At 38.1% G+C, this 128,525-nt stretch overlaps 7 protein-coding genes across 8 annotated transcripts; 3 read left to right on the top strand and 4 right to left on the bottom strand.

Annotated features, from left to right (window-relative positions):
• Positions 1–13,756: 13,756 nt before the first annotated feature.
• Positions 13,757–15,385, top strand: LOC140947376 (uncharacterized). Its single transcript, XM_073396454.1, has one exon. The coding sequence runs from the start codon at positions 13,764–13,766 to the stop codon at positions 15,270–15,272; it is 1,509 nt and encodes a 502-aa protein (XP_073252555.1). The 5' UTR covers positions 13,757–13,763; the 3' UTR covers positions 15,273–15,385.
• Positions 15,386–15,389: 4 nt separating this feature from the next.
• LOC140947378 (protein-serine O-palmitoleoyltransferase porcupine-like) lies at positions 15,390–29,435 on the bottom strand. 2 transcript variants are annotated; one of them, XM_073396455.1, is made up of 11 exons: positions 28,934–29,435; positions 27,859–27,902; positions 27,480–27,658; positions 26,922–27,028; positions 25,028–25,162; positions 22,703–22,803; positions 20,960–21,036; positions 20,421–20,484; positions 19,124–19,209; positions 18,340–18,447; positions 15,390–16,591 (listed from the first exon to the last, which is right to left on the bottom strand). In XM_073396455.1, exons 1-11 carry the CDS (start codon positions 29,341–29,343, stop codon positions 16,493–16,495), a joined length of 1,410 nt encoding a protein of 469 aa, XP_073252556.1. In that variant the 5' UTR covers positions 29,344–29,435; the 3' UTR covers positions 15,390–16,492. The 2 variants fall into 2 exon arrangements, with proteins under 2 accessions (XP_073252556.1, XP_073252557.1); XM_073396456.1 differs by lacking the exon at positions 15,390–16,591 and having other exon boundaries at positions 18,338–18,447; positions 19,124–19,195.
• A 92-nt stretch (positions 29,436–29,527) lies between these two features.
• On the top strand, positions 29,528–36,043 carry LOC140947368 (uncharacterized). Its single transcript, XM_073396445.1, has 7 exons — positions 29,528–29,866; positions 30,438–30,683; positions 31,135–32,309; positions 32,469–32,593; positions 33,606–33,777; positions 34,331–34,425; positions 35,289–36,043. The coding sequence occupies exons 1-7, from the start codon at positions 29,701–29,703 to the stop codon at positions 35,425–35,427; spliced, it is 2,118 nt and encodes a 705-aa protein (XP_073252546.1). The 5' UTR covers positions 29,528–29,700; the 3' UTR covers positions 35,428–36,043.
• A 2,584-nt stretch (positions 36,044–38,627) lies between these two features.
• On the bottom strand, positions 38,628–72,451 carry LOC140947364 (voltage-dependent calcium channel subunit alpha-2/delta-2-like). Its single transcript, XM_073396441.1, has 39 exons — positions 71,945–72,451; positions 71,757–71,838; positions 71,542–71,652; positions 66,474–66,533; positions 65,388–65,535; positions 63,657–63,788; positions 62,908–63,119; positions 61,707–61,784; positions 61,228–61,317; positions 59,775–59,876; positions 58,750–58,828; positions 58,486–58,535; positions 58,048–58,143; positions 57,246–57,314; positions 56,043–56,150; positions 55,132–55,206; positions 54,703–54,780; positions 53,537–53,638; positions 53,111–53,172; positions 52,656–52,726; positions 51,888–51,939; positions 51,680–51,765; positions 51,100–51,184; positions 47,949–48,008; positions 47,233–47,342; positions 46,841–46,912; positions 46,195–46,256; positions 45,463–45,519; positions 44,827–44,892; positions 43,857–43,948; positions 43,009–43,087; positions 42,849–42,901; positions 42,567–42,593; positions 41,849–41,880; positions 41,663–41,749; positions 41,377–41,404; positions 41,173–41,294; positions 40,101–40,180; positions 38,628–39,715 (listed from the first exon to the last, which is right to left on the bottom strand). The coding sequence occupies exons 1-39, from the start codon at positions 72,037–72,039 to the stop codon at positions 39,605–39,607; spliced, it is 3,261 nt and encodes a 1,086-aa protein (XP_073252542.1). The 5' UTR covers positions 72,040–72,451; the 3' UTR covers positions 38,628–39,604.
• Positions 72,452–79,829: 7,378 nt separating this feature from the next.
• LOC140947387 (ER membrane protein complex subunit 3-like) lies at positions 79,830–92,929 on the bottom strand. Its single transcript, XM_073396469.1, has 8 exons — positions 92,746–92,929; positions 88,996–89,053; positions 87,451–87,544; positions 85,921–86,025; positions 84,281–84,362; positions 83,440–83,519; positions 82,178–82,257; positions 79,830–80,522 (listed from the first exon to the last, which is right to left on the bottom strand). Exons 1-8 carry the CDS (start codon positions 92,892–92,894, stop codon positions 80,400–80,402), a joined length of 771 nt encoding a protein of 256 aa, XP_073252570.1. The 5' UTR covers positions 92,895–92,929; the 3' UTR covers positions 79,830–80,399.
• Positions 92,930–93,155: 226 nt separating this feature from the next.
• On the top strand, positions 93,156–120,526 carry LOC140947389 (uncharacterized). The gene is made up of 14 exons (XM_073396472.1): positions 93,156–93,219; positions 100,713–100,976; positions 105,050–105,205; positions 105,561–105,710; positions 106,247–106,417; positions 106,528–106,586; positions 108,126–108,297; positions 110,171–110,290; positions 111,081–111,190; positions 111,310–111,401; positions 112,710–113,116; positions 113,960–114,952; positions 115,972–116,811; positions 118,931–120,526. Exons 1-14 carry the CDS (start codon positions 93,196–93,198, stop codon positions 119,240–119,242), a joined length of 3,870 nt encoding a protein of 1,289 aa, XP_073252573.1. The 5' UTR covers positions 93,156–93,195; the 3' UTR covers positions 119,243–120,526.
• Positions 120,527–123,618: 3,092 nt separating this feature from the next.
• Positions 123,619–127,774, bottom strand: LOC140947384 (uncharacterized). Its single transcript, XM_073396467.1, has 3 exons — positions 127,639–127,774; positions 125,058–125,298; positions 123,619–124,577 (listed from the first exon to the last, which is right to left on the bottom strand). Exons 2-3 carry the CDS (start codon positions 125,296–125,298, stop codon positions 123,886–123,888), a joined length of 933 nt encoding a protein of 310 aa, XP_073252568.1. The 5' UTR covers positions 127,639–127,774; the 3' UTR covers positions 123,619–123,885.
• Between the last annotated feature and the right edge of the window lie 751 nt (positions 127,775–128,525).

Raw genomic sequence — 128,525 nt, forward strand, 5'->3', positions numbered from 1 at the left:
TTTCGTATCGTATGAAGAATTATGAAAATCTCAGAGGGTGTTATCCGTCGAGGCCGTGACACCTGCCTAGATCTCCATAATTCTAATACTCAGCCTCATTCATTAATTATTGTTAATCATTAACAATTAATTTTTCTCATTTTCAAGCCAAAATCATTGTTGTGAACTAAATTATTCTGCTAAATAGGAAAGTTGCTAAAGCAACCTAGTGACTAGCAAAGTCTAAGTGCGACCATTTACTGAGAGTATATGCTTCATGCCATAACACTAAAACGTAAAAGTAAAGAAAAATAATAAGTACGAATTAGTAGATAAGATCAGGACAATGTATATTGTTTCCTTGTTTCTAGATTATTTTGTTGATTCTAATCTAAGTCCATATAACTTCAATTGTTGCCATCTTTATGGTGTCAAATTGTGACATCAGTTTGGTCACAAGGTTAGAAGAAAAATAATGACAAACAATAATCACTCCAGTTTGCCACAAATAATTATAATAATTTGCAAAAACTATTTTGCCTTGTACATATACTTATTGGTGTCTCAATACACCAAAAGCTAGCTAGAGGGGTTTAAAAAGCTCAACTGTACGTTATGAGTAGATGATTAAATCTACATATTTTTACTGTATAATGTTTTGGGAGCCAGGTGGAATTTAGTGATGTCACAAGATGTGAGGTCAGAAGCCCCTTCAAAGCAAAAATGCAAGTTTTGCAAGTTTTTTGGGATAAAAACATGTAAACACTACCAAAAGAAGCAAAATGTTAAATTAGAACAAATTTTAGACCTCACACAAGAAAAATGATAATTATTTTGAGGACTATTGAATATAAAATCTGGAAATATTTTCAGTCAACTCCAAAATGATGGCCATTTGAATGACATCAGAGGTCCCCAGCAGTATCATATCCCATAATACTAATATCACCTTGTAGGGCTCATCACAGGCTTTCTTTTAAGGTTCTCGGTTTTGCCAAAAAAAAAGCAACAGTTACTGCCCCCCCCTCCCTCCCTCCCTCCCTCTCTCCTTCTCTGCAGTTTGGATAATTTTGCTTGTATGTAAATTTTAATGTAAAGACACCATTTTAACATACAAAATGCACCATCCGTAAGAACACTGGTAATTTTAAAGAAGTCTTTTGTCAGTTTCATCTGTGAATCTCTCATTAATGTGATTGTGATCAGTAAACTTCATACTGTTGGTACCAGGAAATACTTATTACTAAGGCTTGAATTTGTTGTTCTACTCATGTCAACTAGACTTGCATGAGTACCCCTCTCACCCCTCAAACACCGTATTTCCCTGGGTTTCCAACATTAACCCTTTATTTAAGCTAACGTTACCCACAATAAAACTTTCAAACACCCCAGATTCAACGTCATATTAAGAAACTGAAAAACAAATACACTTGCATTTGAAAATACAAACATGTACTACAAGAGGTTTCAATTAAAATAAATGGATATGCCATAGGGCCTCTTTTACGCAAAAAAAAAAATTCAGAATAGGCCATCTCCAAGTTCCAAAAACTCTCACTTTCAAAACGAGGCTAAGTGCAAAAATAAGTTTGATTTGCATGAGAATAACAAGTAGTTTTCATGTCAATGCTTCACACTTAGCCTCGCTTTGAAACAGAGGCTTGGGGCAACTCGGAAATGGCTTACTAATAAATTTCATGACTCCACACAAACTAGCTTTCTGGAACAAAAGGGCTAGTAGGGGCTCATCTTTTGGATGTTGGGTAAAAAAGTTAGCATTAGTACAGATGAATTTGCATTATTAGCAGCCACCTTCGGAGTACAAGTGCCTGCAAGTGGCCGCTTAGTGGAGATAGGCCGTTCAATAGAGGTTTGTCATTAATTAGAATAATCTTTAGCAAGAACATCACTTTATTTTAAAACAAGTACACAATGGGAGAAGCATTACTGGTCCACAATCCATTGTCAACTTTTATCTTGGACTGTATTATTTTTCCTTCATCGTATTCTTGAAATGAAGCCAAACCAAGTGGATATTAGTGTATCAAGTGCTTGGTGGCCCCTTAATTGATAGAGGTGACAACAATGGGAGGTATAATTTCCCATTCTTTTCTACAACATTATTTCATCAGGACTTTGATTACTGGCCACTTAATAGAGGCCGTAGCTGGTTAATGGCGGTTCAACTGCATTTGAATATCATGATCAGACCAAAGCCCATGCAGTGATACATTGTATCAACTGTGTTGATTAGATTGGCCACTGTAGAGACGGGTGATAGAGAAGATGACATTTCAACTGCTAGTCTTTTGTTAGGCCGGAGAGTGAATCCATGCAGTGATCGATGACTTGTTACTTCTTCATTAAAAATACTATATATACATCCTTCTACCCTGAGTGAGTTGAACAAGATGGGTTGCCCTAGGTTTGTGTTCAACCAGACTTGCTGAGCTGGCAGAGGTGGGCAGTTCAGGCCATCTAAGATGATGTTCCACAAGATAAGACAAAAAGTTACCTTCTCCTGAACTTCTGTATCCCAAATATGCCAAGTGAAACATTGAGAGAAAGCTAAAGCCAAGATTTGTAGCCGTTACCCAAAAATTGCCCTGAAAGAAATGTACCGAATTAGTATTTGTCAGTGCAGTAGCACAAAATATCTACACGTATAAATTTAAGTCTGTCTCAAGCCACACCCTCTAACCCCTCACTGCTTTTCTTGTAGCAGTTAGCAAGAAGTACAAGCTAAGAGCATATATTTCCCTTTTAATCTTTTCATAGAACTAACACTTATGTAACTTATATACACACTTTTAAAAGTTAATATTCCATTATTATCTTTAATATTGCAAACCAGTTCTTCATTATTTGTTTTCTAGAATTAAACAAACTCAATCAAGATAACTTGTGTTTAAATACATGTAATATCTACTGCTTGTCCCCTGATGAGGAACTATCACACTGCTGTTATATCATCAGTCCTTATGCACATGCAAAGTTGAAGGGTATTGTGAATAACGGTAATGTAATGTGGTGTTGCAATAATAAAAATGTAATGTAATGCAACGTTTTTGGTCTATAACATATGCATTGTAACGTCATTGAAATAAAAAAATTAAGGAAATTTGATTTCTTGAGCAATTAATTGTTTAGTTGTTTGTAAGCCTCCTTAGAGACCATGGCCAACTGCATGTGACATTGTTTTTGAAAAAAATAGTTGGCATACATTAATTGTTTTGTTACTCACCTCTTTGTACAAGTTTCCACATTCAGGCCTGCATGTTCGTGCCAGTATACAGGCACTGAAAATTTTCCCAACCTTTAAACGAAACACTTAAAACAAGGTTAACCAGTAATTTCTAGTTAATAGTGATGAAACACAGTGACAATTTGACAAAGAAGAACAGATGGACAAGCCAGTTACATGTAATTCATAGTGGAGCTCCAAGTGCGGCGTGAGGTGCCGTGTGTGGGCGGAGCCCCATAGCTAAGGAGATGTGGTAATTATCTACCCATCCGAGAAAATTTGGTGATCACATGACCATACACCGAGCGAGCGACAGTCCATCCGCACCACGGCATACCAATGTAAAATAACTAAATCAACAGGTATGGCAACCCAAATGCAACTCAAGGTTTTATTTGAAAGAAAATCACATGCCCGCCCGGACTTTTAGAAAGAAAAAACAACAACAATATTATTAAAGTCATGTCTTTTTCGGCATTATTTTTTATGTTTACACTAATGTGGATAACAGAAAAAGAGCTAGAGCGAGTTAATGAAAACAATTAAAGGAGACGAATTTCGTAGGGAGAAAAACATGGACATTCAAAGCGGCCAGGGGCGGATCTAGGGGGAGGGTGCAGGGGGTGCGCACCCCCCCCCCCCGAGATGACCTGCGGTTTTATAGTACAAGTGGTATCCTGCCAAAAAAAAAAAAATATGTGGTTTATTAGTGTTGAAGTAGAGCAAGAGACGAGTGCACCCCCTCCTAAAAAAAATCCTGGATCCGCCCCTGCGGCAGTGACAAAATGAGAAATGCTATCGGCCAGCAAGGTGAAAATGAGCGGCGGTGAAAAATAAAAGCTAACATGAACACAGGAAACAAAAATATTGGGTAAACACATGCACATACCACAATTCCTCCATAAAAATAATGTGTAACTAGGAAGTTTGATGTTTTATATACTAGTCGTGCAAAACAACGGCAAGGGAAAGACAAAAAAGCGTGCTGCACATGCAAATTTGCTTTTTGTTAATCAGAAGAAAAAGTGTGCAGCACGTACAATTTGTTTTTTGCTAATTAGATCTATAAGTCTTGAAGCTATTTTCATTGTGGTCTCCGTTTAGCATTACACGATTTTTTTGTTTTGTTTATAAGTATTATTAACCAGCTGAGCTTCTCTTTTAGCCCTGGCTAAATCTATATATTATTTTTTCCTGCCATTTCAGGTCTCTCCTAGCCTGTCCCAGGCATTCAGATGGTGGGGACAGGGCAAAGAGAAGAGAGCAGGAAAAACTCCTCCTTATTTTTTCCCACCTTCTGACTTTGCCCTGCACTCCACTGTAATCTGATGCCTTGGAACAAGCTAGGTCTTTCCAGTCATACAAATTACCCAGTGCATGATTTTAGGTAAATTTGCGCTCACACCAAATAAAGCAACAAAACATCAAATTTGATGATATTTAATTAAGAGCATATAAATCAACCAAAAGAAATGAGAAAAAGGACATCAATAAAAATTATCATGAATATTGAAATTTAAAAAGGTCCATGAAACTATATAGATGTAAACATAATTTTAACAATTACAGCAAATTATGTTACAGGTCAAAATAAATCATACCCAGGTTAAAATGTTTTAACCTACAATGTAGGTTGATTCTCAATTTCCTGTTTCTCTCCTAGCCCAGTAATCATTCATGAATTAAGGCTAGAAGACAAAGGAAATTGAGAATCAGTCAAGATAAAAAAATTTCAACCTGAATTTGATTTTGACCTGTAGTACATGATATTATGTCACTATGATAATAACTAAATACCTCGTCAGTTTCAAAAACAAAAACAAATATCATTCATCCTTTTTTCACAATGGTCTCTAAGGAGGAAGTATCAGATATTGAGCCCTAAAAAAATATTCTATCTATTCCTAATGCGTATTTCACTGCATTTTGGGTTGCTAAATCTAGGGAAGACATTGTGTATCAAAGTGAGGAAAAAATTGGCTGACTCACCATGTGCAATATAGGCATATGTTCCTACTGTAATTAAAACTGCAGCAAATTGAAAATTAATACCCTAAAAGACAAAAAGGACAGTCATGAGAGCTTTTACTTTGGGTTATCTACTGGTTTACTTATATAATAATTTTGTAATTTATAACATATTTATTTGTAATTTGTAATTATATGACGAAAGCAAAAACATGTCAACAGCAATTATTCTATTTTTATTATAAATAAGGTCTCACTGACAGGCGTAGGTAAAAAAAGAGTAAGAGTTGTTTAACCCTGGCAGACAGAGATCAAAATAATTATTTAATAATTATATAACAACCTATAAGACCTAGAGGTACTTTTGTGTCTCAATTTTAGTTAATGATAAAAGTAAAAGTAGAAATCACAGAGATTTTTGGGGTCTTCCTTTGAAAAGTACTTAAATTATGTTCATATTATAACAAGAATTGTGAATTAAATAATTACTTCGGTGGAGCGCGAAGTAAAGGATTCGCAACGCTCAGGAATGTATCAAAGTTGCCATTTTTTGACAAGATTGGGCAAGAAAGTCTGTAGGTTTTCGGTTCTATTCGGGTATTTGACGAAGTGAAAGCCGAATTAGTTCGCGAGATATCTCGAGATCACTTCGATTTCTTTGATTTATTCTTTAACTTTTTCGAGGAAAGAAGAATTATTAGGGACCTTTAGCATCACGTTTTTCATGGGAAACTGCAAACCGCAAACCGCAAAATGTCACGTGACCACGGCCTTGCGGTCACGTTTGCAGTTTGCAGTTCACGTTTGAACCGCAGGAAGGGCTTCCAGCGCTAAGTGATTTACGGCAAGGTTTTTTGCCACCAAAAATTGTACAGCCTCGCGTTTAAAGGTATGAACTAGCTTTTTATATCCGTTTACGCTGTGTTTGTTGAATTTTTAATTTCGAATCAATGAATTATTGCTGAGTTTTGGGCGATTAAAGTGATGCACTTCGACTTGATGAAAACAACATGGCGGCCCTAAACAATGAACGCGTACTTTATATTCCTTTCTGCCGTACTAACAAAGGAAAGTATTCTGTTCCAATCCAGAGTTAATTTTTTTTTCTATCTTGTTACTGAAATCATAACCTAACTCAGTCTCTGTTTAGTTCCTATTTTTAACGTATCACTCCGCGAATTTCATTTTATTTTGCTTATTTCTTTGAGACTGGGGAGCCCAGGCTTCATAAAGCCTTCTGGTTTCTTCTGGGCTCCCTTGCAACATTACAGTTCCTATGTGTATTCTTGTATTGTATTATATTTTGGCTAAATAAAAATGAACTGAACTGAACTGAACTGAACGCCTTGCTAAAGTTTGAAATCTTGGCAACGCGAAACTGCAAACGCGTAACTGCGGTTTGTGGTTTGCGGTTTGCGGTTTACCTGATGCTAAAGGTCTCTATTATTTTGGCTTTCCCGGGGTTTGAACCGACTCACCTGTGTGACCCGTCAGATCAAAGGAGACTCTACGTTGAGGGATTAGCCGATTGCGCTACTGCGACCCAAGGTAGTTTGGGATATGAAAAAAAGTTATTAAATGATGCACTAGTTTCCGGACAAGATTGGGCGTGCAAGTTCGTGACTTTTCGGCTTGTTTCAACTATTTCACGAAATAAGACCGGACTACCTCATGATATCTTGAGATCACTTCGAGTTTAGTCTTTAATTACTCGAGGAATAAATAGAGGATATTTCGTGGCCGCGTAGAGACACGAAATTTCTCTTCGAGTGTTGAAAAAGATTTCACGAGTGAGTCCTCCTTTCGAACTGTTTTATGATGAATTTAAAGTTACAAAATGCTGCCCAAAGACATTTTGTCTTTGTTGAGAGTTACGTAGTAAAATTGCTTTCATGCGTAGCGTGACTTTCTCGAACGTTCTCTACGTTTTTGGATTATTCATGAATAATTAATTAGGGCATGTTTACATTTCAGCATGAGTCAGCAGATTTGCATCAGTTACTGAAATCATAAAATATGTCGAAAAGCTACTACTATTCGCCTGTTTGGTATTTTCTAGAACCTTATGTCAAACGGTATACAAGTTCCAAGCGAGTTCTTTTGACTAACTAAGTTTTTCCCCACGAGCTGCACTGCTATGTTTAGCTTGAAGTGTGACGAAGGTCGATTTTCAGGTTCTGTGTTTACAAGTTCGCGGAAGCCGTAAGATATCTGAAGTTCAAGTGAGAGTTTGTTATTATTGGTAGAGGCTATTTAGTTTTACTCAAAGTTCAAGTCAAGTTTGTTTTGGCGGATGCTGTGTTTTAAAGCTATGAAAAGGCTTTGTTCATTTGTTGTTAAACTTCCTTGTGTTAATCCGACATCCCTGCGTGCTGATAGTCAGTGAATAATTATCCTCAAAACATTCGAACTCGTGACTTTGAGTTTTAGCCAATTCCATGCTCAACGTAATTGACTCCTTACCCATGCCTTACATATCTTTAATCAGTACATGGGACTGCTATGCTGTTTTTGAAGCCTGACGTGACTAAGAAAAATAGAGAATTGTTTTTTAGAAGGATTTGTATGGAGTCATCAGAGCATAACTGGGCTAATATCTCGGAGACAATTTGTCCCGAAATGCTAGTTTTTGGCAAGTAGGCCTCTTGGATGTTGCTTTTTTCAGAATATCCTGACAAATCCCATAATTTCACAAATTAACACCTTACTCTTACCATATTTGATTTCTTACTATTCGTCCGCATTTACAATTAATATTGCGTACTAAAACAAAGTTAAATGATAATGATAGTTTAATAATAACTTTGTTTTAGTACGCAATATATTGACAACGCAATGTAACGAACTTTGTAAGATCGCGCGCGCTTTAAATTCAACGGCGATTTCAAAATATGTAACACTGAAGATGACGGATGTACCGTCGAAACATGTCTGGAAAATTAAAGAAAGTTGTTATGTTTATACGACTATCTATATTGTTGCTGCTATCTAGACCTTTTGAATTAATTAGTTCCACAACCACGACGCCGAAGTGTACGCTCCGTAGCGTCTTGTTAGCTCTGGAAAGGTACACAAAGAACCATTACTATTATTATTGTATTATTAGAGGGTGTCTGTGATAGTTGATACCCACACAGGTACATGCAAATGTATAATACTCTTCTTTTACTTACATGAAGCAAAGAGCTTAATGCAAAGGTCAAAAAGACGGCTGTAAATCTTCCAAGGGGCTGAGCTTTTTTGAACACATCTAAAAACAAAAAATAATGAAGACTCATTTACTTAAAAGAGATGTGATGGTGAATTTTGAGCCTGGTGAATACATCAGAAAAATGATTTCTCAATCATTGATGCAGGCAGCTAGCCTGAATTTCATCCGATTACTTCGAGTCGTTATTACTTCCTCAGTAACGTCTGAATCGACCGGCCGTTAATGCCGTCCAGTTGTTGAGAGGAGAAAACGACTCGAAGCAATCGGATGAATTTCAGACTAGGGGGAGAGCTAAACAGTCTTAAAATCGCCTGTCGACAAATGTTGACTTCCCACAGAGACAACCTAAGAGTTGAAGTTCTATTTCTATTTTAAATGTTAAGTATCATTTACCAGAGAAAGGTTTACCCGTCAAGTGGCGGGATATTAAAAAGAAATTCATAGTAGAAATTCCTGTAAATATTTTCCGATTATATTTTGCACTTTAGTACTTTATACATAGTTTTGTTATCGAAAATGTGTTTAATAATTACATAACTAGGAAATTTGCATAGTATTGCATTGTCGCCTGATCAGAACTCCTTTTGGCTTTTTTCAACATGAGGTTTGTGTAGTCGCTTGTCATTAATTAAACTCAAATTGTGTACCAGACCTCGCTTTGATTTTAAGAGGCTTGAACATCAGAAGGACAATCTTTATAAAGCGGTATCAGGGTCAAAATTCAGTTCCGAATAGGAACAAGCACAGCGAAAGGCCAGCTCAATGTATTTACGACAGGCACAGCGTATCGAGAAGCGGCACAGCGTATTAAGGACAGGCACAGCGAAAGGACAGCTCAACGTATTTAGGACAGGCACAGCGTATCGCGGACAGGCACAGTGTATCGAGGACAGGTACGGTGTATTTAGGACAGGCACAGCGTATCGAGGACAGGCACAGCGTATTTAGGACAGGCACAGCGTATCGAGGACAGGTACGGCGTATCGAGGACAACCACATCGTATTGAGGAAAAGCACAGCGTATCGAGGACAGGCCTAGCGTATCTAGGACAGGCACAACGTATCGATGACAGGTACAGCGTATCGAGGACAACCACATCGTATTGAGGAAACGCACAGCGTATCCGGGACCGGTGAGGGGGACTGAAAACCAAGAACCCCATATCCCTTCCCAGCGGGACAAAACATGGCGGCCCTACAGGTGAGTTTAATCGAAATGTTTTGTTCAAAGGGAAGATATTTGTTTATACACATTCTGACAGTTACTTAAATTTAAAACAAAGAAAGTTTTAATTTGTTTTGACAGCCGATGTTTCTCTTGTTGGCACATTATGTCAGGTTTCCTGGTAGTTTCGATACTAAGCCGTTTCGGTACAAATTGAAGTCGATTCGATATGACATCCCAAGGGCTTCAACCAAAACCATAAAAAATCCCTGGACCAAAATTTAACCTCCAAAACATCCCGGGGGGGGGGGGGCACTCAAGGGAAGTTTAGGTAGGGGTGTGCCGCCGAGGCCTTCAAACCCCGACCCTGTTTAAGACAAAAATTGCTCATTTCGCTACCCTGTTTAAGACAGGAAACACTACTTTCTGACCCTGATTTGTTTGTTTTGCATACAGAATTAAGTAGTTTTTCACACTAAAATCGTGGAAATAGATATTGAGGAAAAAATTATTGGTACTGCAAATGTAGACCGCTCATCACAAGTCTTCACACTCTTTGAAAGGCTTTCAGTCCAAAAAGACACCCAGTTCAAGACGCTCAATAGTGAAATTGTATACCGTTTAAGACTCAAAACCAGATCAAAACCTTGAAAACCGTACCCTGTTCAGCGGCCCATACCCGTATAGGTCAAATAAGGGAGTGCCTCCCCCGGGAAAAAATCCCATGCCGAATTTCCGAGCTATAAAAATTTCCAGAATTCATTCAATGATATAACACGAAAAAAAGAAACATTAGAAATGGAATGTTTGTGTTTGTTTATTCATCCGCACACCATCTGGAGTAAGAACCTTTTTCGCATCTGGTGGTCATTGTATTAATGTAATAAAGACACTCGAGACACCCAAGAACATAAAGGCAAAAGGGAGTTCAAGTGACTATATTAAAAGCCGGGTGATAAACGGAGATAACAAAAAAAGGAATTGAAGCGTTTGTTTACACCCCGGGACACTTTGCAGACTATTGACATGATTGGTTGTATAGTAACCGGTTTTATGAAAAAGATGCAATATAATACGTTAAATATTAAATCAGTCGCAAAACAAGTTTGGTTTTACTTTCTTCGCGGAACTACGCGGCCGGGATGCGCGGGAACTATCACGAACCTTCAGATTGTTCCCTACTTAAATTAAGCTACCCAAAAAAATACTTGCCAAAAAAAATCTCGAAATCAATATTAAAATTTCAAACCCCAAAAAATCCTTCGATCAACCATGTCAATTGAAATCCAGAGTACCCCCGCTGGGTAGGACATAATGTGCCAACAAGAGAAATATCAGCTGTCGAAACAAGTCCTTCTTTTGTTTTTAATTTAAATAACGGTCAGAATGTGTAAAAACAAATATCTTCCCTTTTTACAAAACATTTTGAATGAACTCACCTGTCGGGCCGCCATGTTTTGTCCCGCTGGCAAGGGATTATGGGGTTCTTGGTTCTCAGTCCTCCGCGATATGCTGTGCCTGTCCTCGATACGCTGTGCTTGTCCTCAGTACGATGTGCTTGTCCTCGATACGCTGTACCTGTCCTCGATACGCTGTGCCTGTCCGCGATACGCTGTGCCTTTCCTAAATACGCCGTGCCTGTCCTAAATACGCTGTGCCTGTCCTAAATACGTTGAGCTGGCCTTTCGCTGTGCCTGTCCCTATTAGGAACTGAATTTTGACCCTGATACCGCTTCCAAGGAGGGGGGGGGGGGGGGGGATCACCAGTCGGCGATACAGAGGCCGATTAGTATAGAGCTGGGGATTGTTTGACGTTTGGTATCTTGTGGACCGAGGGAACTTTCCGTTATAGCATGTAAGAGTTTTCCGTACGTGGAGGTTAGACTCAGTGTACTAGGTTGTTAATTGACATGCGTCCTTTGTACTGGCTGGGGGTCAAAAGCATACCTTATTGTGTTTGAGATAGAAAGATGGCAAATTTCAAGATCGGTAACAGACGTAACGAATGAAACAGATCTAATACAGTATTCGTCACACCTTGAGACTGTTTAGGGCAATTGGATAGCGTCGAAAAGACGTAGTGCAACGCGAGTTAAATGCAGACTGCAGACTTATAGATTGGTGGGTAAACTGGGTAGGAAAAATGTCGGGAAATGTTTTCAAAACTTTCCCAAGACTTAAACAAGGCTTCAAAGTCTAGCTATAGTTTTGAGAGGATTTCACAACATTGCTTGCAAACCTCGTTCATTTTCCTCCTAGTGTACGGTCGGGGATCGTTTACGGTACTGTGTTTCAGTCTATTTTGTCCAAGATTGTAGCTTTCCACGCAGACGTACTTAGGGCCTGTTTACAAGGAGAGAGGGTTTTCCTTGTGCTAGGGTTACGGGTGGGTAGAAAACAAAGACCTAAGACCGAAAAACGAAGAACCCCCCCCGGCCCCCCCCCCCCCCCCCCCCTCAAAACTAGTAACGGGTATCTCGACCAAAGATGTGTAAGAGACAACAATATCTTCAATTGTACAAAATTTCCACCAGGGTCTTCGTTTTCTACACAATCCTCCGGGTGTGTAGAAAACGAAGACCCCCCTTAAAATCACTTGGAAACGGCTGAAAACTGCTTTTAACGACTTCTAGGCACTAAAGGAGTCTAAGAAACAACACGATTTTCAGTTATACAACATTTTGACCAGCAAAGGATGATTCCGCAGAAAACTCAGACGAAGACCCTGGTCAATATTTTGTATCATTAAAAATCGTCAGGAGCCGTGTTAAGTGTTCGTGTTGTTTCTTACACTCCTTTAGTGTCTAGAAGTGGTTAAAAGGAGTTTCCAGCCGTTTCCAAGTGATTTTGAGGGGGGTCTTCGTTTTCTACACACCGGGGGGATTGTGTTGAAAACGAAGACCCTGGTCGAAATTTTGTATAATTGAAGATATTGTTGTTTCTTACACATCTATGGTCGAGATACCCGTTTCTAGATTTTGAGGGGGCTCTTCGTTTTTGGGTCTTAGGTCTTGGGTCTTCGTTTTCTACCCACCCCTTGGGTTACCCTAGCAAGTGGGTTAGAGATAGCAAAGGTTACCCTCGATTACCCTATCACCCGGGTAAACTTAACCAGCTTTCCTGACGTGTTTCGTCATGTGTGACATTCTTTGTAATGTCCAAGATTTGAAATACAACTTGAAGTTCTCAATGGAAAACACGTTAAATCCACGAAAAAAGGGAAAATATTATCATCGTATACAGAAAATACCGTATATTGCTCAGATGTTTACAATTTAGCTCAGAAATTGGATAATTCCGTTCAAATTGTCAGGATTACTGGTCACGCATGACGGAGGAAAGTTGTCCCGGGTAGGCGAGTTATCCCTAGCAAAGAGTTTACAAAGCAGGCGGGGTAACCCTCTTACCCTAGCTCTAGGGTAACCCTACCTGCCTCGTAAACACGTCGTGTAAAAAAACAAAAAATGTGCGAGTGCTAGGGTAACCCTAGCACTAGGGTTATCCTTCTTCCTTGTAAACAGGGCCTTAGAGCTTCCTCACGCGAATTAATCTCTCAGGAAGCAGACACCGTTTTGGTAACTTAGTTCCGAGAGACATAAATATATTACTATCTTGAAGAAGTGTTTTGGAAGCTGCTGTAAGAAGCTGTCTTATTTTCTCAAAAAAATATTTTGCCTTGTCATTTATTATCCTACAGGAAATGTTCTTTGTGTGATTCGAGCCTTATAGTGTAGTTGACAGGTTACAAGTCGCTTAAATCTTTCCATTACAACATGATTTCTGCTGTTTTTGTTTATTTAATAAATAATATTAGCGCGATGGGCAACCTTTGCAAAGTATAAATACAGAAATGGAACCATACAGAGAACTTGTATTCATGCCCTCTTAAATACATTCTTTCGCAGCATTTATTCATATGGTATATTTTTTATGACCAAATCAAAGCGAAAAGGGAAAGTGCATTATCCCCGCATAACAATTAGAGACGTGTTTCTGCATGTTTCTTGATGTCCCCAACAAAAACGTATCAAATCAATTCCCTTGTGCCACTAAAATAAAAAACTTTCAGTTTCGATTGAAGTGGTTGGGGAATCCCCGCGCCTCGTCAAACAAAGCCACCCTTTTTCCTTGATTGTTCTTTAACCCTCGCTGTAGCATTCTTCTGTTGTTGTCTGTATTAACAGCTGGTCTTAACCATGTCTGAGGACCAGAAGCCAATTTATACGGATAATAGCCGTGAAGACTTCGATGTGGACTTCAGCGGAAGTGGAGGCAGCATAAACAGTACACAGCGGGACTACGGGAGAGAGCGCGCAAGAGAGAGCAACGAAAGCGTTGCTGATGACAACTCAGAAACAGAAGAGGATGAAATCATACATTTAAGTTTGGATAAAGAAGAGAGGGCTGAGATGTTAACTAGGCTGAAAGCTTATATCAGGAGCACATTTCAGTGGTTTCCAGACACCGCTTCCGCCACAGAAAAGGCGATTTGCACCACAATGCAGGTTCTAATCGAGGGTATCCTCGTATGTTGCTACGGCTTCGACATGGGTGCCTTTAACAACAGATCCCTGGTTAAAGAGGAAATGAATGAAACTGTCACTGCGGCCAGAAATACCATCTGGTCTCTGAGGTTTCTGGAACTGAACGTCCTTGGGGTGCTTTACTTTCGGAAACGTCACCTTGAAAGAATGCTATCAAAAGTGATTTTGACAAGGCGATATTGGAAGAAAACCCAAAAAACCATCAGTAAAGCAATCCTTGCTGTAATTTGCTGCGTGATCTTCTTCCCGCTCTTACTGAAAGCTGTCCAAATGAATTTGTCGACTCAAAAAGTGGCGTCTTTTAGCATGGAGGAAATCAGTTTGGCGATTTCTCTGTCACTTATCGCTCGCCTTGTAGCGCTGCCGATGTTTGTTGGCTTCATTTACGAAGTCTACATCATCTTCAGTCACATTCGCTTTTTCAAAGAGCAGATCCAAAAGTGGCCCGAGGATAAATTCGAAGAAGCGAGGAATCGGTTCATAGATATCAAAAAAATGATTCGGGATGCAGAAAGGTATTTTCAACCTTTCCTCATTGCACACCTACTCCTGCTGTTGATACTACTCATTCCGTCAATATTTTCTTGTGCTGAACGCTTCCAAACTGAGATCTACTACCGGCAGAAATACAGCGACCCCATGATGTTAACTCCAGCAGCACAGATCCCATCAAACACGGGCTTCACTGTTACTAATGTCAGTAGTTTTTATAACAACAATGAAATGGGATTGTTTTTAAAGATTACAGGTCCGAACAACACTCGTCACCAAGTCAAGACATACAAGCTACCATTTGAGTACACTGATAAGCTTACAGACGTAAAAGAAGTGATAAGGATTGGTTGTAGTGCTTTAGGTGATTTCCTGGAAATGCTGGTGTTATACACCCTGCCATTAATTTTCCTGGCTAAGTTGCACAAGATCATGACAAGGTTACCAGAAGTTGTTGGAGATCTGAAATTTTCAGAACAGAGGGAGGCAGGATACCTGTTCCAGAACGAGGAAATATTAGATAAGATGGTGGCAAAGCTGTCAACAGGCAGGGGTATTCAGATAATGGGAATGAATTTGACAGGTGTCAAGACTGCTTTGGTGACCCTGCTGCTGCCATTTCTAACGACCGCAATTCACCTGTTACTCTTGCATGTCGATCTTAACTAAAATTAAATGCATGAAAGGTCAATATAGTTACATGCGAGTAAATAGCAGCAGGGAGCTGCATGTGCTCTTTTTACAGAACAAAATTGCCACTTCTGCCTACCCCCCTCCACCCCACCCCCCCCCCCCCCTCTTCAACCAGAAAATAGGCAAAATCACGTGAATAGTAAACACAAACCTGTATATTCCAGTATAAAGTGTAAATAATTTGTACAAGATAACCTTGTGACATTTCTTTAAACTTACTATTTGTTGTTTATTTTATGTGAGTAAAGCCTGGGGAGATAATTTGCATGCTATTTTCAGTTATGTAGTTTACCTGCCAATAGAGCAAAATGTCTACCAGGAAACCACATATTTTACAAAACTTGCAACATATATTAGGGTGATTAACCTCAGTTTGGTCAATGTAAAGCACTCATTTGGTATTTTTGAATCATGTTATAGTTATGTAAGAAATTTTCAGGAGTTTGATAATATACATTGCAGCTAGAAAACTGAAGACTGTTTCATTTCACAATTAAATATTTTGATTTCCCAATATTATCAAATCCTTTTTAAGAAATCATTTAAGATATCAGAAAAAACAACTCTGAGAGTTGTTTTATTGTACATTTTTTTAAGGAAAATTACGACTAAAAGGTTGTGGAACACAGTTCATTGTTTGTCCAAAAAAGAATAAAAATGCTATTGGAAATCCTTCATTGTGCATGCAATCTACATCAGACCTTCATGTACCTGTTAGCTTATAAGTGAATACTCTGTTGGATACCTGATTTCTAGAATTAACTCAGTAGGCTCTTTATGAAAACTAATAATGAGTACAATGTAATATAGATCAAAATTATTGGAACTTACTGTTCCAATTTCATTTTATTATTTTGTTTTATTCAAAACGAATGCATTATTACAGTATGTAGCTTTAGTCATGTTAGTAAGGAACAATTGGGTTCTAATGTACACCATATTTTGTAATTTCAGTTACATTTTTCTATGAAAATAAAATTTTAAAAACATGAATAAATACATCAATACAACCATGTTTAGAACGAATGGCACAGGTTTCTTTTCAAATCACCTCTGAGATGAGAGCTTACTTACAAGGTATCAACATATTTTAAATTTCATGTCATGGTGATGTACAAAGGCTAAGTTGATGAATGTTTAAATTCATTATTAACAGTTAATTTTTCTCATCTTCAAGCCCAAATCATTATTCTGATCTAAATTATTCTGCTAAATAGGAAAGTTACTAAGGCCACCCAGTGACTAGCAAAGTCCAAGTGCGACCATTTACTGAGAGTATGCTTCATTCCATAACCCTAAACCATGAAAGTAAATGGAAAAAAAATGAGAATTAGTAGATAAGATCAGGGCCGAGTTGTTCAAAGCTGGGTTAAGATAACCCAGGGTTAGTGGGAGATTTAGATTGAGATTTTCCCCAGCAGTATCATATCCCATAATACTAATATCACCTTGTAGGGCTCATCACAGGCTTTCTTTTAAGGGTCTCGTTTTTGCAAAAAAAGCAACAGTTACTGCCTCTCCCTCCCTCCCCCTCTCCTTCTCTGCAGTATGGATAATTTTGCTTGTATGTAAATTTTGATGTGAAGGCATGCACCATTTTAACATGCAAAATGCACCAACCGCAAGTACATTGGTAATTTTAAAGAAGTCTTTTGTCAGTTTCATCTGTGAATCTCTCATCCATGTGATTGTGATCGGTAAACTTCTTACTGTTGGTACCAGAAAATACTTATTACTTAAGGCTTGAATTTGTTGTTCTACTCATGTATTAAAACTAGACTTGAGTTCCCCTCTCACTCCTCAAACACAATACTTCCCTGGGTTTCCAACAATAACCCTTTATTTAAGCTAATGTTACCCACAATAAAACTTTCAAACACCCCAGATTCAACATCATATTAAGAAACTGAAAAACAAATACACTAATGCATTTGAAAATACAAACATGTACTACAAGAGGGGTTTCAGTTAAAATTAATGGATATGCCATAGGGTCTCTTTTATGTAAAAAAAAAATTCAGAATAGGCCACTCCTGAGTTCCAAAAACTCTCACTTTCAAAACGAGGCTAAGTGCAAAACCTTTGCTGTAAAAATGAGTTTTATTTGAATGAGAATAACAGTAGTTTTTATGTCAATGGCTTCACACTTAGCCTCGCTTTGAAACAGAGGCTTGGGGCAACTCAGAAATGGCTTACTAAATTTCATGCCTCCACATAAACTGGCTTTCTGGAACAAAAGGGCTAGTAGGGGCTCATCTTTTGGATGTGGGGTAAAAAAGTTAGCATTAGTACAGTTGAATTTGCATTAAGCAGCCACCTTCGGAGTACAAGTGCCTGCAAGTGGCCGCTCAGTGGAGATAGGCCGTTCAGTAGAGGTTTGTCATTAATTAGAATAATCTTTAGCAAGAACATCACTTTATTTTGAAACAAGCACACAATGGGAGAAGCATTACTGGTCCACAATCCATTGTCAACTTCTATCACGGACTGTATTATTTTTCCTTCATCGTATTCTTGAAATGAAGCCAAACCAATGCAAGTGGATATCAGTGTATCAAGTGCTTGGTGGCCGCTTAATTGATAGAGTTGACGACAAGGGGAGGTATAATTTCCCATTCTTTTCTACAATATTATTTCATCAGGACTTTGATCACTGGCCACTTAATAGAGGCTGTAGTTGTTTAATGGAAGTTTAACTGCATTTGAATATCATGATCAGACCAAAGTCCATGCAGTGATACATTGTATCAACTGTGTTTCAAGATTAGATTGGCCACTGTAGGGACGGGTGATAGAGAAGATGACATTTCAAGTGCTAGTCTTTTGTCAGGCCAGAGAGTGAATCCATGCAGTGATCAATGACTTGTTACTTACTGTAAGTTGTAACTTCATTAAAAATAATTAATATACATCCTTTTACCCTGAGTGAGCTGAACAAGATGGGTTGCCCTGGGTTTGTGTTCAACCAGACTTGCTGAGCTGGCAGAGGTGGGTAGTTAAGGCCATCTAAGATGATGTTCCACAAGATAAGACAAAAAGTTACCTTCTCCTGAACTTCTGTATCCCCTCCAAACATGATACCCAAATATGCCAAGTGAAACATTGAGAGAAAGCTAAAGCCAAGATTTGCAGCCGTTACCCAAAAGTTGCCCTGAAAGAAACGTACCAAATCAGTATTTTGTCAGTGCAGTAGCACAAAATATCTACATGTATAGATTTAAGTGTCTCAAGCCACACCCTCTAACCCCTCACTGCTTTTCTTGTAGCAGTTAGCAAGAAGTACAAGCTTAGAGCATATATTTCCCTTTAAAATATTTTAATAGAACTAACACTTATGTAACTATACACACTTTTTAATGTTAATATTCCACTATTTTCTTTAACATTGCAAACCAGTTCTTCAGTTTTGTTTTCTAGAATTAACAAACTCAATCAAGATAACGTGTTTAAATACAAGTAACATCTACTGCTTGTCCCCTGATGAGGAACTATCACATTGCTGTTATATCATCAGTCCTTATGCACATGCAAAGTTGAAAGGTATTGTGAATTTATAAGTACGGTGATGTAATGTAATGCAGCATTTTGGGTCTTTAACATATGCATTGTAAGGTCATTGAAAGAAAAAAATTAAGGAAATTTGATGTCTTAAGCGATTACTTGTTTAGCTGTTTGTTAGCCTGTGTTGCAGCTGGCCTACGCATCGTCCAGAGTGTCTGCGACGCAGGTTAGCTGTTTGTAACCCTCCATAGAGACCATGGGCAATTGTATGTGACATTGTTTAAAAAAAAAAATAGTTGGCATGCATTAATTATTTTGTTACTCACCTCTTTGTACACATGTCCACATTCAGGCCTGCATTTTCGTGCCAGTATACAGGCACTGAAAATTTTCCCAACCTTTAAACGAAACACTTAAAAAAAAATTAACCAGTGATTTCTAGTTAGTGATTAAAAACAGTGACAATTTGACAAAGAAGAACAGATGGACAAGCCGTTACATGTAATTATATTTTTCCTGCCATTTCCAGCGGTTTGAATAAGCACCCACAACCGACAAAATGTGTCGGTTATTTTGCTCCGAGACGTCGGTTACTTTTCTCCCCGAAAGAAGAAGTAACTAGAGTGCTTATGATGTCTTAAACAAATAACATATCATAAAATCTGACTGAAAATGTAAAGGCCCACTGGTTTTTAGTTATGCTTTAGTTATGTAAACGCTGTATTTCAGTCAATTCTTCACATGGGTCTTTGGAGGTTTACACATAATTTGTTCTCATTCAAATGTACATTTGCTCATTGCTTGTAATAAGTTGTGTGGCTGATAATAGGAACCTGAACGAAGGCTACCTTTTCTTGAATGAAAAACACACTCGATGGTAGGGACAGGGCAAGGAGAAATGAGCAGGAAAAACTCCTCCTTATTTTTTTCCCACCTTCTGACTTCGCCCCTCACTTGATCCACTATAATCTGAACCCCTGGAACAAGCTAGGTCTTTCCAGTCATACAAATCACCCAGTGCATGATTCTACATAAATTTGCGCTCACACCAAATAAAGCAACAAGACATCAAATTTGATGATATTCAATTATGAGCATATAAATCAACCAAAAGAAATGAGAAAAGGACATCAATAAAAACTATCATGATTTAAATTTAAGAAGGTCCTTGTGAACTTATTATGTGTACATGTAAACGTAATTTTAATATTATTATAGCATATGTTACAGGTCAAATTTATACTCAAGTTAAAATTTTTTAACCTACAATGTAAGTTGATTCTCAATTTCTTGCTTGTCTCCTAGCCCTGGTGATTATACATGAATTAGGGTTAAGGGACAAAGGAAATTGAGAATCAACCTAGATAAAAAAATTTCAACCTGAATTTAATTTTGACCTGTAGTACATAATATTATGTCACTATGACCATAACTAAATACCTCTTCAGTTTCAAAAACAAAAAAAATTGTTCATCCTTTTTTCACAATGGAGGAAACATTAGATATCGAGCCCTAAAAAATATTCTATCTATTCCTAAATTATATGTATTTCAATGCATTTTGGACTGTTAAATCTAGTGAAGACATTGTGTATCAAAGTGAGGAAAGATTTGGCTGACTCACCATGTTCAATATAGGCATATGTTCCTATTGAAATTAAAACTGCAGCAAGTTGAAAATTAATACCCTAAAAGACAAAAAAGGACAGTCATGAGAGCTTTTACTTTGGGTTATCTACTGGTTTACATAATAATTTTGTAATTTGTAATTATAAGATGAAAGCAAAAACATGTCAACAGCAATTATTCTATTTTTATTAATAATAAGGTCTCACTGACAGGCATAGGTAAAAAAAGAGTAAGAGTTGTTTAACCCTTCCTGGCAGGCAGAGATCAAAATAATTATTTAATAATTATAAAACATCCCATAAGGCCTGGAGGTACTTTTGTCATTAAGTTCGATAAAAGTAAAAGTGGAATCACAGAGATTGCTGGGATTTTCCTTTGAAAAGTACTTCAATTTATGTTAACATTATAACAAGAATTATTGTGAATTAAATAATTAGCTCTGGAAAGGTACACAAAGAACCATTTACTATTTGAGAGGTTGTTTTTTATAGTTGATACCCACACAGGTACATGTATAATTCTTCTTTTACTTACATGAAGCAAAGAGCTTAATGCAAAGGTCAAAAAGACAGCTGTAAATCTTCCAAGGGGTTGAGCTTTCTTGAACACATCTAAACAATAATTAAGGTAGACTCATTTACTTAAAAGAGATGTGACGATGGTGAATTTTGAGCCTGATGAATACAAGAGAAAGATGATTTTTTAAACCATTGACGCAGGCAGCTGGGTAGAAAAAATCCCAGTACTCCAAATAGGAATCGAACCTATGCACATGTACCACCTTGACTGGTTACCTATTAAGTCCAGATGCCCTACCACTAAGCTAAAGAAGACTCATGGGAGACTTGTGGGAACATGAAAGGCCACTAACCTAAGTTCATGTGACAAACAATATCCTGCATTATGGTTCTTATAATCTCAAAATGGTCCAGTAACATCATCTTGCAATGCATTTAGTGCTTAGCTAACAATTACATGCTGACTGGATTAGACTGGAGACCACTTGAACAGTAATGTGTACATGTAAATATCAGAATGACCACATTGGGCAATATTATTATTAAAACCATGTGTGGACTTATCTCTGGGGACGTGAAAAGAACTCTTGCCACCTGTTCAGTGGATAATGAGAAACACCCACTTTAAAAGTTTCATCTTTTTATAATCTTATATGGGTTCTGAGTGGCTATCCTTTTAAACAAGTAAAACAATAATAAGCAGCAGCTAGGACACATTAATGCACAGAGATAGCAATTCACTTCATTAGTAATTTCAATATATATATATATATATATTTAGTATATACACACTCAGTGATCTTGGTAATTCAAGCAATCTGATTGGTTAGCTATCTCGGACTATGACGTTATATTCACCGCGCTAGGCGGTGAATATAAAGCCGAGCAAAATCGCTGTCGTGAACTGGGTGTTTTGCCAAAGTTTCAAAGTAAAACCTGTTTGAAAATACACGAATATCCAAGTGCTGATGACTTTGAAGGCAAGAAAAGACTTCATGGTGTTTAAACAGCGTGATTTATTGTGAAGTGGTTTACTTTAGCTGACTTTTTGTACGCTCGAAGCTATGTTTACCACTACAGAGGAAAACGAGGTCGCTTTGTCACTGTTTTGTGATTTCGGGATTTTCTCGCAAGACCAATTTTGCCTATAAATAGAGGTTAATTTATGGAGAAGAGAGGAAGGCAAATATTTTCGAAAATTGTACGTGCCAGCAAGTTAACAAGGCAAAGAACTTTGGAGATAAACAACGCTTACCTTGATCGCAGCCGCTGTTGACAGCATTTGCAAGAAGCGACGAAGAAAACTTTCTCATTCACGGTGAGTTGACAGAAACAAATAAAGCTCTAGATACTTTTCTTCTCAGAATTGGGTAGTAATTTAAATTTTCGGCGTTTTCTTTTAAACCGTTGATGCTAAAGCTTACAAAACTCGATACAAAAGGATTAAAACTATCATTTGCCATGTTTGAAGATACTGTAAAGATCTAACTTTTGCGCATCCACTGTTTACGGCTTCGTGTTCACGCATGAATTTTCACCCGTCAATCAAACTAATGGTTTTTTAATGGTTTCCTTTCTGATTCTGTTGAGATCACTTCGTGTGAATATACTAAAACAATTATTCACCTCAGGCTCAGTTAATATTGTTGAATAATCCCCTCGACTTCGTCTCGGGGATTATTCAACAATATTAACTTCGCCTTTGGCGAATAATTGTTAAATATATATATATATATAAACAGTTAGAACATAAACTTACAATTTTTTAGAAATACATGCATTGGAATATTCCAGTGCACAACAACCTCGACCAAGGAGCGGGGAAGCTCAATGTGCTGTGGCCTTGCAACATCTGACCTCCTAACAGTTAGTACAAACAGTTAGTAAAGGTTATTAATCACTGTTTGACAGATGATTAGGAAAGAGGTAGATAGCTGCTTGACAACTAATAACAATAATAATTATTATTATTTAATATCCTTTGTTTACTATAAAACAAATAACTAATCTTAAAAAATTAAATTTTGAGATGACAATATGACTTTATAGTAGTGTGCAAATATTAAGTAGTGCTCTGTAGCCTGGGGCTAATGGATTTTGCTATCATGCTAGTGAATTCTGTTCTTTACATTTTGAAATCACTGGTGATCCCTGCAATCTGATTGGCTCTCAGCAGTTAGCCTTCAAAGCAGGCATATATTGCAGTGCGATCCATGATTTTTTTTTTCGGGAATAATGTTATCCAGCCATCTTGGACATTAATACTACTTTGTTGGGATGAGTCCAAAACTTATTTTAAGGAAGAGGTTGATAGGTTTAAAATAAAGGAGGGGGTAGCCTGCGTAGCAAGTTTTTCCAATCGCGTTATGGTACGAAAGTTAGAGTGGGAGCAAAAAAAAGGGGGGGGGGGAAGGGAGAAGAGGAAATGCTTGCCCGCAAACCCCACGATTCTGGAAAACGCCCCTTGATATTTTATGGTTCGGTTCATTTGTAAATTGACAGCTCGTCAAAATAGAAGTATAACAAACAGATTCCTACCCTGGATTACCAGATTTGCAAAATTACTTTGTTTTCTAATAGAACACATTCCAGGCGATTGCAAAAACTGTAATAAAAAAGGTTTATGATAAAAGAAGGTTAAAACTGCGGAATTTCTTGTTTTTTATTGTGTGGCTTTATCTAGTCTGAAACCTTGTTGAAACATCAAAAATGATTTGTCCGGAACAATTCACTCCGCCGGCTAAGTTTTGCAGAGCGGCTGCTCTTCAGCCCGTGTCTAAATGTTCTCTACAATACATGCCGCTAAATTTCCAATAAACAAAAAGAGTCTTTTCATTTCAAAAAGCTGACATATCGCTTGACATAATAGCTAGTGTCAAGTACCGATGTTCTGATTTACGTTGATGTTGTCTCCAACAAACAATCCATTTTTTCCTGTCAGATCTGCACACTGTCATTCCCAGTAAATTGGCCTTCCCTAGTCTCCACAGCTCGATCTCCCATTATACTTTAAAGACTCTGATCTCATAAACCTTTGCAAAAACACAATTCAAATCAGTCCAAAGCAATTGTAATCTGCAACCACAAATCAGATAAGACCAGATCTGTGACGCACGTAAACAAAGCATACCTGGTTTGATTGATGTTTCGAGTGCTAAGTAATCAACACTACTAGCACTGCACCAATCAGAAACTGTGTTCGTGGGCAAACGCAGTTTTTCAAAATCCTGGGGTTTGCGGGCAAGCGTTTCCTCCTTTCCCCTCCCCCGTCATTTCTTTTTTTTTTGCTCTCGTCCCAACTTTCCTTGACAAACTCGCGTGGAAACACTTGCTATGCAGGCTAAGGAGAGGGGGGGAGGGGACCGCCTCTCCCCCCTTTCTTGCCCCTCCTCCCTTACTCTTTCCCTTTGCTTTTAAAGATGGCGGCTGCAATCAATGTAAGTCTGAGTTTCTGCTAAACAACGCCTGCTCTGCAGGTTACTCAGCTGTGTGATTTATTCACGAATCACGATTTTTTTTGCTCTAAATCACATCTGTTTTAAATCGCGTCATTCGTGCTCTAAATTGCGTCATTTCTGTTTTAAATCTCACCATTTTCACTCTTTTTTGCACCATTTCTGTTTCGGGTACGAAACAAGATGTAAAAGCCTTTTTGTCTCCGCTTTTTAACAAACTAGCTACTAGATCAAATAAATATTGGTACTGACTGAATTCTGTGATTTCAAAATGGCTGTAATAAAGTGGTGATTAAACTTCGTGTCATGCAATTTTGGTCTGAAATCATACTTGTGCTTTAAATTGAACTTGTGCTGTGCCCTTGTTTGATTTTAAAATCATGCATATGATTTCAGACCAATTAATTGCACTCCACTCAGTTCAATTACCATAATTACCATTATTAACTTGCTGGATGGATAAGTGAAGTTTTTTTTAGGGAATTCAAATAATATATTAATATAGAATCACTGTAATCAATCCTGCTCGTCAAGACTGCTAACAATGACATGTGATGACATGAAAAATCAAAAGACAAGTGTTATGGACTTTTCAGAGTTTGTAAAACAAGCGGAATAACCATTATTACCAGATAGTTAGTTGCTTTCCTTCTTGATTAACCTCAGTTCCAATGCCACTTAATAAACTGGTACATTCAGACAGGAAACTCACAAAGTAATGGCTGAACCTGAAGGACATGGCAGACTGGTATGCCACAAACCATCTGAGAAGAGATATAAACAATAAAAAAGACTTGAAATAATGATTGTCAATTGAAATAATATGAAATGAATCATATTTTGAAGTAATATATCAAGCACGAGATGCTGTTTTTCATCACCAGATGAAACACCAAGAAGAGAGTTGAAAATACAACACGCAGCGGAGTATTTTTGACAAACTTCAAGGTGTTTCATCTGGTGATGAAACACTGTGTCAAATGCTTGATATTGCTTCTCAAACAAAATGATTTCAGAAGGAGAAATTAAGGACACAAAACTGAGCAGTTTTTCATCTGATTTCCAAACACTCATTGAACATTAATTTCCTTTAGTATTTTCTTTATGAATTATTAATTAGTTTAAGAACTGCCGATAAAGACATGAAAGTGAACATGATCTTCGCAGTGAAGATTTTCAGATTCTTTTTCAACCGCACAGATTGTTTTCATTCAACTACGAGGATCATCATTTCACTTTCACCTCTTTACCCACAGTTCAAAATATGATTTATTTCATATATTTCAATTCCCGTCATTTCCACCATGGGGTATTATACGAACTCACAATGGCCTGCTCTCCAGTTGGCTTGATTCAGCACAATATATAGATACATATAGAGCGTTGCGTCTGGTCATTGCAAAGGTCAGGGTTCGTTTCCTGGTCAAGCCTGAATTTTTCCGGTTGTTATTCAATCACTTAGCCTGTTCCAAGCGTTCAGATAGTGGAGAGCGGTGCGAAGTAAAGAAAGCGATAAAAAGTAGAGGGGGACTGGGGAGAGAGGTGAGGGAACTCCCTCTCTCTTCCCTCTCTCACCTCTCCCCCACCCTCGCTTTTATTTTTTTCGCGCTCCTTTTCACTTCGCACCGCTCCCCACTATCTGAACGCCTGGAAAAGGCTATCAATCACTTAGATTATTGATTCTAATGTGAAGATGATGTTCACCTTCATAGCAATTGTTATCTTGGCTGAAAAAGGCAACCTTTATTCTAAAAACAATGGGATAGCAAAGTCAAGATTGCAGAAAAAGGATGAGTGAGGATTCAAATGCTGCAATCACAAACAAACAAGGAATTACGTATATTCCTTCAAATTAAGCCAGGTGACACCATTTCCTGTTTCAAGAAGACCAGCAGTAAGAGGTCAAACCAGGGGAATTATTGAAACAGTGAGACCAAACAAACAATAAACAGTCTGACTTAGTTCGACTTTCTTGAACTATTCCTAGACTTTAGACACTAAAAACTAGTCCTAGGTTTTGTTCTTTATGCTAAATAGTAGCTGTGACAAGGTTTTTTGACTCAAAAAAGGTGATCCACTTTAACGCTTGGCGAAAACAAAGATGATTAAGGCCCCATTTAAATGGAGAAAAGTTGTCATGAGAAAGAGGGTCACCCTTCCATCCAAGTCAACATAATAAGTGTTTATATGGGAAGAAAGTTTCATCCTCTTTGTCTGAACCAACAGCGCTCACGCGTGCATGGTCTGATTGTCTAAAACAGAGCTTACGCATCCTCTAATTGTCTCGCCTTGACCAAGTTGACCTGGCCGGGTGAGCCAAAGTGTTGGCCCCCAAAAAAGGTTGACCGGGTCTAACCAAGCCAACTTTTTGTTTCTCCTGTAAACAGTTTGCCAAATTTCAAAAGGAGATGAAAGGAAAGTTGGCTGGCCAAGGGAAGCTCTGGTAGGCTAGTACCGGTAAACCTTCTTTCTGGGAAAAGTTTTCACCATATACCTGATTTTAATAATGATTGAGGAACTCACTTGAATGCATCCTCTTCAAAAATCCAAGGAGAAATGCAAGCTGATATAATCAGGCAACAATAGGAGATAACACAGCTTCTAATTACTCCAACCAACCATGAAAAACTCTGAAATGCAAGAAAGGAGACAATCTAATGGGCATGCCAGGAGACTGCATCATTAAGAACTGTTTAATGTCACTATGAGCTTTCTAAAAACCTCATGAAAAGTCACACAACTAAATAAGACAGGCAGTTAAACAAACAAAAGGATGGCATACTGTAATAAGGGGGACACAGCCCTGTGGCAGGTAATTAGCGACTTCAGGTTAAGCAAACAAATAACACAAGCCTCAATTATCGCCCCACTACTCTGGGGTAGGACAAGAAGTATTGGCAGAGCCTTTCTTTTCTCCTCAACACCACACCGGCTAGATCAGACAAGACGAAGGCTTTATGAAAGAGAGGAGGTTTATCAAACCTGTGACGTTGACAAAACCTTCATTGGATTAACCACTGTATAAGCACTATAAATTTATTCACCTAAGTTCACAAGTCTAATTTCAACTCATTTCCTTACCAATGGTTTTCCAACAAGGATTTGGCAGTAATCTGTGTATGTCATGAAAGGTCCAAACACAACTGAACTAACTGAAAGAGTGTAGCCAAAATACTCCAGAATATTTGGTCGTGTTATCACCCCTTTATCCACATCAAATGCCAAAGAAATTAGCTTCATTACCAGTACCATCTGTGAACCTAAAAACATCATTTAAAATAATACAAGGTAAGTTATTTGTGTAGCAAAATATGTTATAGTGGTGACAAGGAAGAGAAATTATTAACGGCCACCTAAGCGTGAGCCCCTGGGATACCAAACATCAACCTCCCAAAATAGTGATTGAAAACAACCTCCACTGCCCATTATTAGGGAAAATGTAGCCATGAAGAAAACATACCTCGAACCTGGTGCCAGTTTTCAGCTGTAACAATGAAAAGTTCACTGTAGAAAAGTCAACATAAAAGTTAATCTTAATTTTAAATGACACAGCCCATAATCCTCATGCTAGGAAATTGCCAAGAAAACTATCTACCAGAAACATCTTCTAGTAATTGGGAGCATTTAGGCTTAGTGTTTCAACTTGAAGCACTTACAGACAACATGTGTTTGCTATTTCCATTTTTTATCCCAGATACCTCTTCATTGTATGTGTGTGCATGTTTGGACATTCACTCGTACTTGCTTGTGAAACAAATTCAGCAGATTTACATGTATTTGACATTCAACACCTCAAGAATCACTAAAGGCTTGTTCAATGCACCTGTTCAATTCCTAGTCCTGCCCCGGTTGTTCCAAAGTTGGATAGTGCTATCCACTGGTAAATCGCTATCCAATGGATACATATCACAAAAACTAATTGCGCTATCCACTGGATGGTGATTTATCTAGTGGATTGGGCTATCTACCTTTTGAACAACTGGGGCCTGATCAACCATCAACATGGATAATCAATATTCTCGAATGACCATAAGTGGAATGATGTAAATTTGTATCAATTACTGCTGCAAATACTTGGTCCCTTGGAAACATACACAAGCATGAGGGATCACAGATTGTAGATCCATCAATAATAATTATTGTTTGACACAAACATGACCTCTTCATCTTGTTTTACATAGATGTTGTTATTGTAATGTGTATAGTCTGAAATGTCAGTCATCCGTCCCTCCAGCCCAACAAATCCACAAGGTGTGGATAAATAATATTATTATATGTACATGTAGCTTGAGTACCAATGGTGTCTACAATTCAGACTGTTTATGCACTGTTGTGGGTGAAAACTGTACAATGTCTGGTCCAACTGTGCCAAAGGTAAGGTCTGTGAGGTAAGCAAGGAGGCCATGCACCGGCAGAATCCACAATGTCTACTACTGTAGACATTGAGGTGATTTTCTAGGGAGGAGGGGTGGGGGTGTAAGGAGGACTGGAGTCATGCCATCACTGTGTGTAAAACAATCGCATGCAAACCATACCATGTAATTAAAAAGGCCACCGACGTACACGCCATGACAATTCCACGCTTTCCATTTCTCACAAAAAGGACTGGGTAACTCAGACAGCACAAAGTCAAAGGATAAAGGGCGTTCTTCTTAACGAATAGAAAGAGCGCTGCAATCCCACAGACAAATGAAACAAAGTGCACGATAAGCCTTGGCAGTTTTAGGAGTGATACAATTCGCAGGATAACACACATAGCAATAAGCGGTCCCACAAGCTCGACAGTTTGAAATGTTGTTGGCCCAGCACAAGACTTGAACAAGTAGAAAAAGCGGCCATATTTTTCCATCTCCTGGTACTCTTGGTACAAAGCCAGTTCATCAGGATCATCATAATACTCAACTAAGTGTTCATTGACTAAATCTTGGACCTGAAGTTCCTCCATGTCTGCTGTAGATTGAAATTTCCCGATCTTCTTGCTCTCTCCTCGCTACTTTTGTCGGCTTTCTCTCATCTTTCACGCGAAAAATTCCAAAGTTTCCGCCACAAATTGTTTTTGAGCCCACGTCATTTGCGTACAGCAGTAATAGCAGTGGCGATTGTGCGCAGCTTGGGGTTACTTCTCAATGAAATAACTGAGCTAAATGGCTATGTTATGGACTTTGTTGCATTTTGAACGATTTTTCGCTTAGAAATTGCCATTTATTTGCCACACCTCGCGTACATGCTCCACCTACGTGTTTTAAGTTGCAAGAAATACAAGTGAAAACTAGGAAGACCAGTAGTTCTTGCGTTTTTCACCATGTGTGACGGTTTCAATCATGGCGCCCTTCAAATCGCCGTAGCGCAAATCTGCCAATCAATGGGATGGGACGCTCTACAAAAGTCAACACACGACTTACTAACCGACGTGTTGCAAAAATATCTAGAAGAAATAGCAAAGTCAGCACATGGATATTGTCAGCTGTGTAAGGTTTAGTTGTAAATTGATGGCATGATTATTGATGAGAAGTACAAAGGGTAGTCGAGGTTCTTACACTCAAACAAATTCTTTTACTTTCTTTGCAAAGGAAGAAAACATAAAAGAAAACAACATGTATTTGCTGTACTATGTATTCACCTTATCACTTTGACCAGGGACAGCATTGTTTTTTTTAATTCAGTGAAAACAGAAAAAAAAATTATTCGCTAGTAAAACAAAGTGACGCAAAAAATAAGAATGTTTAGAATTGCACACACATAGGTGGCACCAGATAAGAAACTCCAACAACCTAAAAACTTTGCCATGATAAGTTTTGTCCGGCATTGTAGTGGTGCAGACATTAAAAATTATGATTGAGTTGTTTTTGTAGTTTTCAATAACATGAATATTTTGAATGCTTGGTCCCTGCAAAGTTTTCCTGAAAACTGCATGTGACAGAAGAAGAAACTGGTCCCAGGGGAAAAAAAAGGAAATTTGTCATCAGTTTTCTATACAAATAAGTTTTTTTTTTGTAAAATAACAGCACATAGACTTTTTTTTCATCCAATTCCTGATAGATTCCAGAACCGAACCTAACCTAGATGATCTGAACCAAGCCTTCCAGGACATTGGTGTGTGCCTGCGTGAGTTGGAAGACTTTGTGAGCCAGGTAGACCAAGTTCCATTTATTCACCAGTTGCCACGGTTCCCCAAGCCTAAACCTTGTGCCCTTCATCATCCACGTAATGGAGAGATTGAAGAGAGACTGGAGCAGTACTTTGACTACTTGCCTCCTTTGGTCTCTAAGCTTCTTCAAAGTGAAGGTACACCTGCCAACTTTTTGTGAAGCCAATGCCAGAAAGTTTGTCTGAATTGTACTGTTAAGCTTCATTAATTTTCATTGTTAAGTCCCAGTAACTTCACTGTCTTTTGTAGAGGCAGTTTTGTTTGTTTTTTTTTCCAATTTTGAAATTCTCTTAAGTGGCTGAAAACAATGCATAGTGAGCGAGAGTTGGCAGGTTGCTGCTATTTTTAGCATTTTTTTTGTTGTTCTGGTCATTTCTGATTATGGCAAAACCTGCATTATGCTGAGCTCATCCCAAATGAATACCCCATATTGAGTGGATAACAACATCAGTTTCTCATCTTTCCTAAATAAAACAAACCTCTATTTAGCTGAAATCTTCAAGCAGTCTCAAGCACAAGTCCTGTGTTTCCCTGTATTTGTGCCTTGATGATGTCATTTTATGAATGTTTCTTTTACCTTTTCCACAGATGAAGAAAAAGCAGCAACAGAAGATACAGACACAACTGATGCTGGAAAAGAAGGAGAGGCTCCAGGGGGATTTGTGAGGAATGAAATAAAGACAGTTGTGGAGGAAACTTCTAATGTTCCTGTGGCTGTAAAAAGACCCCTTGATAATCCCCCAGGCTTAGAGAATGAAGCAAAGAAACGAAGACTTGATCTGCCTTTTATGCAAAAAGGAAATAGAGGAAATGAAATGGATATTCTGGAGGCATTACAAGGCAATTTATCGTCACCATCACCCACCCCTTCACCTGACGTTTGGAGCACAGCTAAAACATTTGACATCCCCTCAACCTCTGGTTCATCTCACATTAAAGCTGCCCATACTACTGAAAAACCAGGGCCTTCAAACTTAACAACAGATAAGCCAAAGGTGGAAAAGAAAAAAGCTGTCCAGGACAAGAAACCACCAGGAAAACCAGCAGAAGCTAAACCTAAGTCAAGTCCAAAAAAGAAAGTTAAGGTTCCTAAAAATGCAACGAGCTCTGTTAAAAAGTCTGCATCACCTACGGTGCCTACACCCAGGCAACCACAAAAGGAAAAATCCCCATCCCTTGTTAAGTCACCTTTATCAGGTAAAAAGCCATCTACTCCAGAGACAAAGGCAAAAGCAAAAACTAAACCAGTAAAAGAGAATAAAGACAAAAAACCATCTGTTAAAGCAAAGAAGCCTACCCTTAAATCTCCTCCTTTAAACACTGAGCCTGTATCGTCTAAAGAAAATATTCAAAACAAGGAAAGCATGCCGAAGTTAATCATTAAACCCTTGAAACAGGAAGTCAATAAAGAACCACAGTTTACTGTTTCAGAATTCCTACCTACAGATAACATAAGCCAACAAGAAAAACCTAAACAGAAGAAACCCAAAAATAATAACAGTGCCTCCAAAAAGCAAAAACCTAAAGCAGATAAGAAAGGAACAATTCCGTCAATCAAAGTGGAAGCTAAAGAATTAAGTATTCCTTCTACCAGTGAAGAAGTTAAATTTTCTACTGGAGAATTTGCAGTTATGCCTGCCCCTGTGGAAAGCAATTTGTCAGGTGAACTTCCAATGGATATGGCAGTAGAACACAAGAAGAAAAAGAAAAAGCGAAAAGAAAAGGACAAAGATAAGGAAAAGAAAAAAGATAAAAGCAAAAAGGTAAAGTGTAGAATGACAAAAAAAAGCAATAGTCTCTGGTTGAAAAAAATATGTGGAGAAACTTGTCAAAATTTGGTCCCAATCAGAGAATGACTTGTGATTTTAATGCAGTGAAAGTACATTGTATTTATCACTCAATATTACTCTTGACCATTTCAGTTGAAGACAGACCATGGAGATCTATCCCAGGCTCCTCTTGTACCTCGTATCACAGTTAAATTAGAGCCTCCATCCCACTCAGCCTCATCCACCGTAACAAGCAAATTAGAACCAGCTGCACCCGTGTAAGTACTTACATGTACACATGTTAAAGGTTAGGACACACCAGGCAACATGTGGCCACAACATGTCTTCTTTTGTTCAGGGAGGGCAACAACTTGTGCCACCCATTGCAGTGACAAATCACTTTGTGAGCACTGGAGAATTTTTTTGAAAATCTTTGTCAGCATGATAGAATCTTGTCATTGCAACAAGTCCCACAAATTCATTCTGATTTGATGTTGCAACGAAATTCCCCCAAAAAATTCTCTAACCCACACAAAGTGATTTGTCACTTTTTAAAAACTTTAAATAACTTTAAAGGTGAATAATAATATATATAATATATTTTAAATCATCAGAGCCCGATAAAAGTTTAAATTTAAATCATCAGAGTTGCCTGATGATTGCTTCGAAAGAAACATGAAACTCGGAGTAGCAAATAAAATGACTCAGTCTACTGCTATAAACATGTTTACAGCTCTGGTTTTTCCATTGAGCACTTTTATAGTTGATAAAGCCTACATCCTTACCACTGGTAGTTATAATATATTCAATATATTATTTTAGAAATATTTCAGAGCTCTGTTTTAACAGCAAATGGTCTCTTGTGACTTTTGCCTTTGGGCTACAAGGAAATCTCTAGTTTCTGTACAATATTCAAGTGCAGTTGGGTTTATGTCTACTGTAGGTCAGTGTTTCTTAATAGTAATAGGTTTGAGGGGAGTCCTATTCACTCTGTAATCATACACGTGATTAACAAAGTCAGTGGTTATCTTACTTGTTTAATCACAAGTATAATGATAAATCAAAGACCGAATTGGACTACATGAAGGTCTGTTACTTTTATTTATCTCAACAGCTTACTATAACAAAATTTGTGACAATTTAACCTTTTTTCAAATTCAAACATGAGATCTTCCAAGAGGTTTTTGCCAGTCCAGTAAAATTAGCAATAACCACCTTTCACGCCACCAGTGTCTGTACTTGAAATTTCCTTATTGGACTTGAGACATTGGTATTGTGTACTTTTTACAGGTCACTTGGAACAGCAAGTAGTCAAGTGACGGGCAATGTAGGTCCAGTGTCTCCAAAGGTGTCAGTGAAACAAGAATCTAGTGTCAGTTCTGCTATACCCAAACTGACAATAAAAAGTGATCCACTGGAAAGAACAGTTGTGTCTCAGACTGTATCAACAACTGTTGTACATGTATGTGAATTCTTTGCTTTTAGATGCTAGTCCTACAACTTATTGCACCCAATGGGGAGCAGTAATTACTGTTCCCCTGCAGAGAGAAATGTCCTGAAAAAAACCCACATGGTCAGCTTTAGTGCCATAACAAGTTCAGTGACAGAGAATTACACATTCTTCCCTCAAGCGCAATTATTACTATGTTTGACTGGTACCCAAAAAACTCAATAAAAAAAACATTACTGTAATTACGCTTTGAACTAGCATTAAGCTACCATCAGCAATTTGTGCTACATTGTCACTGTGGCCAAAAATTTATGTATAGTCTAGTTCCTATGTTTGTTGGGTTTGGAAGCCTACCTCCCATTTGTTCATGAAGTATCCCTAACAGTTCCATAATAAAATTGCAGAAAGGCAATAGGCATGCAAGCTACCTACACATATTCTGAATCTATCATGCCATTCCAACAACGGAGACTGTGAAGAGGTCTGGCATTGCTTAGGCTGCACAGTATTAAACATAGTTTCTATTTTGCATTGACACAGTCTTTTTGTATTATGTTTGATTTAGGGGTATGGAAGGGAGTACTATTGTCCTGTGTGTAGTGATCCTGATGATGGCAGTTTTATGATTGGCTGTGATGGCTGTGATGAATGGTTTCATGGGTGAGTGTGAAGAATTTAAAATAGCCTGAAACATCAGGGTTGTCATTAAGGGTCAGGGACCTGGGATTTCCTCTGGCTACCATGAATGTGCCCTCTGGCTACTTCTACAGGACAAAGAGAAGTAAAATAGAACCAAAATAAATTCCTAACTGATTGATTCCTGCCTACTTGTTGCATTTACCCAGCAACTTGAAATCTTAGTGACAGGCTCCCTAAACATTTTAAGGTTGCCCTTGAGATCTGAACCCCAATATGAGCAGGAAGTACTACTTAACAACATTATCAGATTCAATTTAGGGACTGCATGTGTCAACATAAAATTAAGAAAATGAGGCCTATTTGTTCTTCATAAAATATTATTAAATAATGTTCATCATTTTCACTGTCTAGTTGTTAGTTGATTGCAATTTATGTAATTTTTATAATCTCAAAAATTACTTTACTCACCTGAATACCCTATCTGTAATGCATGGAGTTCCTGACCCAGTGTCACCAGTAACTCAAATCTTAACATATGAACTTTGGTTGTTCACAAGCACAAGTCAGATCATCTTTAAATAAGTCTTTATATCAGAATGTATTCTGCAGAGGCTGGTTGCTTCCAAAAAAGTTAGTTTCACCTTGGTATGGCTAAAATTCAAGTTGAGCTGGTGACCTGTTTAGATAAAAAAAAAGGCTGTAATTTTTTTTCAATGTTTTATTGTTGTCGAGTAGTCTTTTTCAAAGGGCTGCTACTTTTGAGGGTTAATAGAAACAAAGGTAAATATTTTAATATTTATTATTTTAACATTAAAATTTTACAGTTACTTTGGGAATTCTACCTTATATTGACCATATATTATTGTTGTGGTGTTTTCTTACAGGAGATGCGTTGGGATAGAGGAGGATCCTGAACCGGGAACTGATTGGTTCTGTTCTTCTTGCCTTGATAGAAAAGGCAAGGATAGTAAAGACAAACAAAAGAAAAAGAAAAAGAAGAAGAACAAGGAGAAAGAAAAATAACTTGGAAAAATGAGTAGAGGAAAATCGAAATTTTGTGTACAGATGCCTTGTTAGAAGAATATGAGCGGAACTCCTTTGATGCTATTGCACTTCTGTGATCTCTGAAAGTAACACTGCATCTTGTAAATTATAGCCCTTATGTGTGTTTGACACAGCAGAATAGATCATTTCACCCCAAGCCTTGCTTTCGAATGTTCGATTTGTAAAAGCTGTGACAGTCTCAGAACCTATCTGTAAAGAATTCTCGTGTTTACTATGAATTTCTCTTTCATGACCCTTGAAGGTGAATTTTGAAATTGATGCAACACATATGAGGCCTTGTTTATTTTTTGCTTATAGTAAACCAGACAACTTAGCACAAATATTTTGTTTGATAATTGAAGTGACATGTCTTTTAAAAAACCTCCGTGGTCTAAAAACAGACAAGTTCTCCCATGCTAGGTTTTTTAATCATTAGAAGGTAGGTCATTTTATCGAAAAATCGTCCATCAAGGAAAGAAGGTAGTGATAGTTTGAACTATTGGGTATTTTGTTTTATTTTAATAATTTTTTAAGGATGGGGACAATCTCTGTATGATATATCAACTTTTTCAATAAAATATTTGTTTGACTAAAATATCAATTTAATTTATTCCATTGTCATGTTTGAACGTTAAACACTGCCAAGGGTAAATTATAACGGCATTATGATGATATTATTATTATTATTATTACTATTATTATTATTATTATTATTATTATTATTATTATTATTATTATTCCATGAGAACAAGAAAAAGCGTCTCTACTCAGAGAGAGTCCTGGACATCGGGCATGGAACATTTACACCTTTGGTCTTCACCACAACTGGCGGAATGGGAAAGGAGTGCTTGAAGTATCATAGCCGTTTAGCACAGCTGATTGCCATCAAAAAAGGGGAGCAGTATGCCAAAACCATCTCATGGATCCGAACCAGAACCTCATTCGCACTCTTGAGATCTGCGTTGGTTTGTCTTCGAGGCTCTAGGACAAGAAGAGTGCCATGTGACATTAAGAATGTTGATATCGACATCGAAGTTGCTGAAGGAGCCATTAAATCGGACTATTGATGTGTTTCCTTACTTCATATATATCTTTTTATTTCATTATTATTATTACTATTTTTTTTTGGTTTTTAGCAGTTGAAAGAAACTTTTGAATTTTAGAGGTTGACAGTTTTTTTAATTTTTTTTTAATTGAAATGAAATGTTTTTAATTCGAAAAAATTTTTCTTTGTTAAATTAACTTTTTTTAAGCTAAATTAAGTGCTTTTTAAATCGACAGGAATTGTAAATAGTGTTTTTGAATGAATAGTTTTTTCTTTTTTTTTAACCCATTCGCTCCTAGAGATTTTGCCGAAAAACGCGTTTTGAAGCTAGTCGAGTGGTTTTCTGGTCACTGTCGTGCTATAAAGAGCTAAAACTTACCACAAACTGGTTTACAGGTCGAACACTTCGCGGTCTTCCGATCCAGATGCAAAATATCAGCTTGCGAAGTTCGGGCATGCGCAGAAAGCAAAATTTCGAGATAGTTTTTGGGTTTAAAAGTGACACAGCAGTCTTGACTTTTACTTTTCGCTTTCTCTCCTCCCTTCTTTTTTTGCTTTTCTTGCCTCATTTTTTTTTTCTCTTGCTGGGCATTTAGTAGGCTTGATTTTGGTGGGAAGAGTGTTTAGGAAAGCTTTTAGGATCTTAGGACTAGGCGAAAGGAAAGGTAGGTGGGTAATGGGACAAGATTTTCATGGAGATTTTCAGGTCAATGTCACGTGGTTTTTTGCTTGTTTCTCCGGTGTCCTTGACTGAATTGTGCTCATTCTGGTATGGTTTGAAAGATCTCTTCACTCTGCACAAGTTAGTGAAGAAAGTTGTCCTTGACCGTTAAAACTGATGACGTCACAATGGGTAGAAAGGACCTGGATCCGCACGGGCGGTTACGGGCGGTTCAGGGGCGAATGGGTTAAGCGAATTAATTGTAAATAGGATTTTAATAGTTAGTATTGTTGTCAATAAAATTTTTCCATTATTAAATTATTATTATTATTATTATTATTATTATTATTATTATTATTATTATTATATAAGATATACTAGTGTAATTGTGATTGATTTTCTCTCTCAACATCTGAATCCAAACCATGGACTTTGGGAGGCAAAGAGGTTTTCGACCCACCTGAGAAGGTAGGCTGTAGAAAGGAGAGTTATTTTCTGGAGTTCTTTTCAGGGATTTTGTTGGTGTAGTTTTCCATGTCCTTCTTGATGATGCCAAGGGCTCCCATAACCACCGGGACTGTTGTTGTTTTGAGCCCCCACATTCACTCAACCTTGATTTCCAAGTCTACGTATTTGTTAAGCTTTTCAGTGATTTTGACTGAGGTGTTGGTGTTGAAGGGTACAGTCTTGTCAATGAGAAGGCAGGTTTTATCCTTCTTGTTCTTTAGCACAATGTCTGGCCTATTAGCCGCTATAGTCCTATTATTATTATTATTATTATTATTATTATTATTATTATTATTATTATTATTATTATTATTATTATTATTATTATTATTATTATTATTTATCTCTTCTTTCACAGTCTTTGCTGGTGTTCTTTTTGTGCATCAGCCGTGCACAAACCATGCACCTGGAGCATCAGTCAGTGACTCAAGTCGATCATTCTGTCCATACACTAAGCACCTTCCTGAGGATTCGGGTAGATCCCAGCATGCAGATCTTTTGGGTCCTTGTCACAGTAGCTCCATAGAAGCGTTGGATGACTCGAATTACCACAATTTCTTCCCCCAGTTAGACCTTTTTGGGTTTTATGTTTTGTTTTCTCATTATGGGTAGCTTGTAATATTACTTGAGACAAAATTTGTCTCGTTCTCTTTATAAGCCCCTTTGGATGTAAGCCCGTCCGTTTATAAGGCCTCGTAAAAACCCCTTACGAAGATGTATAAACCCAGGAGTCATAAGCAGAAGTTTTGGTATAACATTACAAGTGATTTGTGCGTAAGGCGCCACTTGTTGCGATGTGCACCCGGTAGCTGTAAGATTTTACCAGCAATAAAACATTCAGCTAGGACATTAGATGACTACACTCTTAGAAGAGGATCTGACTAGTCATTTGACTAAGGGCATTTACCTTTAAAGAGTGGAGGTCAGGTAGCCGCTTACCAGGTACAAAATAAAACAATAATATAATTGAGACTTGACAATTTTTTATTTGCTTGTTTTTCTGATTGCTTTTTTGTAATCATAAAAAGTGTAAACAAATGCATCAATCAACTAAAGAAAATTTCAAGATCACGTCAATAATTCATTAAGGCATTACATCTGTCGAAACATGGCGGAATTTTAGCTAAAGTTACGTTGACAAAAACTTACGAATTATGGTAAGAATAAATAAATATTTTGTTCATTATTTGAAGTCTTCAATAAAGTCGAGTTTTTTTGTTGAACAAAGAATACATCCAGTCGATTGCGTCCCGATTTCTTAACTATATAATGCAAGTTTCTTCTTGTTTAAATAAACTTAACTTAAATCTAATAAAGAAACAACCACTGGCTTTTCCAAATTTTGAACTTTACCATAGTGTAAAATATATACTTTTGTTTATATTTAACTTGAAAGATTTATTTTAACACTAAAATGAATGAAATAATCTTCACTTAAAGGCTTATTTAAAATATCTCCGTGGTAACTCAAGAAACGACGATAAAATACCTAAAATGTACAACAGTGGAAACAATTCCATTTTCTTTAAAACATTTACAACAAAAATAAAAATAGATCACAAATAAATTAAACAATTTTCAGTCGAATTCAACATTTCGTAGAATAAAAATCACAGTAAAATGGCGATTGACAATTATCTCAAATGCCCCGCATTTACCTGGGCAAATATTAATAAATTACATCTCGTGAAATACCACAATATTCAATAAAGGAAGTCTATGTACACATCGTAAAACAAGCATGGAAAGTTCAGAAACATCAGATTGTTGTTTGTCAGCCATGATGTCCCTGGCAACACTTGCACTGCGGTGCTTGCTTGCACTCATCGTAATCATCAAATCCAAGCAGAAAACTGCAGTATTTTCGCCTTTAACTGTCCTGGAAATTATGGATTAACGGAGAACCTCCTGGGTTCGTTAACGTGTCTTGAAAGGCTGCATTATCAGAATAAGCCAATCATTTGCCACAATGTAAAAATAAATAAGAAATGGACTGACATAACTTGAAGAGACGGCCTTGTTAATGAACTATCACCACACATATAGCCTGTTTCCTGTAAAAAAAGTAGAAAACAAATAAAAGGTGAAAACTGAAATAATTGCTACGTTTCGTGTACACGAGGAATTTGTAGATGTCATTGTTAATGGTTTGATCCCAGTACTGCCATATCAGCAGTTTGAAGATGAGTACAGTTCTGAATGAGACTGTTGTTGACAGTGACTGACTTGGAAGTGACACGTCATCAGTAAGCAATTTCTTTGCTTATTCCTCAGACGACATTTCGCGGGGAAGCCGCTAGTGGCGACGTGAAATATTGGCTATTTTCTCAGGGGCTACGGCAACCGATACGGGAGTCAGCACCAAAGTCAAAGTGAATTGGGCGGTATCGCAAGTTGATAGTATTGAAATTCAGTTATTAACCTGATTCGTTAACTTACAGAGTTAGTTGATACAAAGCATCTCTTGGGTCGCCTGCGGTATTCAGGTTCCTTGCATACAGGTTCTGGCTCAGAGGAAAGTAAGGTTGTCAAGGAAAATCAAACAATGATATGGCGTCCATCAAAAGCGGCCTGCAGCCAGCATAGCTGCTGCTTAGCAGAATCGAATGACAACAACTAAACATCCACTAACACAGAGAAGTAGATTCAACAATTACGAGAAAGTTTCAGGTTATTTTGCTTCTACTGTCAAAATCATTTGAGTCTGCAATTCGTTCACACAATGCATATGTTAAAGTCTATGGAAATCAAAGTTATAAAAGCATAGTATTCCTTCTTAAAATTTGATGCAAAACATGAGTGAAGAACTACTGAGCACGATTCGATAATAAGCATTTACAGATGAGTATCTGAGTGACTCTGTAGCACTATTATAAATGAACGATTAAAAAAAAAAGTACCGTAAAATTCCGAAAACAATCCCTTCCACGTATAAGCCCCTCCAAAACTAAGCCAATCAAAGCGGTAACGCAAAAAAACCTTTTTTAAATCGCCCCTCAAAATATAAGCCCCCCCGGAGTAAAACAAAGCAAAAACGGTAAATTTACTTCCAACAGTACGGCTAGCCCAATCGATTTTGAAACGCAAATTTCCCTCCGTAGATAAGCCCCTCCGAATATAAGCCCCTCCAAAATACAAGCCTATCAAAAAGGGCCTTTGAAAAATATAAGCCCCGGGGCTTATTTTCGGAATTTTACGGTATATTAAACGAGGACACACATAGGGAGCTCCGTAGTGACGGTCTGCTTGATACATGGGCACTTTACTGATGCTTCTATCCAATTAATACAGGTCTGACTTTATTTAAACTGCAACTTGAATAAAACGTACACTGTAACCACCCCATACATGACATTAACCATTTAGCAGTTTCTGGACAATCATTTGAGGAGTGTCTCAATGATAAGATGTAAATAACGAAAAATTAAAATGATGATGAATTTGATTGAGTATCTTGATTACGACAGCTAGTATTATTTGTTGTTGGGGGTGGCCAAGTGTGAAAGGATATTTTCCGTTGGTTCACCTGGAATTGCCATACCCAGGACAGACTGAGAGCACGGTCCACATTCAGTACCCTCAATCACCACCAGCAACAGATTAGTGTTTGGAACACTTGATAGTGCATGCCGCCTGATAAACAAAACAGGGAAGAAAAATCATCATAAGAGTACACATCATAAAGCTTGTCCTTTTTGCTATTTCAAAACCTTACCTTACGCAATCATTGCAAGTAGTTGTTCCTGTTAAAAGAAAGAAAGAAAACTGTAAGTCAGCTACTTTGAACAACCATTTGAAGAGTTTAATAATTCAGTATCAGTAGAAAAATTGTGCTAATTTTCTGGTTTTCCCTTCTTTCTAGCCTGCGAATACAGAGGTCTCTCCTTTCTCCTGAAACACCCTTAGCGGCGAGGAGCGAGGACAGACGGATGTATTCCCGGGGTACCTTCTGAATAAAGTAAGTCATGGGTACATCTATATGTATGCTTTATCACGCTTACCCTCCTCCGAAATATTCTCCTTCGTAGAATAATATGTAGTCAATCTTTTCACACAGCTTATATTCTTTGGAATATCGTCTGTAGCCTCTGCAAATGATAAAACAAGACTGCTTAGTAATGCTTCGTAGGGATTTGCCTGTTTGGTACAGGACAGTATCGTAACAATTACGAAAATAATATCAATACCTGTAACTGCCTCGTTCTCAGAGAAAATCCAGCTGCGAAAAAATAATCAAAACTAATTTACTGCATGTTTACTTCTACTGTGCGAGTTTAAAGACCAGAAAATAATGACATTGTCATCTTGAACCTGAATTTAAACGTACACTCACTGATCCCCAAACTGGGTCCGAAAAACAAAAGAAGTACATCAGTTCAGTCTCCAAATAGGAATCACCCCTCCAAAACAACAATAACAACAACAAACAAAAAAACTACAACCAAACAACACTATACAAAGAGAACGTCGCCTCTTTTTTTTTTTTTTCAATGAAACACTCTGCTTGCTTCCTACCTGTCGTTCGTTTATGTGTTAGAATGGCAAGATTTAGCGACAGTGGATTTCCATTGACGCGGTCACTTACAATGGATTTTCAGTTATATCGCACTCGGCGTGACAAACAAATCATGACACTACTCCTTTGCGGCCCAAGTCCATCCACAGTGCACTGCGCACTGTGCTGTAGTTTGCGCAGACTAAAAACCTGCAAAGCCCGCGTGAGTGTCACAGAAGTATTTCCATTGTTTTTCGACGATTACTTGTGTCTAGAGGATCTTTAGGATTTTTGCCCGCTTTAAAGCTGACGAACCATTTTAAAACAAGAAGAGAAGCACGTAAATACTTTAGGTGAACAAGGAGGTTAAATTCCTTACGGCCGCTACAACAACAATATATCCCACTTACCTATACAAGTTGAAATAGAGCAAAGACCTAAAAAGGAATTAAAGACGGAAATAACAGTTGTTAAAATCAAGCAACAAAAAAACAGAAGACAGCACTTGTTACTTGTCAAACTAACAAGAGGTTATTCACTCTGACGAAGAACTAGCGTTTTCCTGCGGTGACAAATAAAGCTTGACCAGGATAAAGATTAAAAAAGAGAGGCTCTTACTCCATAATGTAAATTTTAACTAAATTCGTAAGGTTTTACGTGCAAAAGGGTAATACAGCACTTGAAGAACACACCATACAGCTTTGGTCGTCCACCATTCAGTGTATGCTGAAAGTGATAACAAAGGCTGAAAAAGAAAATGGGAGCATTATATCCTTGATTAAATGAGGCAAATGTGACAGCTATACGTGTATCTTGCAAATGAATCCACCCTATGATTTAATAGATTCTAACCTTAAGTAAAAATGAGGTCCCTCTGCTATTAACACCACTTTTCTCTTCACACAGTGCTTGATAATCTGTTAACACCACTCTGAGGGATTTTAAAAAAAGACAATCAACACTTCGATTTTTTGAAAAATTCTTGTCCCGAACTTAGATACAGTGCTTCACGATTCAACTCCAGAAAAAATTCAACAACAATTGACAAAGTGAACGACATGGAATAACAACGATGAAGTTGTCCACTCTCTTCAGCCCCAGCATAAATTCCAAACTTTTAAAAGATCGAACTGGAATTATCATGAAATAGTTTGAAAGGACGCTAAGTAAGTTTTTTTCAGTGACTTTTTCACTGGCGTCGCCGTTGCGTCGTGAGATGGTAAGGTCCCAGTTTTTGTAGCTGACGGGAGTCCCCGTGCGAGTGCTGTTATTAGTGAGTTTACGCAACAGGACGGCAGGGGCAAAACGCTTGTGTGTGACAAACGTTGGTCTATTACTTGCGTGGTATGTCGTGATCCTCACTCAACATTAATGTTTTCTGTCTTTTCTGGTCTTTGCAAACACATCTGTTTAAAGGAAAGTGAAGTTTGGCGTAAAATCATTTCAAACAAAATTGCAGTGACGCTTGGTCACACAAGGTTTGCCGTCTTCTTTCCTCTCCCGTTCTGTTGCGTAAGTTCACTATTCTTTTGGCAGCGGAGCTGCGAGAAGATTGGGAGCAAGTCAAATGCTCCGCCGCCGAGAAAGTACACCGCGCGGACTCGCGCGGACCCGCGCGATACCCCGCACATCACAATTCCGCCAGCAACGCAGAAAACTATCAAAAAGGTCCCTATTATTCACGTTTGACGTCAACTTACTTGTTGTACACTCCACTGGTACTGTTTTCGTCCTGACGAATCAAAGTCTGCATAACAGGCGCATCTACTCGACCAAAAAACTTACCGGCAGACTGAAAGTCAAAGCAGACAAACAGACTGTTTAAAATCTGATCAATCTCCTGAACTATTTTCTTACACACAAAAAAGGGAAGCTTAGACCTTCATGCCAGAGGTTTCTTTCTTACATAAATGTATATAAAAAAAATAAAATAAGTATGCGAAATCAAATTGTGACCCTTTTTTGTTAGAATTCTAATTACGAGTATTTTGACAAAACGCAAGTGAAATTATTTCCTATTAAAGAATAATATACTATCTGATTAACTATTAATATCACAGGTGACAAATTAAGCTCACAATCATGAGTTTTGACTTGTTCATTGAATCAGGAACTCCACGCACTAAAAAGTGTAACGTATTAACATTTAAAGTTCACTGTTTTCTGAACTTTTTGTCAAAATACGCGTAAGAATAGTTGAAAAATTGAAAAGACTAGAAAATAAAGAAAACTTGCGCTCGTTCGTGTGTTTATTTTTTTTTTTTCTACAGCATCTTTTATGCCCTGTCAACCAATATTAAACCTAGACGCCATCTTGCTACTGAGATACACATAACGTTACAATGACAATTTTGTTATTTTACATTTGAAATTAAAATTAACGCTGAAATTTCGCGCCAAAATTTAGGAGCAATTTGCCACCCACGATATTATTGGTAAAATCTTTCTGTTAATCAGAGGGAATTTAAAGAGAAGAATCTGCTAAGTAACAAGGAATTCTCTTGTGACGTTTTCTTTTCCTTTCATTTTCTTTCTTTTGCTAAGGTGGTTCTTGAAATGCACTAACTATAAAAGTTAGGTCCAGACCCTAATCCTGGACAGATGTTAATCATATGTTTTAATCTTTACAGTAAAGTGAACTAAAAACTTCTGGTATAAGAAGACACTTACACTTCCATCATTGCCAGCCACAACAAAGCCGTTTTCATCAAGAAGATAACAGAACAAACCCTCAAACTATTTAAAAAAAGATATGCACAAAACTGTTACATTATATAATGTGTGAAGAAATATTTACCTTATTTATGCTGATAGTTTACGACAATTTCAGGGCACAAACATTTATGTATAAAACCATAAAATATCTTTTTAGAGGTTAAGCCCTCTAAAATCACAAAATCCAAATTTTACTGTCTAAATTTGCTGCATACTGTACTGTTTGTCAAAACCTGTTGACTCATAACCCGGAAATAGTAGAGTAACGCAGTAAAGAAAACTGTTTCTTTTTGCGAAGACCAAATTGTAGAATTAATAGATCACGTACGCAGACCTGTGCAGGACCGCGAATGATTCCCGACCGCAAATGATCCCCAGACCGCGAATGATCCAGCTCGACCGCAATGATCTCCACTGTTTGCCGTAGGGATCATTTGCGGTACTGTACATACACTTTGCCGGACTGCTGTGGGCTGACTGCAGCCCCACATCAAACTCTAAAGGGGGTCGAAGGCGGGGGCCAGGCAGCTTTGATCACTTTGTTTCAACTTTGTTGTATTTTTAACTACATCGTGTCAAGCTGATACTTACGTCGTTCTTGCCAGTTCTGTCACAATCCGGCACATTCTCGCAATCTCCACCTGTGCACTAATCCAAAAGAAAACATATTTTGTTTGGACATGTAAAGTCGTTGAGATGCATGGACCAACTACCACGCGTTTACTGGTGCACAAGGCGACAGCGGCATTTTGTTCTCAGCAAGCATGGAAGCCTACAGTCTGACAGGGTTTATTTTGAATCTAAAGCAACATATTACATCTTTGATTTGATCCATAGACGTTTTTTGATGTCTGAACACAAAAAATGAATTGCGCACACACTGTCATTGTAAACATTCTGAGTGTAACAGTCTTCTCTTTTACGGTCCACCAACATCCTGGGTCATTTTAATCTATATCGACACTAACTTAATAGTCTAATTACAGGGCAACAAACCGAAGCAACAAACGCAATCGTATGAAGTTCTCCGTTTTGCTCAATAGCTGACCCATCAAGAAAGCTTAAAAAGAATCCACCAACCTTGTCAAGAGTAAGCAAATAAATAAACATTAATTACAACCCAGTATACGTCGCTGCTCTGCACGAGTCTCTCCGTAGCTCTGTGGACAGAGCGCTTGCCCGATGAATGGGAGACCATAGGTTCGAATCCTGTCAGAGGACTTAAGTCTTTTAGTTGTCACACGCTCGAGACTTATTATCACATCTTTCAGAACACAGGAAATGTTGCGATACTAGCTGTCTCAACGAAAATCACTACTTTACCTTGGTATTTTCCACGAAGATATCCCTGGTGAATTTATCCATATCCATTTCATATCCTAGCACTGAAAAATACCCAGCACTTCAGTGAAGCATCAACTGCGCAATATACTTAAGAGTGGGTAAAAACCCAATGTAATAATCTCAAAGGCAGATAGAAAGAGTGGAATAATAAAATTACTTTATTCGGCATGCAACAAGTAGCTTATGCACCATGGTACCTAAGCCAATCAAAAATCTGGAATGAACGAGCCAGTTTTTGAAATAAATACACAATCGACGTCCAACTAAGGGCTAAAGGTCTAAAATGCACCGTTTTAGCAAAACGTTCCTCCTTAAACGTCATGCTTTTTGCTATCTGTTCAAATAGCTAACACTTTTTTCGCATCCATTGAATTCCAGAAATAATGGTTCAGTTTGGTTATTTGAGACTATAATTAGACATTGAAAGTATTTCCTGTCCACTGTTGCAACAAATGGCAAGGATGGACATGGCTGATTAGAACTTGAAAGAGTTGAGCCAATCTTTTCAAGATTTAGTGCTATGCCAGCAAAAAATCACCGTAGTTAGATATATTGTATTTTTATTTGGGTCACAATGACATTTACTGACTTTACCGCACCCTCCCCAGTCTACATTGCTTCTTACCTGCTGCCGGTCTATGGTTTTTATATATTCTCTTATAAGCAAACACAGATGTAGTGTTTTTCTCTGACTTTGCTGAAACGTAAAATGAGAACAAAGCGATTTTGGACAAGAAACAAGGCAAAAGCAACACAGAGAGAAATAAGTTGGCATAAGCAGAGCTCGAAAAAGTACCGTTTAGTCATCAAGCACACTTTCTTGCTCGGCAATGAACGTTTTTTTTAAAGCTGACTCACTTGTCCAATGAGCAAGGGTCTAGGTCAGTTGTCTTGTAACTTAAGACACGCAAGCAATGGCTGCTAGCAAGCTTAATGTGAGGGAGAAGCTTGAATTAAAGTTCATTTCGATCATTGATAATTGTTTAGGACTTTGCGAATTATAAAATGTTTCCAAACCTGCAAGATATGGCGATGAAAATACAACTGAAGTATTAGGAATCTGTGATGCAAACACGCTTCCCAAGAAGTCGCCTCGTGAAGAGTAACCAAGCTTATCCTGCTGAAGACTTAGCGTGAAAATAAAATAAATAAACAACAGGCAATAAACAATAAGCTTACCCCTTTTATAGAGGATGAAATTCCTTATATGGCAAAGTAAGTACTCAACTAGATATAGCTATTTCCTCGGTCCTTTTTTACCTTAACTTTTGGGTCTGACTGTGTCCTGCTTTACTGAGTCGTGAGTATTAACCTAAGAAAACAGCCGACATTCCCGACGCCGCCACTTTTTTCCCCGCGAAATGAAGTCTGCGGGTCGACTGCAGAAATTCCATACCGATGAAGTGTCACTACTTAAACCTGGGTAGTGCTTCAGTTTCTGATTGGTTGAAGCAAATTTCAAATAATCAGAAGAAGCAGAAGCACTATCCAGATGTGGGTAGTAAAGCGTCATCAGTATGAAATTTCTGCGCCCGTTCCTCAGAGTCATTTCGCGGGCAAAGAAGTGGTGACGTCCCAAAATGTCGGCGGTTTCCTCAGGCTAAGGTAGTATTTGCTGCGGTGTAGTTACATTATAATCTTTTGAAAAAAAGATAAATTTTCTATGAAAAAAAAAGCATTTACGTCTGTGGCTGGAGATATACATTCTACATATAAAATGTTTTTATACTCACCTGAGGTACCGAGTTAAACCCCAGAATGTCCGCACAAACACCTCCTTAACACCTGGGGAACTGAAAGAAAAGGGTTTATCAACGAATGCGTACCATTTTTCCACGAACAGATTGAAAATACCGGCGAAAATAAAGATGACGCAATTTTCTACGGCTATGACCGTAGCTCGACTCCTAGGGATATCTAAATACCAACAACGTAAGAAATCAACAAACATGCAAATCACAAAACAAACTTCACGGTTTATTCTAGGATATGTCCAATATGGACCACATAAGAAGAAGGAAATGAATCATTGTTGAGCATGCGCTGCATGTTCCTAGGATACATTTTCGAATCCAGGCCTAATAGCTGTTCGCTTAGTACAGCGGGCTCAGTTAAGACCATCGGTTTATCAATAAATTGGTGCGCTCAGGGTTGGTTCTCTTTTAAGGTGACTCGACCCAGTTTTTTTGGGGGGGTACCATCCTACTTTGAAGCTCTCTGGTATCCCCACCTTTACTTTTATCGTAAGTCTAACACATAGAATGGATAACATATAGATCAATCTACAATATAACATAAAATTTTTGGCGATCGGAGTAAATGTCACGTGGTTATAATGCCACGCCCCTTTGAGGTGAGTCGAAAATCGGCTGTTGCCGGCATTTTTTTGTGAAAATCTCTCGGCTACACGTAGTGCGCATTAGTGCCTTGCGCTGAACAGAGTTTCACCAAAATCGCAAAGACCCAATTCGAGAAATTCAGTGGTTTCCAAATTTAGGTCATAATTTATGCGAAAATGATAAGCAAACTTTACACGGATTATATATAATAAACTATGAGATTCATCTCTTTATTTTGGGCATCGTTATAACAGATGGGTCCTTGCAAGTCAGCAAAACGCTTTAGGGCCTTGTAAATGCGCGCGATTTCCAGCAAAGCAAACATATAGAAATTATAGTTTTCGCTATTTGTTGACGTTTGTCAGCGTTTAAGAGTCCTTCTCACGAAAAAAGCATTTTCTTAAAAATTCGTAGTTTTTTTTCCTTCAAATTTTTTCAGGGCTACAATTGATTAACTGACTACCCGGACTCTGAATTTCATGGTCATTGAAAAACTGTGACATTATCTTCTATAAGCCCAAAATTGAGTAAACATTGACGATTTTTAGCGTTTTGGCTGAGTTTGTGCTTTGGGAGTTGTCTATTGTTTCTAGTCTGTCATGATACAGCATTCTTGTTCAGCACGCGTGCAATGACCGCGCTTGGCTGACTTCCGAATGCTCACCGAGATATTATAATTTTGGTACAGTGAGACAGGCCATCGCGTGATACATAGAGGTTTAACTAACAATTTTTAATCAATTCTCGTGCTTCTTGTGTCTTTGCAAAAAAATCAAGAAGTGCTACACACTAAGTCTACTTACTGTTACAAAAATATCATTTTTTCATAAGTTTAATGCAAGCCAATAATTAAACCAACTCGTGACGGGAATATCTCGGTGAGCATTCGGAGGTCAGCCAAGCGTGGTCATTGCACGCGTGCTGAACAAGAATGCTGTATAATGACAGACTAGAAACAATAGACAACTCCCAAAGCACAAACTCAGCCAAAACGCTAAAAATCTTCAATGTTTACTCAAGTTTGAGCTTATAGAAGATAATGTCACAGTTTTTCAATGACCATGAAATTCAGAGTCCGGGTAGTCAGTTAATCAATTGTAGCCCTGAAAAAATTTGAAGGAAAAAAACTACGAATTTTTAAGAAAATGCTTTTTTCGTGAGAAGGACTCTCAAACGCTGACAAACGTCAACAAATAGCGAAAACTATAATTTCTATATGTTTGCTTTGCTGGAAATCGCGCGCATTTACAAGGCCCTAAAGCGTTTTGCTGACTTGCAAGGACCCATCTGTTATAACGATGCCCAAAATAAAGAGATGAATCTCATAGTTTATTATATATAATCCGTGTAAAGTTTGCTTATCATTTTCGCATAAATTATGACCTAAATTTGGAAACCACTGAATTTCTCGAATTGGGTCTTTGCGATTTTGGTGAAACTCTGTTCAGCGCAAGGCACTAATGCGCACTACGTGTAGCCGAGAGATTTTCACAAAAAAATGCCGGCAACAGCCGATTTTCGACTCAGACCTCAAAGGGGCGTGGCATTATAACCACGTGACATTTACTCCGATCGCCAAAAATTTTATGTTATATTGTAGATTGATCTATATGTTATCCATTCTATGTGTTAGACTTACGATAAAAGTAAAGGTGGGGATACCAGAGAGCTTCAAAGTAGGATGGTACCCCCCCAAAAAAACTGGGTCGAGTCACCTTAAGCTCTTCAAATTCCAGGACTTTCGATGACTTTTTCCATCACCTTCGGTTTAGCTTCACTTCTACAAAGTTTTAAAGCATTTGTGTTTTAGGGTATTTTGACCTTCAACAGTTCAACAGAAACCAACTTTGGTTTCCAGTTAAATGTGTGCCGTTCGCGCTGTTCAATCACTCCTCTGTGTCTCACATTGTCCTTGCTTTGTCATCTGCAGTAACTAATCTAACATACAAAACTTATATTTTCCATGACTCTCCAAGCCTGGAAAAAGAATTTCTTAAATTTCATGACTTTCCAGGTTTTCCATGACCGGTACGAACCCTGTGCGCGGACTCGAAAAACTAGTTTAATGAGAAAAGACAAGATTGACTAGTTCGGAAGTTTAAACTGCGACGACTTCAAAGGCTTGACGCGATTTAGTCAGAATCTCCTTTTCTCCTCCTCGATCAAGAAGAAGAAGGCAAACGAGGTTCTGTTTGCAAGGTGGCTGTTAGTGCTGATATATAAGCCCGTGCCAAAGAAGACGACGTGACGCAAAATTTCAAGTCCAATAGCTCTACAGAAACTAAGCAATAACAGGGTCGAGGCTAGTCAAACCCAGCTCATCAGATCTGTAGCTCAACGCGTCAAATACCAGACCATCACGCCTTAGGCCCCAGTTCAGCGTTCAAAAGGTGGATAACGCCATCTACTGTACCCAGTGGAAAACGCAAATGGTTTCCGTAACACTTGACCACTGGATACCGATTTATCCTGTGGATAGCGCTTTCCAACATATGAACAACCGGTGCCTGCTAAGTAAACCATTACTAATCAGTCTTAAACTTACACTGACTTCCGTTTCCAAACTGCTGGCATGTTAGATGTAGCGTTGACATCAACCAGCAGACCACTGAGTAATTCCCTGTTGTTACCTTGTATAACCGATCACACATCTTATTAGCAAATGAAAGATACGACGTTCAGCCGTTATCAACGTTGTAAAAACTATCAATAAACGTTTCATAACTAGCGCGTGATTTTGTCAGTGATTAACGAAGTTAAGATGCATTTTTGCCACGGCAGATGAGTAAAGGCAGAGATACGAAATACTGACTCCTTTGATCATTTCCCATAATCGAGTTTATATCAGTCTCCACTGCCTCGCATGTGAACAAGGGAACGATGAAACTATACTAAAGAATTTATTTACTAGATCTACTCATAAAATGAACAGTTTTATTCAAAAGAGCTGATCATAACTGCTAGGGGCATTGCAAAAAGGGTTAAGGGATTACCAATTAAGGTCAACAAGCTGGAAAGCATGGCATGCTCATCATAAGATAGAAATAGGTTTCGGGTTTACAATCTCCATAGGTTGTTAAACCACTTATTTTATTTAACACAATATTTTAAATTAAGTTTCTTACAAAGTGTTGCATCTCCAGATTGCGTAGAACGGATCAGTGCCTCTAAAGGACTTTTTTGGTCAGTCATTACAGTTTTGCAGTATGGCCTGTGACAAAGACAAGCAAGCACATGTACACCAGTCAGTCTGAATAAGCACCCAAAAAAAAAACATGTGATTCACTTACTTGAAGTTCACATTGCATACACAGTCACCAGTGACGTACTTACCATCTCTCGACATCGATCTCATTTTCTTTAGACAATAAGTCATGTAGGTCAGCTGAAAGAAACAATCATTGCAAATGAGAAGGCGAGATTTACACTCACAGAAAACACAATTATGGCTGAGTACAAATCAAGTAAATAGACGTAATTCAGTGACAGTTAAATGGTTTGGGTAATCTGTCCTTTGTATTTTGCATTAATGCTAAACTATGGATTTGTGTGTGATACTGTGAGATTGTTTAATAATGAATTGAAAATGCAGAGTATAACCAAACAACAGAAGTGAAATGACAAGAACCCTAAAGAGAAAATTGCCAAAAAAATAACCTTGTTACAGTCTCTTTTTTACTTTTCGCGTGGTCAGTTAATAATATTGACTAAAAGAGACCATTTAAATGAAAGGACCTGAAAGGAACCATGACGTTATTTTTTGGCCATGATGTGTGTCAGTTTTTATAAAATAACTAAGATAGTACGCGCGTTCTGATTGGTTAAAAACCTATGGTTTATTTTGCCGCTAAACTCATAGTTTACTTAAAGTTTTTTTATAAACGCAATAGACCACACTTTCTATAGGTTTACAGGCGTGATAACCCACTTGGGATGTTGGGAGAACACGAGAAAAGCTTGTAAATCACGAGCCGAAGCTTAAATAACTCGCACCGGATTAGGCGTTCCCTCTTTGGGGGAGCGGAAGAGTTGGTGCAGGGGTAAAGAAAAGCGAAAAAGGACACAAGATCAAAGGTTAGTCAATTTACAACCTCAACTTACTAATCACATCATGATCTGTGTAGGCTGTCAGATTATACTTGTATCCCAGCTGAGGAGTTGCCACAACAAGACTTTATAGGAGCAACAGAAAAAAAAACATAATTTTAGACTAGTAATTTTGGACTTTCTTTGGCTGAAAAATAACTTATTGACCAATTGATTTATAACGTTTTGGCATTTACAGGTTTTTTTTATCCAATTTTCCTGCAGTGTCTTCCTACATCACTCAAACAAAAGAAAGCAGATATCTTGTGTTTCATCTACAAAGCTGTTACTTAATGTTTTGCATGTTCAGTCTTCACCCCCCCCCCCCCCCCCTTCCCCAAATAAACATGGAAGATTCCCTATGGTTCCTTCTTATACTTACTAACAAGATGTTATGAAACAAGTGGATGAGGTAAGAAAAGCACACTGTATTTTTAAGAAAGTACCAATGATTTAAATAATTGTGTTACCTAAATGATGTTCCTTTCAACCCATCAAAGTAGTAATTCAGGGTATGTTTCATAACTCGCACCTGTAATGATATTATTGGTGAGTAACATACTTTAACTTAAAAACGTTTTTCCTATTTGGTCAGCAATGGATAAAACATCAACAATGAGGTTGCAGTACCAAAACAAAGCACCTAAACAGTGACTGCACTTTAATATAGTAACAAGTGTGTCTGATTGTAGTAGTGTATTACACCTAGTAATGACATATATACATTCCACACTATATTCCTTTGGCTCAACAGAATATTAAACATCAATGCATTTTATCTCTGACGATCATCTGTTTGGAATTGTCACTAACTTTGATGGGCGGTGCTATGAAAAAGAAGAACCGGACGCTTTTATCACTCTTTATATGGGTTAAAGATTTAAAAACTATCACACCTGATCCACTGACAGATGATAGCCTTCAAATGACTGGCTCTTAATGCCACTTCCATGAGGTGAATCGCTAACAGGAACTGTGTCAATAATAGCTTTTCTGAGCTGTGCAGAGAACAACAAATGAATTTCAAGAATGTGCTTTCACCACTTAGCTGACGTTCTTACTCGAGTGCGGCAAAAGAAACTTCATCTACAAACTATGCAGGGTAGGGTAACACTTAGTAGTATTGCCGGGTAGTATTGCCCGGATGCCTTGAGAATAGGACAGAGTATGATTTTTTGTAACAACACAGTGATTTAAGGCGGAAAAGGATGTGTAACTTGAAATTAAAAAACTCTGAACTGATTTAGGAAGAGTTGAACAATCTGACTAAGGGACTTCAAACGAAATTTAAGGTTTACAAAATTGTTATTTGCCTCTCGTTTACACCTACAATCCTCGCCAAAAATCCTTAAAATACCCATGCAATTTGCTTTCCCTCTACAATGTTGAAATGTGATTGTAAAATTATTATGCTGCTCCAAAATTCTGCAAAAAGGAGGGGGAATTGAGAGGGAGCGAAATTTCTAAAAGTGCTTGAAGTCTTTGAAGGTTTTTGTTTGTAATTGTAGTATACACCCGGGGGTGTACTCTCTTGGTACGTGCCGCCAGATAGGGTTTATGGTTTTTGAGGGTCGACCCTTAAGTAGGGTATCATTTTTGCTCTTGTTGGCATTGTGTTCCCGGCGTGATCCTTAGATAAGGTACCGAAATTGTATCACCAAAAATTCTAGTGCGTAAATGTCCAACTACACGAGCAACCCATCATCTGTTAAAACTGAACCGCCCGTTAAAGTATCAGAAAAGCGATTTAACAAGCGTTTGTTTGTCGCCATTAAATTCTTCGTGTTTGCTTTTCCCTTGAACAGGATGTCACTTTCCGGGTTTGGGCCTATATTAGGGTATAAATTTTCGTTTCTCTCATCCTTAAAAAGGGTCAGGGTTTAGGACCTTGGGCGGCACCCACCAAACCGCAATTCATGGAAATAGCTGCCCCCCTCAAACCCGGAGTATACTTTCTCCTTATTTATTTTGCCCTGCATAATGTAACTATTAAGAGAATGGATTTTTGATTTGATTTGATTTTGATTTTTCCGTCCATTCTAAGATATTTTGAACACAGTACCTCAAGAACGTTACTGTTATTTTTTGCTGACTCCACATAAGTAAGTTCGACACCGAGGGGATCCTGTAAGTACCCATGCTAGAAAAAAACATTGAAATATAAAGAAATCAATCTCGGGATGCGTCCTCTGGGAAAAAAATGAGAAATTGAAGAAAAGGTATCATTCAATGAAAAAGTGACATTTTTTAGGCTATTTCTTGTTTGGGTTTTGTAAGTATATAATAACGGAAATATAGGAATAATTTCACCAGCACCAGAGCAAACTGCCTAAAACAACAACTGATATTTGCAGGACTCTAATGTTTTCTTCAATAAACATAACTGTTAGCAGTCACTTGAATAGCGTCGAAATAGTGTAAGTAACTGTAGGGCTGTAAAAAAAAAACAAAACAAAATAAAACAAAATTGTGTTATTTAGTAAATTCCTACCACCATTTCTAATCGTGGGTGAAATATTATCATTCCATTGTTATCAACTGCAAATATATATCCACTGGGTCCAACCTAAAGGAAATCAAAATAATCATATCCAATTTCCAGTGAATATAATACATACAGTGGAACACTCATCTAACGTATAATAATAAGGCTAGAAAATCATAGCAACTTGGGCAATGCCAGAATAAATTTTGTGCACCACATAGTCTCCACTGTAGTAACTATAACTCTTAGGGCTTTGTCGCACATAGTTGGGAGGAGAAATAGCACGATAAGCCAAATACTTTGAAGCCGTTCAACGAAAGAAGCAAGAAAATGAAATGTTACAGCTAGGAGACATTTTTTACTGCTTAAATTATCTCAAAAATCATAAGGAGAGAGCTTTTCTTCAACCACACATCTCTGCCGAGGCTACCACCCTAGTGTCATACACTGCGAAAATTCAGAAATTCAAGTTGGTGTATTTTCAAAATGAAAGACGTTATGGGGCTAGAAACTTCTACAAAGATTTATTTCTCGGTCATCTTCAGCCTGGTGTAGACAAAAATTCTGAAGGCCTCGCTATTTTGATTTTAGAATTTGAAGACGTCATGGTGAAAACAATCCGTAGGAGGCTATTTAACCAAGAAGTTCGTCATAATATCATATTATAGATGTGAGATGTGAGTGTACTTATAGCCTGTGCCAAAGTAGGGATGCTGCGCAAATAAAACAAGTCAACCCAGCATCTGGGGAAGGGGTTGGTGTCTCTCCCCTGCCCACCGGTGTTTTTCACATCGCTTTTTACTGAACGACAATACTACTATCTTGAAGACTGGAACAGGCTTGGCGTGTACAAGGGTGTACAATTAGATTAAAGGAGACTGGTGAACTTAACTAGTAGTTGTAGCTATTGAACTAACCAGAGGTCGTAACAAGAAGCCTTGAAGGTAACCTAGTGGAACATCTGTGGCCATGACTCCTAAGAAGTGATCTTTTGTCCTCTCTTCCTGCTCCATTCCATCTTTTGCCTGCTGATGAATGCACGAAAACAATTACAGTCAAAAGCGATTAAGCATTTCCGTCATTAATAGACTAATGAATTCGTTAATGGGAAATTGATTTCCATTCATTGATTAAATAATCCATTGGTGAAATGAATTATAATCCAATACATTCAAACTGAGCCTTGATTCAATAATCTAATGTTGCTTTGACAGTGCTCTACTAATTGTGCCTAAACAAGCCAACTGGAAGGTGGTCATTTAGTTCAGTTGGTTCATTATAAACCTGTGAATACAATTACATTCAATTATTGTTCGTCCTGTACTTATAATACACAGTAGAACCCCGTTAACTCGAACAAAGTCCCATTTCCCTTGGATTTCACCCCACTTTTCAGTCATTTTTTTTAATTTCCTTTCTCTTGATCAAAAGTTCACTGAACATTACCCTAATAACTCGGAGTCCAATTGAATGTCATTCCATCAGCTCATCTTGTTGTATAATCGGTATTCAGTCGATCCCGATTACTCAAACCCCGCAAACTCGACAAATTTTTCTTTTCCTTCAGAGTTTGAGTTATCGAGGTTCTACTTCATGATTTTCACATCATTATTTTCTCTTCATCCTAGCATCTTTTCATGATGTTATGTGATCATGTATTAAGTCTGGTCAATTAAATTATCATCAAAGGATACAGACACTGGTTGCCTGGATAGGAATTATTGTCACCCTAAGGGTGGAGTCGTCAGAAAGTGAAGCTTTCCAAAAAAGGCACAAGTGGCTGAGCAAACCAAGATACTGAGAAGAGCACAAAAGGAAACAAAGGGCGCCAGCATCACAAGTGACAGAGAATTTTTTTGGTACAGCAATCTCAAGATTGCATTTAAAAAGGAGTTATTGCATCACAAGATGTAACAACTGAATAGCCTGAAATTAATGTCAGACATAACTGCTCTACCGCCTGTGAAAATAGTTGCTTGCTTGAGGAGACTTAACAGTTTCTACTACTCATTTAGTCTCAAAACTGTCAACCGATTGTGATGTTAACTACAGACGCTTACATTAATACCAACCTGCTACACTTACTGTTAGTGTACAAGACGTACTTTCAGTGTACTTACAGCACAATTAGATGAGTCCTTAATTCGGTGAAAGACTGGTAGTGTACCAGTTACCATCAAACCAAGTCCCTGTTGAAAAAATAACAACCAAAAAATACATTGGTGTTAACATCATGCATACATATTTGCTTGAAAAAATATCACAAATCATTTTTTTAAACCAAAGAGACCAAAGCTAACAAATGTTGCCTTTAAATAAATTGAAATTTGATGTGATGGGTCTCTTTCAATTATATCAAGTTAACTTACTAGTGAGGCTAAGAGGACACAGCAAAGAGATCATCTAAAAGTGTTTATTCATTTCTTTGTTTGCATCTTTTAAGCCTCACTGTAAAGTTGCATTTTACTTAATTGAAAAAAAGCCTATTCAACCCCTGTATAAGCATGGTCTTAGCATGGTCTGCCCTTATGTTTGGGGAAGAAGGTTGCAAAAGGCCAGGCCTGACAAAAAGGGGAATCACCCTTTGCAGTCAGTCATTCATGCTGGTCAGAGCAAGAGAGTATTAGCACTGGTACAAGACAAACAAAGGAAATTCCCATTTTAAAGTTAATGATCTAAGCCATTCGTTTGTCAACCTTGCATTGGCCTTGCAGTAGAGTATCAAGAATGATTGTAAAGAGCCTATTAAGCTTAGTCTAGAATAATGTAAATGTATCCTGTTGTGATTGTTTTGGTGCACTGCCGGCAGTTTAATCTAGTCCTCTCTCCATGCAGACTCTTCAGGTTTAATTATGCACACAAAGATTATGAAAAGCTTGGGCAAATAACAAGTACCAGTTTCTTGCAATTCTTATTACTTACCAAAGCATCTGCATAAACACTTGTCCACACTGTATGGCCAGTTATATTTTCTTTAGGAGCCATAGCCATAGGACGGGTCAAAGCACGGATATAATTCTACACAAAGATTTATTACATTAACTTGAATCTCTTAAGAGTTACAAATTAACGTTAACTAACCAGAATCCTTGGTATAGTCACTTTAACAGCAATGCTATTGGTAGCATGCTGTTCCCCCCCATTGAAGGACAAGGGGTGCTTTTCTTTGACTGACCTTGCCCCGCCCCTCTTTGGATTCTCAATGAATGATTTAACAATGGTCAGATATGTTTGCTCGTAACTGTTGCAAGATACTGGATTTACTATGGAGCAGTTTTTAGAACACTATTAGCTGCTGTTTAGATTCAAAGCATGAACTGGATAAGCATATGATTACACAAAGATCTGAATGCAACATACCTCACTCACTTCACGAACAGCTCCAACGCTTTGAATACGAGTAAAGTACCCTTAAAAACAGGAATGGATATAAGGTAAGGACTTGTTACCTACACTGGAATTCACTTTTTTGCAGAAATTGTGCTTTGCTCAAATTTTTGACATTCTGAGCTTCAGGTTGTTGCAGCTCAACTTGTCACATCACCATAATCCTGGTGAGAGTTGTAACATCCAAGGAAGTATATTTAAAAGAATGACACACTATTTTAACAAAGTAATGCCCACCTTTGTTATTACAAGCCATTTTCCGCAATGCTTCAGTACTTTCAGCAGGGGGACCCACGGCAAAAGTAAAAATGCGAACCTTAACAAGAACAGAGTTATTAACACCTTCGTTTTCTTAAATTATCTGATATGGCAGTATTTATACCCGAATGTTAGGGTATTACAGTATTACACTCCACATTTGCATAAATTAAAAACAATTGGTATCTTTGAAAATTTCATCATTAACCGAACGTTATGACATTTGTGTGCCAAATCTTGGCAAGGAGAATCCTACCCAACTGCAAGTTAACTTCACACTAAACCATATCTGTAAAAGTTAACACTGTGCCTGTGGCCGCAATCTCGACCCCAGAGCTCTTCTGCGCATGACGGCCAGGGAGGGAAGCTAGCTCCTTACGTGCAGAGTCAGAAGCATATCCTCTGGGGTCGAGAATGCTGTGGCCACTGAGCCAGTGTTTGCAAAATATCATGGGAAAAGGTTTGGAAGTCTTCAGAAAATCATCAGAACATCTTCGGGCATTTTCGGCAACATTTGGAAGTATTCGGAAAACCGTTGGGTATATTCGGAAATTCCAATCACGACAAGATAACTCCGAAATAGTTGGCAGGTATAAATTCTGTTCTTAACTTGCCCAGAATTCAAATTACAGAAGAACTGTTATCAATCCTCCGTGTCAAAATATTTTTTCTCGGACTTTAAAATAACTCTTGGGCTAGAACATGCTAAATAAAGCTTGGCCAAATGGCAAATAAGCTGCGAAACTGACTTTCTTTGCACCCTGGAAGATAGAGAGGCGAGGGAAATTATTAGGATTTGGACAAAACACAAGTGAAATTACTCCCTAAATATCACAAATCACATATCAGCATGTTTGATTACATATACACAATGTACATATTAGTATAATGTGACTTTTTTGTATCAAATAACCATAACTTTATAATTATTTCACAAGGAGCTGAGGTACAGTGCTTAAGCTTAATGTACTAACATACCATATAAAAGTTTTGTCAGGATATACCTTTTTGTCTGGATTTTGTTCTTCAAAAAGATCTGATAAACTTGACGTTGTCCCATCACTAAGAACCATGATGGCTTGCTGGCAAGAGGCACCCTTATTGGCCTGAAATTTTACCCAGAGTGAGACATTGAAGTGATGCCATAATAATTTAAGTATACTTTCGTTTTTTGTTTTGGTTTGTACACATGCAGTTATGAATGACGGTGTAGTCATACACTTGAATCGATCGCATTTAACCACAGACCACAACGAGTTTGGCAACAAAGAGTTAATTGTCACGCAATCAAAGAGGCCAAAACTACATTGACAATAAAACTCCAACGCCGTAGGCCAGGAGGGTATTAGGGTAAACGAGAGCTGTAGACCTCGAGCTTAGAGCGAATGACTGACTTGTCATGACAAACCGAGCGCTAAATCAAAGATAGTTATCACGCATCAATTATCCATCATCACCCGTGTAATGATGTAACCCATGATACTTCCATTATTATATTACTTATTTTTCTAATCTGATCAAAGAGCTACCCAATCAAAGAGCAGACCCAAATTTAGGCATTTTGTAATTTGGTATATGCACCAACATACGTACAGCTTGGTGTCATCAACTGCACTACAGTCAGCTTGCATTGTAAGGCAATCTAGGTACTCGTTAAGATCTAAATATGTCAGTGTACATAACTCATGTCACCAGGTACAAAGTACCATCCTACACTTGGCAATCATGCCTTCCAGTCAGCTTTGAATTCACCTTACGTCTATGGAATGCACTACTAGCTGCTATTCATATAAGAAACTTGACACTTTTAAAACTGCTGTTAAAACTCACTTTTTAAATCAGCTTTTATCAGATAATTATGTTATTTACTTTAAGTCTTAGCATAAATTTTAACTCTTGAATTGGTCCTTTATTAAGCCTTAAATGCTATATATCCTGATGTAAATAGTTTTCTTAGTTTTAATATTTTTTCAATATTTCAGATTTTAAATTCCCTTTAGAAATACTGTAAAGCGCAACTGAAAATTCATCTTAAAGTTTGCACTATATAAACGTATACTTATTATCATTATTATATGTCTCAAAAAATTGAATCAGTTAATTTTGATATGTTTGAGTTTCTTTGGCCAGGTTGTTATATTTCATCCCAGATTGGTCTGACTTGGAGAGAACTTGTTTATAGTCACGTTGGCCTTAGAATTCTTCTTGTAATCATAAATGATAAGTCAGTCGGAGACCTTGTGTGAATTAATTTAGAACAACTTTTTCATTTCAGGGGCCTAAATATGGCTGTGAATCAACCGATGAACTGATCACCCAAATTGAATTCACTTTAGCTGTTAACAAATTATCGTAACTGAATTATATTAATCCTAATGAAAATGATGATGGTTGTAGAACGAAATTAAGACTGCTATATAAGGGGGGAAAAGCTATGACATGCTTCAACTGTTTTACCTCTCGTAAAAGTTCAAAGGCTTTGCTCATGCCAAGTTTCCACATAGCAACTTCACGATCAACTATCTCCTGTAACTTATTCTTGACGTACTAAAAAATATAAAGTTTTATGATGCAAAGGTCAAATAATAAATCACAGTTAGACCACTTAGCTCTTCACTGTTTGTGTTTATATTCGTAGAGAGTTCAAGGAACCATAAAATTTGAATAAGGACTTGAATAATTCCAACTTACAGATATAACCAGCTGGAGGTTAAAGAACAAAGACAGATAAATGGATTTTCCTTGATTTGCATGCATGAGCCAACAAGATAAAAGAAACTTCAAGTGTTCAGTAGTTTATTTAAAAAATGTGATTTCCAAAACAGCTGATGTTAGCTATAAGTGCAAAGATATAATATTCAGAGTGGATTTTGAGTTTGCCTGAAAAACACCAAAAAATAACACTTGTAATGCGGGCTAATCTCTTGAAGACTTACCATTTTATTTTTCCTGGTAGCTTGTAATAATGTAGGACCAGATTCAGAGCAGCATAGCACATAAGCAGCCTTATTAAACTAACAGCAACAAAAGAAAATATCTCAACAAAATTTAATATCCCTAGCGAAACAGGCCAGATTGCACATGAATTTTGGTATGGATGCGGGATCCCTAATCATGTTCTGATCTTAGTTTTGCTCTAATATATATTGATTATATTGGGTTGGTTATAGCAGTTGCCTAGAAATGAAACCGGAACCAAACAAAACAGTGAAAAACTCTTTTGGTTAGTTTAATAAATTGTTTTTTGGGTTGCTTGGGCAATAAAGAAATGTTTTTGGCAATGAATTTTGATGACAGAAGTCTTTCACAGAGAAAATGGAGCTGACTTAGACCATAAGCTTCAGTTAACCCATTTGCCCCTGAACCGAAATTAAACACCCATGCACAAAGTCCACATCTCTTCTACTGCTTGTGAAATCATCAGTTTTAACGGTCAAGGACAATTCAACTTTGAGCATGATTCCATAAAGGAGGCTTGACAAAAAGGCAAAAAACCATGGAAACTAATTGACATGAAAATTACCATGAAAAATAATATTGTTCACTCCCCTCCTACCTTTCCTTTCATTTAATCCTAACATGATCCTTAACGCTTTCCCAAAAACATCCCACCCAAATAAACCTGCCCAGCAAAAGAAAAAACTGAGCCAAGAACAGCGAAAAGAAAAAAGTTAAGACTACGATGTCACTTTTAAACCCAAAAGCTATCTCAAAATTTTCTTTTATTTGCAATAATTGCCTGAACTTCAGATGCTAATATTTTGCATCTGGATCAGAAGACCGTGAAGTACACGACCTGTAAATGGCTTTGTGGTAAGTTTTAGTTCTAAAAAGCCAGACAGTGACCAGAAAACCACTTGACTAGCTTCAAAACGTGTTTTTCAGCAAAATTCGTAGGACAGAATGGGTTAAGAGAACATTTTGTATCGTGTTTCAATTTCACAAATGACTTTTGGTCAAATAAAAGGGATGTTCAAACTTTATTATTTTATTTTCATGAAATTATCTATCTTGGAATTTATGTTACCATTCAATTGTTTCAACAGAAATTTCAATCTGTCCTTTTCACCTTCATATCATGCCAACAATGTGTACAACAAAATCACTGCATAGAAATATGACAGAAAGTATACTCACATAGACAACGTTAAAGAAGTCATTGTCACCCAAAGTGTCAATAAGGTTTTGTGCAGATAGCTTCGCTATCCTCATTGGGACGCCATGCATACTTCCACTTGCATCAATAAGAATGATGACATTCTTTGGAGATGTTGCACCTTGAATATACCATGTTCTTCTTCTTGCATCAAATAAATCTACTTGACTAGGACTAGTGTCCCAGGGTTTAGCTGAATAAGAGTTAGAAATGGAAAAAAAATAAAAAATAAAAAAAACATTTGTGCTCAAACTTAAAACTGTTAGCATGTGGATATTATGAGCCTGAAGAATAATACCCCTGTATTATACCAAATTTACAGTCACTGTGTCAAAGGCCTTGTCAATCATTTGACAAAGTCTGATAGGGTCCACTTTAAGTTTCCCTCCTATTTTCTAGGTTCCTACTGCAAACTGTTTGAACTTGATGGTCCTTTAATATGATTCTAAAACTATATATGCAATTAAAGTTATCCCTTCTTTCTTCCCCCTATAGGCCCCCCACCCAAAAAAGACTTCACCGATATAGTTTAGTTGTAAAAATGCTCTCCCTTTCAAAGTTTGGGTCAAGAGATTTTTCAGTCTAAATGACCTTTCTCAAGGGAAATAGAAAAAAAATTCCTGGAATCCACATTATGTAATCCATCAATACATAAAACAAGTTTGGCTTTTTAGGTAGCAAAAGATAGGGTGTAAGGATTAAAATTGGTCTACATGCATGTCTCAATTACCAGGATATACTCTCATAAAACCTTTGTCTGACCCAAAATACTGCCATGATGAAGTGGGATCATCATGGCTGTTCCTGTCAAATACACCATCCAGAGAAGATGTCCACTGGATTCCATTTACAATTTCTGCCGCTGCAAATTAAATTTATTATGCCAACTCAATTAAAACAATTCAACTTACTAATTTCAGATAACAAAATTGGTACACCAAAGCTACTACAGGGCATAATTATAAATTGATTTGAATCACAACTAGACTGGAAAGAGGAAGCATTAACACTAGATTTTAAGAACACTATATGTATATCAAAACATTTTGCCCCTCCATCAAAACAAATAATGGTATGCAAATTTCAAGTGGAATTAGCTGTCAGCCACATGGTCCAGCCCCTCCTGAAACAACATAAGGTAGATTTCGCAAAGACAAGGCGGTGTCAATTAAGAATGCAAAAGCACACAGTAAGGAATGAACATGGCTTCCTGTGTTCAATTTGCTGATCTGCCATTGGTCAATTCTGTTGATAAATTAGTCAGAACCACTGAACATAAACAGAATGATGAACTGACCCATCATATATCAAGAATCAAAGCACCAGGGGGGTTACCAGTTAGCAAGAGAAGACAGTACACCAGCATATGTTGCTAAGATGCTGCACAAAAACAGGTGCATTCCATGGGTAACACCTACCAGGGGCACCCAACGAAAATATAGTTCAAAACCACTTAAACAGTGATTGCTTAAACGTATTTTAGTATTTAAACGGTAGATACAGGGATATTTTTATCCCCTAAAAATTTTCCATCCGTTCAGATTTCCAAGGCGAAAGTCTAGCAATCCGAAAATTACAGGGTTCAAAACTTACCTTTTCGAAAATTTCAGCCAGAAAAAAAAGCTCCCGAAAATTCTTGGTGACCTTTTTAGGGTAAAAATCCGTTAAAAAATGGGCAATTATACCAGTTTTTACAACAAATGTTCCGTAAATTCTAGATCTCAAATCATCTTCCAAACAGATATTTTCCGAAAATTGACGTTGGGTGCCCCTGACCTACTACTATCCCAAAAACGTTTCTGCATCAGCTAAAGGTGGAATTTATGATGTGACAAGTGCAAAAAAGTAATGACTTTAAAATCATTCTTTGGCTGGTAGCCAGCTGTTAATAACTCATCAACATCCAGATATGCCATTTGGCCTTTGCAGTACACCAACAAATTTTCAGAGGCTTCTCACTGAATTTGTTCTTCCAGGCTTATGATCTATTGTTATTACTTTATGGCAGGATTTTGAAGAAAACCTAGAGTGCCTGTGAGTGTCTTTAATTTGACATTAAACTGAATTTTCTCAGTGCTTTATACTGAGAGAAAATGTTCCTGTATTTCAGCAAAGACTTGCAGAAATTGAAGCTACTGACCAGTGGCCAACACCTCAACATAAAAAGCTCCTTAATCCTTGTTTCATACTGCTTTGGTCCTATCCCTTGCAAAACTTTAATTTCAGATCTCCTGCAAGGTTTCAGTGTTCCCCCACTCCAGACTGTACGAATGCAAAGCTTTAATTGAGAAAAAACCTGGTGCCTATAATTGTCCTTACCCAGCCCTCACTGTGTAATCTGCTGTCTACAGTCTGTGTTTTATACCATTTAAAAGGCTTTAGGCCACAGCTGCCCAGCTGTTTCTCTTCAGTAAGCAAAGCAAAAAATTAATGATAATAACAATATACTTTTAAATCCTACCTCCATCATACACATCAGTTGGGACATGGATCATACTCTTGTTAAAGCTAACTTCACTTTGAAAGGTGGTACTGTGTTCAAGCCTCAGGCCAGATGTATTTAAATATTTTTCAAGATCTTTTGCATTTGGATAATCAATGTTGCCAAGCTAAATTTAAGAATAAGAAACAATCAGTATAACACACTTTTAGAAAGATGGGGTATGTATATGTCGAGTTTGGATAGAGTGTGAGCCAGCAAGCCATGCGAGTCATACAAGCGGGCCATGCGAGCCATGCGAGCCATGCGAGCCATGGCAGTGAGCCATGCGAGCCATCTGAAAACAGAATGATGAATAATTCATTGCACAAAACAGCTGACAACAGACTAAAGCAAAGGTAAATCAGGTAAATGCTCACTTTTAGAAGCAGTTTATTGCTAGATTGATTCCACTGAACTGGATTGTCCAAAAGGATTGAAGATTTTTTGAAGATCCGGCCACGAGCACGCTGAACGGTTCGCAAGAACGAAACAGGAGAGAAAGACTATCAGAGAGGGGAGAGAAAGTCCAAATTTGTCGCTCTCCCTCAACCCAGACTGTTCGCGTCCAAAATAACATGGCCACCGCGTGAGCTATCGCGGTTTAATATTTGCGATTGAAAGCACATTTCCAGCAGCAAAACCAATTACAAAACGAACTATTTTAAAATTAGAATATTATTAAAAAATTATATTTTCCGATGCCTCGCATGCTTTGCATGGCTCGCACGCCTCGCATGGCTTGCTGGCTCGCAGATTATCCGGACCCTATATGTCCCCGTCTGTCAGTTTTAAACTTTGTCCATTTATCCCTGTCATCTGTTCGCAAAAAGAAGGGGCCTCAAAATTACTGCAGAATACTAATAATTCACTCTTTATTATCTACCCCTGCAGTTAAGTCAGAAAAAAAACGGTATGATTGTTATCTGGTTCCGTCATGTGAACAGTGAGAGCTCAGATGGAAACAAATTTGATTTATAGTTTTCACAGTGATGCAATTTTCTGTGTCTCGTGTTACACAAGTCTGTTGTTTATCACTATAACTTCACCATCAGACCATCACCTTACCTGTAAGTTTTTATTGTATTTGTACTTGCAGTACGAATCCTCAGCCTTTTCCACTAATTTCTACAAGAAACAAATTAGAAAAACAAATTAAAAGGTAACAAATTGGACTCTGCAAAACAGCAGAGACTACTTTCTTAAAGTAAGACATATTTTTCAAAAACTATAGCCACTGGCTACATAAAACACATAGCCTTCAGTTGATGTTCCAAGCCTTTGAGATGTTGCCTTAATAAGCATCGTGCAAAGAAAGAGGTGTCTGATAGCTCCTGGGCTGATAGCCCGGGACTGGTAGATTTTATTCCATGTATTTTTTTTATTATTAGTTTCTCAGGTACAAAATAATGTTGCTTTTAGACGACAGCAACTCAAGTCCTTATACTATTTACCACACACCTATCAAAAACTGGTTTAGGGTATTAGATCTGCCTTAAACCCGTTCACTTCAAAAATTTGTTTCTCAAATAATAAAGAATTTCCCAAAATAAAAATGACTCACATCTCTCAAGCAAGACCTGAGCTTTCAGAAAATTGATATCTGAGGTGTCACTTTTCACACCTTCCGGTAAAGTATGATTTCCAATTTATAAATTGCAGGCTCAAAAACTCCCCAAATCCCCCCTATCCTAGAGTAGCTGTTTCCCTAGTCTAGATAAAATCTTCAACCAACTGATCATGCAGTTTCTTGAAAAATGATACCCTATTCTAGACACAAACGCTCTGATTTATATATCCTATCCTAGAGTAAACTGCTTGAAAACCATACCCTTCACAGCGGCACACACCTATATAGCCCATATATGGCAGTACCCCCCCCCCCCCCCCCCGGGATAACTAGGAGTAAAACATAAATTTGAACTGACTTACACTTAGATTGTTAGTTGACCTTTACTGATTCCCGGCATTAATATTGCTCGTCAATTTTTCCTTGATATATACTGGTGAAATTTTTTTGTAACACCTTGTAACTTCATGCGGGCAGTAACCAAAAAATTCCAAAATTTTCCCTTATTGCCAGGAATTTAAGACGTTTTTTGTTGACCTTATGCAATAAACCTTGCAAGTTTCAGCTCAGGGGTATTATAAATCCTCATCTTTTTACATCAATTTGTTTTCAGTGTGGTCTAACACGACCTCAAAATTGCCCTAAATTCGCTCTAAATTTTCACTGCACTACACTGTTTACTTTGTTGAACTCTTGTGAATAAACCACTGTTCTTAATGTTTGTTGTGACACTGACTCGATTGTAGCACGGAATGAGGCAAGAAAATGCGAAAATCTTTGCTTGAACTTGGTTGATGACGTGCTCTCAATACGGCATGTGCAAACAATGTTTTAAATTAGCCTTAGCGACACGGTCATTTGTATAATTTGTCATTTAACTGCAGCCTTATCTGTCATTGACCTTGCAAGGCGTCAGATTTGAACTCAGTAATTATTAATATAATTTTCCAAAATATTTTCTCGGCTTTTATTGAACAAAAATGCTTCATTTTTGGAATTTGTATTCAGGTTAAGAATACATTTCAAATGAATGATTTTATAAGCATAATCAACTTTTGACTTTATAGCAGTTCTAATACCTTAATTAAACATGATGGCCTTTCAGGGTATATGTTATTTACAGCAAGGATAAAATAGGATAAATGCAAAATTTAGCTAATTTAAGGTTCATTGTCCAGCCAGAAATAGCATCTATTTGTATGAAACTAGAGGTTACTCTTGTATTCAAAGTTAATGGAATAAATTATTGGTAGCTTATGATTCAACCCAGCGGGGGGGGGGGGGATACTGTCATATATGGGCTATATAGGTGTGTGCTGCTGTGAAGGGTATGGTTTTCAAGCAGTTTACTCTAGGATAGGGTATATAAATCAGAGAGTTTGGGTCTAGAATAGGGTATCATTTTTCAGGAAACTGATCAGTTGGTTGAAGATTTTATCTAGACTAGGGAAACAGCTACTCTAGGATAGGGCGGATTTGGAGAGTTTACTCTAGTATGGGGTAGCAAAATTTAGCTGAACTAACTCTGGTATAGGTTAAGGGTTCCGGGGTCCCAGCGGCATATCCCCACCCAGAAATTCCTAAAGTACCCCCCCCCCCTCCCACGGGTGATTCAACAATCTTGGTGATCATGATCATCTGCATGTGAATGAAGGCAAGGATGACCACAACACCCCTTTCTTCTTGATCATCATCATCTCCCATTAGCCATGTGATCTGTGTGGTACTGTTAACAACACTATTTACGACATTGCCAGGTATAAGGATTGTCAGTGTCCACTGAGGGCCAGTCATGGCCTGCCTGGTCAGTATTATTTAACCCAGAAGGAGTTTAGTCATTGGTGCATATCAGGTCTTTTAACTGCTGTGTCTCACTGTATAATGGAGCTCTATGTATGCTGATGCTGGATAGATAACCAATTTTTCTTAGCTGTGGGTCTGCTTGGGCCTGCTTAATTGGCAAGCATGTGGAGCTCTGCTGATATTTTTAATGAATAGTAATTATTCAGCAGTAGCATTTAACAGATGCTACTCATTTCAATATTATTCTGCTTATTAGCGTCAATGAAACATCAATAAAGTACTTGGCTCGTGCCCTTTTTTGAATAAAAAATTCAAGGACTTTTCAAGGACTTTCAAGGACACATTTCACATTTTTCAAGGACTACATTCAGTGCATAAAAGGAGCCTTGAGTCTATATCTTTTTTAGTTCTTCCACAACAGGAGAATTTTATTCTGGGGGTCTTTGTGTTTGCTCCTTTTCCTTTGCAGTTCTCCTTAAACCATTAAGTTAGCATTCAAACCCTAAGTTAGAAATTAAAGGTAATTATATACAAAAACTAATAGTGACTTCAGCTGTGAAACTTTTTTCAAGCTGTTTTAATACCAGCTGGATGTAGGAAACGCTTGGACATTTTACTTGTAAAATAGAGTTAACTAATTAGCGTGTACTTCAGCCATTGTTTTTCATTATGATTTACTTTGCCTTGGGTGGTAAATATGTTGCTAAAAAAATTTGCACATAAAGGAACATTGCATGACTCAGCTCTGGTTCAAGAGCTCCTTGTATATCGATTATATATAGATTACATCGATAACTGACCATCAGTTCTTTCTACAAGCTTCTGTGATAACATGTCTTCATTGTTAGTAGCTGTAATCAATACTAAGTTATGCTTATATCCATCAGTGCTAGCTGGGGGCCTCTTTTGTTCACTTTGCATGCACACATTGTATTTTCCAATAGTAGTTTACTACACATTAGTTTCTTATTTTTCCCCACCACACCCTCCTTCAATTCAATAAAGCTGGACTACTGGCTTGGGTGCACACCTGCTACTTTTACCTCCGCATAGCAGGCTGGGTGAGGCCCCCACCCCACCTTAGTTTATTCACTCTTGGGTGGGGATGCGCTCCACTCATTGCCTCGTCCCTTACCGTGCAGGGTGTGTTGCTGCCACCCTCACTGCATTGCTCATTGCTAGGGTGTGTTGCTGCCACCCTCATTCCATTACGTATATTACTAGGGTGTGTCGCTGCCACCCTTGTTTTACCCCAGGGTGCACCCAACAACCTTTATTCCCATTTACTGCCAAAGAATATGTATTTTTATCTTGGACTACATAGTTAAGCGATTAAGTTGTTAACTTAAATTATCGTTCGAAGCAAATTTTTCTTTCTTTTCATTCGCCGAGAGCCCACCACGTGACCTGCAAATAACTACCTACAAATAATGGTCTGCTCATGTGCAATGCCGTCCAACAGTGTGTCTGGCTGCAAATAATATTCTACTCATGCGTAAAGGAAACCGTGCTTTTCTCCTTCTTGTGATCACTCTTGCGTGAAAATGGCAGATCATGGCTTCGCTTCCCAAGGATATTCATTAAAAAAACAAACTCGGTGATCAAATGATAAAACAATAATTCGGCTTCGGCAAATAATTGATCTGCTCCCCACAGACAAATCATAATATTTTGCTCAACCTCGTTCAATAATTGTTAATTATTTGAAATACACACAAATGAAATTAACTGTTCAGTCACTAAGATAGCTCATAATGTTACATTTAGCCTTACAGAAACTAAAAGATTCCCACATATAACTTGAAATATAGATAGTTTTTTGGAGCAAATGAAACGAGATTGACGCACCACTTCAAAATTAAACGTGTTTACATAAACTGTTAACGAAGACAATGATCATTTTGTTGTTGTGAAAAAACATTATCCAATGGGCACTTTGATAATATTATTCAAAATTAAATTAATTATATATTTCAATTTCAAACTGGAGACAAAATAATACGAACATTTGCTCAAATCATCAACATTTTTCATGCACCTTATTCAACACGACCAAGTTCCACAATAAACATATGAAATTTATTCCGTGTGGGGGATCGGAGATTGCACATGTACCTTCAGGCCAGAAATCAACCTCCGGGAACATTTTATTTCTTATTAGCACAATTCGTTTTCAAGAACGATAAAACAACTGCGGTTATTGCACAGTAAGGTTAAAAATATGAATTCCCGGACTGCTCTATTTTCAATCTTACCTACTTAAATTGCAGAATATTCAAGTTAACGAAATTTATCGATACAATAATTTTTAACGCGCGAATTAAAAACTATATTGACAGAAATTTTTCAATGCATCCTTAGCACACTTTAATTTGAAGATGTATCGTACGATAAGAAAACAATCATTGTGTTTCTACGCAATTTCATGACGGGACATTCATTAAAAGCATCGTTGAAAGACAAAACATTTTCAGCTGTTGTGAATAATTAACCCGTTCACAGTGGAAGGAAAAATAAAATATAAGGCTCATGAATATTACATTTTAAAAAAATCTGAGAAAAAGATGTGACGAATGTAACATCGCAAAAAAATAAATAAATGATAAAATTGAGCACGATCGGTCAACCAGCGAAATATGTGTCTCCGAAATCGACCGCGAACGAGGTTGCCGCGTCAGAGGTTAAAGTTGTAAGCTGTCAACTGTTGTAAACATTGTACGCCGGATATATCTAAGCTTAATTCTTGGTAAAGATTCTTCTTACCTTTAATGACGATGTTTTACTACTAAAAAAATTCTCCATTTCTGTCTTCATTCTGATAAGAACTTCCCTCCCATCGACGTCCGCTGGTAAAAATGTCAAATTTTCGTAAATCTGCAAGTTCAATAAACTTTGTGAATACACTAATAGCTCATCAATAAGGAAGACAGAGACATGTAAAACGAGAAAAGACAAATCTTTCAGAGGTCTTCAGATACCTGTTGTAAGTACTTTGCGCCGGTTAATTCGTCGGTGAAATTGGAGGCCCCATCTCCGATTCGATGTGCCCAGTCTCGTACCCTAGTATGCCAAAGTTTGAGAAATCATTTGCCGCAAGTTTGGTATACTAAACCTCAAGGAGGCAGGATATAAATATAGTAAGAGCAAGAAAAGGTGAAAGACTTACATTACAATTTTCGGATTTCCTCCAGTGATTCTAATACTGAAGAAAAGTAAAAGACCGCAGATAGAACAGAATGAGACAAATATCTTCACCGCCATCTTTCGTTCTCTACTTTGACCACTAAAATGTCAACACCGAAGGCTCAGCTTTTCAGCCCAAGGCACTCTGATATGCCGTTAATTAGATGTATGCGCTCAACTCACTTCCTGAGGTAATTTCGCCAAATATGATATTTTTTCTGTAGCACAGTTTCTTTAAGTTTGTTTCTCACATGCAGTTTGTTCTTTATCCAATGAAAGCAATAAATCGTCAGTTCGCAATCGATTTCGACAAGGAGCCTGCCTGACAGCTAACGGAAGGACAGTTTTTTTGACGGACAAAACTTTTGTTCCTGCTTACAATGCTTTACCATGAAAGTGGCAAGAAACAAATTAATCCAACGCAGTCATCAAAGCTTTAAGAATAACATGACAATACTGAGTTTTGCTTTCGTCAACTGTGTTTTTGGCTGTAAACAACAGTGAAAATACCCCACTAAGCTTATCTCCACTGTATCTCGTCTCCTCATTGTAAGTAATGCAAAAATAAACCGTCCAACTGGCAGTCATTGATGCAAGTCATTTTAAGATTTTTCAAGACTTTAGGAAAAAACATCCGGCGATTCATTGATTCATTTTTTAAAATAGACGAAAACAACTTGGCGAGATTAGAATGCAGTCTTTGCAGACGATAACTGCCGATAATTTTTTTTCCGGGTTTTTATTCTTCTGTCAGGCTATGTCAGCACGAGACGACAAGTTATACGAATTAATCTATCAATTGATGCATTCTATCCAAATATCGACGAAAACACAAAATTGTTTTTCTTCCCCTCTATGTATATTTTACTATAATTTTGTACTGCAGAGCGTATCAAAACTCAAGAGATGCTGGTAAGTTCCCTGCTAAAAAGTGTACATCGTTTCACTGGTTTGTTAGCCATTATAGCTCTCAGCTTGACTTTCTGTGTAAAGAAAAAATTTAATATTTCAGTTTCACGAAAGAAAAAAAAGACATGCTGAGTAAATAACAGATTAAACTGTATGTAAAAGCAGGCGGTCTTATTTGAAACGTTCAGACGTTGTGAGTGCATGGTTACGAAAAAGAAAGTCGGAGTTGTCGGCGGTGTACCAGCCGGGAAAAGGTTGTTCCAATATTAATACGGTGTGAGAAGGCATTAAAATCATACACTAAAAAGGCGGTTCAAGACTATTACACTCAGGGAGGGTTTCACAAGACTGCTTGCAGTCCGCCTTTTTTCTTAAAATCCGTCCAGTTTTTCAAGTATCCCAGCCAGGTCAGCTATAGCCCCGGCGAGCTTGCCCGCAGGCATGGTCAGCTAGCGCGATTGCGCTCGCGTGCATCGTTTACGCTTGCGTGGAGTAACTTTACAAAAAAATAAGAGGCTGCTAGGACTATCTGCTATCAGTCTAGGGTTAACCGTTCCACTATAAAAACTACCGGTTTATAGTGATCCCCCCTCTCTGTCCTCTCAAATCACTTATCACTCCAAGGACTCTTGAGGTGACTCTTTTTGTCCAAAACCGTCCAACGCTAGTTAAACAGGCGGTGACGTTTTTTGTCAATCTCATTAGCTACTCAAATACTCTTATTATATATTTCAAAATTTTAAACTTACGGTTACTTCTGAAGATCTATGTTGAGACATACGAAACTTTAAGTCAGTGAATGAAATTCCATTTTAGCTATGCGCTTGTTTAGCTTCATGTTCACGTCACCGCAGTTTGCGTTTTATTTCTAATCAAGTTTCGTTGGCCTAAGACAAAAAACATTTTTAAGCTCATTTAGCTGGAGAAGCCGTACCATGGCATGAAATTTTCACGGATAAACACTCTTTAAAAATTGCGTTTCGCGGAAAGTTGAGCGAATTTTGATTTCAGATTTTTAAACTGCTTGGAAAATATTTTCGCGGATTTGTACGGTATCTGTATAAAACAACTAAGTTTATTACGCCACATACAGCTGCCCAGAAAGCAATCACAGTAGGGACCCTTCATTCAATGCAGTTGTAAAGAATGCTCATCGTTGTCGTTATACGCTGTTTGCAACCAATCAAATTGCGTAATGTAAAAATATAGGGAATAACTTAGCGTTCTGATATTTTCTAATTCTTTTCCTTTTTCTAGGCGGGAGTTAGTTTTTTACGCTTTAATTTTCCTGTACGTATTGACTTTAAAGACCTACCTTCAAATCGAGGTTTTTAAAATAGATGTAACTATCAGTTTTATTATGATTTTAAAAAAATGCTAAGTAAACTGCTTAGGGAGTTAAATCCCCCAATAACATTCTTTACTAAGATTTTCGAAGAGGTTTCGGGCCCGTAGAGCCCACGGGAAATTCATGAAATAGATCCTGGTGTTTCCTGTCATTAATCAGCCCAGAGAGGTGTGATTGGTGTGGTTCGTGTACCTCGACCGTCTCTAGGTAACGAGCAAAGGAGTTGGCCCCAACGCAGGCGTATACTGCGGTCAACTGACGCGGCAGAAATAACTGTAGATGTTTGACTGAGTCAAACTCCATGTTATTACAAATAGGGTGCTCCCAATCGTAGGTCACACCATCCAGTAAGATTAGGTTAACGTGGGGGACAGATCTTTTCAAGTTGCAGCTCTAAAGATCCGGAATGCTTTGCCACGGGAGCTCAGCCCCCCACTACAAATGTAAAAACTTTTAATAAGACCTATCTTCAGATTTAAGAGCGCTTGTGATTAATGTTACAGTACCGAATTTTCAAGTCTATAAAATAGTTTTTATCTCACTTTAATAGCTCTATTAGGAACTTGATACTTTTATTAATAGTAATTGTGTCAATAACAAACTTCTCGAATCTGATTGGTTCTCAGAAGCATTTTATGTTTATTGCTTAATTGGCTGACACACCACTAGAACTTAGGCAGCGCTCCTCTCTCCAGTTTCATTTTTTATATTCCGCTTTTCAGGATCTTTGCATCGTTCTATTACGTCCATTTTTAGGTGGGTTTGGACAAGAGATCCTCTCTTGGTTTGGAACATGCACATTAAGAACAAGAGAAATGGTTGGCTTGGTCGCTTTTTGTATTCATTTACATATACCTTTTCTTGGTAACGACAACGTTTATCGGCGGTCAACTCGAGAATCACCCATGTACATAATTGTTTAAAGAGATAATAATAAATCGACATTTGATTGGATGTCATCCAACGAGTGCCCGTAAGAGGAAAGTGAGAAACGTGGTGGGGTCCAGTACTCTCTTCGTGCACACCAGTTGATAGCGTTTGTACTCAGGGTCTCTGTTATTTCGATAAACTGGAGTGACTGCACTATTTGAAGTGATCTGGGGCATGTCAAGGGTAAAGAGCTCCGTCCAGTACATTTTGCCGCATGATCTCATGGCTCAATTGGCCGTCAATATTCCATCTGAACAATCAGAATTTACAAGTTAAAACTTGTTACAAATTCTGAGTGTTAATGTTTCCTTCGTGCGTCTTGGGTTCCCCGAATAGAATTCCACGGTGTGATCGCCATTGTCCAATTTGTCTATGACTTCCACGAAGTAGACTTCCGCGGGGCCTACATATCCACGTTCGACAGTACATCTCAACAATATCAAGAGTGGGAACCACAAAACTCCTGGGCCCAGTTGCTCGAAGCATGGTTAGCGTTAACCAGCGTTTAATACCTTGACAACGTATTGGTTTTGATACTGCCTGACCAATGGTTAAAGCTAACCATGCTTTGAGCAACTCAGCCCTGGTCAATGCCTCCTATGATATGAATAACGACTGACAAGGCGATCCCATTTTGATGGTCTTACACCAACACTGCTTTCGACCAGTTGGTGAGTACCCCCTCCTGCACAGTCGTGGTCTACTCGGACGTGGTAGACAGTAATCATGTAGATGATCATTGCTTCAAAAAGTACGCATTGAAGCAATGGAGCAATCGTAGAAGACACCTTGTGGGTGTGGTGGACTTGGAAATCTCGTAAACTGTTGGCAGACTCTTATATTTCGGAGAGGGAAAAACGGTCATCATCAATCAGTTTCAGTTCAGTTCAGTTCAGTTCCAGAAGTTGAATGTCCGTCGTTGGACATAGGCCTTCCCCATTGACCTCCACTGGAGCACGTTTTGCGCAACACGATGGCAGTGTTTTACAAACCTATCTAAATCGTTCCTCTATCTCGTCCTTGGTTTTCCTCGGTTCTTTGTGTGTCCTCAGCGCGTCCAGAACGTAATGCGGGTTCCCGGGTGCGGGTTGTCCAACGGTTGCCAGTTCTTCACGCCACATGACCAGCCTAATTCCATTTAATTTTGCTAATCGTTTCCATGATATCTCGTACTTTGGTTTTTTCTCGGATCCATTGAGCTGTTTTACGATTTCGCCATGAGATATTTACTATCATTCTTTCATGATCTCTCTGCATAATTCTGAGTTTTAAGGTTTGTTGTTTCTTACGATTCCAGGTCTCAACTGCTGTTTCAACCTTTTCTCGAGCTGATTGTGAGGAGAGATTTTCCATGAATTCTTCGTTTGCCTCGAGTTTCATATATAACTTTCAAATATTCGCTTTGACGATGTTTTAGTAATTCATACTGAACTTGCATAAAGAGGTTTTACCTCCGCAAAAAAGGCTCGTGTCATTTTATTGTCCTTTCTTTCACTTGCTTTGCAGGTGTTCGCTAGGTAATAATCATAGAAAAGCCAAAAGTGTTCCTTAACAAACAAAACTAATTGTTCGTTCTCTTTTCAATTACATACATTTTACGCCAATGTTGACTCTTAATAATGGTTTATTTGACTTTAGTCTATTTTTCATGATTTTACTACCGGACGACATTTATTCATAATAACGCCTTTTGATACAGGCGTACCTCGTTCTAATTGCAACTTGGTTATATTTATTTGCAAAAGTATATTTCATTTAGTTGTTAGTTAAGGAGAGGTGATGACCGAATTTTGAATATGAAAGGTTTTTACTGTCCTGTAATTTTAAAAATCGATCGGTTTTTGTTTAAGGTGAAAACTTCTAATTAGTCTGCGCTTTTCCTGTTTAAACAGCCGATAGCTGAACTTGCAATTTAATTCATATTGTAACACTTTGTACATAAACGCTGTTTTGCTGACCTGGCTAGGTCTTTGTCTCAGTACTTTTACTTTCTAAAATAGCAACAGTAACAAAAGATTTCAGGTTCAAAATAGAATTTGTATTTGGTTTTCATTTAACTCTAAGTGATTTCTGTTTATATTTCTATTGTATTCTTTCGTCTTCAATGGTTGTGAAAATCATATACAAGTAAGTTGCTTTGAACTGATTTTTCGATTACATCGCCGATTGCATCGCCGATTATTTCGCCTTGTCCCAGCCGAGTTATTGCTGTTTGATCTACCATTGGTAATAGAATCTCCAAAAAAAGCTGTTCAAAACTTCAAACGTGGAAAATCGTGGACAGAAGCAGGCAATACTATGAAAAGATATAAAAAAGAAACCCCAGGAGAAAGCAGCGTTCGTTACTAGAACAATGGTGGAAGAGGAAGAGCCGCCAAACGAAGACTGACGACTAAAGTGAAAAGAGTCAAAGATATTTTCCAAGGAGACCAGCACTCGTCACTCACACCCCACCAGCATTTCTTCGAGCACTGCGCATGCCTTCATAAAAAAGTCATGAGAGGTCAGCAAACAGGATGGTGGTTGAATGCCTCCCTCCCCAAACCCCCAATTCGCGATGTGGTTAGAATGGAAACCATCGAAGACTACGTGGACCTAAACGGTAGTCGCACATGTCACATGGTAATATATTTCAATTCCGCTTGTATTCTTCCTTTACAACCCGGGTTACAAATGGTGTGTTTGCGGACGCTGTTTCTGATGATGATGACACAGCCTGGGCCACAGTATAGTCGAGCAAATGACCTTCCAGTTTACTGGCGCCTAATGACCGAGGAGACGGATGCGTATTCGTATGATGCTTACCTGGGAACGTTGCTGAATAATGCTAAAAACGAAAGAGAAGCAACCATGAATCCGTAAGGATGAATAAAAAACCTTAATGCAACGCCCCAGTTGGCAGAGGCTGGTGCAAATGGCGACATATACACGACAACCGGTTGAGGATACAATCAGACAAACTCTCTGAAAGAATTCACAGCTCAAATTAGGCAAAACAATTAACTGGATTTGGTCATAAGGGATACAAATTAGACTGCAAAACAGTCCGTATTTTTGCGTGTTCAAGTACGCGCGAATAGTCACAGCCAAGGTCTGGAGTGAGCCTGAAAACAGACAGCAAGACTGGAGACGGGCGTGTGAGGCTCGTGCGCTTCGCGTGCGTGAGACTCTTAAGCTATTCTTACGCTACGCTAAACCGATTCTGAGTAACAAACCCGACATGTTTTGCAGTATAGATACAAATACGACTCGGCATTTACTGGTACAGCCTAACCTACGTCGCAGACGTTTCTAAGACTGAATGGAAACGTCTGTGAAGCAGCGCAAAAGACCTTGTTTTGGGCCCCCAAGAGACTCAACGAATTACCGCAAGACTGAAATGCCGGTACACACAGGCAGGGGCCAGAATAATGATTTCGGCGCCAGCGCGCAGACGGACTTAATCATAGGTTTAGTTTTGTCTGTGGCGCAGGCTGGCACAACCCATAATTTTAATTTGCATGAAACACTGCGCCCTTCACCGTAAGCCACATTTCCACGAGGAGCAGAGAGCCCAATTGAATAGCTGTCATTATACTATGAGGCGGGAAGTTCAATGGAGATGTGGAATTTTGCCCCTATTCCTTCCAACGGGCATTTTGCCCTTTCCAGAATACGGTCACGTGGTACAAAAACAGAGATTATATCATCGAAAAAGCTAACATCCTATCTTTTCAAGGTCCCACTGCGTCGTTTGCCATCCAGCAATAGGGAGATTAAGATCCAACGACGCGGACGGCAACGAGAACGTCAAAAAAAAATTGGTTTAATAAGTTAAAACAACAACTTCGCACGTACATCACGCTTTTTTGTACATTTCTTTCCTGTTTTTGCACGACTACGACGTGAAAATGCACAATTGTGCGTTTTATGGAGGACGTAGGTAGGTAGGTAGGTAGGTAGGAACTTTAATTAATGAGGGTAACACATGACAGTAAACACTGATGGACTAGTAAACAAGCAACGACGGAATTTTATTTCTCTTTCTGAGCTTGGCCACGGTCTCTTGAAATTCAGCTTCAGGAGGGTTCGCCTACATTTGACAAAGTAAGTGGGTATGAGTAATCGCTATTAAGACAAAAAAAACTCCTTTAACTGAAGACGTTTTGGCGCAGACTGTAATCTATTCAACGCTAAAAGCCCCGGCTGGAGATGAAATACCACGACCTCAAAAACGGAATCAAGCCACCAATATTGTCAACTTAGAACTCGCAGGACAGCTGGGAGAGTATTAGTTAAAGTACAGAGTTCAAAGTTTATTGAGAGATTCTGCAAAGTATTCAAGGACACAGACAAAAACATTAGCCCGAAAAATAGCTAGAGCTAATCTAGGCGGGTAGTGGGGAGACTGTTTACAGAGTAAATTAGTAGTAAGTTTTACATAATTAATAAGCCCAGCATCTTTCTACTCACTAGAGTTACTCAAAAGACGGAGAGACAAGAAAAACGTGTTTGCAGTGTACGAACATGCGCTCTATTTGAGAACGGAAAAGATGCCTGTGAAGTTTTCGACATCCAGTTATAAACTATGACCTCGCCTTTACCACACCCCATATCTAAATCAATGGTCGTTGCAGTGGATGATCTTGTATTCCACTCGACCCATTCCCACATATCGCGTATGTAACAATCACAAAGTAGGTGCAGTCATAACCGATTTAATACAACAGGAATTCTGGAAAGGTTCACTACAATGTACAACCAAAGAACATGTTTGCAATGTGAATGCGATAGATCACAAAATGGATTTTAGAAGGGCTCTAATATAGTATACCTGGTACCTTGCCATTCGTCAAGTCGACTCCAGATCTCTGGACTAGAAGCGCCTTATATGAAGGGAAATTGCGCCATGCTTTTCAGGGTAACTTTTATTGTTTTTCATTGTACATTTACACGATAACAACACAATTAAAGTATATGAACTACTAGGGGTATTAACTGAAGGTCCTTTTACTTGGAAATGTCAGAACTGGATACAACGAAGAGACTCTCCAAATGCTGTAAGCTTACTCAAAAGATATTCAGTGAAACGAAGTTAGCTATTCCAAATTGACTGTTGTAGTTGTTTTGGTGTGACATTAAGCAACGTTAGCATTTTGGTCACAGCTACGACATAGGGTCCAAGTAGTGTTTTTTTTTTCACTGTTAACAACCTTTCACATGTAACGTCTTTTTTGTTATAGTCTGTTAAACGTGCTGGCCCTCAAGAAAATTAAACATATTTATCCTTGGCAATGACTTCAACATCTGCAGGTGAAAACTCTGTCATCATCTCCTCCTCGACATTTTCTAGTGACCAGTCATGTGTTACAATCTCTAAAGCTTCCCATTCCGCCTATAAGAAAGTACACGAACAACATTAGAAAGCTGGTTAAAAACCTCAAGTTACCATTCATTATTGTTAAAAGATAAAAAACGAGAAAGATGAAAAATGTTCGTAATGCTTATGTTTTGAGTAAAACGTTATTAAAGGAATTTTATTTGGTGCTTGGGATTTATTACAGATTACTACGTTTACAAATATACTATGCGTGTAATGGAGAAAAAATATCATAAAATCAATTTGGCTCTTTTCCTGGGTGTTAAAATCCCCCACAATGAAAATGATCGATCGTTATTCTCTCCTCGTGACAGGAGAGGTTAGTTTTTTAAGGCACTTGAACTTCGACTGTAATTCATTGCTTCAGGAATCCCAACAATTAGGCCATTTCCGGGTTTCCCCGGGCCTCTGTATGAAAACGAGGTTAAGTGCTCGGGCCGTTTGATATGGAAATGATTTTTAATTCTCCTGCAAATAAAACTCATTTTCACAAGAAAGGTTGTGCACTTAGCCTCATTTTGAAAGAGAGGGTTTTTGGAACTCCGAAGTGGCCTATTTCGATATACACGACTTAGACTACTGCCACAGAAAATACAAATTACCATACAAATATTCACAATGCCATCAAAGTAAGAAGAGAAAAAATAATACAGCAATATCATGATACAGACATTAGTATTACATGCAATTGTTCATAAACTATAGACTTAACAGTAAAGTGTGAGGTATATGAAATTTAATAGAAGGAAGCGTATTGTTTAATTTACACTTACAGATAAACAATTTAGTTGCCAGAATCAGATGATTGGGAATGAAAAATCATCTCCAGTGTTAAAAACTCCATACAAAATATGCATTGTTGTAAAAGATTGTAGTGTAACCTCACATTCACGAAACCAAGAGCAAAGAATTTCCCAAAAAGTATCCATCACATTACAATGAAACATTAAATGTTCAATGGATTCCACTTCTCTTTTGCAAAATGTACATAACGGCGAGTCAAACGTGTACAAAACGACGAAAATCAAGGGCCTACCTCGATTGGAGACAAATTCAGCTATTTTCAAAACGTGATCACAACGGCACTTTATTTCAGTCATCGCCGAAAATAAACCGCATACTAATCAAGTGACAATTACTCTCTTATTCAATTCTCATTTGCATACAATGAAAGTTGACAAGAATCGACGAACAGACCAATAAAGTGGAGGTGCCCACTTTAACCTTGTGTATAGATTCACGAGGTAAAAGGCAGACATTTTTTTCTATCCTTCTCTGTTAGGAGCAGAATAAGTTTTGAAGTCACTATCTTGGGGTGTGTCACTTTGAAGGTCCCTCCCCTCCCTGATCTTTGCCATTTGACCTCTGCAACGCTCCTTTGGCAAGGTTTTTTTCGTCACCCCAAATCTCCACCTACATCCAGTAAATGTTGTCACAAATAACTACATGAAACATCATTGTCCCAGTCGATTGCTGGGTTCGAAAGACCCGCGCTAACTTGATTTCCTATGGTCAGCGATAATTGGGAAGAGAACACATTGCCCGTGGGGACAGAGATGGAAAAAATACATTTCCTACTTAACGCTTTCCTTCCGCAGCAACCTCTCCCCACCCTTTTAACATGTTGAGAACAGTCTTCATGAGACACGTCAAAAATAATTTGTGCATACCTTGAATGCTTTGCTGGGATCTTGTGGCATCTGCATCTGCATTTGCATCTGCTCCTGCATGACACGGGTTTGATCTGCAGCTAAAGATACAAATAAAATGCAAACATAATTACTACAGGTAGTCCTATAAAGATGGATAATGAACTTAACTGCAGTTGCACTGTGTGTGATGCGCAAGCGTATCCAATGGGTTGTTTTAGAAAAGGGGGACATCAGCCCTCCTTTCTAGGAGTTATTTAGTCCCTACAAAGTTTACCAGCAAGATCTATTTACATGTACTTCATTTCTCTTCAGGACTTTCGTTTTAACATTAACTTGTAACTGAGGCTTCTATCATGGCCATCTGGCCCTAGCAGTATAGGGAGCTTGATGCCCAATGAGAACATAAAAAAAGCAACAACAACTCTGCACTTGAACCCCCCTTTTTTGTATATTTCTTTGCCTTCGATGCACGACTACAACGTGAAAATGCCTAACTTCACGTTTTATGGAGGACGTTAACAACATACGACGAAATTTTCTCTTTGTTCTGAACTTAGATGTTGTTATCAAGAATTCAACTCCAGGAGTATTTGCCTACATATTAAGAGCAACAAAAGAGGGAATGATTAGTGTCAGGGGCGACAAAATTGGCTGGAAAAACGCTAGAAGTTCCACTAAACAACTACAGCAAGAAAATGCTAAAAAATGCCACACAACAACAAACAACAACAAAAAACTTGTGGACTGAATCTTCGGCCATGATGTAGTACGCTGGGCTGCTGACTGTTTAGGGGTCAAGCTATTTTTTTCTGTTAAAAACAAATGCGGTCAGTTTGACACACCGCAAACGGGGATCTTGAAGCACTACTCTACTCGAAGTCACTGGAGGCCTGCTGTTAAGGGAGGTACTCAGGTGAGTGAGGAGAGCGGAGAGAGAGCAGGCGGCTGAGAGCAGCATCAGTACCAAAAGAGCCAACAATTGCAACAAAGCCTGTCGATCCAGAATCAGACTGTACAGCCACAGCAGGCGCTGCAACTCAACCACTGACTAAACCTTGGCGCTGATTCCATTGTCTCTCGAGACAGATGGATGCCAACAGTAACAACAACTCGGGAGTGGGATTTTGAATTCCGCATAACTACCAAGTGTTTGTGTGAACTGTATCAAGGCTTTTTTTTCAGATCACGTTTACCTAAAATGACTATTGCAGTAATTAGAGCCTTTTATATGCAATGTAAGGAAATGACTTAACGACACCATTAAGATAAAAAGTACACACCATTATCTTGACCCAACACCAATGCATACATGCTCCTCAGTCCAAACACATTAATGAAATACCAAGACACTGAACTAACCCTGAAACACAAAATACACCAGAGAGCATGAAACATATTCCATACTTTTAGATAAATCTCTTTACACAAGTGTACAAGTAAGCAGCGGCAGGGCTGTCACTAAGAGGCAGGAGCCGGGGATTTCCCCCAGCTACTATAAGCATTGCTGTTCCCCCAACTACTTTCATAGGAAACACAAGTACAATAGAAACCAAAGAACTTCCTACAATGTTCTAATCTTGAGGTTGCAGGAGTGAATCCTATGGAGGTCAAAAATTTTTTATTTGTCTCATGTTGTCCTCTAATTCCCTTTACTGGGGTTAACTCTCAGTGGGGATTTTGGGTTTTTTTGCCCTTGAAGTTTCACTGCATTTAACCCATTCTCACCTTGACTGCCCATAAGTACCCATGGTACGTAAAGAATGCTGTGCCACATAGAAGTGAGTTGCAAATGATGGAAAAGTGATGGCTCAGAAATTATTATTGTCTATTCCATCATTTGCAACTCACTGCTATGGAGCACAGCACTCTACAAGTACCATGGGCACTTATGTGCAGTCAAGGTGAGAATGGCTTAAATGTAGTCAAAAAATCTTAAGAAGATGCACTGAGCATTTCTCACAGGAATAATTTTCACAAAACAGATACAGTGTAGTTGGGTGTCCATGATTTCAACATGGAATTTTCCTAATAACCATTTCACTTAAAATCAAGTCAATGAGAGAATGGCAGTAAAATTAAAATTACTGCTAAAAATGGTGATACAATGTCTAAACAGCATACCATGAAGCATCCAGAGTTGTAAGATCAATTCCTCTCTGCAGCATGGCTTTGAACCGCAAAGTTAGTGGAAATGGAACTTTGGCTATAAGTAAAGTAAAATGAAGTTAATTTTTGGGCTACGGGAAAACCTCCATGTTTGACCATCTCTTGTAAGCGACCACCTCCCACAAGCGGCCACTTTTTCAAAACACCAATATTTTCCCAGTCAAATCCTTATAATCAGAACCTCTTGTAAACAACCACCTCCTCATAAGCAGCCACAACCACTTTACTGATCTGACAGTTTGATTATTTTCCATTGTTTTTAACCTCTTGGAGTGATCACTTGACACATGATGTGGTCTCTGCTGTTCTACAGTGTTTAGGTAATAACAAGAACAGCATGAAACTATTCTTAAACATAACTTAGGGGGTAATTACATGAGACCGGGACGAACTCAGGTTGGTATGAATCTGTAATTTTTGCAGTTGTTTACATGAGACTGGGACAAAACGCTTCATTGATTACATGAGACTGGTACAAACTCAAAAACAGAAGATTCTTGTAGCTATATAACTTTCTTAAGTCGATTATTCAACATATTATTCACTAACTGCCCTAACTGGTACACAATTTATGCCAATTAAGACAGTAAGGAGAGAACCATAGATTTCACAGCTCCGAGAAAATAATAAATTGTAAACTTTATCTAACGTTCATCTGGTGGCAAAAGCACAGCATCTCAAAATTGGTCCAATCCCTCACATTAACCGAAACATATATTCAATTGAAGCCACTTCCAAGTCTTGTTTACAGTTATTCATAGCAGCATTCTTAATTTGCTAAAAAAACAAAAATGATGGAGCCATATGAAGAAACATGCTATTTATGGACCCAGTCTGAGATTCGTTTCTGTTTTACATGAGAACAGTATAGTCTCAGACCAGTACAAAAATAACTTGTGTCAGGTCAGAGACCGACACGAAGTCAGACCGCTCTGAGTTCGTTTTTAGGCCAGTCCCACGTAAATGCATAAAAAGAATGTATGGAGAGCGATACGAACTCATACCGGCCCGAGTTCGTCCTGGTCTCATGTAATTACTCCCTTAGAAACAGGCCATTTTTGCGATGCTTCCTTAATTAACTTTGACAATCCCATTAAACGATTAAAATACAACAGCCCTTATTTGCACAAGAAAACAACAAACTGAAAAATTCCGGTAGTTGTAGTAAAATGAAGTCATTATGCATTATTGTCCTATTGCATGCACTAAATTGTATTCCAAAAATTAGTTGCGTTGGGACCTCTTCTCCGAAGAGACCCCTTGTTTGTCAACTCTCGCACACAACCACCTCCTATAAGTGACTACTAAATCGTCTCATTTTGGGTGGTCCCTTATTGGAAGTTTGACTGTTGCTAAGTGCAGCCAAGGTCCAGACTGTAACTAAGTATCAGCCAAGATACCAAGTGTCAGCAAGACTGTACTTACGTATCAGCCATAAGTCCAGAAACATCTGCATGCTAATAAACATAGAACTGAGGCTTGTAATTACTTAGCAAAACCCTAACAAACTACACAATTTCTACACATTTACTACAGATAGTACTCTCTTGACCTGCTTACTACTGCAAAACAGCTGACATCAACTAATAACTTACTTGTGATGAAACCAGAGTAATGCCAGTTGATCCAGCCACCAATAAGAATCATTGGTAAGACATTTGTGATATTTCCTTTAGCCATGTCCACCATCATTGACGGATCTGTGATAAGGAAAGTATCGTTAGGAATACTTTAAAAATACTTTTAGAGTGGGTGTCAGCATTATAATTGCATGATTTGAAACAATTCCCCTATGGAGACACATTTACCGGAACCTCGAGTTTCTACTTGCAGTCAAGAAACGTTATAATGGGTGGGAGTGATTTTGCTATCAGAAGGTTTTGCTACAGACAGGCATAATTTCATGAACTCCATGAAAGTGGTTTGTGACAGTTGACAGGTCATGCATGTAAAAGTTCTGCTATGTGTCTTAATTCAATGTTTTGGTTTTCATGGCAATACATGCTGCACGTCAAATCCACTCTACTTCTCAAATCTTTTAACAAATTCTTCAAGCGCCATGGGGTTATTATTGAGACGTATAAAACTACACTGCGGGAGATAAGACTGGCATTCAATGGCTAAACGGTGGTGCCATATCCTTTATTCCTTTTTTATTTAATCATTTTAGTATCCTTTCAGTAGGTGAAGGTTGTGTACTTTATTTCCTTATTTAAATGACATGTGCATTTAGTTCATTATTTAACGCATTACATTTTCTTGGCATTGTTTTCCTTCCCATAAACTTTGTCGGTACCATATTTATTCAATTAAACATTTCTGATGTGGCGTTTATTCAAGGGCGGCATTTATTTCGAAATCACTTTTATTAAATCACTGACAACAGTTACTGTATTAAATCCTTTGGGAATACTATGTAATTGAAAGGTTCCAATGTCTCTATTATTTTAAATGTCTGGATGGTGTAAATTACCAAGTTGTAGCAAGGTTTTTCTTATTATCCTCAAATAAATGCCGCATTCTTCTGATGAGATGCGGTGTTTATTGGTCGTTTTGGTCCATCTATGGCGTTTAATCAAATAAATACGGTACCTGTGTTCACATTCTGGGTGGCTCCTTATAAAATGTTCTACAGTAAGTATAGGATTTAATGGGGCTCAAACCAAGAATTATTGTGGAATTGTACACATTTTAGGCATCCTACTGATAAACAGTTACGACTGATAGATATTTTGAGCAGCAACAATTTGCCATCTGTCCTCTTTGAAGTGATCTTACAATAAATAACAGCTGTTAAAAGAGGACTACCTGTGTTGAAATGATGTTTATTTGATTTTAGTACATAGGCCTTGCCCCGTTAATCCTATAGGAAGATCTTGTTCAAACTATATTTTATCAACAGACAGTTTTTTTATTTTTTATCATTGAAGAAGAAGATCCTTGAATGTAGCAACAGTATAAAATTAGAACAGACCTCATTTTGACATTTGAATGAGTGTACTAAGAAAAAAACCTTTTTGCGAAAGTAAAAAGCTTTTGAAGCAGGTTAATGACATCACAAGCAAAACCAACAGCAAGAAAATTAAGTTCTTCATAATTTTACAAACAAAGGAAGACATTCCAACCTGATATGGGATTCTTCACTGGTCCCTTTTTGTCCTGTGTCTTAAAATATCCTTCTTTTTCATCATTGAAGAAATGTCTTCTTGCCTCAAATGACTGTTAACGAATAGCAAATGTTATGTTACACTTTACAAAAGGGGCTGCATTCACAAATCATTTAAGAGAAACTGATTAATTAATGTAAAAGTTAACTACAGGTGTAAATGTAAAACATGACCCATCCTTCCCAGGAGATTTTGCCAAAACTCTCTGTTTGAAGCTAGCTGGTTGAGTCATTGATTTTTCTGGTCTTCATCTGAAGCAGATCCCAAGAATGCTTACATGGCAATTTTCACTAGTTGCTGGAGCCTCTGGAGAACCCTGCGTGGGATTAGCTTTGTAGACCCAATGCAAAAGTGGCTGCTGGATTGATATTCTTTTGTTTAAATTAAAATTAGCTTTACCAGCCTCATTCTTAAGTACAAAATTTGAAAGAATACATAATTTTAAGAGAGGCTAGTCAGGCTAGTTTTAATTTAAACAAAAGAATATTATAATCCAACAGCCATTTTCCCATTGGGTCGATAACATATGAACTGCTAGAATTTCTTAAATGAGACAAGTTACGACAAAACTTGATTGCTTTCACAAAACCCTATTAGCCTAACAGCAGCACAGCATGAACAGTGTACTACTGCTTTGCCACTGGATTTAAAGTGGTGCTATAGATCTGGTTGTTCTTGTATCTACAATCGGCGACAAAATGAGTTGAGATACTTCGTCCAAAAGTGGGCTTTTTTACGTTTTATGAACTTCAAAAGGAGGAAATATAGCTTTCCTCCCCCATCCCCTCCGTGCAATGTTGTGCCCTTGTTCTAGCTACCTATAGAAAACAACAAACACCCCAACTTTGATTGGAGGGGACAGGGGAGGGGTGCGGATTCTTTTGTTCTCCGAAGTCACCCTATTTAAGTATAATGTCTCAACAATTTTTTCGCCGATTGTAGTCTCAGTTTCTTGTCAGCTGTATTGTAGCTATATTTTTTTGTGTTGTAATACTAGTGATTTGTGGTGTCAGGCTGCACGGTTGGCAGCTTGGCTTATTGTAAAATGCGGTCAATGGAACATGAACCCATCAACCCTGTGGGCATCTCTGCGTGATGTACTTTAAACCTCTCACTGTGTCATTGTTAGGTGTTTATCATTAGTTACATAGTATCATTAATTTTGTCTTCACTGTCTGTAGGTGAATACGTTTGCCTATTCTGAATGGCTAAACCAGTGAATGCTACATTCATGTTTCCTTTGCTGTGATACATAGCTTATTGTCAGCACTGTACAATCCTGCTCATTGGCTTAGACCTCGCACATTGTCTAACTATAAATCTGTGGTCAGAAGTTCTGAGTCACAATTTTGCTTATGCTGAGTCAGAAGGGGGGGAGGGGCAACGAGAGGGTGCACATTATAATTGCCTTGATTTATAAATTTTCCATTGCCATGCAGTTTAGTGAGGCTGGGTCTATAAATCAAAAATTTTGAAAATCTGCCTTAAACAGCCTGAAAATACCTCATAAGGGATATATTTTGCATTCTCTCTTAGATTTCTGCTTCTCAATAATGCTTGACTGAAAATAAAACAGAAAGACAAATATAATTAACATTATTCAGAGCATACTGGCTGCAGTATTGAAGAGTATTATATTAAATCAGGGACCGCGGAGCAAGGTGAAAAGTGGGAGGGCTGACAATTGAAAATAATTTTTTCATATTGAAAATCGAAAAAAGGAATAAAATCCTAGTATTTGATTTGTTTCTGTCGCGTGACTTCGCATACTTTTCTGCAGAGCTTACAGACTTTGACGAAGTCCCAGATAACTCTAATAAACGACCAACATCCACGGTCAGTTCAGATTCAATGCGAGAAAAGACGCGATTACAATTTTAGTATACAAATACTGCACTGAAGTGATCTGAAAAATTTCTAACTATGGCCGTTCCCTGTTCAAGTAATGTAATTCTTCTTGCCATCGAATATTTCAGAAAGACAAAATATAAAACTTTTTTCAACTCAAAACACCTACTCACCTTCGTTTGGCTTGAAAAAGCTAGTAATTTTCTTCATTTCGTCTTGGTAAAACTGATAAAAAAACTCTGCCGGAGCTGGAAGTACAAAACACGCTGCCGAACGAAGCGAAGGGGTGGCCAAGGCATGGCGTTTGATCAAGGGATAAGTCGGCCCCAGGGCACAATTACCGCGAAAAGCACAGGAGCCCCACAAAATGCCTGGCGTTTGATATTAAGGAAAATACAGAGAATATAGCGGAATATAGACGGAAAAAAACTTGTTTCAAGTCTTTTTTTATTTTAATTATTTTTCTTTTTAGCGCAAAAAGTGGGGGAGGGGGCGCAAAAAAGTGGTGGGGCCGCGGCCCTACCAGCCCCTCCCCCTCCGCGGTCCCTGTAAATTACTATAATGTGGATGGCACACAACAAAAGCTGATTGAGATTGGACCTGACAACGAAGATGATTGATCACACCACTATAATAAATACATGTATGTCACAATATTAAATTGCAGTGGAACCCCAATTTTATAATCATTGATATTTAACTATATTCCTGATTTAATGATCAACCGCAAAGTTACTGTACATTGTATGGAGCAGAATCCTGATTTAACGATACTCAGTTCACCGATATAAGGATGGAAACCTAGCGAACCAAGATGTAAGAGTACTTTTGGAAAATGATCAATAAACCAAACCATGAATGTGACTACAAATAAACATGGAACAGTACATCCCTTCTACCCTTGTAGAGACTGTCTTTGCTTCTTTTAAAGAAATATAAAACCTTTTAAATACTAAACCTAATTTATTTTCAAAGATTTCAAATGAAATGTGCTTGAACTATTAAGGACAAAAGATTGTTATGATTTGAGTTGAGTAACAGCTTCTACACAAAAGAAGACCCTCAGCTCAGCCGAACAACAATACTTGTCAATTGAAACACAGAACCCAGTTGTTTGAAGGCCAATTTATTAGCACTAACCCACGGCTAAATTTTAACCCGTGTTTCTTTTCATTTTGTTAAAAAGCATTTTCACCGGATAATTTCACTATTAACAGGGTCTGGGAAGGGGATTGTGATCATTCCAGCTCCTTTTTCACAAAAATCCCACATCAACTTTTTTCATCACTTTCCCAAATCCTGTTTTTTTTTTTGCAAATGGCTCAAAAACAGATACATTAAAAAGACTGATGTACAGATTTATTATTGGTATCATTTTAAAGCTTAGGAAGTCTACTTTTCAGAAAAAAAAAATTATGGTGTGCTGATGAAGCCCTGTGAATTATTTGTCTTGAAAAACACAGTAATTTTCCTGGCATTATAGTTTTTTCCCAGTGGCATAAACAACAAGTGTCTTTGTGAAAAATAGTTTGAACTCAATTCGATTGCATAAGCAAAAATAACCTTGAAAATAGTGAACTAAACTCTTCTACTGCACAAAGAATTTGAAATCCCGACTTTACCTAGCATATTTTTCGAAATATTGAAGCTAGTGTTTTTGTCCAAAGTTGTGCACAGGTCATTTTGTGTAACATTTAGTGGTCTTAAATAAGCAAACTTAGAATCCTTGAAAAATTGACACTACGTCCATGACTATTCAACGTACAGATTTATATTTGGTCTCTTTTTAAATAAGCTTAGGAAGTCTACTTTTCAGGAAAAAAAAAAAAATCGTGCACCAATGAAGCCTTCCAAATTATTTTGCTTCAAAGACACCATGAATTTGCCGCGTAATTATTTTTTCTTAATGGCATAAACAGGCAGTGTATTTGGGTAAAATATTTTGAACTTAATTCGTTTGCATGCCAAAAATTACCTTGAAAATGGTGAACCAAACTGTTCTACTGCATAAAGAATTTGAAATACTGACTTGACAAAGCATATTTTTCTTATATTCTCTGTTCCGCATTTCGTCATAGAAGTTACCTTATGGTACCTTATGTTCATCGCTTTGAGATTCATTCTGCCTTGGAACTTTCGTGCGCGGCTTTATTATGTTGACACCTCACGGCCTTGTGTCTTGCAGGGCTGCTCATTAGCAATCATTACCTACGTCAATCTATAGTTTTCTTTCATGGAGAAACCACTGAAAGCTTGCCTGTTTGACTTCACATTTGCCGCTAGAGCGTACAACTTGCCGAATTACCGATAGACAAGCAAAAATAAAAATCCCGCATCGTGGCCCAAGTTTTAGTGAATCTGTTTCCCAGGAAGGAGTCAAATCCCATTTCCTGTCAAGATATTTTGCGTTTTTCCAAATCCCGCTCCGTATTTTGGTCAAACTCCAGATCCTGAAAACACCCTTCCGGACCCTGTATTATTTTTAATTAGCACATCCAATTATCAAATTACAGAAAATAGGAATAAAACTGAATCTGCTTTTAAGCTTGCATATCTGAATTCAAATAATTTTGAAAAATAACCCAGGGCTACCTTAACCCATCTTTGAACAACCCGGCCCTGGACTAATAACATTAGGGGTATAGGATAGTACCTCGAAAGACGCGGGTCTCGGAAAATTTTGGCCCAGTCTCGAAATCTCGGCATTTGAAATAAGCGTCTCCAAATCTTGGTGTCGCTAAAAATTGACTCGTTTCGGAATGTTGAATTTATAATTAGGGCAAAGTAAGTTTAAATACTGTGAATTACAGACGCTGAATATATTACCATTACTAGTGGTAAATAACTAACATGGCACTAATAAATGGAAACTACCGGTACCTTAAACATTTACGCTAATTGACTCAGCAAATATTCATTGCTGCAGATATTCATTGCCACTCCACTTATTCTTAGCTATGAGCTTTACAGGCAATGGCTAAGAACTTTATTAGTACCGTTACTTCGAAATCTTTAGCATCTAGAGTCTTGTACTCGGATTTTCAGAAGTAAAGTCTTGGTCTCGGATTTGATAAAAAAGCCTAAGTCTCAGTCTCGAATTTTTAAACCAGGGTCTCCAGTCTCGCAAAGTCTCGAATGTACCCCTAATATCAAAACTTGCATTTTTCATGACGCCTTCTCAACTGACTCAACTAAATTTTACCTGTGCATGTATTCCTTTTGTCGTTCTCCAGCGTTGAGATTCGCTTTTTTTTGCAAATGGGCAATACGTGAATCAACATTGGGGAGGGCGTAAGTGACAAGTGTTTCAAAAATGGAAAGAGGCTATGGTGGCTTTCTGAGGTGTACGACTACAATGTCGTTTTATCAGTGGTATCTTTTGCTTCCCCTGGATCCTGGACTTACCTGTCAGAAACTTGTGAAAGATCTAATTCCTTCTTAGACTGTAGAAGCATTGAGAGATAATGTCTGATTATTCCTACGAGAAAAGTGATGATCACAATCGGTAAAATAACCCATAGACGGATCGCTGGGTCAAGGAACAGTTCCGCCATGATGGTCAAGACACTTGCTATGCTTTATGGGTAGTCTGAGTACGAAAAGGTCGACGGGCAACCAAGACGTTTCTTTCTGTGAAAATCGTAAAGCAGTGTTCCAGCCCTGATCTGAACCTGCGTTTTAAAGCGAAGATACTCTTTAGACTGTGTGATAATAATGAGGTTGCTTGTTATGGTTAAAAGGGCGCCATATCACGGTAGCCTGAGGACACGAGGCCGCGAGCTTTCACCTTGTTTTTAAAACTTTAAGTCGAGCATTCGATTGTTTGTTTATATATATCATTCTTGCCTCAATCTCATGGAGACCAGGGCGACAGACGAGGTAAGATGAAGTTAACTGTTCAACATTTGCTCATAGTTGAACTTTTATTATGACTGTGAAGCGCAAGAACAAACTAAACTTACAACACGGTTGGGTTCAGGCAGTTTATTGTAGCATTATAATTACTTATTTACATAAAATGGTAATACTAACTAATTATAACCTGGTTGAAAACCTAGGCCCATAAATCAACTTACAAGATACAAATCAAGGCAATCATAACTGCCTATGGAGTCGGTGGGTGGGAAAGCTAATCGCACATTCCTGGAACGTGGCTAAATAAGACTTAGCGTTAAATACAGGAATGGCTCCGAGTTTCTCTAAATAAGTCATGCGGTCATGCATGCCCTTCCCGCCGCAAGGAAGCTTGCGGTTGCCTTTCTCCCACGCTGACTGTCCATTCACGGGTCTAGATTTATATTAAGAGGGATTAATATCCACGATAACAATCTTTAAAATTATTTGATATATTTACAATTAGGATTAACTTTACGTTTATAACAGGAGAAGGCAGCTAGTTGGCTGATGTTAAGCTGCTTGTGCTATATTATATAGACCCAGAGTAGCTACTAAATAATAATTATTTACAATTCTAAAATGAAATTACAATCTGATTATGCACCAATCATCTGGCATTGATCCCCACTGGTGAGGGACAGAAGCTGGTCGTTTCGATCGTTTCGATAAGACCTCAAGCACCGAAATTACACAAAAATTTTCATCACTTCAAGTGTAGTTTGTGTGTGAACAAGAAAAATATTTAGGTTGAATGTATACCCACCAACTTATTTTAATTTATAGGCGTGACAGTTTTATCCTGAGAGTGCCAGGATTTTTCATAGGGTTCCGAAAATATCCAAAGACGTTCCGAGGAGTTCGGCCTAACATGAACACAAGAACTTGAATGAACACGACCTTAAGTCGAGAAAAGGCGATCATTGACATGGACTTTTCTTTTTTCTCATTGGTTCCACTTTTTTTAAAATTATTTTAATTTATTTTTTTTCAACATGTGTCAGTTAATGCTGTAATGGCTCAAACTTTTCTACTGGGGGTGAAAAATTTGAACACAGGCTTGAGTAGGCATGAGATCGAAGTTTTTGATCCGCAGGCATGACAATCACACCTTAGGCATGACACTTGGCAGGTACATGAATGTTCTTCCTTCTTTAAGCCAAGTACAAAAAAATATGTAAACCTGGACTGAATAAACTGGCATCAAAACAACTTTTTATGGAAACTATTGGTAACTGGGGAGGGCCTCGGCAGGGGAGGGGACTTTAATATGTCAGGGACCCTGTCAGAGATTTAATCTCCCTCCTCTCCTTGATGGCGATACAGGGCAATCAAAGATAAGAAATCCCCCCTTCCCAGAGCTGAGATGGGTATCATATTGAGCAACAAGAAACCAAAGCACAGGCAAACCACCCTCTTTTTGTGTAGTTATTGTTGCTATTGAAATCTGATTATCAATTTTTCGTACATAGAAGAGGAAGGTACAGGTGAAGATTATGTCAGCTACAATTTTCTCCAAAATGCAGATTTTACAGAACATAAACCTTTCAATAATAGTTCAAACCAATGTTAACTAAGGTCATGTTCTATTCTGATCATTGTTTCAACTGAGAGCATTTTTGGTTGAAAAGTGGTTGTGACTGGGTACACAGTCACTTAAAGAATTCCTCAACTTCTTCTTCTTTCCATAAGTTGTCATTATGATTGTTCCTGTGGTTCCTCTTCGACACTTGAGATGAACCAAGACCTGATGAGACACAGTTCTTTACTCTTAAAGAAATGGACTGCAGCTGTTCTTGGCCATTAAAATAAAAATTGCAAATGTCACAGTATTCGAAGCTGCTGTAAAATCTGTCTGCTGAGACATGGCACCACTGCTAGGCAATTACTCCAATTAGTTCATCCTAAAGAAAAGTCACTATCATTTATCATAGTCTCAAACTAAAACTACCTTTCAAGTATTTGTCGTGAAACACAATTGAAAATCTGTGACGTTACTTTTGTACTGACGCTTTTATTTTGCAACTCGATCCGCCTGGTGAGCTTTTTGTGGGGATAAACAGCTTTTTGTGGGTGTTCGTATTAAATAGGTGACCATGGAGTGAGGTTAGGAATTGCGAATAACTCAATGATAATGGATTTCCATAACACTGCTGTTCTGCTGTCCTCTCATAGGAGCCCGTGACCTAAATGGGTTTTAAGTTCGGTACATGAAAAGATTGACATTTGAACTGGGCCTCAGTGGTAAATCCATGTTTTATAATTCCAAAACGTCTGGAAATTAGTTACAATGTAGAAACCAAATAGATTCCAATGAATATGATACAATCATATAGATGGTCAGGTGCATACATTAAGAGCGGATGTCAGTAAATATCGACCAGAGGTCTACAAAAGTGAAAAATCGAAAATTCTCAACAAAATTCACAAAGTAGCACTAGGTACGCTATTAACATAAATGTAATTTTTACTTCGATCTGAGAATTATTTTCCACGTACGGGGGGGGGGGGGGGGGGGGTTTATTGGTTTCGCGGCTCTCGGACCGGGTTTTCCAGGCCTGAGACCATGAGTCACAAAAAAATCATTTTAAAATTCGAATCCATTGTAATGAGGACAACAAATAACTTATTCAGAAGAGTACATAATTGCACACATTTTAAGTGGTGATTTACTCAGTTTGAACGAAAGTGTAATATTTTGGATATTTTTCATTATTTTCAATATTTTGAACGTTTTCGTTCAATGAAAAAATGGCAAATTTCAAAGCGCAAAATCGTCGACTGGTACCTCGATTTCAGTAACGAGTCTTATACCACGTTAAAGAGTGTTATCTCTTCTTTCAAAATCTGTTTTCAAAACTATGGGCAACTTAAAAGAAAATTTTTGAGGCCAAAAGATACAAGTAGCACTTTTCTGAAATTTGAGCTTTCCAGACTCAGCGGGCCGATGCTAAAAACTCAGAAAAATGCAATAAGAAATCAGTTTGAGCAACAGTGGTTTAACGTTATCAGCTATCAGAAACCAACATGTGTTTATCGAGCAATCTGATAAAATTTAAAGCCGTTTTCTAACAAGAAAAGCAGAGTTTAGCCATCTTCTGCTACCAAACGCACAAGTCACGTAAGGTTGTCAAAGGGCAAAGCACAATAATAAACTTCAAAAAGCACAGCGTTTCTGTGTCCAGGAATTAGACTTTAGCGGACAGAACAATGCCTATGAGTGTGTTTCATACCTTAGCATGAGTTTACTAGATATTGGAAATAAAAAACATCAAGGACAGCATCGGCAAGACTATCTTCGGCTGCTCTCAAACGACGGAGATTGCGTTACTTTTCACAGATTGACTGCTTACCACCTGTTTTTGGGCTCACATTTTGACGGAACGCTTGCCTCGAGATAGGCGTTACGAAATACATGAAATGTATGACGAGACATTGAACTGAATTTATCGGAAATATGCCACCACCAACAACAACACAAGATTTTTTCAGATGTTTGTTGTTTTTTATACCAAAAGTTCGGGTAAGCAGATTCACGCAAAAACCATTTGGCTTAAAAAATGTGTTTGAAAGCCCACCCTGGATTTGAAGCAGAAAGTATTCGCTCAAAATAAGCTAAAAAAATACCCAATTCACGCAGTGAAAAAAATTGATGATTATGGAAGCATTATCGAATTCTTGCCTAACTTGAGGGTTTTCTCAATTTCCTGTGATATAGAATTAGGGGTAGGAAAAAAGCCCATAACCTGCTCCTGTCATTGTGAATTTCCTCAAGATCAAAAATTTCAGTAAGAACCGAAAAAAAACAGCTTATAGGAGGTGCACACACCTTGACCTAGCCAGGGAAAAGGGGCTTCTGATTAAGCTAAACTGTCATTGATGCACGGTGCAATTAGTTAGACCTGTTACTATCCTCCGCGCAACCACAGGAACAAGTCCAGCCATTTGTGCCCGGGGGTGGGGAGTACTTTGAAGCGGTCCTGTCGGAGACTTTCGGGGGTAGGGGGCGGGGCAAATCGTAAATAACTTCTCTTTGTCTTTGTGAAGTACATCATTTCTCGCACGGTTGACAAGGTGACGGCGGACTCCGTAGCTGTGGAAAGGCCCTTTTGAAACATATCCCGGCAACATGCAGGGAATCACGAAATTGACGTCAACACCTTGAATCAACTCCATGAACAGGGAGAGGCGATAAGTCCCATCTTAAAAGGTGCTTGATGTCTAGACGTGAAAAGTCTGTCCGCAGTCATTTTTCATTTTGTATATCGGGACCATTTGACAGCGCACGAGTGTACCGGAGCGCAGTAACGAGTCCTAACCCCACCCCATTGCCCTTGCGGTCAATAAATCATCGCGTTTTTCATTTTTTTTATGCGCGTTTGAGAACCTCCAAAGGGAATATTGAGGGTCTTTTGTACAGTTTCAGTTTATTTTACTGACAAAAAAGAACAAAACAGGATACAGAAATACGCGGAAGCAATGTGGGGAGGAAGCCCAAAAAGAAACCATAAGGCTTAGGTCATCCCCTTTTCGTTCATTTAGCGTCGAATAGGTTTCCTGGTTTTGGGTGGGTCGGTCGGTGGGTGAAAAAAAAAATCACAAGAAATCTGAGAACAGGAGGCCTCACCAGCATCATTACCATGGAGCCTGAAAACAACAAGACATGGTCAATATGGCGGAAAATGTGATGGTCAATTTCATAAAAAAAAGGCCCAAAAAGGGTAAAAAGCAAAAAGGATACACTACCAAACGTTTTATGCCTGGAAATCCTGTTATAATGCTCATTTTTTAGATTGAAATAATTAATTTAAGTCCAAAAAAAAATAAACCTTGTCGTTTCTTTTTCTTGCTTTTTTAAAAAATGCCAAAAAACTGGGTCTGTTGAACGACACTAAACGAAGAAAAAATTAATATAGGTATTAAGCTCCCTTAAAGTATAAAAGTATAAGTTTACAAGGACAGGATCGAACGTATACTGAGTAACTAAAAGATACAAATTTGATCAAAATTAAATGAAAGGCTAAAAGTCTAAGCGCCGTCTGATAACGAAACGGTAAACAAGAAGTGCTGCCTGTCATTTAATAGAGACGTGGAATACTGGGTGGACCACATCCTGCACTCCTGCGAAAACTGCAAGAGAGGAACGCTCAGGGCTAAGGAGACTAAACAGGGGCATAGCTACTTGTACGCACGGTTCGCATGTGCGTACCCGAAAACGTTGAGGAGAAAAAATAGAATTAAATAAACATAACTAAAAAAATCGGTTTCCAGAGAAGCGACGACATTAATTGGAGAACCGAATCTTGGATGATTTATTTATATAGCAAGCTTGATGATGTAAAGCGTGAACGCGTTGTTTTCTCCACGACCTGTCTTCAGAGTAGACGGAGTAGGGCACAATTACGTCAATGTGTGGTGCTTTTGTCGGTCAAAAATAATGTGACAAAAAGGGTTAAAAAGAGTCATTTTTAAACTAAAGTCGGAGGTACTACAAGCTTGATTTTTAATAGCTGAATTAATGATAAACTGTTGACGTCAATGAACATAACAAGCCGACAGAATTAAAGAATTTTAGAGGTTGTGTCATTTCATAAACAGCAAAAATGCTTTTGCTTACAACCGTTAACCCCACCTTTAATAAAGGCACCTTAAAAAAATGTTGAGATTTGGGGTGGGGGGGGGGGGAGAGGGGGGCAAGACGATGTAGAAAAAGTTGGGTGTACCTCCGGAAAAATCCTGACTACGCACCTGCTAAAGCCTGAAACTGAACAACAGGAGTCTTGATGAAAAGTCCTCAGTTATCATCTGTCCGGGGATGACTTTCAAGGAAGTGCTGATCAAGAATCACTCATGACGGAATGAAAACTCCTCGTAGCTTCCAGCGAAAAAAGGACTGACAACAGTGGTAAGCGGTCGTTCTGTGAAATGTAACGCAATCTTTGCCATTTACGATCTTTTGGCGCTTGGATTTAAAACGTTGTTGTTTGGTATGTTCTCCCGTGTGGATACTTGACATTTCCAATATATGGAAACACCATGCTAAGGTATGAACAACAGACATTCACAACATTGTTTTGTACGCTAAACTTCACGTGACTGGTGCACTTGGTAGGAGTTGACAGCTTAAATCTGCCTTTCTTGATAGCAAACGGCATTAATTTATATCAGATCGCTTTATAAACACGTTTTGGTTTCTGAAAGCTGATAACATGAAACCACTGTTGCTCAAACTGATTTCTTATTGTATTTTTGCGAGTTTTTAGCATCGGCCTGCCGAGTCTGGAAAGCTCAAATTTCAGGAAAGTACTACTTGTATTTTTTGGCCTCAAAAATTTTCTTTTAAGTTGCCTGTAGTTTTGAAAACAGATTTTAAAAGAAGAGATAACGCTCTTTAACGTGGTATAAGACTCGTTACTGAAATCGAGGTACCAGTCGATGATTTTGCGCTTTGAAATTTGCCATTTTTTCATTGAATGAAAACGTTCAAAATATTGAAAATAATGAAAAATATCCAAAATATTACACTTTCGTTCAAACTGAGTAAATCACCACTTAAAATGTGTGCAATTATGTACTCTTCTGAATAAGTTATTTGTTGTCCTCATTACAATGGATTTGAATTTTAAAATGATTTTTTTGTGACCCATGGTCTCAGGCCTGGAAAACCTGGTCCGAGAGCCCCGAAACCAATAACCCCCCCGTACGTGGAAAATAATATTATTATCGGATCGAAGTAAAAGTTACATTTATGTTAACAGCGTACCTAGTGCTACTTTGTGAATTTTGTTGAGAATTTTCGATTTTTCACTTTTGTAGACCTCTGGTTGATACTTACTGACATCCGCCCTTAAATGTTTTCATAAAATGTGGTGTTTATTTTCAAGTAAATAACGAGAATAAAGCTGTAATAATTTTGTCCAAATTGTTGTAAATGGTTTAAGTAGGTTTTTTTTTTTTTCAACTATCTAAAAAATAGTGGAATGTTATTTTTATTTTATTAATCTTTATTAATTTTATTTTCCACTCCATTTCTCATCCTTTGCCATAGAAGACAAGTTGCAGTATATTAATACATGCACTAAAATAAACAGAGGATATTACATGGCTGGGCAGAGATACGAAATTTCTCTTCGAGTGTTGAAAAATATTTCACTCCTTCGCTGCATTCACTCGTGAAATATTTTTCAACACTCGAGGAGAAATTTCGTATCTCCAAATGACCATGTAATATTCTATTTATTATATAAACACCAATGAAATGCCAAACCATTTTACTTAAAGAGTGTTTTGGTCTGAAAAGTGCGGTTCATTATGAAGCCATAGCAATGGTGATATTTTCACATGTGAAGATATCAAGTTTTGCGCGAAAGCTCACTTGGTATTTCATTGGTGTTTATATAATATGTGCTTTCAATATTGCCTAGTTGGGATTTTAATTATACTGACAAGAAGATTAACTGCAACATCTATTTTGGAAGGACCTACAGCTCAATGGCTATGACAAGCTATACCTTCTGATGTCAAAGTGGAAACTAACTCGTCTGTTCAACTACTTTTGCTTTGTTGCTGATGTGACTTCCATTGAAGACCTGGAGAATCGAGTGAAAACAAACTTGACAGAATTGAAGTCTAAAGTGCCAAGCTGGGCATCAGAGTCATCATTCAGCCATGATATAGAAGAAATAGAAAAAATGATCAAAGATTCCAAGACTGTGAAATTTGAAGACTTACCATATATTCTGGTAAGTTATTTTGCAGTTTGGGACACTATAGAATTATTAATTGAATTACTGTAAACAGTCATGAGTAAGCTGCAGGATTGTCACAAAGATTTCAAGTTGCCAGGTAAATGCAACAAGTAGGTGGGAATCAAACAACTAGGGATTTCTTTTGGTTCTATTTTTCTTTTATTTTCCTATGAAAGTAGCCTAGGGCCACGTTCATGGGGAAATCCCCGGCCCCCGGCTCTTAATGACAGCCTTGAGGTTGCACTTTCATCCTATCGATTTGTTAAAAAATTAAAATTCAGAAAAGTATTGAAGTTTTCTCTTTTTCTGGTACTGGTAATGTGAGGAAAAAAGTGGTAAGTGATGGAAAGCTGGACATGCATGTTTGTGGGAAGTGTGTGGAAGCCATCAATCAGAGAAAGGCTTGTTCCTAAACAAGAGTTCAACAATTCTCTTGATAGCATGCCAGTGTGGAAATTATAGTTGGTTGTAAATGGTTTTAGAGAGGTGGTCGTCATGGGGAGTACATTTGACCTCCGCCTTATTGGCCACCTCTTTACAACGCACATTTAACGTATTAGAAATCCACTGAGATTTCATAATTGATCATGAGAAATAATCAGATTGACCCAACTGATTGATCATTGACCATAATCATAACAATTTTTATTAAAATGATTATTATTCGATTTATTTTTCACTTAATTTGTTTGCAAGTCAAAATACCATATACTTTTGAGTTTTTGGATGATATACTTCTTTTATTAATACATTTTGAGAATGAATCAAAATCTTACAAACCAATAAAGAGAAATACATGTATAAGCATGGTCACTGTGTGATGTTTTAGAACGTGACAAAAACATATAACATGTATCAAAGAAGGGTCATTAATGTATTATCTGCATTACAAGTCCATTAAAAATAGAACACCCTCAATAGTATTTTAAAACTGTTAAATTTATTAAAATATTATATTTTTATTCATTTCAGAGAATAAAGTACAACTGTTGTACCATGTTTTAGAACATGACAAAAACCTATGAAATGTATTAGAGAGGGGAAATCAATGGATTATATCTCCTGCATTATGAGTCCTTTTTAAATAGAACACCTTAGTTTTTTTAAACTGCAGTCAAACCTCCATGTGTGACCACCTCTTGTAAGTGACCACCTACAGTTGTATCCAAAACACCAAGTATTTTCCGAGTTGGAACCTCTCGTAAATGACCATCTCTTGTAAGCAACTGCGACCACGTTTTGGGGCTGACAGTTTAATAATTTTCCACTGTTTTTAACCTCTTGTAAACAACCACTTGATGCATGGTCTGATCTCTATGTTCACTGTATGTACCATTTTATTATGCTACTTAGAGTTTTAGAAGAACTTTCATTGACAACATGGAATTACACACAATAATAATTACAACTTAACAATTGCATGTAATGAAGTATCTTCCATAAAGTAGATGTGTCTGGACCGCTTCTCGGAATAGGCGCCCTGTGGTTCCATTCATATAAGCAAGCACCTCCCATAAGCAACCACTAATAATTAGTCTTCGCATTTTTGGTGGTTGTTTATGGCTGGTTCATTTGTATTAATAGTACAATATTAATCACTAATATAATAATAATCATTTTAATAAAAATTGTTATGATTATGGTCAATGATCAATCAGTTGGGTCAATCTGATTATTTCTCATGATCAAGTATTAATTATTTGGGCTTTGCCCAAATAGAGTAATTAAGATGCCTTGTTTTGATTCAAAGTTGCAATGGGCACGCAAAACATGCAAAAGTAGACAAGCCAAGTGACGTGAATATTTGCCATGCAAATGACTCGTAAAGGTAATAGGCATGCCAGAAAGAAAGCTCTGCTAGCAGGGTACTTGATCCCACTTTAATGATCTCAAAAACCTTGCAACAAAGTAACACAATACCCAACAGTGTGGGGATGAAGAAACTAAAGGCGACAAACATGTTAAAACAATGCAAGGATAATTTTCAAAAAAAAGATACACTTATAAATCTTTGGTTTATGGTATTTTTATCTTACCTAGAAGCCGGGTGATTTTCAGAAATTTGAAGGAAAATGTGTCCAAAATAATTGGAATTGATGGGTGTGGCTTACAGCCAAGAGTTTGACAATATTTTTGCCCTCAGTTGTTGAGAGCCAAAGAAAATGTCATGCAAAATTCAGTGATCATGCATGAGATATATAAGGGAGTGTTTCAGTGAGGGGAATAACATGTGATGAGTGGCAGTTTGATAATTTTATTGAAACTAATTAATGTTAACAATTGAACGATGCATAATTTCATTGCAGATGTTTGAAAAGGAGGTGATTTCTTAAAATCTTATCAAGCAAAATGATCTGCATTCTTTCACGTTCAAACTGTAAAAATGGCAAAGTCCAACACCTTCACTTGCAAACTGCATGCTTGACAGTTATTTTTAAAACCCTAGGGTTAATTAGATTAAGTCGTATTCTCACATACACGAACCACAAAAACACCAAAATTTCAAAGCCTTCACGTGGAAACTGTGTGACAATACAACTCACAGTAAGGGCCTGATTACACGAGCCCAGCTTTCGGGTTGGCCAGCTCCGCTGAGGTGACTTTTATCCAGGTATTACATGGACCTAACCAGCCCAGAGCCGCCATTTTTATATTGTCACTTGGTTCATTGGCCGGGCTGCCTAGTAAGTGTGATTACTTGGAAAATTTCCAAGCAGGATCCAGGCATCTCAGTACTGGGATCCGAGCTAACCGGGCTGGCTCGGTTGTCATGTAATCGCAACTTTGATTTTTGTTGTGTTTATAACTACCGGGTCATGTTATCAGGCCCTTAGTTTTATAGCCAGATTTTATGCCGTCACTGATTTTTCAAAGCCCCCCGAACCCAAACACCCAAAATTTCAGCCCTCCTCCAAACATCTTCACATCCCCCTTCTCAATATTAATAAATGTGTCATGAGTGTCCTTACATCTGATATAGACATGGCTAAACCTTACGTCCAAATTTTAGACCATTAGTGCAGTGTACAGTTTCATTGAACTGTTGATTTATATAACTAAGACTGAGTGGTCGCTGAGTGGTTGTTTGCGAGAGCTTAAAAACAAAAGAAAAGTCCAGTTTAGTAATCACAAAAGTAGTCGTGATCACTTATGGGAGCCATGGCTTACCAGAGCTTTTCATTACAAAGGTTAAGTCACGGTTCAAAAGTGGTTTCACAAATGTGGTCGTAACTAGAACACAAATGTGGTCGTAACTGTAGTACAGCTTCGACTGTACAACTGTACACATAAAAGGCTTCACATACGCCTAGTACAATGACGCCCAAATGTATGCCTCCACATCATCTTGTTTCATTGTGTTTATGTGCTCTTGAGTGATTACTACTCTCTGTTGTTGTCGTGGAGATGATGAGTGAATGTATGACATGTCTGCCTGAACAAAAAATGTGGCCTTTCGGGAGAGGTTGCAGTCAGTAGGGTTGCTTTTATTGCTATTCATGGGAGTTTCAATTTGAAAGTGAGTGATAGCATGAGTGTTAGCATTACAGCAGGAAAATGATAATAATAATAATAATAATAATAATCCCCAAAATTTGCATATCCTAATGCTGAAATGCATGTATGTTATTTTATTTGAAAGAGCTGCATTTCAACTTGTACAATGTATGGAGAATTTAAGTTACAGAAAGGAGAGCGCAATAACATTTTGGTGACAAAAAACACAGAGGAAGGTTCCCCACTAAAATTTTCATAAATACTATTTGTAGCAATTAACCGATGAGTCCAAGCATTTAGGTGTTGATGTATCCCTAATGCTTACTGAGTTAATTATTAACATAATCAGCTCAATCTTTAACAGTTTTTCAAAAGTCTGGCAGGCCTTTGATTTTACAACCTCTACCAAAAGAGACTAGCATAGTGCACTCACTGAACTTACTGGCTGGCAAAAATAGAATGCTTTGCTTTGTTTCAACTACATACATGTGTGTTAACTTAATCAAACAATTTTAATTATACAGTGGTATTTAAAACTGACTACAACACCATAATTTTGTGGATCTTTTCAGAAAATTCAAAAGAACACATACAAAGAGCAGTTGGAGGATGGTGGAGTTCACATAATACCAAAAGATCACATTTCCTTACAAAGCAAAATTGCCCTTGGAAAGCCATATTCTGGTGATGTGTATAATGCTCAATGGACTCAAGATGATAATACTAAGGTTGTTTGTGAAGGAATTTTTTCTCTTATTTTATATCACACCTTTACATGACTATGCTTAGTGATTTTTCCTTTCGTTTAAGGTTACCTATGTTTTGGTTAAGCTTATTCAAAGGACACAGAACAAAGAAAGTCAATAATGCAAAATACAGGCTTCTTCAATTGCAATCAATCTAGACATGCTACATGTACCAGTATGCTCTATCCAGTCTAAGAAAGGGCATATTCCAGAACCTTTTTTTTCCCCTTTTCATTATCTCAAAGTATGAAAATCTTACTTTAGAAAATGAGCAAGTGGTCAGCACTCTATCTACCACCTTTGCTCTTTGTTCATGTAATATATTATATTTTTACAGATTGATGTTGTTCTGCGATGTGACCTTGGTCCAGCACACCGCGAATTGTTTGTAAGAGAAGCCAAAATAATGAGTGGCCTTGACCATGAGTACATAATGAAATTCTATGGAACTGTGATTCTTGGCCCCTATGCACATTCTGTGGGACTGGTAAGTAACCAATATTTTATGTCAGTCTGTTTTGCTTTACTATTCCACTTTTAACTCCCACAAATGATTCAATTCAAAAGTGCATAATCGGTTTCCTTGTCAATTTTTTAACTCAACAATATGTGTAATAATAATATAGTTTTAAGTTTTAATGATAAACAAAAGGTTCCGCCAAGGTGTTAGTCATCCAAAGTCCCTTTTTGGGTTTTCTGATGGGGGTACAAGATCTACATGTGCATGTTATGTAGCCATACAATAATGAGAGAGCTAACTGATATATACATTCCAGTATTGTAACTACATTATTTTTGTAAAATGCCTAATTTTCAAAGTGCTGTTCAAGAGGTTGTTTTTTCATCACATGGCCAGTTTTTATCAACAGGCTCAAAGTAAGAACTTCAGAGAATGTCTTCAAAATTAGCATGGATCATGGCGGCTGAAAGCAGCCCATGTGCAACTCACTTTTATTCTGTGCATGCAAAGGTATCCTAATAGAAATTATAATCTTTTCTTGTCCTCTCCTTTTTGTCCATCAGGTAGTTGAAGTATTCAGTAATGGAAACCTGGAGGAGTTTCCTGTTCCATCATTCTTTCATGCCTGGCTTTATGCCTCACAGCTTTCATCAGCACTAGAATACCTAGAAGCAAAGGACATATTACATTCATCTGTCATAGGACCTTTTGTGTACATCTCTTCACCTGAAAAGGTAGATAAAGTGTACAATAAACAATATATATATGGGATATAAGACTTTTGATATATTGTGACTGGTTTCCTTTGCTTGAGACTGACTGTTTATCATTTTTTCGTTTGCAGGTGAAACTTGGTGGTTTTATGTGTTGTTATTATAAGGGGAAAACAGACAGAGAAAGTGTGTAAGTTTGAACAATTTGTGAACCCAGACTGGGCTTAAACTGCTAGCTTAAGTGCAGCCTATAAATTTATTTAAGAAGGAGGTATGCAGCAGGATTGCAGAAAAGCAGCTCATGCTCATTTGCATCTCAGTAAAATAAGCAAAGAATAACAAAACAGCACTTTTATTTGTTTTTTATCCTTCGTTTTTTAAGAACTGAATTCAATTTTCTGCAATCCCACACCCTCTTTTGAGATTTCAAACATTGTTTCAGAGTCAAATAAAATTGAACCTATATTTTTGGACACTTCTGTTATATTACCGACTTCTAACTTAATGAACCCAAAATACCAAACCTTACACAATCCCTTAGTTAGCACTTCTGACTATGTGTGTGATGTGGACACCTGGCATTTTCCCTTTTGTGCTGGCAATGAAACTCAAAGTTAGCATAAATGACAATATCTAAATTCTGTGACAACAATACAATGGAACCCTGTACGGTCACCAATGGGTCAAAAAATTTTGGCCGTATAGTATTATTGGGCCAGGCTCAAATTTCATGACTTGAGGGCCGTAATGACAAGTGCACCGTACATCGCATTCGCATTTCTTGAACAACTGTTCGCACTAATAAACAACCAGAATGAAGATATCACGTACAGTAATTGAAAAAACGACTTAAAATTTTCTTTCAGTAAATAAAACACTTTGAAAATTCAGCTATAAATCGCAACAAGTGTACTTGATGTACTGTAGTCTAAAAACTGAAAAATAGTCCCAGAGTTCTAAACTATTTGGAACAAGTGGCCGTATTAACGGGGTGAAATTATAAGAGATTCCTCTGTTTGGGATTTTAAAATGTGGCCGTTGGCCGTATTAACAGGTGACTGCATTAACAGGTTTTTTTTTGTAAGGAGATGTATGGCTGTTTTGCAGGGCCAAAAAAAGTGGCCGTAATAACAAGGTGACCGTAAGGCGGGGTTCCACTGTAATTTGTCTCATAAAGACAAAAACAAAAAAGAGGCAAATGTTGAAAAACTGTTAGACTGGACAGTTCTCAAATATTTCCATCTATGCCTTCTTTTGTATTTGCTGCATTATTTACTTCCTTCAATGTTCTTGGTGGTTATATTATGTTTCACTTTATAATGTGAGCCTCTGTATGGGTATTTCCAAGGAAATCAAAATTAAGACAATCGCCATTGATGAAGCAAGGATCAATGCCATTTCAATCAAGTTTGACGATGTATATCGTGAAAGTGTGCTGCAATTTCAGAATTTTTGTTTTGCTTGTTTTCTTTTTCTGTCACTGTTATGGTTATGCTGGGCTCGCTAGTACCCTTACTTTGCAAAATAATTTTTGGTATGCAACAGTTCCCTGAAAAACTGATGATTTGATGGAAAATGAATGACAAAATCGATGACCGTAGATACCCATACAGAGTCCTTAAGGAGGTCAGTTGTCACTGTCTGAATTTGGCTAAAATCTGTCCCCTGATTACTAGAAAAAAATTGAAATCAAACTATAATTTAAATATACAATTGGTCTGCTTTATAGGCCTGGGTATCACAGGGAATGGCTCTTGAGATCAGCGTTAACTGGAGATCAAGAGAAGAATTTAGATGAACTTTCAATCGAGAAAGTCATGGTTATGTTTGCGCAAGTTGTTGATAAAATGTTCAGATACCTGACTTCTCACCTTTCAGCAGAACTACTGGATCTTTTTTCTGTAAGTAGCCACTTAAAATAGCAGTGAGTGTTATAAAATAAGTCAGGATAGCTCTTAATTTTAAGGTATGATCCCACCTTCACCACTGACTTTGTGCGGATTGTGCTTGTGTTTGTAGCTTTAATTGTAATACCTACAAACCGTAAATTTTCTGAAAGCTTTATAGTTCAAGATTACAGCTTATTTCTTTTGAAAGTCCAAAATACGAACGCATTTCAGAAATGACAAGTTTTTTGCAACTGTAAATGTCTCTGTAAATTTAAGTCCAGGCCAGCCAAAAATAAACAGAAGAAACCATTTATGATTGCATTCACTTGTTGACACATCTGATTAAAAACTAACATACAGATTTTTGTGAAGTGCATTTGTTCTTTTGTTTTAAGCAGGTAAAGTTAGGGATAACAACTGATTTGTATTACCTGTGGAAAAAATACTGTAACTAAAAAATGAAAAAAGAAATCAAAATTCGCAGACACTTTTTTTAGAATAACTACCTGGCAGTAAGCTGGCCAAATTTCAGCCAATTTGGTTCACTTTTTGCCGACTTGTACTTTAAAAAGTACACTCAACTTGGCCTGATTTTCATTTCAAGATAACAAGGAAAATAGCATTTTTGCGGCACCTTGCCTGTAATGAGATCATAAAAGATTATTATTCATTTAAAATATTTCTCCATTTCTGATTGGCTAAAATCCCACGCTTAATTCATCATAACCAGCTAATGGCGACCAAATTTGGAAGAAGTTTGCGAGATGTGAAAAATGGCGTCAATTGTGCGGCAAAATTGCCAGATTATTGAACAGTGAACCGAGAAGAGCTGGAGACGAGGTTGAGTTGTTTTTGGTAGGCAGTACAAAATGGTGGAACATTTCACTTGTTCCACGAGGAAGAAATAGGTGAACTATTGGCATAAGCATAGCAAGAACAAAAAGAAGACGACTCAACAGATGACATCTGCTATTCGGAGAGTATTTGCAGACTGAACAACCCTTTATCTCCTAAACTTGCCGATAAACAGTTAATTGAAGATGAACTTAACATTGACGGAGGTAAGCATGTTTTAGCTTGTTTTTAAACTAGTAATTATTTAATAATAGACTAATTATTGAATTTGGCTATTGTATCATCTGTATGGGACAGTTCGGACACGAATTTTTTAAAATTTAACATGTGTTTTAAGGCTGCTCCCTAACCACTTAAATGCAGGATTACAGAATATCAAAATATCATGAACTAAAGGTTTTGATATTTTGATATTTTAGTAATGATTGATATTATGATATTCTGCAATATCGCACCTCACGCTGCCTAATGGCGCCCAGTCACCATCAGCGCCTATGAATTGCTCACGAGCGACTACAGTTTTAAGCAAGGCTAAAACTTATGATGCAATAGCCTCTATGCCTACTTCCAATCAACCAACGACAAAATTCCCTCCTCATTCTGCGGTTTTGAAATGGAAGGATATTAAGCCTGTGGTTGTCGACCGTAGGTAAAAAACTTCTGCTGATGTAGGTCAACAAATAAGCACTTGTCTTTAAATTCACTTCAGTGACTTCTGCTCCCGGGGCTTCCACTGTGTGCAGTTGAAGTTTCCTGTTTGAAAATGATCTTCAATGAAATAAATAGTCTAACAAAAACTTTCGGTATCAAAATCAGGTCCATTCTTGAAATACAAGTAAGTGAAAATAAAATCTCCGGCACCCTGCTACTATATGGTATATATGCCATAATAAATTTGGAGGTTATCGATAAATGGTCTCTTAGAAATGTGGCTGGGTCTCTTGTAGATTTGCCCTTCTGGGAAGGGGATACAGCTGCATTTTTTATTTGATGTGTTGAGGTTTTAAACTACAAATAATCTTCTTTGTAGCATGACATGAAGTCCCCTATGGTGTGTCCTAGTGGTATTACTTCTCTTATGGAGCGATGCTTGTCTGCAGATGTTCATAACAGACCAGCTTTCCAAGAAATTAGTAAAGTCCTTGCTAAGGTGTGGTATTAAATGAACAGTTTCCATTTAATCACTATATGGAGAGAGTGTTTTAACAGGAACTAAAGCACTCTCAGAATCACTACATACGGGAACTTAGTGGCTGATTTTTTTATGTAACAAGATTGGTTATATTGAGCAGTGACTTCACAATTGCTGCCATTTCTATCTTTGTGGAAAGAACTGGGTTGTTTGTTGTTTGGAATATTTATGACAGCTGAGGGATATTGTGGTAAAGCGAATGTGATGCATTTTCGAAACAACTATAGAACAAGAATACCCAAGGAAACGCAGTATGAGCTGAAGATTTTCAGGAAATTTGTCAAATATGTAGCAAAAAAAATGTAGTCAGATATTACTCCCTTGGAAGTGAGTGAGAAACACTCCCTGTCCGTAATGACAGGGAATTATACAAAGTACAAGGTATTTTGAAATTTTGTATAAAGCTCAGCATTTTTAAGAATAGCACTATCTCTAGTAAAAACAAAAGCTTTTCAATCTCTCCTGTGCTCACTTATGATGACATATTTTTCTTGTTTAGATTTATACATACATAAAAATGATATTCACAGAGAATAAAACTAACTGTGTTCTTTGTATGAAAGGGGTGAATTTGAACTGGATTCTATGGATTTCCGTGTTGTCTCACAACACCAAAACAAGATGCGTGGAAGTCCATGAAAAATGTGTGAACATCTTTATTATGAATAGTTGGAAAATAGAATTATACACCCAAAAGTTGATGTTTCTAATCAGTCTAAATTAACATTGAATTAACTGCCCTTTGCAGGAAAAACCAGTGAAATGTTGTTTTACAGTGGATATAAATGACACCAGCCCTTGTCAGTTAAAATACAAGAAGGGTGAAATGGTCTGGGTTATTTCTCAAGACACAGCAAGGTACATTAAATAAGTTTTTAAATCGGGATCTCAAAATATATCAAAGGGTTTACTGTACTATTATTGATACTAAATTAATAGATAAATAAAATTAATCTGATGTACATGTGTTTTTGTAGATATAACGGCATGTGGTTTGGTCAAAAAGAAGATGGAATGACGGGATGTTTTGAAAGGGAAAAAGCCGTTAAAATTGATGATGATGATAGAGGTAATTAATAATCAATTGTCAAATTGCAGGGAAATCTGTATGCTAAGTTATGGTTATTGTAGAGAGTAGTATAGTAGGGACTGAATTATCCTTTTTTAAAGTGAAATCTCATTGGTGTGAAGTGGAATACATTAATACCCATGACGTCATGGCATTTTCGTAGATAAGGTCATTTTAGGTAGTTTAACCTGTTGGAAAGGTTTTCCAGTTATTTCCAGGTCAATGAAGGTCTTGCTTTTGACAGGATGACTAATAACTGAGTAGTAGTCATTGGTTATTTCATGTTGTTGAAGTGCGCTGACTCGCCTGTGACTTAAAATTACCGAGTCGTAATGTAATTATTCAAGTTCTATCACTTGCCACTTTCATTCTCTAACACAGTTATACCAGTTCCGGCTTACTGATTATTGGCGTGCAAATCGTAATTAGAGAGATTTAGATTTGAGGACGAGAACAAGTACGAGTACGAGATTTGCCTGTGTTCTCCAAAAAAAAAACGACGCTCCGGAAAGCTTCATTCTACTTTTTTTCACCAAAAAATTTAGCACGGTTATTTATACTGAAGGGGTTCAGCCCTCTCCCGATCTAAAACTTCTAACATTTGACAACTTGCTCCCACTACTTCAGCATTCTCGCTAAATCCCTGTTGTAGCATGACTACGGCTATCATGTTTTCCCGCCAAAATGACTTCCCCTGGCTCATGCGCGAACAATACTTAGTATTGAGAAAATCTCGTAGTCAAATTCGTCCTCGGGAAGGCCAACTCTCTCTATCATGAAAAATACTTTTTCCCTTTCCTTCCTCCTTTTTTTGGTTCTCCACATTTCTAATGCTACCGCACCACCCCAACAACATTTCTAATGTTTCCCTCCATTGCCATAACCACCACCACAACCACATTTTTGTTTTCCCTCCACCACCACCACATGTCTATTGCTTTCCCACTACCACATCCACCAACACCACCACATTTCTATTAGAGACCTTAAAGCAACAACTGGATGCGGCCCGGAGTAGGCCAACCTGAAGGAAAATTTCGCGCCTTCCTGCTAATTAGCATATTTCTTTCATGTGAACCACCATCACCACCACCACCACAACACTTCTATTGTTTTCCCCCACTGCCACCACTACCACCACCACCACCACCACATTTCTATTGTTTCCCTCTATTACCACCAACACATTTTTATTGTTTTCCCTCTTTCTTCTCCACCTCCGCCTCCACATCCTCCCACTCATTTTCACTGTTTTTGTACCTCCTCCTCCTCCTCAATGTTTTCACGATTTTAATTGTTTCCTTACAGTTCCGCTTGAAATCAGGGCTCGTGGTATTGAAGCAGAACTGGCCTACAGAGATGCTGTCTTAGAGGGAAAGGTGAAAGTATGTCGTGCTCGACTTCTAATAATAGGCCAGGACAGGGCTGGCAAGACAAGTCTTAAGAAATCATTGCTTGGTCTCCCCTTCAATCCAGATGAACCAAGCACAGAGGTTTTGGAAGTGAATCCATCAAAGTTTGATTTTACTGTTGAGCAAGTTGTTGATTGGAAGGCTGCTGATCGTAATGAGGATAAGCAGGCAAGACCGGAGGATCGGAGTGTAGCGAGACTGGTTGCCGCTAACATGACAAAGGAGAAGGCAAATGAAAAACAGGTATCACCAAAGAAAGAGAAAATGAAGATCGATGAAGAACATGCCATTGAACCAACACAGGTATATAAATCTTAAGTTTATTCTAGGTTGTCACGGCCCGGGAAACGTTTTTTTAAGGTCATGGGAAAGGCAGCGGATTTAAAAAAAATACAGGGAAACCTAGTTCTTGGCTAAGTCAGAAAAAAAAAGGAATTTCGTTTTCAGGGTTTCGTGAAGGTTATCATGTTATTAACACCAGTGAAAAGTTCCAAGGTAAAGAAATTGAAATTAGTATAGGTAATAGCATGATTTGTAGTGATATTTGACATAAATACCACGAGTGATATTTCGAAATTGTTATACGTAATTTCACGAGCCGTTAGGCGAGTGAAATTTGAGACAATTTTGAAATATCACGAGTGGTATTTATGCCAAATATCACGTAGAAATCATGCTATTATTGGTTTATACTACTACCCGCAAAAGGTTTGTAATTTTCACATGTAGGTATTTCAAATTAAGCGGAAATATCACTGCTCCAAGCCAATCAAATTGCAGAAATTTCTCATGTAGTAGTATAAAAGCAAGAATACTAATGTCCTGTTAAAGAAGCTGAAAAAAAATAAGAAATGCAGTATCAGTGAAAATCGGTTGGAGCTCAGGGAATTTTGTCGGAAAAACATCCATTTAAAATTGGTAACGCTGTCATTATTTTCTTTGAATTTACTACATTTATTGTTTATATTTGATTCGCCAAAGTTTTAAATATGTCGTGATTAAATGCAAGTATAATGCAGGTAATCGATTCAGGAACTGTAACAAATAAGAAAGAAACAGAGACCAGACCAGTAGAGAACTTGAACAGAATTGCGTCACTTTTGATGACAATAGTATATGACAGTGAAATATGCTTTTCCCCCACAGTTGATGAGTGGTGTTCCTCAGGTTCTCGTGGACAAGCTTTTATCGTCCGTACCCACACAAGATGTCAGTATCTCCTCTGAGGATTCAGTCGATGGCTATCAAGAGAGGCGTACTCCGAAGCCGGATATTACGATGCCAAAGGAGTTAACCCCACTTGTTGCAGAATTTCTTAGGCGACAAGAAAGCCAGGATGGGGAGGGCAATGACAGGGAAACTGTTCTTGACATCTGGGACTTTGCTGGTCAGCACTTGTACTACGCTACGCACCCCGTTTTCTTCTCCCATAAAGCTGTTTATCTTCTGGTTCACAACTTGAGCAAAAACCTGGATGAACTGGCAGAACCATCAGTTAAGCACGGAGGGCATACCGTGCCTCTGAAGAACACATCTCATGAGACCAATCTGGACATGTTATTGTCCTGGTTGGTGTCTATTCACAGCATCCGCCATCCCTCAGTGGATCATGACTTTATAAACACTTGTAGATCAACCCTTCGTTGTCTACCCCCTCCTGTGCTTTTAGTAGGGACACATGCTGACAAGGTCTCTGCAGGACATATAGAAGAGGCACATGCTAAGATCACGTCAAACTTAAAAGGCAAAGCATTCCAGGAGCATGTGTTGGGTCCATTTTATAGAGTGGACAACACCAAGTCATCTGACTCACCTGGTGTCAGAGATATACAATTAAAAGTTTGGGACATTTTGTCATCCGGTTTGGATTGTTTTGCAGACTTGCCTGTCAAGTGGTTCAACTTTGAAAAGGCTCTGAAGGAACTAGCCACTGAAAAGTTTTATTTGACACTTAGTGAAATACAGAACGTTGCACGGCGAGACTGTTTCATCGAAGATGACAAACAGCTTGACGCCATGTTGAATTATTACCACGACTTGGGACTGATTGTGCGTTTCAGGGATACAGTTGTCCTTGATACTCAGTGGCTGATAAATCTCTTCAAAAATCTCAGCACTATTCGACCTTATCAAGAGCAGGTTGGTCTGCCAAAATAATTTTTATGCAGAATGTTAAAATTGATCCAGTTCAGTACTCTGGTGCATCAAGTATAGTAAGGGTAAATATTGATGAATAGGTGAACTTTTTAATGGAAATTGTAGACTGTTCATACATTTACTACCCTATTGTTCCGTAAGGTAGTTGAGATCGAGCGCCTACTGTGATGAGAGGTCATCTTGGTTTCAAAAGCATCAAATCTACTGGGGGACGTAGGGACAGGTAAAACCCTACACCCGCTCCCACAATACGTATGAAACCAAGATGGATGCTCATTGCAGTAAGCACTCAATCTCGAAGATCTTACGTTGTGAAGCGAAGATAATGAAAGAAACCACATATCAATTTTATTAGAAAGTTTCTGTGGTACACTCCTTGCTTTCTTAAGATAATGGAGTTCAATGCAACAACATTCATCAACGACTACATGAACTTTAAGGCTGCCATGAAAAGAAAACTTTTGGTCTGTGAAACTAACGAAAAAGCACGTAAACTTAATATGAACCAATATTGTTAGAAATGCTCGCTTTGTATTTACAAAAGCCACGCCTGGCTGGTTATTTTTCTTGCTCTCTCATTTCTAGACTATGAAACAAGCATCATGCCTGTCTTTATTCATTCAAATCGTTTCCCGTTTGTGATTGGCCTAAATCTCCCGGTTTTTTTTCTTGCTGACGTTCAAGTTTGGACAATTTACGTCATTTGTCTATAAATTTTTTTGTTATTAGGCGAATGACGTACCGTAACAGAAAGCTGAAAAAGCAAAAAATATTCGGAGGAGATTTCATGTGGTTATGAACAATAGTGGACTGCATGCAAGGAATCGTTGCTTGAGAGTGAAAAATTTAATGACCAAAATTGTAGCCTCAGTTCTTGTGATACATTCTGGGCTAATGGGAACTAAAGGCAAACAATAGCTTGTAATGTTTTAAAAAGGACGAAAAAATGTTCTAAAAAAGTTCTGAAACTAAATATAAGTACATTGTTTCATTTTTACCAGGATCCTGTAGATCGTGAACTTTGGGAGAAGCTTGAAACCACTGGTGTTTTGCACAAGCACCTTATCGACAGAGTATTCAAAGATAATTTACAAGGCAATGGAAACAAATCACTACAGCAAAGTGTTTTGCACATGATGGAGATGTACGGTTTTCTTGCACGGTTTTGTCCTGGCAACCATTCAGACACAGAAGCGACAGAAGAGACCAAGTACTTTGTGCCAGCGCAACTGGGAAAGTCAGTGGGTGACCTGTGGTCCCTTACACCACAGGACAGTGATCCATGCCCACTTGTTTTTACGTTCTGTGGTGGATTTGTCCCCCATGGCTTGTTTCCACAACTTGTTTCTCGTCTTATTGCACGATCCTCGGAGCTGAAGTGTGTTCAAGCACCCAAACTGTATTGCAATGGTGCGCACTTCTTTCTAGGTCAGAAAAGTGAATTTGATCTTGTTCTTCTTTGTAGTAAGCGTGGCATCAAGCTGGTGTTTAAATGTTATAAAAATGCTTCGACTAACCGGGAAGACCTGTCGACAGACTCTCCTGCCGTCAAAGTAAGAACTTTATTCCAAGAAGAACTGGAAAGCTTATGCAGACAGTGGCACTGTTTTGGCAATGTACGTTATGAAATTTGTGTTGTGTGCTTGGCGTGTACGCGCAGTTCAAAAATCCAATGTGAACGTCATAAATCAGCTTCATGTTCAGATCAGGACTGCTTGCATCTGCTTCCCATCACAAATGTTGAACCTGAGACATTATTGACCTGCCCTAAACAGATTGGCGATGTGTCGAGATTCACATTGACTGGTCTTCACAAGTGGTATCCCTGTGTCAAATCCGAGGTGAGTATTATTTACTTAATGTCAGGTCAGGAGGGAAACATTTTTGTTTTCTGGAGTGTCCTGATATGTCCCGAGACGAAGTCGAGAGAAACAAAAGGAAAACAAAACTAAAACTTTTCCCGAGGGAACTGACTAGTGTAAAAAGTGTACATGATACGTACAAGAAATTCCTAATAATAGAGTAAGAATAAAACCTAATTAATTAATACAAGGAAATGAAATATCAAACCTATTAACAATTAAAACTACTTTAAACTTATCGCTAATGATGAGCTTGGGAGCAGGTGCCTTAAAGGTTATTGGGGGGCCAAATGCAATAAGCAGAGAGGAGGTATCCATGGCAACCCTGGAAGCGGGAACCACCCCAAGAGCAGCCACTAACCGGCACCGTCACACTGGATAAATTCAGTGGATACTTACCTAAGAGAATACTTACCTGAGAAAATACTTACCAAACCACCAGGCAGGGAGGGAGGAGAGGGAGCAAGAATCCGCAATGATTCGCATGAAGGCAAACATTGATCCGCTACGATCAGCAAGAATCCGCAATGATTCGCAAGAAGGCTAAAAATGATCCGCTACGATCAGCAAGCAAAGCTACAATGCAAAGCAACACTAGCAAAAGGGCACACAAGGAGCCCTGCGATTCCCGCGGGCCGCCCCGTAGGTCACATACTGAAGTGGGAGAAGACCGCTGGCCAACTCGCTCGAGTTTAACTTTGCCTAAATTATATTTAACCACATGTAAAATTCCGAAAATAAGCCCGGGGCTTATATTTTTCAAAGGCCCTTTTTGAGTTGTTTATCTATGGAGAGAATTTGCGTTTGAAAATCGATTGGGTTAGCCCGATAGTTGGAAGGAAATTTACCGTTTTTGCTTTGTTTTACTTTGTATTGGCGGGCAATTTCCAAGTAAAAGTCCCCCGGGGGGGGGGGGGGGGGGCTTATATTTGGAGGGGCGATTTAAAGGAGGTTTTTTTGCGTTAGGAGTTTGGGGGCCTTATATTTGGAGGGGCTTGTACATGGAGGTGCTTATTTTCGGAATATTACGGTATTCTCCATGATAAAAGGGTTTTGAGCCGACTAGGGTAATTATAAATAGCTAGGATAGGCTGGGGTGGGATTTTATACAGTAAGTCTTTCCATCCAATTTTTTTTTTTTCACGCAGAAGTGAAGTGCGTTCCTATGAAATTAGTATTCTCCTAACATCTTATTTATAATTTCTAAGTCATACTGTAATACAATGGATGTAAAGCGCTTAGAACGCATGCGGATAAGCGCTATATAAGTGTTATTATTATTATTATTATTATTATTATTATTATCTTTTAAGCGCCCAACGAGGCTACTACTTATATATTAAAATTCATTATAACCTCACAAAGAAGTTGAATGAAGCGAAAATAGCCTATTATAGAATGGGTTTCACTTCTCAGAGTTTTCACAGGTTTATCGACCCCACTGCTAAATTCCTGACAGAATAATCCAAATTACAGTTACAGGTGAAAAGGAAGCTGGAGTGGACCTTGTTTTGAAACATCCCTTCCTGCTTTATTACTAATTTAAAATCATTTAGTTCTTATGATAACTAGTAGTTTTTAAGCATGGTTTTCACTAGAAGAGGAAGGAGGTTTGTATGAGAACAAGGTCAACCACAGTCTCACGTTCACTCAAGGGCTTCGATACTAAGCCAATACCAGTAAAATGGACTGTACGCCACTTCCACATTTCCCATGATGCACCTTATTTGCCCCCAATTTCTCTTGTGACGGCTGTAAAACCCAGGAGAAATGAAAATCAAAGGGTACGCAAAATGTGGGGGGCAAATAAGGTGCAGTATGGGAAATGTGGCGTATTAGCTTCTTTACGCAAGTCAAAGGTTTTGAGTTTCGTAGTATCTGAGCGTGTTTTTTGCACGAGATACTGAAGTTAAATAAATTTTATCCTATTCACCTATAATTAACTTCTATGTAATTTGAAGATTTTTTCGTGTCAACATAATCAGCCAGTGAGAAACCATATAAACGCTAAACGATAGAAGTGCTTCGTTGGTAACACGTCAAAGGGGCAGGACGCGACAGCTGGTAACTGATTTGTGTTTTGGTCTTTTCTCACAAGGAAAAACCTCACGAAAACCAACGCAAACTACGAAAGGTTGCAGACATCGATATTCTCAATCTGGCAGGTGAAATCACGTGCAAGAAATGGAAAGTTATTGGACGAATCTTGGGTCTTACAGATCCTCAACTGAATCAGATAGAGATGAACAAGCAAAACGACGTGTACGAACAATGTTACGAGATGCTGAAAACCTGGAAAAACAATCAGAGTTCTGCTGCAACCTGCGAACAGCTTAAAGAAGCATTGTGCCATAAAATTGTCATGAAAAATGAAGTAGCAGAACGTTTTTGCTACGTGGAAATTGAGTAATTGAAACAAATGTTTGAGAATCTTTTAGGGGTTTGATGAAGAGCTATACAGTTCTTTCAAAGCCGTTACCCTTATAAGCTAACCTAGGGGTGAGGGATAATTTCATTCAAGTACTAATTAGACTACGAGTAGTCTCTCTTTTTTCTTGGCCCGTCGAGCGAAACGCTCGAGACATGAAAATGACCACGCGCGTGACTGATGGCGCGAGACGGGATCGCCACCCTCGTCCCTCGATTCTTGCGGCTTCGCCGCTCAAAGCTCGCGCGCCCGTGCGCTCCCCTCTCTAAATCTGAAGAAAAAGAGAGACTGCTTGCAGTCTACAAATAACGTGAAGTAGCCCCTGCCCCGCCCCGTCTTAAAAAAGTATCTGACTCGTGACTTTAATGGGCATTTCCGAGTTGCCCCTAGCCTTTGTTTCAAAGAGAGGCTATGAATCTCATGAAAATAAAGCTCATTTTCACAGGAAAGGGTTTCCCCCTTATCCTTGTTTTGAAAGTGAGAGTTTTGGAACTCGGAAATGGCCCATTTTTTTCTAAGTTGCTGGTTTCTTACTATTCAAATATAACAATGTCCATCCTTCAACACGAGTAGAAACGCGAATAGAGTGGTGAGCCGTCTGATAGAAGGACAAAAATTATAAGTCAGTTCGACAGCTTGTGTACAGTAGAATCCATATTTTTAAAAGACGTTAGAACCAATCGGCTATTTCTGACTTGCATCAAGACTCTGTTTTAAAGCTAGGGTAACTGCTTTTGATATGAAAGTGCGTTTCTATTGTCATTCAAATAAATGACATTTTCACTTAGCCTCAGTTTGAAAGCGAGGGTTTTTGGAAATTACCTTTATTCAGAATACGTAAAAGTCTAAATTAGTTATTAATAAAGAATATAATCTCGTAGCCTCACGGCAGGCCAGAAAAAATGTTCGAAATCAAGGCACGTTGAGATTACTACTTTTATTGGTGTCCCACTTTTGCCTTCAATACTAAGAATGTAAACCGGTATGTAAATGGTGGTGAACAAAAGGCCTCTAATTATGAAAACTATTAATAACATATTACATGCTTTTAAATGGTGAATGGTGTCTAAATAGTAAATGAAACGTGAACGTTTTAGGGGAAACATTAAACTGCAGAAACGTTATTTTTATTCACGCCGGTACCTCGACCTGACTACTCTTGGTTCCTCCCAACATGTATGTACGTCAAAGGAAATCGTTGTTTCGAGTCTACCTACATCCTCCATAAAACGTTAAATTAGGTAATTTCACACGGCAGTCGGGTGATGACGACGGAGAAATGTACGAAGTGGTGCAAGTGCAGGGTTTAAGGCTGGTTTTCACTAGCGTCGGACTCGCCGCCGTCGGAGTCGTAAGCGGAATCGTAAGAGCGCTTATGACCTAGTGAAAATCAAGAATCGGAGTCTTAAGCGGAGTCATAAAAAGTGATGGGGGAGCGAGGGGATAAGGAGGGGGGGGGGGGGGTGGGGAAGAAGCCCCCCAAAAATTTCCCCCAGGAAATTATTAATAAAAAAATATTCCTAAGGATTCTAATGTACAAAAAAAAATCTTGCGTCTCTTATTAAAAATCCCCACTCCCCACCGCCCCCCATCACTTTTCTAATGGTCCATCCCCAGGGGAGAGGTACTTTAGGAATTTCTGGGTGGGGATGTGCCGCTTGGACCCTCGAACCCTTAACCTATACCAGAGCTAGTTTTTGCTACCCTGTACTAGAGTAAACTCCCCAAGTCCCCCCTATCCTAGAGTAGCTGTTTTCCAGAAACTACCAAGGTCAATAGCACAGTCTAGCCAAAACAAAACCTTATACCACGATCCCTAGTCTACATAAAATCTTCAACCAACTGGTCAGTTTCCTGAAAAATGATACCCTCTAGACCCAAACGCTCTGATTTATATACCCTATCCTACAGTAAACTGCTTGAAAACCGTACCCTTCACAGCGACATGGCACATACCTATATAGCCCACATATGGCAGTAACCCCCCCCCCCGGGGTCCATCCCTAGCGTTCTCATATCGGTCTTCGTCGCGGTTGCTTCAAGGGGGGTACGTCACACCATTTGCTGTTTTTTAAAAAAAGCCAAAACTTGTCTTAACATCACTTGAATTCCAACACTAACGTTAATGACATTGAAACTGTTTCCTGACATCTGGTGATACGGATGGACATGGATTGAAACTTGAAAAAATCGGGCCAACACTTAATTATCAAGTTTTAATCCTATGCTCCACAAAAATTACCAAAACATTATTATGGTTAGCGCTCTTCAGTGAAGTTTGTTTGATATCTTCTTCATAACTCTGCAGGAGCATTTTGTGGATGGGTTAAGGTACTAATTGATGACATCCCTACTGTTAAGCTACGTGCAAACGGCCCGGGGGGGGGACTCCCATATGAAAGGGGTGGGGATGCTCGTCGGAACTTTTGAATTAAACCCCTAAAGGAGACCAAGCTGGGCGTGGCCCGGCCTTTTTTGACCCTTAAAAGACTTCTACTTTGATTACATGAATCGAGTCAATGAAACTAATTGAAACTATATAATTTTTTATACTTCTTCGCGTGCAACCCTAAAAGAGACCTTTACGGCTAAATATGTTGGTATTTTGCCCAGATCACCCTAAGTGAGACCAAAATCCGAAATTTTTACCCCTAAGCGAGACAAGCATCCCCGCCCCTTTCATATGGGAGTCCCCCCGCCCCCGGGTGGTGGTGGGGGAAATGGATGCAACAACTCATTGTGGGAAGGATACAACCCATAAGACTTTGTAAACTCAAAGGAGACCATGTGTAAAGTGTGTGGAACAAAAGAAATGTTGTGAGTTGTTGGCTCAAAGGTTTAACCACTTCCAAACATGGTGCAACAACTCCCAACAACACGCAACTTTGTGCTAACAGACACCATATGAAACATCCAACAATGTTGGGAGTTGTTAGCCAACAATGTTGCATCCATTTGCACGGGGATATAGTTGGGGAACAGTGTATAATGTCAGGGTCCCTCAGGGTACAGAGCATGACCCGTGGTTTTTTTATTATCTTGATCATTATCTTGGAAGTAACCTCAAAGTCGAAAAGAGCTGCTTACAACTGGAAGTAGATTCTCTAGCAGATTTGAAAATAATAGAAGCAAGTAGTATAAATAGACCATTTGATTTCCTCACTTTTAAACCACACCTAGCCTTGCTTTGAAACAGAGGCATGGGGCAACTCAGAAATGGCTAAACTCTGAGAGTTAACTTTGAATGAGGAATGATGAGGACAAACTGGCCCTATTACCCAGGTAACTGAAACTGTTAAAAGCGCTTTTAAAAAGTTCTTGGTTCACATGTTTTTAATATCCATATTTTAATTAAAATGAAGTTGTTTAAAAAGGCTTGGAATGGGGCAGTGCAACATGAAGACTATTGTTTTTAGGGTTGGAAAACAATAATTATTGGACCATTGCATTCACATTCTCATTTGCATAGTGAAAACAATAGTCCGCAGTCTCCATCTTACACTGTCCGGGCTAGGAAAAGGCTTTACTTCCCGTCTCAGTTAAAGCATTCGGGACTTAGTTCCCAAGAACTCATCTGATTTTTCTGCGAGTGAATAAACCTGACAGCTAAAGGTTCCCACTCGTCCAGTTTTCTATGCCACACAGTTGCCTAATTATCTGACAAGTGAACTTGAACCAATTCAAAGGCATGCGGTCTAATTTGCAAGTGTCCAGTTTCTCGAAAGTCCCGGTAACTTTTCAGGCCCGAAATCAAATATTCAAATGGAATTACAAAGAATAAGAGCGTGGGTCCTGGCTGACAAACAACTCCACTTTGTTTCATTAACTGATAGTTTTATCATGTTAGATGCAAAATTATTGAAACCTCGATCTTTAATGTAAACAGCAAAAGCTTACCGGGCCCGTTAATTATTGAGACTTTCAAGAAATGCACTGGAGGAAAACTGCCAATTTTGCTCCTTCCCTCTGGTCGACTTATTTTGGAAAACACAAACAGCACTTTAGCTTGGAAAATCATTTGAACTAGAAATTACCACTAAATGTTATCATAAGTGTGGGATGAAAGAAAAAAAGTCCCTAATGGAATCTAAGCCCTAGACTTCCCAAGACCCTCTTCACCACTGTGCTACAAGTAGACTCATATACAAAGCTTAAGACCCCCCCCCAAAAAAAATTGGGCACAGTATCCAAATTAATACACCTAAATTTTCAAAACGCGGCAAGCACACGCACTCTTCCAAGACTGCAAATTAATGTTCCAACTGTACCAATCCCAGGCTTGGCGCACTATTATTTCCATTTTTTAACAACTGGATGACGAAACATTACTACAAAGAATGAAAATTTGATCGAATGAGTTACATTCTACCTGTATTTTATTAATATTATGAAGGCAAATTGGGCAAACAAAATTTATTTACTTGTTACATTGGTTTACAGACTTTTTTTCCTGTACAGCATTTCACATTAAACACGACATGCACTGAACTCACAGTTGGTGTTCAAATAAAAAAATACTAAGAGTCCAGAATATTTTTACCCATGTATCCCATCCAAGTAATCACAAAAACATTAGTCACTCAGTAAATATTACTATGCTGCTACAAACATTTCAGTCTTCAAATTTATTCATCCTTGAAACGGAAACTGACATAAAGCTCCTTGAACTTATCAAAACCAGCAAGCACACCAGCGCCAGCCATACCACGCAGGACATTTGCTCCTGCTCCCTTCATCAAAGACATGAAGCCTTCATTCTTGAGGATCTGGACAGTACAGTCGATAGAGCCCTTGTACTTAACAGCTTCTCCTGATGTCATCATCATTCGTCGACGGATGGTGTCAATGGGATAGGAGGCTAGACCAGCTGATACTGTTACTCCATAGCCCAGCATGAAGGAGATGATCAGACCAGCATCCTCACCAAGCAGCATGGGTTTCAGGGTATCGTATAGACCAAAGTAGAAACCACGGTATACAATGATACCAACACAAGAGATCACAAAGCCTCTGTAAAGACCAGCGATACCATCTGACTTGAGGGTCTTACGGTAAACATCAACAATACCATTAAACTGCCTTTCACCACCCTTGGAGCCTGCCTTTGCATCATTGGCCAGCCTTGTTCGGCAGTAATCCAGTGAGTATACAAATAGCAGTGACATAGCACCAGCAGCACCACCAGATGCGATGTTCTTGCTGAACTTGACGGTATAGCTGTCACTTTTCTTAGGTTTGAAAAGTGCTTTTATCTGATCCTTGAAAGCAAAGTTCAAGGCTTGAGTTGGGAAGTAACGAATGCAATTTGCAAGGTTACCTGAAAAAAAAAAAAAACACATTCATACAAACTAAGATATGGAAAATTCCAGTATTTGAGTAAGCATGATTTCAGTTTTAAAGAACAAAATGCTTGAACTAATAACGGATATGAAAACTTTATAACCCAAGATTTATTTGGCGTCTATGAAGTGGCCTTTTTGGTTCAAATGTTTGAGTCATGCTGTAGGTAGATAAACGTATGTTTACTTGTATACAGTTCCTCAGTTGCCCACATCTTAATTCATTGTTTAAGATCCATTGACTTAATTGAAGTCCGCTAAGAATAACAAGTAGACAAAAAGCTAACCCACAAATACTAATCAGTCGTGTCAGAAATGCATGCACAATCAGACACAGACACGTACACGCAAATTTCTGAGCTGCGCTGTAGTTATCACATTTTGCAGCTAAGAGGGTATGTTTATCTGAAAGAAACTGAAATTAGGCATCCTATGAAAGGCTGCAGGTTCTCTCTCACCTCTCCAGAAAGACAAAAAACCTTCTGCTCTGTATGTCCTTGCTGTGCAGTCAATGACACCCTTGTAAGGAGTGTCAAGACGACCTGCCTTCAACATCTCATCTTGATTTTGAACAAGAAGCTTCACACGCTCAATTGGGGCCGCAGCAGTCTTGGAAATGATGGCAGCTGCTCCACTAAGAGCAAAATTTTCTGCAAAGCCCAACTTTTTCTGACTGGCAGCTACTTTTGTTGTTGCCATCTGAAAGGAAGGAAAATTAACAAAGTAGGATTAGAACTCCTGGAGAAACTATAGGTGCATTTTTCTGGGAGAATCTGGATTCTTCAATTTCTGATCACCCAGATTCATTTTCAGCACTAACTTTGATTGCAAAAGGTATATCCAAGAAATTTCTTAACCAAAAAACTACAACAAAAACAAAATATGGGAAAATTACAACAATTTGGGAGCAACATGACAGGTTTCCTGTTTACATATCTGGAGTCTTGAGATCACAACCCATTTTCAGATTTTGGTAAAAAAATTGCAAATCCACATTTGGATTAACAATAAGTAGTTTCCTCTAGGGAGAAGTAACAAAGCCAAGAGTCAAAAGTACATTAACGAAGTTCGAACTGAAGAACACAGCATAATAGACATGATAACGAACAGACCTGGATAAGTAGCTGGGTACAAAAAAAAAATTAAAAAAAATTAAATTGTATTGCAAAACAGGAAAGAATAATTAAATGTAAGGTATGCATTCCTTAACTAACATCTTGACAGAAAGCAAGGAAAGGTCACCAATTCCTTTTATTGCCCCTGCAGGGATTTCGCTTAGAAGGCGAAATCCCGGGGAGGCACCCTCGTAACTCACGAGTATATTAAGGAAAGTACTTTCAGTTGAAATATACAGTCAGTATACCAGAAAAAATCTTGATTTGCTTGAACAGGGGCCGCGAGGAATTGGTAGGTGGTGACGTTTCTATTGTTTGCACCTGTAGGTACGAAATGGTTAGGATGACGTAAAGACAGAAAATCCCGAAGGGACCCCTTAGGTAGATTTTGTGACATTCATAGTGCAGTCATACTTCGATACTCTTTTGCGTTACGTGTTATCATTGACGTTCTGTGGAGCAGTTGTTTTGAAATTTATGGACGAAAAGACACTTGTTAAGCGCAGATGAAGTTATAAGGTGCATGTAACTGTGTATATAAATAAACACTTGGAGAGTTTGCCGAACACGAGTTCACAAATCTTTGATTGGAAACCTTGCCAAACACTCTTTCTCTCTCTTTGACCGGAACTGAAGACTCAGCCCCAAACAAGCAACACGAGTGGCTCAACGGCTAGCTTATCACTAGCAGAACGATGGACGATTACAAAAATTTGATGACAATCAAATTCTGCGCTGACTTATTCCCTGTTCACAGATGTCCTTCCGCTATAAAGTTTAACGTAAGACTAGAATGCACAAGTGTGAATTGATCAAACGTCCTTTTAATTCCTAAGGCTCACTTTCCGGAAAATAAAATGAACTGAATGTAAAAAGTGAAAGAGAAATAGCGAAAAATTCAACTTCTAATTAAATCTTTTCTTATGGTTTAGAATAAACTATTCTTGAAACTGAGAATGTTTTCAAAGCTGCGTAAATCAAACAAAAAAAGTGCATGGAACCTTGAACTGCAACTGTCCATGGAACGTTTCCTGTATCTCACCTATTGTATGGAATATGTCTGAAAATCTTCATTATGAATCGGACGAGTATATTTCAAAGAGCTAGTCAACGTGCAAGAATACTATTGACAGACAATATACAGAGCGGGGGCAGCTATAGTGTCAACTACTACTAGTAGTAAGCTTGTACAGTGTAATTGTGGTAAGTAAACTAACACACGCTATTCCCGGGAAAGTTGAAATAATGAAGAAATCACTTTATGTTGAACGTTATATTCCTCATATTCCGTTCTTATACAACTTTTTGTTTGTTTGCTTTCATCTCTACTCTTTGCTTTTCGTCTCTTGGAAAATGCAAGAAACTTGTCGATAATTTTTACAATGTAAGCTTAAATAGCTGGTCTAAATAATCATATGGTAATGATGCGTGTTGGATGCCAAAGTTTGAAATTTATCAACCCCGAAGGAATGTGATGGGGAAGAAAACCCCCTTCAAGATAAACAACTTTGAAACACGAAGGAAACAAGACAACACACTTAAGATTCCTGAGCAGTCAAAACATCGACAATATTTCGGAGGAAAAAGGCACGAGTTTAGTTTCTTCCCTGCGAATTACGCCACGTGACCAATCACGTTTTCCATGTTCGCCGGTTGATCGCAAAGAGACTAGAGATAGAATGATCGAAATTGAGTCTTCGAAATTGAATCGTTGAGATGTTGAACTGTAGTTATATGCTTATGTTTTCGATTATAAAACAACGGAAAACTAACTACATGTACAGAAAATGACGAAGACGCCGGTCGTCTTGCATATTCTAATATCAGAAAGAAGAGCCACATTTCTTAGCGTAGCTAAGCCCTTCTCTAAAACGACAGAAATCAAAAACAATAAAAAGAATTGTAGAGTGGCAAAGTCACTTACTTTGAACTTCTTGGGTTAAAGATTCAAATAAAAAACGTTAAACAATGCTACAACGAAGGATCCGACCGGCGAAATCCGTGAAGCTTCGGAAAGGAAGAGCAGTGATCGAAGAGACGCATGTAAGCCACGCATATCGTCCCTGATTGGATAGAAAATCCCACGTGACGTAAAGGATGGAACGCCTGGCCGATATTGTACAGAAGGGCAATGGGTTTTGCGAAATATCCGTGTAAATGAAGGAAATTCTTTTACACGGTGTTATAAGGTAAGCAATTATAGTTGAATCGATGGAATTTATTCTATTTTTGTATGCTGAAATGCTTTCTGAGCGTTTATAAGGATCATAGTACATTGTGATGGCCTAAAATATGTGAACGTATATTTGCTTTGTGAGCTCTTTTGCTTACGTCGTTGCTTGTATGCATATGAACTTTATTTGGCCATGGGTTAAACAGTATACTGTTCCTGTGCTTTCGCTAAGATACCCGAAAACTATTCAAAGCAATATCTCAAGTAGTGGTAGAGGTAGGCTAAATGTCTGTTCTCTCCTGGCCTCGAGGAATTTTTTGAAAGCCCAACTTGTGAATTTTACAACCACACCCCCACAATTTTTCAGTGAAAAATGAAGCCCAACTAGCTCTGTAATTATTTGTCTGCGGAGAATCGAAAGAAGATTAGCATAATGGAGCAAAGTTATAAAGTTATCGATCCAATATAAATTCATTTGTTGGTACTGGCCTGGTTGTCATAATTTAGGATAGTGCATATGATAATTTCTTTTGCAGTAAGCATGTCGTACCAAACATTTGTCAAACTTAGTCAAATGCCTATCACTTAACTGGGTTTAGTTTTCAAGCATAATTCAAGTCACAAAAAGGTTAGGTAAT

This window comes from Porites lutea, chromosome 9, assembly GCF_958299795.1.
Source record: "Porites lutea chromosome 9, jaPorLute2.1, whole genome shotgun sequence".
Classification (NCBI taxonomy): domain Eukaryota; kingdom Metazoa; phylum Cnidaria; class Anthozoa; order Scleractinia; family Poritidae; genus Porites; species Porites lutea.

What these genes read in the sequence shown, in the direction of transcription:
- LOC140947376 (XM_073396454.1), top strand. Translation starts at nt 13,764, where the DNA reads ATGTCTGAGGACCAGAAGCCAATTTATACGGATAATAGCCGTGAAGAC.
- LOC140947378 (XM_073396455.1), bottom strand. Translation starts at nt 29,343, where the DNA reads ATGGAGGAACTTCAGGTCCAAGATTTAGTCAATGAACACTTAGTTGAG. An exon ending in AAACTGGCACCAGGTTCGAG is followed by an intron (nt 27,659 to 27,858) that starts GTATGTTTTCTT and finishes TGATGTTTTTAG; the next exon opens with GTTCACAGATGGTACTGGTA. An exon ending in ATACAGAAGTTCAGGAGAAG is followed by an intron (nt 16,592 to 18,339) that starts GTAACTTTTTGT and finishes TTCATGGTTTAG; the next exon opens with GGTTATGGAATGAAGCATAC.
- LOC140947368 (XM_073396445.1), top strand. Translation starts at nt 29,701, where the DNA reads ATGTGTGACGGTTTCAATCATGGCGCCCTTCAAATCGCCGTAGCGCAA. An exon ending in TAAGCTTCTTCAAAGTGAAG is followed by an intron (nt 30,684 to 31,134) that starts GTACACCTGCCA and finishes CCTTTTCCACAG; the next exon opens with ATGAAGAAAAAGCAGCAACA. An exon ending in TATCAACAACTGTTGTACAT is followed by an intron (nt 33,778 to 34,330) that starts GTATGTGAATTC and finishes TGTTTGATTTAG; the next exon opens with GGGTATGGAAGGGAGTACTA.
- LOC140947364 (XM_073396441.1), bottom strand. Translation starts at nt 72,039, where the DNA reads ATGGCGGTGAAGATATTTGTCTCATTCTGTTCTATCTGCGGTCTTTTA. An exon ending in AACAAAATCCAGACAAAAAG is followed by an intron (nt 58,829 to 59,774) that starts GTATATCCTGAC and finishes GTTCTTGTTAAG; the next exon opens with GTTCGCATTTTTACTTTTGC. An exon ending in ATCTGGAGATGCAACACTTT is followed by an intron (nt 51,185 to 51,679) that starts GTAAGAAACTTA and finishes CGGTTATACAAG; the next exon opens with GTAACAACAGGGAATTACTC.
- LOC140947387 (XM_073396469.1), bottom strand. Translation starts at nt 92,894, where the DNA reads ATGGCGGAACTGTTCCTTGACCCAGCGATCCGTCTATGGGTTATTTTA. An exon ending in CTTTCACAAGTTTCTGACAG is followed by an intron (nt 89,054 to 92,745) that starts GTAAGTCCAGGA and finishes TTTTATTTTCAG; the next exon opens with TCAAGCATTATTGAGAAGCA. An exon ending in TTACTCTGGTTTCATCACAA is followed by an intron (nt 84,363 to 85,920) that starts GTAAGTTATTAG and finishes CTTTACTTATAG; the next exon opens with CCAAAGTTCCATTTCCACTA.
- LOC140947389 (XM_073396472.1), top strand. Translation starts at nt 93,196, where the DNA reads ATGGAGACCAGGGCGACAGACGAG. An exon ending in AAGACTTACCATATATTCTG is followed by an intron (nt 100,977 to 105,049) that starts GTAAGTTATTTT and finishes GGATCTTTTCAG; the next exon opens with AAAATTCAAAAGAACACATA. An exon ending in ATCCCTGTGTCAAATCCGAG is followed by an intron (nt 116,812 to 118,930) that starts GTGAGTATTATT and finishes TTTTCTCACAAG; the next exon opens with GAAAAACCTCACGAAAACCA.
- LOC140947384 (XM_073396467.1), bottom strand. Translation starts at nt 125,298, where the DNA reads ATGGCAACAACAAAAGTAGCTGCCAGTCAGAAAAAGTTGGGCTTTGCA. An exon ending in TTTTTTGTCTTTCTGGAGAG is followed by an intron (nt 124,578 to 125,057) that starts GTGAGAGAGAAC and finishes TTTTTTTTTCAG; the next exon opens with GTAACCTTGCAAATTGCATT.